Raw genomic sequence first — 141,101 nt, forward strand, 5'->3', positions numbered from 1 at the left:
AAGAGAAGCAGTAGGATTCACAAACGGACAGTCTTCCCTTGGGATGTGAGGATGGGCTCCCTGAAATTGGTCAGAATAGCTTATGTTCTTTTCTGGGAGAATTTTCCATAGATTTTCAAATTTTTAAGACGTTCATGATCTCTCCCCCCTAAAGAAGTTCATAATTCCTATTAACTTACAGGGGTTTTAACTGAGAGGGTGTTTTCAAAAATTTACATCTGTAGTGCCCAGAGCAAAACACATTTGCAGACTTTGGCAGGAGCGTAGGAATACGCTTAGTTTAGTTTAGTTTAGTTTAGTTTGAATAGCTTAGTTTAAAAGGATTGTCCTTTTTTTGGTACCATGTTTATTTGTTGCGTTTATAAAGCAGAACATTTATGTTGATAGCATAGTAAATCCCGTTCTTTTTCTTTGGATCGGTTCTTTACCCCACCCGTGCTCTTTTAAGTGACTCGATTTATAGCTTAGAGTGACTCAAATGCAGGAAACATTGGGAGAAAGTAGAACTATACTTGTTAGAGCTAATTTTCCTAATTCTTAAATTTAGTACACTGGATTGTCTGTGGCCTTTGTTTGCTGACAGTAAAGTGCAATTGTAGGGCACTGTTGAATAACCAGGGCTTAATTCTTTTTCTATAATTGTCTCAGGGATTCTAAGATAACTTTGATTTAGATTTTTGCAGGTGTAGCAATAGGGCAAAAGGCAAAAGGCTGTTAATAAAATATTTAACTTATTAACATTCCATAATAATTTGAGAAGTTATTCATTTTAATGAAGAGTAAAAGTAAGAAACATTGAAGCCATCTTTTCTTTCACAGGAGTAGGATATGTTAATATGGGCTGGGTTAAAATAATGCCTTTGAGTAAAGAGTAACAGGTGTAAGGATATATTTTGTATTCAGGAAAGGAAAAATTATCTGACCTGCCATCGGTAATTTTCACTATCTCCTATTTGGTGGAACAGGTAGAGTTGGGGGAGGTGGCCTTGTGAACATTAGGGACTGTCCTTCTGTGTCTGTCAGCGTAAGTATCACTTGGAATACTTACCAAAGTGCATCTCAGAGATCCTGATTCTACAGGTCTGGGGCAAGGTCCAGAAACGGCTTTTTAAAGAAGCTCCCCAGGGAATTCTAACATGACTTTCAGAATCCCCTCAGCGAGGTCAGGGTCAGAGTAGGAGTGCTGTGATTATAGCCATTCCCCTCTTCTTCCTCTTGGGCGCCAAGACATTGAGGGAGCTTGAGGAGGTGCCTGGGGAACTCAGGAGAGCAGGGTTCTCCCCCAGGGGTCCTCCCAGTCCCGTCAGAGGTCAAGAGTGAGGTGGTGCCAGGGAGTCGTGTCTGCATGGCTTAAGCTGCAGTAGTCAAGGGCAGAGACTGCAGACTTCAGTGAAGATGGACGAAGAGACTGTTCAATGAGCGAATCACTGCTGTGTTGACCCTGAAGTAACTTCGGTGTGTGTTCTGGATTCTGCCTTGCAGGTGGCGCATGAGCACCAGGGGCTGTCCAGACCCGGTTGCCCCCAGCACGAGGCTAGGATGGCAGAGGCGCGAGGGTTGTTTGCTCTTCATATCTGAGCAAAACGCAGCGAGATGCTCTTAGCTAGGAGGCAGATTTTGTGTCAGTGTAAGTTTTTAGGGACTTTTACCAGAACTGTTCTTTTCTAATCCCTATATATCAGTCAGAGACCAAATCGCTGTAGTACTAGCAGACGTGCTCTCTTGGTACAGTTTAACTGGGCTCACTTTGAGTGCTTTTCTTTGGTCTTTTAAGTTCTTCCATTTCTTTTGTCCAAAACTTGGATTTCTATTTTAATAAACTTTCAATACTATATTATAGTATAGTTATTCAGAATGCAAGCTTGAAATGCATTACAAGACTATTAATGTTTTATTTTCTACTTAGTATAAGGGCAGAATATGAGTTTATAATTCTGGAAGCCCTTTTCGGGGAAGCGCAACAGGAAGTTTTGAAATTTAAGGTTTTAGTATAAAGAACAATTTAACTGTCTATCTCCCTCTGCAGAGACGGCAGATAATGGGGGATCTTCCTCGTCTTGTTGCGAGCCCTGTTTGGATACCCCAGCTGTTTTAAAGTGAGTAAGAGTCCCAGTGCTGAGGCTGGCCTTGACCGCACTGTCCCTCCTGGAACGGGGCTCACCGACTCGCTGCTTGGTAGCTCCAGCCCCGCCGCATGCTGCGCTCGTTTTGAGCTGTACGGAAAACATAGACATATGTTTAAAGATTTGACAGATGCCTGGAGTTTGGTAGAGTGATAACCAAAATAAAGGTTCCTGTTTAGTGGGTGATTTACGCACAGCTTCGAAGTGAGACTATTTTGTGTACTTCTGAGCTGTCTTGCCATTTTGTAGGAATGCACTTTGCCGCAGCTCACTGTTTCTAAATCCCATTATATTTAAGAATAAGTGGGATGTTTAATTTTGGTCTGTTTAAAAAGCTCATACAGATAGAGTTTAAAATATGCAAAACCGCAGTGATACTATCTCATAGCCATACATGCTAATTAGATTGTACATAAGGTAAATGTATTCATGGAACTACTTAGGAATGACTGCAGGGGGTCATTCTTAAGCATGAGATAAAGTAGGTTGAATCAGCAGAAATTTATGCTCAAATGAGGAGTCTCATAGGAACCAACAGCCAATCAGGGCAAACAGTAATTTGAGAAAATGAAGTTATCATGCAGTTTTTTGATTGCTTTGAAGTGAACTATCTAAAAATGTAAAAATTGACACTTCAGAAATACATAGTGCCAATTGACAGTCAAGAACATTTTTTCCAGAATTTTAGGTGGGTTCTTAGCTAGTGGAGGAGCTCTATACAGAAGGTGGAAGGGTGGCTGGCAGCACCGACGGCCTTGAGCCTTGGTGATTTGCACGAGTTACATTAACCTGGAGGCACCTGGCGGCATGCAGGACCACTGAACTGCGTAATCACTGACTTGCTGAAGAAGCAGGCTGCTTGTAAAATGTGTGGCAGCAGGGTTGGAAAGGATAGTTACTATTTTAGACAATCAAAAGAACATACACTAGAAAACAACTTGATAATAGAAGGGAAATTTGTACATCTGGTTCTTGATTTTAAAAAAAATACTCTTCAACAGCTGGTTAACATTACTGCAAATATAGTGCGCAAAATATTATTGTAGATACTGTAGACTCCTGCAGGTCAGTTTAAAGTACCATTTAAAAAGGTTAAGACCCCTGTGGATAAATGGGCACAGAACTGGAAAAAACGAGGAAATTCCAACGGTTAAATAAACTTCAAAGAAGCACACGTTAAAATAGTGTACTGTCATTTTTCAGGTGTATCAAAGGTCTAACTCTTAGGGCATATGTTGAAAGCCGATCTAACACTCAGGCAGAAGTGAAGCTGGTACCGCCCCTGGGAAGCAGCTCGGCATTGGGTGAAGAGCCCTAAGGACAGCCATGCCTTAGGCTCCCTGAGACTGTTGCTGCGATTGGTAGCAAAGCTGGAAAGAACCATGATGCCCCGTGAAGGGGGAGCACGCTTATGACCGTAATCTCCAGCGTGTGGCACGTGGGCCAGTCACGGTGATAGGCGGGAAATGGACTCCCTGTGTGGTCCTCACGGCAGCTCCCCAAGGCAGGTGCCACAAAGTAGTTTGTCCGGGCTCAGAAATGGGGCGTTAGGATTTAAAGTGGAGCATCTTCTCCCCTGGATGGGATGTTATTTGACCATTAAAAATGATTTCCTAAGAGCTTTATTTAATAACGTGGGGAAACATTGGTTAATGACATTAGCTGGAGAAAAGCAGAATGTATGCAGTTTTCTCACAAGAGAACATGTGGGTCTGGGGAAAGGGAAACATTTACTTTTCATTTTAAAGCACTTATATACTATTGATTTTATTTGACTGTCATATACGTTTTTTTTTTTTTTTTTTGGGCCGGGCTGCGTGGCTGTGTGATGTTAGTTCCCCAACCAGGGATTGAACTCGGGCCCTGGCAGTGAAAGCACCAAGTCCTAACCACTGGACCGCCAGGGAATTTCCTGATTGTCATGTACGTTTAAATTATATAACTTGTTTTAAAAACACTGGGCTGGAAACAAAGCAATGATGTTTCCATTCCATTTCTATGTTTTCAAAATGGACATGTTTTAAATGGAGAAAAGATCATAGACACCTAGCTTATTTCAGTTTTATATAAAAAATACACAAGGGTTATAGTTAATTGCAGATTCATTAATTGATGTGAAACATTCAGGATAAATAGTTCAGCCCATGTAGAAAGCATCACGATAGAATCCGTGCAACCCCCTTTAGGAGAAGCTCTTCCAGAGGAGGGAAGCTGGGAGGGTCACAGAATGAGAGAAAGGCCAGCTGGTGCTGTGGGCCTTCTCCTCCCAGAGCTGCAGGGGCTGGAGGGCCCGTCAGGGCACCTCCTCTAAGGAAGAAGCGGGACCAGACCATCTCTTAATGCAGGTCTGTTGGAACTCAGGATTAGGTAATTAAGGCCATAGTGACAATAATTTATTTCCTGAATTTTGAAATATAAGTTTATTTCTAAAGTTCATTCTTTCAATAAATATCGCAGGTGTGGTTCCCGACCTTGTGAGGCTTCACGTTGACCATGATGTGATTTATGTGGAGGGGAAAAGAAAATGAAATCCTGTAGTGTCAGTTGTTTTTTGCTTCTGAATGAGCTACGGTTTTCTTACTCATCACTGAAGGCAAAAGAAAATAAGGCCTTTTTAGAAAGTCTCACATAAAAACCAGCGTTTACAGTGTGAAAATTATATGACATTGAGTTGGGATAGTTGAATGTCCTTATACATGAACTAGTTGAGATATATTCTAGTAACTTTTAAGAGAATGTGGTTTCTCCGGTCGATTTCTGCTTTAACTTGGAGATTTGGAGGTTCTAGGAACCAGAACCAATTGGCTTTCGTTGGATTGAAGGGTGTCTGGGACTCTTGTTGGATTGGCATTTTATGCTTTAGGAGGCAGATGTGTGCGTGTGTGTTTGTGTTTGGTTACACTGTGATGTTAGTATCTATCTTTTTAATTATAATATCTGTTTTATTATGTGGGAAGAAATAAAATATGTCTGCTTAGCGAAATTGGATGTGGGCAGAACCTTAAAAACCAGCGGGGCAACTTTTGCCAGAAAGCAGTTCCGCCAGCACGTGGCTGTGCTTGCCCGGCCCTCCGCCTCGGTGGCCCCTGCGGCCCCGTGAACACGTGGTGCTCGGCTCCCTCTCTCCGCCTTCTGCAGGTGTGTTCTCCCCTTTCACCAGGAAAGGGCCAGGTGGGGTGGCTGGGAGAGACACCTGTTCTTCCCCTACCCCAGCACCGAGGTCTGTCCGCAGAAGGAGTGCCCACTAAATGTCAACTTCCTTTCCTCCTTTTTCTGGGTGATGGTGGTTTAAATTTCTGTGTTAAATACTTCTTCACATTCCCAAGTAAAGGGGGGAAGACAGTGAACTCCTCTGTACCTATTGCAATCACCAATATTTTGTCAGTCTTGTACCGTTTAACCCCTCAAACACTTTTCGTGCTGCAGTATTGAAAGCAAATCCCAACTACCATATTATTTCATCTGTAAACTACAGTTAGGTTTTTAGAGTTAGTTTTATATGAAGAAACGTTGTGCATTTTCTATGAATCTCCGGGGGCTGCTGTAACAAAGCACCACAAACCGGGCAGATTAAAACAACAGAAATTTATTATCTCACAGCCTGGAGGTCAGAAGTCCGAAATCAAGGTGTCAGCAGGGCCGTGCTCCCTCTGAGACCCTCAAGGGAGAATCCCCTCTTGTTTCTTCCAGCTCCTGGCGTCTTCCACGATCTGTGGCACTCCTTGGCTTATGGGTGTGCATCACTCCAATCCTTTGTGTTCATGTGGCTTCTCCCTTGGTGTGTTTTCACATGGCCCTTTTCCTATAGGAACACCAGTCAGATTGGATTAGGGGTCAGACTCTAGTAAGACCTCGTTTGCCCTTCACTCATGAGCTCTGCAGGCACCCTTTTTCCAGATCAGGTCACATTCTGAGTACTGGGGGTCAGGACTTCAGTATATCTTCTTGTGGGGTGAAAGGACATAATTCAACCCATGATATAAATTGGTATAAGCTTTCTAAAAGGCATTGAGACAGTATTTATAAGGAGCCTTTAAAATGTCATGTCTTTTGTTCTAAAGATTCTATTTTAGGTGTTTATCCTTAGGAAATAATGAAGTATGTATATGAATTTAAGGGTAATAATGTTCACATGTGAATAATTGATATCAATGAAAATCTGAATTATTTATATTCATGAAAAGTCAAAGAAAATAACAGAAGAATGGTAAAAATAATGGCATAGCCACTTGGTGAACTGTTATATAGCCATAAAATTTTGTTTTTGTTTTTCTCTTATGTAAAGTATGTGATTCATACAAGAGGATGCTCACAGTGAAAGCAGGATGCAAAATCTTGTAGTGTGATCACTCTATGGTCACATTTTGTTAAAAGAGTATAAACATATATACCAGAAAAAATGGGAAAGAATATAGTAAAAGTATATTCTCAGCAGTCAGCTCTGGGTGTTGGGGTTGAAGGTGGTTTCATTTACAGTTTTCTGGGTTTTCCAGATGTTCTCTGATGAGCTTGCAGCTGCAGAAGAGATTAAAGAACCTTAGTTACCTGCAGTGTGATTTGGGGTGTTAGGCCGTTAGTCTGTGCAAGTGTCCAGACCTCAGTAAGAGGGGAGTGTGTGGCTGAGTTCCAAAGGCATGTTTTAAAGCAGTTGTTTAATGCGTGTAATTCAGTATTTGTGAAAGTACGAATTGGAAAAGTTCATATAGATTATTACTAGATCAGCGTCAATAATGTATCTGTGGACATTTTCTGCAGGATTCTCATAACTTGCTGTTCTGAAAAACATTAAATGAGATGTTAATGGACAGTTGCTCAGGACCCTGATCCTCTTGAAGTAATTTCCTACATGGCAGCTCTACTGGGAAAAAATGTTGCAGAGTCAGTTTGAAAATTGTCCTGCTATACACAAATTCTTCTGTTTTTGTTTTTGAATGTGCTTTTACAGAATAAAAAGTTGATTTGTTATTTTAGTTTTTTTCCCCCAATCTCCTTTACTTTTAGGTTAAAAATTTCGCAGTTATTTATCTTGTGGATATTACAGAAGTACCTGACTTCAACAAAATGTATGAATTATACGATCCGTGCACTGTCATGTTTTTCTTCAGGTATGTTCTCTTATCTTAAAGTTGTTGTTTAAATTGAATAGATGGTCTGGAAGTTTAATGCAATCAAGATATCTTTAGATTCTTTTATTTAGGAGGAAGTCGGTTATGTAGTCATATCATAATATAGTTTGTATCACCAGGCAATCAATCTTTTAAATAATTTTCAAAGTGACAATTCCAGTTTTAGCATTTACTCAGTAACAAATTACCCTTTTGAAATAACTGCCCAGGAACCTAGGGGAAGTGTTATTAAATGGAAGATGTTCTTACTGAAATTTAAGATACCTTTAAATTTAATCTGTTGATGAAAAATGTCTTTAAAATAACTCACTTTTTAAATGTATCAATGACTCTATTTAGCATCCTTTTGTGATATCCAAGAGGAAAACCTGTACTTAATTACTTTGCTTATAAATACAAAATCTTGTAAAAAATCTTTTATCAGCTGAAAAATTCTGTTGTGTACCCTAGTCAGTCAGTCATTGGCTCAAGGAATAGACTTTCCCTAATCGCCTTAAATTAATTTGTACCCATGATTGACAGGCTTTGCATGGAAGGGGAACACGGAGTGGCTACTGGTTAGGCACACAAGAGTCTGATGCAGACGCAAATACCTTTGATGGTATTTATATAATACAGTTAAGTAACATCATGAGTGAGAAAAAAATGCCGTTGTGGAACTTTAATTTGGAAAGAAATCACCATTTGATACGGTTTTTACTTGTCAAAATTTCGTACTGTTTATTGTTCCTACAAAAGTTAGTAAGTAGCAATATAAACATTAGGCCATACTGCAGAAGCAGAGCTCCCTAATGGTCGAGGAAGGTCTGGGTGGAGTGTGCAGGGTGTGTATTCGGTTTCTATTTTCTGTAACAAACTTGGTGGCTGAAAACGACACCATTTATGAGCTCAAGGTCTGTAGGGCAGAGTCCAGGCAGGCTCAGTGGGTTCTGCCTCGGGGTCTCACAAGGCCGGAGTCACGGGCTGGGCTGTCATGTAGGCAGTTGGTCAGGGAAGAATCCACTTGGCTCACGGGGGCTGTGGGCTGGATCCATCTCCCGGTGATTGGGGGTCTGAGGTCTGTTTCCGCCAGGGCCCCTCTGTCTTCGAAGCCCTGAGCAGTGAGTTGAGTCCTTTTCGTACAGCTGCTCCAACTCCCTGTTCTGCTTTCAGAGGGCACTTGTGATTGGATTAGACTCACCCAATAATCCAGGAAAGTCTCTTTATTTTAAAATCAACTGATGAGTAACCTTAGGGATATGTGCGGAATTCCCTTTGCAGTGTAGTGTAACTGATCAGAGGCGTGGTGTCTGATCATAGCACAGTCCCAGGGATTAGGGCAGGAAACAGCAGGGGTTCTTTTAGCATTTTGCCTACTGCAGCCTGCCCTCCGGCTCCCAAAGATTCATATCCCTCCCATGTGCCAAATTGGGTGTGGATGAGGCTTCCCAGGCGACCCGTTAAGCACAGCTCCCGGACACAGCTTCTTATCTGCGGCCCCCTCTCCAGGACGCAGTGTGGGACAGGCTTAGGAAACGATTTGGGTTCACCGGGGGGCGTCAGGGTTGGGAAGGGGGCTCTGATGCAGCGCTGGGATCATACTCCTGGCCCAGTGCCTGCCCCTGGGAGGGTTCTACCCAGTTTTTTCTGCCTTGTTTATGAAAGGCATTTGCAGCTGGTTCATTTTTAACCTGCTTGCTGCCGGCGGCATTTTGGGGTTGCATCAACTCCTGTCACTGCGTGCTCTGTCCCTCTCGCCTGAGCAAGTCGGGTGTCTGTCCTGGGCACCGGGGCTGCCCTCTGCCCGATGGCTGCTTCCCGGGGGAAGATCCTGTCCTGTGACTGAACATTCTGACTTTTAGGTCTTTTCTAGGTTTCAGCTGAAGGTGGTGTGGCCTCTGTGTCCACAGTTCAGCAGCCATTTCTGGATTTCAGCATCTTTTGCTATCTGGAGAGGCTGAGAAAACCTTCTGGGTTAACGGATCTTACTCCGGGTTGTCTCCCTCCTTTTACTATAAGCAGCACGAAGCCAGGCGGCGCCTTCAGGACGTTGCTTACGTGTCCTCGGCTGGGGTCCATGCTCATGACTTTGGAGCGGCACAGACACTCCGCCGCTGTGCAGCAAGGATCCCTTTCCTCCACGCCCCGAAACGCATCCCCACCTCCTTCCAAGCCCACGTTTCCACTAACAGGCTGTTTAAGGCAATCCTGGCCTTCTCTGCCGCGCTCCTCACGTTTTCCCAGAGCCCTCCAGGTGGGCCGTGGGCACCGCACTGTGTAGGGCCCATCTGGGCGGCTGCCCTGATGGGGAAGGAGGTTGCAGAAAGGAGTCGAGTGGCGCTGTGGCCATCGTGTGTTTTGATAGTTTAGGACTGATGCTGCACTTGGAAAAGGGGACAAAACCCTCTACTGTTTCTGTGACCCAGGATTCCAGGTTTCTAAGACAAGTAGTAACAGTATTTTAATTAATTTATTCACCAAGGATATATACGTATAGAGTCCTGCTGGCTTTTGTGTCTAGTGCTGGGACATTAAGTCAGATAAGACAGGGTTCCTCCTATCACAGACCGTCATCTGATGGCGACAGCTGAGTAAATTAGCACAGGGAACCAGGGAGATGCAAGGGGACGGGTGATAAAGGGGTTCCCAGGCCCAGTTGCAACGTGTGTGTGTGTGCGCGTGTGTGCAGGCTTCCCTACGCCAACAGGCGATTCTTGGACACCCTGCTGGTGGGATCTAGAAGTCACCTTCATTAACAAACTCACTGTGACAGAAAGGGTGCTTATGCACCTGTTTCACCTTTATGGCCCTAAAGTGTCTTCAGGAACTGAGGACTAGAGTCCAAATATCCCATCACTCTTATTGCAGGAAATTCCGAAGGTTTTGGCAGCTGTGAGCCAGGATCTGTGGGTGAAGACCAAATACATATGAGAAATATGTTCTTCTGAGTGACCAAGTATATATTTTTCCTATAAATCACAGTATTGCAGGTATTTACAGAGGCACAGACACTGAGTGCAGCAGGGTGGTGGGAGTGCTCAAAGGCTGCTGGATAAGGTTGGCATGAGCACGTGCATCCCAGCAGGGGCAAGCGCAGGCAGGGCCACAGGGCAGCGCACGCCACACGTCTGGGGACCTGCAAGGGTGAGGGGGGATGGACAGCTGAGGGCTGGGGAGTGGCGGGTGCTGAGGGGAGAGCGGGGCGGGGCCCAGATGCCCGGTTTCCGGGGCCAGTGTGTGGACTTGGAAGGTTCCTGGAAGTGAGTGTTTGCAGCAAGAGAGAAGCATCAGGTCTGCCTTTTGGAAGCTCGCCCTGGCTGAAAGGAGGCCATGCTGTAACCTCAGGATGGATGGGGCACGCACCACGGAACAGCAGCGGGGGGCCAGACGCACAACCTTCCAGAAGCAGGAAGCTAAATTGATAAAAGTCAGTGCAGCTGGTACAGCACACGTTAATGTCTTTATTTTACACAGTGCACGTATAAATTCATTTCAGAAAGAAGCGTCTTGAGAGGTCAGTCTACGAAGAATTATAGAAATGCAAAACATCATATTTATTTCACAATGAGTATGGCTTTCAGTAAAATTTACACCAAGTGTTCACAAGAACACCATGACAAACGCATACATTGCCTTTTTCAGGTAAATCAGTGCAGCCCTCTGGAAAACAGTGTGTCTTTCCAGGTGACTGAAGCTGTGTCCTTTGGCCTTGATTGCCCTGTGGGTTGTTGGTCCTGGGGAGTGCAGAGCACGTGGAAGGAGCTGTGTGCTTCTTTAAGCCGCATTTACGTGGTTTCCAGCCTGCTGAGCAGTGGTGGACGCTCTTGACTGTGTGTGTCCTTGTTCACGTGGGAGATGCAGGTATGTTTTTCATGGGATTCTGTTTCAGAAGGATTTTCATGAGCATCGACCCCCTTTCCCCAACCTGCAGGAACAAGCACATCATGATCGACCTGGGCACCGGCAACAACAACAAGATCAACTGGGCCATGGAAGACAAGCAGGAGATGATCGACATCATCGAGACGGTGTACCGGGGGGCCCGGAAGGGTCGCGGCCTGGTCGTGTCTCCGAAGGACTACTCCACCAAGTACAGATACTGAGCCCTCGCCCAGTCCTGGTGCATGCGGTGCCGCGGAGTCGTTCTCACGTGGAGATATTTTCAACTATTTAAAGCCTTTGAGAAAGCGTTTGGGGAAGTACACGTAGCTCACGGAGCTGGAGGGTTTTGCAGTGAGGGTGGCATTGCCTCCACTTTCGGTCTGCCTGGTCCTTGTATTTTTGTATCAGCAAATATCTGTAAATATCTAGCTGAAATAAATAAAATACGTGGTGATGGGAACAGTCAAAATCATTTATTTCTTATGAAAATGAGTGTACAGATTAGCGATTTTGGTAGTCAAGAATTAACTCTTCACTGGTGAGTGAGGGTCAGGTGTGGGTCCCATGGGGCTGCTGTGTTTTGCACACTTGTCAGTGAGAGTCTATCTGAGTTTCCTGGGTCTCCTGTAATTAGGGCCCTCAGACTGGTGACTTGACACAGTTCTGGAGGCTGGGGTCAGACCCACGTGTCGGCAGGGCTGGTCCTCCGGGGCCTGACGGGGAGTCTGTGCCTAGCCCCCTGCTGGCCCTGCTGGCTTCTGGCATCTTTGGCGTCCCTTGGCTGGTGATGCTTCGCCCCAGTCCCAGCCTTCGTCTTCACGCGGTGTTCTCCCCGTGTGCGTGTCTGTGTGCAAGCGTCCCCACTGGGTGGGGGCCACCCTGCTCCAGCATGACCTCATCTCGACTAGTTACACCTGCAACAGCCCCGTCTCTAGAAAGGGCACATTCTGAGGTCCTGGCGTGAGGATTCCCAACATGCGAACTTCGAGGGGGCACAATTCGACCCACAGCAGAACCAAAGGCTTGAGTTCAGGAAAAGGGAAAAATCATCTTTTATTCTTCTGGTTATAAAAACAGTGCAATAAATAATGATTTTTGGATTCCCTTTAAATATAAAAAGTAAGAGGTGTTTCTCATTCCTCCTGAGATTGTATCTAACGCACTTAAATGCATCGTATTTTCCATAGCAACCATGACCCTTCAGTCCGTGTAGCTAGTTTCCTTATCACAATCTCAAGTTTCTCTCCTGAGTCTCTTATCCCAGCAGCGTGTTGTTGGTTGGGATCTTCACGGGCACATCTCAGGGCACACAGCCTCTGAGGTGAAAGAGGGGGCATACGGCATGGAGGCAGCCCGGGGCCTGTGGGGGGCACACCCTGGAGCCCCTACCTGGTTTCACAGCCAGGCTCTGTTGTTACTGAGGACCTTGGGCGAGTGGCCCCCAGAGCTCCGTTTCCTCCCGTGTGAAGGGGGTGATGGTGTCTGCTGTCCGACGTGTGCTACACGCAGATCAATTAGAACAGTGCCTGGTGGGCCCTCCGTGGTGTGAAAACACCCACTGCCTCGTCAGATTGACTCACTGTTGAAACATGAGTACATACCAAAGCATGACATCAACAAATACAGAAAAAAGCTACATGCTCACACGAAGGAGTGTACTTTTAAATGGATATAAAATTCAAATGTAAATCTGCAGTTTAATATCTCCAGCTTTAATTTTCCCATTTACAAAATAGTGTAATACCATATCAAATGAGGTGCTAATGAAAAAAGTCAACGTGACCCCAAGTACCTGGCATATAAGAGACATTCAATAGTATACTTCCGGGACTTCCCTGGTGGCGCAGTGCTTAAGAATCCACCTGCCAATGCAGGGGACACGGGTTCGAGCCCTGGTCCGGGAAGATCCCACATGCCGCGGAGCAACTAAGCCCGTGCGCCACAACTACTGAGCCTACGCTCTAGAGCCCACGAGCCACAACTACTGAAGCCCGCGCACCTGGAGCCCGTGCTCTGCAACAAGAGAAGCCACTGCAATGAGAAGCCCGCGCACCACAACAAAGAGTAGCCCCCGCTCACCGCAACTAGAGAAAGCCAGAGCGCAGCAACAAAGACCCAACACAGCCAAAAAATAAATAACTAAATTTATTTTAAAAAATAATAATAATATACTTCCAACACTTACTCAAAACAAATACTGTAGCCAGTAATCACCTGAAAAGATGCTCACCGTCATTAGTCACTGAGGGAATGCAAATCAAAACCGGGAGATGCCACTTCACACCCACTAGAATGGGTGTGGATAGATTCAAAGGTCACTTATTACAAGCGTTGACAAGGATGTGGAGAAATTGGACCCTCATACTCTGCTGGTGGGAAGGTAAAGTAGTGTAGTCACTTTGGAAAACAGTTTGGCAGTTCCTCAAAAATTAAAATGTAGAATTTCCATTTGACCCATCGGTGTCACTCCTAGGTATATATCTCAGAGAATCGAACATGTATGTCCACACAGAAAGTTGGACACGGACATTTATGGCAGCATTATTCATAAGAGCCAAAGAAGGCAGACAACTCAAATGTCCATCAACGGCCGAGTGGATAAAGACAATGTGGTACATCCATGCAATGGAAAATCACTTGGTCATAAGAAGGAATGAAGTACTGACATAGGCTCAAAACTTGAAAACGTTAAGGTAAGTAAAAGAAGCTAGTTACTACATAGTGTAAGATCCCATTTATAGGAAACGTCCAGAATAGGTAAATCCAAAGAGACAGAAAGTAGATTAGTGGTTGCTTAAGACTGGGGTGAATGGGGAAATTGGGCAGTGATAGCTGACGGGTACAGAGTTTCTTCTTGAGATGATGAAAATGTTCCAAAATTGATTGTGGTGATGGTTGTACATTTCTGTGAATATACCAAAAATCATTGAATTGGATGCTTTAGTTGGATGAATTGTATGGCATGTGAATTATATCTCTCATTGATAAAGCTTTATTAACTGTTAACAAAAAATAAGCAAGCAAAAAGGTTGCACTTCACATTTGTAAACTTACTGTATATTTATTGTAAATTTGTTTTATTTATAAGTTGTAATAAGTTCATTCACATTTGACTTTAATAACTATCTTTTTCACTGGTGCTTTGTAACTGCAATATTGCTGAAATTATAATGATTTGGCCTCTTCATTCCAAGTTTATATCTTATTGTAATAAGCTTATCATTGTAATAATAAGCTTATATCTTATTACTATCTACCTCACCCTGAACCAAGTAACTTATAAGCCATTTTCTCAAATCCTTCCAAGCACCTGCCAGGTAGATAGTTTGCAGAGAAGGAAACTAAAGCATAAATTGCCCAAAGTTACAACTAGTTGCAGAGGACATGAATTCAAAACCTAGATCTGCAGGGCTACCAAACCTTACCTCACTGCTGTGCATATTGCTTTAATCAAGTTGAACTTAACTAGTAGAGAAAGTATGCTGACACCCCTGGTTCTCTGGGCATCGAGTGACTTCTGTTTCCCAACCTTCCCAGGATGGCTTTTATGCAAAGTCCAGGAATTAGACATGGCAGCTGACACAGAGGCAACCAGCCTAGGAGGTACAGAATATATTCAGGAATATAGTAAGTTATCAGGTACACTAGAGAGACTGACATACACACAGCAGACATGCAAGAGTATTCATTGCAGCATCATTTGGAAACAAATGGCAAATAGTCAAAGGGCTATTACACTGAAGTTAGTTACATTGATCTAGACCTATACATATCAACACAGGCGAATCTCAAACTACTGAATGGAAAAGCCAGGTCCAGAAGGATACTATGGCATGATGCCATTCATATAGTTTTAAGACATTCAAAACAAGATCTGAAACAGTAAAGCAATCAGCAGCCTCCTGTGTTTGTACTAGGCTGTTATGTAGGCGTCCAAGGGTCTGTAGGCTAGACTGCCCTATTCTGCCTGCGCTGAGCCCGGACGAGATGAGGAGCTTGGGGCACCAACAGAATCAAAGCATCTACCGTGTAAAACTACCCTAGAAAACCGCATCACTGATGATTCCAAAAACCACACTGAAAGTTTGGTTTCTTGGGTTGCTCAGTTAAAATGCAGGGTGTTCTTGTGACCTCCCCAGATTGCCTGGGAAAGTCTGAGGTCTTGAAAATCAGACCAGGACATTTTGGAAGACTTGCTTTAAGTGGGTATCATTTTGAATTGTTTTTCCTACATTGTTTTTATTAATGGCTTTTAAAATACATCTGATCGTAGCATTCTCCTGTGGCAGTTTTACATTTATCATCAAAGGTTCTGTAAGAACACCGCAGCTCCCCCAGGAGCTCAGCATCACCTCCCCTACTCTCTGGGGGCCACGTCACGCTAGTCTTCTCCAGTCACTGCTGTTGTCCCCAGCCCTCCCTCTGGCCTCTGGTTTTCTTGTTCAAAAAGTGGTCAAGTTCTCACACATCTCCATGGACAAAAAGCATCATATAAAAGATTGCAAAGTATTCTGAAACCCTCAAAATTCATTCATTCATTCAAAGAAAATGTTTGAGTAGCATCTGGGCACCTGGGGTGAACAAAATCAATCCAGTTGCTGCCTTGTGGAGAAGACAATCAAATGATCACATAAAAGTAAGATTACAACTGTGATAGTCAGCAAGAGATCCCATAAAATTACTTCAGACCCAGACAGACGCTCAAGGAAAGAATCTCTGAGGAAATTATTTTCAAGCTGAGATCAGATATAAAAAGTGCTAACTAGGCGTGTGTGTGTGTGTGTGTGTGTGTGTGTATGTGTGCAAGTGCATAACTCCATTCCAGAGGGGACCTCAGGAGCCAGGCCCCATGGTGGGAGGGAGCGGGGCTTGTCTTGCGGGGAGAGTGTAGTGGGATGCTGGGGGTGGGGGAACGGGGGTGCTGGCAGCTGCGGAGGCTTTGCTTGGGGAAGGAGGTGTGAGGTGATGGAATTTCAGTTCTGAAAAGATCTTTCTTGCCCAAGCTTGGAGCAGCTGAAGGGAGATTTGGGGGGAGTTAAAAATCGATGGTAATAGATTGGGCAATTGTAAAAAAGGAAGTGAAATGTGAGAATTTAAAACTTCAGACAACTGCACCCAGAACTTCTGCCTTATAGATTCAACCCTTTATTATTAAGCTTTATGTTTTCATAAGTTTCATAACAGATACATGAATGCAGGATTTGATATTGAAGTAACTCCATTTTACTTAAGTATTCAGTGAATACACTGCTTTCTACTAAAATTTTGTGTTAGTCCAGTTTAGATTAGAATAAGAGTATTTAAGTACATGTAAATCCATCTGTAACTTTCCCTCTTTTCCTTATGAAAACATTCTCACTTCTTTTAAATATATGTTAACAGGGTGCTGGAAAATAGCAACTTTTAATAAAAACAGTAGGAAGATATTGAAACAGGTATGATATTATAAAATGCCAAATAATCTCTTTAAAGCTAGATGTCTGTGGTTTGAGTGAATAACTGAGATGTCAGTCAAATGAGCCAATAAAAGGGGATCAGCTTGGGACTTTCTTTAGAAAGAAGTAGTATATTTTTGACAATATCAATGTTTTTATTTTAGTTAATAACTAATAGAAGCTTTCTTTTCTACTTATTTAATTTCTTAAAAATCCTGGACTTTAAATTGTGTTCTGTATTATTGATGAAGACTCAAATCTGTTTAGTTTACTTTAATTCAAGTATCTGCTCCAGTTTCTGCTAAAATTATAATTATGGCTAAGATGCTTTGAGATTTTTCACATAATCGAATGGAAATATCGTGATTTTAAACCACCAAGAATATTGCATTTAAATGATGCTATTTTAAAACTTCGGGTTTGCATCACTGTGGGCTGTGAAAGGGCCCTTCCTTTCTTTCCTTACGTGCGTTCTGCTCAGTGTGCTTGGCCTCTGGTCATACTTCTGGCCCTGGTGAAATGTGCAGAGAATTCGTGGAGAACAATGCTCATTAAAGCATTATTTATAGTAGCAAGGAAGTGAGAAATAACCTCAAAGTCCAAGGAATAGTTAAGGGGATGGTTAAATTATTTCAACCACATAATAGAATATTAGTAACCATAAAAAGTGTGGGGGCTTCCCTGGTGGCGCAGTGGTTGAGAATCTGCCTGCCAATGCAGGGGACGCGGGTTCGAGCCCTGGTCTGGGAAGATCCCACATGCCGCGGAGCAACTAGGCCCGTGAGCCACAACTACTGAGCCTGCGCGTCTGGAGCCTGTGCTCCGCAACAAGAGAGGCCGCGATAGTGAGAGGCTCGCGCACCGCGATGAAGAGTGGCCCCCGCTCGCCGCGGCTAGAGAAAGCCCTCGCACAGAAACGAAGACCCAACACAGCCATAAATAAATAAATAAATAAATAAATAAAATTAAAAAAAAAAAAGTGTGTATGAAACTTTCACCTGGGGAAAAGTGTTTATGATATGAGAACAGGATATTAGATTATAAACAATATGATCAGCTATATAAAAGTGCCTGCATAGAAAAAAGTATTGACAGTGGTTAATTCTAAATTGTAGAATTATGAGTGATTTTGACTTTTGTATAAAGAGTATGATTTATTTTATATGCAGGAATAATGTTATTTTTTACAATGAGAGCCTTTTTAGGTGATCATAGCTCTATTTGTACTTTGGCTCAGAGACAGGTGAATTGAACAATTGTTTGAAAGCATCTCTAACTGACAAAGTAAACTTAGGTGCAATCTTTGTGCATCTCCTTGGTAACTACCTCTATGGGGGCTGGAGTGGGTGAGGGTGTCCCAGGAAGCAATCATGGAGCTCCTGCATCACCTGTTTCTTTGGTTGTCCTTTGATTTGGTTTCCTTTGGTTTGGAGAACATACTGTTAGGATCTGCTTGGACTGGGCAGAGTAAACCGAGTCTTCCCCAAAACTGTGTGACTGGAATTATTGAATTGGAATGCAGTCATTAAAAAAGCAACTTCTGGGTTTCCCTGGTGGCACGGGGGTTGAGAATCTGCCTGCTAATACAGGGGACACGGGTTCGAGCCCTGGTCTGGGAAGATCCCACATGCTGCGGAGCAACTAGGCCCGTGAGCCACAACTACTGAGCCTGCGCGTCTGGAGCCTGTGCTCCGTAACAAGAGAGGCCGCGATGGTGAGAGGCCTGCGCACCGTGATGAAGAGTGGCCCCTGCTCGCCACAACTAGAGAAAACCCTCCCACAGAAACGAAGACCCAACACAGCTAAAAATCAACTTCTGGGATTTCCCTGGCAGTCCAGTGGTTAAGACTCTATGCTTCCAATACAGGGGGTGTGGGTTCGATCCCTGGTTGGGAAACTTAGATCCCAAGTGCTGCAGCGGCCAAAATAAATAAATAAATAAAAGGCAACTTCTATCAGAAAACTGCTTGTGGTATTTTAAAGAAGGATCTATATAGAACTTAATTCTGGAAAAAAAAATTGACCTAATATAACTCATGCTTTTCCTCCATGATTTACAAATATTAGGTATGCATTGAAAAGAGTTCTGCCATTTTACAACCATCTTTGTTAAGTGGTTAATCACCGTCTTAATTACATTCTTATTGCATTGCCTTTGTTCTTTCAATCTTTTATTTTACTAAAATGAATTCTTAAATTAAATACTAAAAATAAGAACTCGTGTTATGCAGATTATTACTCAAAAAGTACAGTTTTCACTTTTTCATTTTCAAATGACTGGTCTACTGTCTTCAAGTCTGTAAGAAAAAAATTGAAGGAAGTAACGATTGATTTATATATCAATTAATGTACAGTTAAGTAAACTGGTATCCAAAACTATCAATAAAATTAGCTGACTTTCCCGTAATTACTAGAACAGTTTTGCATAGGAAAAATTTGGAATATAGAAAAACCTAAATGTTAAATGATTTTCATTTTAGTCAGATGGAGTCTGTGGATTCACAACTTAAGGGGCGCGTTCTTCAAGTGACAAAACGTTACTTTGCATCAACAGTGTGGAGAGGTTCTCCTCAGACAACAGCCTGCCTGCTTCCTCACAGCAGGAAAGGTGTTCAGATGTCCTACCGAGTCAGGGCAGCAGGCCAAATCCGCTGGAATACGGAACAGTAGCTCCTACCATCTGGGGGTCATGGACTCCCCTCCCCACAGGAGGAACACAGCAAGTTTAGGGGGTTTGCCGAATCCCCTGAAATCCGCGGCACGAGCCCTGTGTTAGGAACCCTTGACCCAGCAAAACCAACAAGCACAGATTTAGCCAACCAGATTTAGACTCACTCAGGTCCTTCTTTTAATTTAAAAGGCATTATCAGCTTTTAAACACACTTTTAGATATCTGACCTTCTCTCATGCTGCTTTAAATAATGGCTGTACGTGCATCAAAAAAGTGAAGTTTTGATACCTACTCATCCATTTAATTTGATGCCTCATATATGGTGGGTTTTGACCAAATTGAAAACAGCCAGCTGGAGTCTGGGTGATGACAGGAAGGAACTGAGTTACTGGCCGCCATCCCCTTCCTGGCAGCGTGCCCAGAGCTGGGCTTGGGGCCCTGCGGAACGTGGTCCTCAGCGCCCGGAGGGTGGAGGGAGGACAGGCTCCAGGGCAGGTGGACCCATCTGACCCAACCTCCCTGGGTGGAGCTAAGTATTCATCCTGCAGACAGAACTGGAGCGCCCTCCCCGAGATCTGCAGCTCGTGTGTGCAGGACACAGATTCCAATGACCTTTTCTACCAGAACAGCAGATGTAGAAATTTATAAATAAGTCCCTGACAGGTGAACTCACTCTGATTCAGCAGGATAAGCACGGATGATCTGCCAGCTGACTTGGGATAACAATTGACAGAGAAATGGGAAAGCAAGGAAAACACGGCATCTAATTGTTCAACTAAAATTAGAACGTGCTCATAGAATCAGAATATTATGTCAGTGAAACATGCTTGAGTATCTTCATAAAAGACAAAAGGTTTGTGTCTTCAGGTATGTCACACAGATACATATTCAGTCCAAGACCTGAAGCCAAGCATTTATCTGCATCTTCAAGATGAAGTGCAGAAAAAAAACAAAAACACTAATTCGAAAAGATACATGTACTCCAATGTTCATTGCAGCATTATTTACAATTGCCAAGATATGGAAGCAACCTAAGTGTCCATCAGCAGATGACGGATAAAGAAGATGTGATGTGTATATACAATGGAATACTTCTCAGCCATTAAAAAAGAATGAAATTTGCCATTTGCAGCAACATGGATGGACTTGGAGGGCATCATGCTAAGTGAAATAAGTCAGACAGAGAAAGACAAATACTGTATGATATCACTTATATGTGGGCACTCTAAAAAATATAACAAACTAGGAAATATAACAAAAAAGAAGCAGACTCACAGATATAGAGAACAAATTAGTGGTTACCAGTGGGGAGAGGGAAGGGGGAGAGGCAACTAGGGGTAGGGGATTAAGAGGTACAAACTATTATGTATAAAATAAGTTACAAGGATACATTGTACAACATGGGGAATACAGCCAATATTTTCTAATAACTATAAATGGAGTATAACATTTAAAAATTGTGAATCACTACATTGTACACCTGTAACTTATATAATATTGTACGTCAACTACAATAAAAACTTCAATTAAAAAATAAAACTAAGACTAAAAATTAAAAATAAAATAGTAAAAAAAAAAGATGAAATGCAAAATTCCACTGGAAAATAAATATTTGCATTCTGGGGGGGGGATCCGCAGGAACCACTCATGAGATGGGGTGAGAACCTAATGCACATGTGTCTTCTTTAAATCTTTCCATGAACGTCTCAAACAGAAGCCACTAGTTGTCATCCCCAAGCACTCATTCATCGTGACTTGTGTTTTGATTGAAAACTAATTTGAGGGATGGGGGTGAAAAGTACTTTAACAAAACCAGTTTTTAAATAATAGTTTTTCCTTTAAAATGTGCACTTTTTAAGGAACAATGACAAAGAGTGTTTCTGTTCTATTTAGAAAAGAGCATTTGTGAATTTTTAAAAATTATTCCTGAAGGTTTTTCATGTAGTGCAGAAGCAGTAGCTCCCTTAGTGAACAAATATGGGATTAAATGTTTCAAGATGAAAGCAGAAGATATGTAAACGGTGAACATCTTAGTGCCTTAATAAGGCCTCGCCATTTGCTCTTGAGCAGAACCTTCAATCCCAGCTTGCACCATCAAGCCGTTCACATTCTTCTGCAAGTCTTCAATGCGACCTCCCATTTCTTCCAGTACAAGGTTAAGGAGAACAGCACATGGAATACGGGCACCTACCAGGTCCCTCAAAGCCTCCACGTAAACAGCATCACCAGGGCTGATAAAAATGCCCTGTGGTGCATCTAAAATGAGGGAATCAAAGGCAGTGGACGTGTACTAACACCTTAAGTCAGTGCACATTAATCACATCCCTGAGGGTTTGTACGTGCCTTTAATCTTTGCACTGTGAGCCCAGTTCTGAAACCTTGGCTCCCTTTCCGTGGACATGGATTCGGGGATATGAGGTTGCCTGGTATGTTTAACTATGTTTTAACCAAACTCTAATCAGTATGTAAATACAATGAAAATTAACTGTGTTTAAAACAAACTTACCTACTGTTTAATTTTATCCTGTTTCAGAATCTCCTTTTCCCTGTGGGAACCATCTACAGGATCTCTCTGCAAACAATTTGCACACATTTTAAGGCAGGAGTTTAATTGTGTGAAGTGAGTTCACTTGGGCAAGTCTTAGGGCAAGTGTCCCCTTTTCTGGATTTTCTTAAACCGGAAACAAACATTCCACCTAACTCTGTTTGAATCCATGGCTTACCAAACGCTGAGCTGCTGAAGTTGCAAAACAAAACAAGGTAAGGAGAGCCAGATAGCGTACCCTGCGTGGGAGACCTAAGCAGTACATGTGCAGGGTTCTGACTGTTTGGGGGAGTATAAATGCTGAGCAGACTAACCAGATTTACTGAGAGCTTGCTGGAAAGCCCCGTTGGGCAGTATGTATTGTACGTGTGTCCTTGTGTTTTATCCTTGCCTCACGAAATGCCCCGTGTTGCTGGTCAAGCAGGAAGTAATTACCTGTGAGCGGTAATTAATACATCAGGATGCCATGTAAAGGCACAGACGTAAACACCAGGAAGTCTTAGGTCAACAATTATCCACTAATAGCAGAAAACAACAAGATAGTCCATGACAGTTCAATAGTCCAAAAGCATTGCAGTATTTGTTATGAGATAGAAAAGGATATTTCTGAGGTTTAATGCTGCAGTCAGAGCTTGAAAATGTTCTTGAAGTTCCTGAAATAGATTTTCTGCCTGAAAAATGAACCACAAGTGAATATATATTTACTTGTGATGCAGAGCATTCTAAGCACCATGGAAGAGAACCACCTATATATACAGTTAGTTGATTCCTGACAAGGTGTTAAGGCCTTCCCACTCAAAGGGTAAGGACGATCTATTCAACCAACAGCACTGGAACAGTCCTGGCCAAATGCATAACTCACTAAATAAGCAGGCCCGACCTTTACCTCACACCATTCACAAAAATTAACTCAAAATGATCATACACTTAAATATACGCAATAAACTATCAGACGTCTAGGAGATAACGTAGGAGAAAATCTTATTACCCTTGGGCTCCTCAAAGACTTCTTAAGAAGGCCTGAGACAATCACCAGACACACCCACCGTGGGCCTCTTGCCTCGCCTACACTTGTGGGTATTTATTAGCTGAGATTGGGGCTGCAGAAATTGTTTACCAGGCCGTACGGATATATCATCTATGGTGACTGACAGCAGGCGGTATTGTACGTCGCCTTACAGTTTACAGATTTAAATCTCATACCATTTACGACACAGTTCACTCCTGGCACCCGTGTATTATCTCCATTTTAGAGCCCAGGATATGGAGGCGGATCTCCACCTGGAGCCTGCTTTTACGTAGGAAGAAGGCCCTCTGTCAGGAGCTCTTCCCTTCAATCAGGTCAGGAGAACGTGGATTCGAGTGTGCACAGCTAACCAATTCTTTCTAGCGAGGCAAACTGATCAGTCCTGATCGCTGGTTGTCTCCGCTCCGGCGCTGCGGCTCCTTTGGCAAACGGGAAGCAGGACCGCGGGCCTCGCGGCGCTGGGCGGGGTGGGAGGGGGGAGGGGGGAGGGGAGGGGGGAGGGGAGGGGAGGGGGGAGGGGAGGGGGGAGGGGGGAGGGGAGGGGGGAGGGGAGGGGGGAGGGGGAGGGGAGGGGGAGGGGAGGGGGAGGGGGAGGGGAGGGGGAGGGGAGGGGGAGGGGAGGGGGAGGGGAGGGGAGGGGGAGGGGAGGGGGAGGGGGAGGGGGAGGGGGAGGGGGAGGGGGAGGGGGAGGGGAGGGGGAGGGGGTCCAGCCCGGGAGCGAAGCTCGGCGCGCGCGGGGTCCGACTCACCGCGTCCCGCAGCGCGCGCCCGCTGGGGGCTTCGGGGCCCCGCGCGGCCATGGGGGTGTCCCCGCGGGTCCGGGGTGCGGGGTGTCCAGGTGGGTCGGCTGGTCCCGGGGACGGTGGCTCTGTCGGCTCCACTCCGCCGCCCGCGGCTCCCGCGGCGATGGCCGTGGATCCACCCGCGCGGCCCGTGCGCCCGAACCGGGCCAAGCAGCTGGGCGCGGAGGTGAGGCCGGAGCGGGGCGCAGGTGGCCGTCGCCGGCGGGGCGGGACCTCGCCGGACCAGCCGATCCCAGCTATACTGTTGGCTTCGTTTTCACTGCGTCAGAGCCCAGAGTGAGCACGACCTTTTCATTATCATTGTGGCAAAGAACACACAACCTACAAGTTGCCATTCTCACCGTTTTTCAGGGCGCAGTGCGGTGGCGTTAGGTACGTTCACACTGTTGTGCAAACCACCCCCCCCCCAACTTCCTAACCTTCCCAGACCCAAGCTCTGCACCCAGGAGACACCGGCTCCCCAGCCTCGCCAGCCCCGGGCACTCGCCCTTCCCCTGTGTCCCGGCGTGTTTTTGCAAGGTTGTCGCCTGTCTAATGGGGGATCCTGGAGGCAGGGGTGGGGGTGGAATCTGGCTGCAGTCACCACACGGCCCACGTTCGCACCGTGGTCCTGGCACCTGTGATCATCCATCCAGGAGGCTCGGCCATCTCTCTGGATCCCTGCCATGTCTGCCGTCAACTTTAAGTTAAGAATATTTATGCTCTGGGACTCCCCTGACGGTCCAGTGGTTAGGACTCCAAGCTCTCACTGCCAAAGGCCCAGGTTCAGTCCCCAGCTGGGAGAATTCAGATCCCACAAGCAGCACGCTGCATGGTTAAAAGAAAAAAAGAATAGTTATGTTCTGTGACCAACTCCAACAGGCTGCCAACACTCGTATCTCTGCTCTGATTTTATCGAAGATCTGGAAGGAAGACCTCACTGCGACTTTCCCTCCCTCTGGTGCCCTTTAGGCCTGTCTGGATTGTGGCTCATGGGGCACTTTATGGGTGATGTCCCAGGACCCTGTTCTTAGCAAGTACCTGCTTTGTTTACATGTCTGTACCCCTCTGTGGGGCAGGGCTGTGTCTGTCTGGGTCCTGCCAACATCCCGGGAGCCCAGCCAAGTGACTACGTGGGGACACCTGGCTGCTGAATGTGTGTGAAACACAGCCTTGCATGCAGAGAAACCCAACATCCTTAGTCATCAGGAGAATGCAAATCAAAACCACCACAAGATCCACTTCACACGCACTGTGATGGCTAAAATCAAAAGAGACAATAACAAGTGTGGACGAGGGTGTGGCAAAGTTGGAACGTCACACGCTGGTGGGAATGTAAAGTCGTGCAGCCAGTCTGGCAGGTCCATAAAAAGTTAAACATAAAGTTACCATAGAATCTCAGTTCTACCTCTAGGTATGTACCCAAGGGAAATGACAGCATATGTCCACACAAAAACGTGTACACAACTGTCTATAGCAGCATTATTAACAATAGTCAAAAGGTAGAAACAACCCAAATGTCCATCAACAGATGAATGGATAAACAAAATGTGGTCCCTCCTCTCGATGGATTATAATTCAGGCATAAGAAGAAATGAAGCCCTGACACATGACACAACATGGATGAACCTTGGGAACATGATGCTCAGTGAGAGACGCCAATCACAAGAGGACACGTGGTTGGATTCCACTCACGTGACGTGTCCAGATTGGCAAATCCATGGAGATAGGAAGTTGAGGGGGAAGGGGAGAGACTGTGCCATAGTTAAGGGGTTTCTTCTTGGGGGGCAAAAATATTCTAAGATCAAATTGTGGGGGGACTTCCTTGGTGGTCCAGTGGGTAAGACTCTGCACTTCCACTGCAGGAGGCCCAGGTTTGATCCCTGGTTGGGGAACTAGATCCCACATGCTGCAACTAAGAAGTCCGCATGCCGCAACTAAAGATCCCACGTGCCACAACTAAGACCTGGCTCAGCCAAAATAAATAAATAAATAAACAAATAAATAAATATTTAAGGTCAAATCGTGGCGACGGTTGCACAACCCTGTGAATATATTAAAAATCATTGAATTGTACACTTTAAATGGGTGGATTGTATCTCATATATATGTGAATTACATCTCAATAGAGTTGTTAAAATTATAACTTTTTTATTGTAGTTGAAGTATACAATATTGTGTTAGTTTTCAGGTGTACAGCAAAAGGCTTCAGATATCTATCTCTATCTCTATCCTAGATCTAGATCTATATTCAGATTCTTTTCCATTATAGGTTATTCAAGATACTGAATATAGTTCCCTGTGTTATACAGTGAATCCTTGTTGCTTATCTATTTTATATATTGTGGTGTGTATCTGTTAATCTCATACTCCTAATTTATCCCTCCTTCCCTTTCCCCTTTGGTAACCATAAGTTTGTATTATATGTCTGTGAGTCTGTTTCTGTTTTGTATGTACATTCATTTGTATTATTTTTTAGATTCCACATATAAGTGATGGCATATAATATTTGTCTTTCTCTGACTTACTTCACTTAGTATAATAATCTCTAGTTCCATCCATTTTGCTGGCAAATGGCAATATTTCATTCTTTTTATGGCTGAGTATCTATATCTCTGTATATCTATATCTCTCTATATAGATCTCACATTTTCTTAAACCAGTCATCTGTTGATGGACACTTAGGTTGTTTCCATGTCTTGGCTATTGTAAATAGTGCTGTTATGAACATGGGTGTGCCTGTATCTTTTCAAATTAGAGTTTTCATCTTTTCTGGATATATGCCCAGGAGTGGGATTGCTGGATCTATTTTCAGTTTTTTTTTTTTTTAAGGAACCTCCATACTGTTTATCATAGTGGCTGCACTCATTTACATTCCCGCCAACAGTGTAGGAGGGTTCCCTTTTCTCCACACCTTCTCCAGCATTTATTATTTGTAGACAGTGTGAGGTGATAACTCATTGTGGTTTTGATTTGCATTTCTCTAATAATTAACGATGTTGAGCATCTTTTCATGTGTCTGTTGGCCATCTGCATGTCTTCTTTGGAGAAATACAATAACTTTTTAAAAGCATGGCCATCTTGCCACTTTTTTGTGTGGCAAGATGCTAAAAAGAGCCGCGAGTGCTGCCGCTTCCCTGGGGGGGCCTCTCTGTGTGGCCGCCACCTGGCCTGAGGTTCTTTCAGTTCAAGCTTCCAGAACAGCCTGACCAGGGCGACTAGCGTCAGGTGTGCACAGCGGGCCACTGGGGAGGTGGATTCACCCGTGGAAACAAAGCCCCAGGCCCCTGCCCAGAGTGGGTGGAGGTCGGGGTGGATGACAGGGGTCTCCCCAGGTGGATCTGGTGGAGATGGCCCAGGTCCACCCTTGGGGAGGCACAGCCTCGGGAACGCCTGAGGCTGAAGCCTGGAGGGCTCCCTAAGAGCGGGAATCAGGATGCTACAGCAATTCCTCAAGAAATCAAACATACAGTTACCATATGAATCAATTCCACTTCTGGGTATAAACCCCAAAGAAGTGAAAACAGGGACTTGAACAAATATTTGTACACCATGTTTATAGCAGCATCATTCACAATAGCCAAAAGGAGGAAGCAACCCGTGTCTATCGATGGATGAGTGAATGGATAAATAAAATAATATATATATAATTTATTTTTAAAAAGGAAGGAAATTCTGACACATGCTACAGAATGGATGCACCTTGAGGACATTATGCTAAGTGAAATAAGCTAATCATAAAAGGGATCAATATTGTATGATTCCACTTATATGAGGTCCCCAGAGCAGTCAAATCCATAGAGACAGAAAGTAGATGGTGGGTGCCAGGGGCTGGGGAGAGGGAGATAATGCATTAGTGTTTAGTGAGTGCAGAGTTTCAGTTTGGAAAGATGAAAAATTCTGAAGATGGATGGTGGTGATGGTTGCACAACAGTATGAATGTCCTTAATGCTAGTGAACTGTACACTTAAAAATGGTTAAAATTACACCTGAAACTAACACAATGTTGTAAATCAACTGTACTTCAATAAAAAACAATTAAGATGATAAATTTGATGTTATGTATATTCTACCACAATATACATATATTTTAAGTACATCATCCCAGCTTCAAACCCTAGGCTAAGAATTCCAGGACCTAGGAAACCTGTGACTCTCTTTCCCTACCCCTTTGTGTTTTTTAGTATGTGTCTATCTTTCTCAACTGTAATCTCTGTGGTCCAGTGGAAACCTACTCAGACATTCTCTGATAACCCTGAGAACCCAATCTCTAATGGAGAAATAGAATCTGTCATTCTACATCTAGCACCTGAATGGTTTTTCACCTATGCTGCCTAATTAGGGATCAAATTCTTAGTTCTGCATCCGTGGGGGACAAAATCATTAATATGGAAGCGAGAATCACTCAACAAAGATTCATTTTGTTAAGGATATTAAATTTCAGGAACTAGGTTCAGGGGAAAAATTCTCGAATGCAATTCATCTTGCAAATCTACAATAGGAGAATATTCAAGTGCGCTGTGAAGCTGCAGAAATTAGATGATGTTTTCAATGGTGCAAAGAGAGTTTGGGGAAGAAAATAGAGTCTGGGTAAGAAGTACATAATGGAATCAAAGACACAGACCACAAGAGCAGCAGCAAATATGAAACAAAACTTTAAATTAGAAAAGTAAAATTTTAACTTTGATAGATGAGAGGATTATAGGGTGACCAAATGTAAGAGGAAGTTCTATCCCGTGAAGCGTGAATGCCAGTGGAAGTGCCCAGATGCCCCTTTGATTCCATGTGAATGGCTTCATTTCTAAGGCCTTAAATCTAAGATGCTGCTGATTTTAAGATGCACCATTATTGCCAAGAAAGGGAGGAATGCTGCTGATTAGACTATGCTGTTTTTTATTTTATATTAATTAAAAGAGCTTTTTTATAGTTATTGGTGCTGGGTGATGGATACATGGAATTCACTGTGCTACAATCTCTACTTTTGTGTATGTTTGAAATTCTCACTTAAAAATTCTGTAAGAAAAGAAGGGTTCTTTCAGGGTACTGATCTGTATATACAGATTTGAGCACAGAATTTTTTGCTTCCTTTTATTGATTCTAAAATTGTTGCAATGTTTTCATAATTTTAACTTTTATTTTTAATGCAACATAATTATTTTTTTAACGCACTAAGTATTTATTATGCAATTCTGGCCCCACTTACAGTGAGTGGCCTTTCCCAGAAGCAATTATCCTGAGTCATGAGGACTTCCTGTATTAGTTGTGAATTTTAAAACAGTGGCTCTCAGACCTGGCTGCACAATAGAGCCACGTAACATTTGTCAGCACTCTGGACGCCTTGGCATTTGTGGTTTTAAAGCCCTCCAGGGGTTTTGGTGTGTGAACAAGTGGTCAAAACTGCAGAATGAACAGATTTAGGAAAACAGAAAAGGAGGAACTGGCTTAAACCTCCCAAAAGGCAGAAAGGGTCTTCATTTTCTCAAATTTGGACATAGACCAATGTCCTACTGCCAGTTGTTTAGAACTTGAAATGAGATAGATTTTCGAAAGATTCTTTCTTCTGCCTGCTCAAATCTGCCTTTGATTTCTCTAGTGAATTTTTCATTGCAGCTCTTGTACTTTTCAGCTCCAGAATTTCTTTTTGGTTTCTTTTAGGTTTTCTCCCTCGTTACTGATAGCTCCACATTGTTCACACATTGCTTTCTCAACGTTCTATCTTCCTTTAGTTCTTTGAGCATCTTTAAGGCAGTTGTTTTAAAGTCTTCATCTAGTAGGTCTGTCATCAGGTCTTCTTTAGGGCCAGTTTCTATTAATTGTTCCCTTTGAACAGGTCATACTCTCCTGTTTCTTTGTATGCCTTGTGATTTTTATTTTGTTGTTGCTGAAAATTGGACATTTGAATCCAATAATGTGGTAACTCTGGAAATCAGATTCTCCCCTTTCCTCAAGGTCTGATGCTTTTTGTTATTGTTTTTGTTCTTTGCTTGTTGTAGGTTGTCTGAGCTGAGGATCAGCCTGAGGTGGAAACTTAATGTCTGCTCAGGTCTTTCCTGAGACTTTCCTCGGGCATGTGCAGTCACTTTCTAATTTTCTCCTATATGCAATTGTTTTTCAATGCCCTAGTCTTTAATGTCTGGCTTGAAAAGGGGGAAAAGAGAAAAACAAAGGGGGATAAACGGGGCACTCGCCCTTGAAATCCACTTGGTCGGGGAGGGGTTTGCAACAAGTGGGGAGGTGTGACAACAATGGCCACCTGCCTCTTTGGCTGCATCTCTGCCATGAGAAGCAGCATCAGAGCACAGATTCCTGATATTGGAGGACAAGGTCCTTTTGGTCCACCCTGGCTTCTGCAAGCTGCTCCAGAAACACGTGTATGGCCTCCTGCCATGTGGCTGCGGGTGGGACGGGTAGGTGCTACGTGCTAGGACCTGAAAGTCACCACAATTGACTGCAGTAACCATCCAGCGCTTCCCCTGGAACTTGCAAGCCTTCACCAGCTCTGCATTCCAAGTTAGTTACATCAGACGGCTTCTGTCCCTGCAGTTGTGGTCCAGGTGGGGGGGCCATTCCTGGTGCTTCTTGCTCCGCCATCATCCCAGAATCCTCTCCAAGCTATAAACTTCTTTAAAAGCTTTTTAATACTTACTTCCAAGGTTGCCCCAACTCTTGCTCTGACCAGCCCAGCATCTGGTTTTTATTCTGCGTTGGTCAGTGCCAGTGCTGGTATCCCCACCACTCCGGCAACTCCTCTCAAAAGCCACCCCAAGGAAAATACACAATGAAGAAGTAGGTTTCTTTGCCGAGTAAAAATAAAATCAGCTCTGCCTTTTACACTTAAGAAAAATCAGTGTCTTGCTGTCAGCCCCTCAGAGGTAGAAACTCGGGGGCTGAGGGCTGGCTCTTGGCCACCCCCCGCCCCATGTTAGCATTCACAGGTACTTCTGAGCCTCTCAGTGGGCACCTGTCCGTGGCCCACAGTTGCCTTGGGAAGAAAAGAAAACCCAAAGTCTGAGTTAAAAATGAAGTTGCTTCTTTTCCAGGTAAACAATTTTATCACGTCACAATCTTCTGTTTTTTTCTGCCACACAACGTGGCTTGTGGGATCTTGTTCCCCAACCAGGGATCAAACCCAGGCGCTCCCCCCCTCCCCGCCCCCCGTAGTGAAAGCGCTGAGTCCTGACCACTGGACTGCCAGGGAATTCCCCATCACATCACAATCTCAATGAGGGACCTCAAGGAAACACTTGCATGAGCTTTAGAGAAAGTGTCCAGCTGGACGAAAGTGTCCAGCTCTCTGGGGAGCCTGGGGTGCTTGTTCAGCCACAGCGAGGGGTGAGGGCCCAGGAAACTCTCAGGCAAGGTGGGGGGAGGGAGGGAGGGAGGGAGGGAGGAAACATTCAAGAACAAGAAGCCTCTGGGTGATTGGTAGCAAGTTAATGCACACTTTGTATTTAAAAATTCTGTTCAGTACAGTCTGTTTTCCCTTTACTGTATGACTTTTCAAATAAAAAATTGTGCTTTTTGCTACTGGTCAGGTCACAGTCTTAAGAGGTAAGATACTTAAGGAAATGTGAATGACAGAAAACTTAAGTCGCCTGAAACGTTTCTGGAGCTCGAGCATGTTAATTACCATTTAAAAAGCAGGCCACCAGGCAGGTGAGCAGGAAGGAGGGTCAGGGGGCCCCTGGAGGGAATGAGCATCCTGCACCCCTGCTTCCTTGGTGTAAACATGATGCTGGTAGAAGCAGCAGACACTAGGCCGGCACCGTGTGACTCCATTTTCTGAAATGTCCAGAACAGGCAAAGGCATAAAGACAGAGAGCAGACTGCTGGTTTCCAGGGCTGGAGGGGGCAGGGGCTGGGGAGAAACTGCCTAAGGGGCGTGAGGTTTTATTGGGGGATGAAAATGTCCCAGAACCAGATGGAAATGGTGCTCCCACACATTGTGAATGTACTATATGCCACTGAGTTGTTCACTTAACAGAGCTAATTTTCTGTTACGTGAATTTTGCCTCAATCAAAAACAAAGATGAGGAAGGTTCACAGGCAAAAGCGAGCGCTTCTGGAGACGGGGACCGTGCGAGTGTGCTGTGTGCTCCTGAGGGTACCACTCCGCGTAAGCACTGCTGTTCTCGGCTGACTGGTAGTCATCTGCACCTCGAGCCTGCATTCTGCATCTGCTTTCCAGCAAGAGTTCCTTTGCTGAATGAGCGAGTGGTGAACCCCGACGTCGCGGCCTTTCTCTCCGCGAAGCCACCTCGAATCCACAGGCGATGCTGCCTCTGGACTCCTCCTCCGTCTCTGCTGTCAGCCCTCACGCCCTCTGCTGCCGCCTCCAGCTCTGTCCTCTGTTTCCCTTCCTGAGTCAGTCCCCTTTGCAGAGTCATGAACTTCTGCTATTAGAGCTTGTTGCCCACCACTGCTTTTTTTGTGTCTGTTTTTGTGCTACAAGATCTTGCATTCGTTTTCAGTGGGTTTTTAGCCAAACACAGTGAACAAAGGTCACGTTCCAACTTCTTTGTTTTTATTTTTCATCTCACAGGTAGCTGGGATCTAATTACCTGGTTTGAATTTGAAATGGTTTCTATTCCAACTATTAACAAAGAATTTTGAGCACGAGACGCCTTCATATGCCTTCGCTTACTTTCCCTGTGCTCACTTGCCACCTAGTCTGCTGGATAAACCAACTGCATGGAACTTCCATATCACTTTTTGAAATAAGCGAAACCTTTTCTGGGTCTTTTGAGGCTTCTGATGTGACCCCATCAGTCCTTTGAGCTCTGCACGTTGTTCACATCTGGACTGTTCTTTGTCTAGTAACTGCACACGCTTATCCTGGTCTTTTCTTTTTTAGATGTGATCAAACTCAGACTTCATCTTTACTCAGTTTAATTTCACTATGGGCTATTTTTTTCTCTGGATGTTTTACAAACTAATTCCTTGATAAAACTTGTAATAGTTCCATAGCCTTCTAGCTTTCCTCTAGTCTTCAACTATGAGCAGACTTCCCACTAGCATTTGTTTAGTTTCTTCAAACTGCAGTTTTACCCCCCAGCTCAGCCTCTTTTTCAGAGAGCATCTTGTTCTGTACACACTTCCGGCCTCCCGCAAGGACGGCTCACTTAACCAGGGGAAATGACATCGTTGCCACAATGCTACTGGCTAAACTGCAGACGTTAGATCTGTCCAGTTTCACAGGCACGTTTGCTTATTCACTTACTTTTGGTGCATAATGCTACCATCGCCTGACAAATTTTAAGAATTGCATCTATTTCTCTGAAGATATTTAAAAACTTTCGCACACTCTGCTGTTCGGTCGCTGGCGTCTTTTACACTTTCTGGAAAGTGAAGTTCCCAGAAGAAAAGTGGCAAAGCAATCGATCCCCGACAAAGCAGTGAGGGTGCCGGGCGCCCAGGCACTTCATGAAAACCAGGCTCAGACCCGCGTAGGCAGCACTTGTTATCTCAAAGGTCTCCGACACCAGCCTCTGCGCCCTTGCTTCCTATTCTTCTCTTGGGGGCCGATGGGGTTCTAACTAGTTCCGAACCTTCCTACCACCCGCCTCTCAAGCCGGGGGCTTGCTCTGTAATTCGGGGCCCAGCTGGTGGTCTCCCGGCTGCAGGACACCCCCGCCCCGTTCACTTTGCTCGGGTGGTGTCCCACCTCTGGGCTCGGGCAGCCGCCCCACGTGCTGTGTGGTCTTTGGTGTTTCTGCCGCCCTCCTGATTTCATGGCGGGTGGAGTCTGCGTTTCCGGGTAGGGGTTCCTCACTGCTCTTGGGGGAGGGGACACGTGCATCTTGGCTGGTGCTCCGTCTGGACTGGCCTGCAGCCCAGGAGCTCTGTCTCCATGTCACCAGGGAAACCTCGGGGCTTCACAACCAGGCGCCGGACAGGACACCTCTCCGGATGCACATCCATCTTTCCTTTCCTGCTTTTAAAAGAATATTTTCTCCCCTTTGTTGTCCTTTTATCTTACTTTTGTGAGTTTGTCATTTCAAATCTATAGAGGTGACAGTGTTCTCGTGTAAGGTCCTAGCGATCCATCGGCTACATGACACTCCTGCACAAAGGCTGAGGTGGGGGGCCCGCCAGCATGGGGCTCTGGAAGGCAGAGGCAAGGCTGAGAAGGGTGGTCATATCCTTGACCTTCGAAGATGTCCAGGGCCTGAGCTGAGTCCAGTAGAGGCCAGAGGAGACCTGGAAGGGCGATGGCCCGTCCCACGGCCTGCGGAGACGGGACGTGCGGCGGGTGCAGGGGCTGCAGCACAGTTCTGTGCTCTCTGCAGGTGTTCTTCGCCTGCAGAGCCACTGTTTATGGAGCAATTGCAGAGCTGCTGTGCTTTCAATGAATATTGATCCTTAACGAGAGGTGCCATTTATGTCTACCGCCTGCTCTGTGTTGGGCCGAGTGGCAACTCGGGTGGGCTTGCAGTGGCTCCACTACTTGGGAACAACACAGGTGTCAGTCTGGAAAGTTAGAAGCGGGCTGATGTGGGTTGTTAGGGGTCATTGGTCTGGGGATTTGTGTAGTATGGTTGACTGTTGTTAGATGCCATTTGGGAAGTGCTAAAGTTGTGGACACTTCAAAATTTGTGTGCGTGTTAGGGGAAGTGATGCTCCTTTGTAATGAACGATCCCTGTTCCAGTGGTTGAGCCCAGTGACATTCTCATTGGTGTCACAGTCCGAGGCTGGCAGGCAGGAACTGGGCCACGTCCTAGTGGAGCTCCCTACTACCTTGTTTGCACCTGGCCAGCAGGAGAGGGCGAGCAAGGAGGGTGGGGTGGAGACCGGGGGGGCCGGGCACTTCCACCCATGTCACTGGCCAGAGGTCAGCCACATGGCCGCACCGAGGCAAGGGGTGGGACTGGGGGCCAGCAGTGAGCCCAGCCTCACATGGTAAAGGTACGAGCTCAGGATACATGAAAATAGACATTCGCCAGGCAGAAGCCAAGGCCGGGTCCAGGATGCCCAGGAGCTGCCCTTCCCAACTGTCCAGCTCTGCAGCCTTCTAACACACCTCAGCTGGGTGCTTTGTCCACAGCCCCTGGATTCTATTTTGTCTACATTCAGAGGCAGAATGAAGTTCTCAGAAACAACCGGTAAGCACATCCTCCGACGATGGGAGGCATGGGCTCTCGGGTGGCTCTCAGCCCGAGTGTCCTCATCGTGCCAGCTCAGCACAAGCCCTCAGCTTGGTGGGCCCAGTGACTTCGGTGAGAGCTTACCTTTCTTGGTGCCGTTTCCATATTCTCGACTAGTTCCAAAAATAGCACCTGTGAGCTGAGGAGAAAGTAAGAGTTCACACCTGGAGCCCATCTGTCCCAGCTAGAGTCTTGCAGTGGAGCCCACAGGTATCCAAGAAGAGGCATGTGCTTGGCTCAAGGACAAACGGGGGACACGTTTGGATGCCACATGACCCAAGTATGGGACGTGGCCTTTCACTTCTGGGGAGAGGTAGCAATGCAGAAACTCGCCTTTTCTTCTGGTAAAGTGGAGTCATGTATTTTTTTCAATTAGAAAAGTCATATAGGGAATTCCCTGCTGGTCCAGTGGTTAGGACTCCGAGCTTCCACTGAAGGGGGCACGGGTTCGATCCCTGGTTGGGGAACTAAGATCCCGCATGCTGTGTTGCAGCCAAAAAATAAATATTCCAAAAAAAAATCATATATACTCACTGTAAAAAATTTAAACCAGGGATTTCCCTGGGGGCTCAGTGGTTAAGAATCCCCCTGCCAATGCAGGGGACATGGGTTGGAGCCCTGGTCCGGGAAGATCCCACGTGCTGTGGAGCAGCTAAGCCTGTGCGCCACAACTACTGAGCCTGTGCTCTAGAGCCCGTGAGCCACAACTACGGAGCCCATGAGCCACAACTACTGAGCCTGTGAGCCACAACTACTGAGCCCGCGTGCCACAACTACTGAAGCCCACGCGCCTAGAGCCCGTGCTCCACAACAAGAGGAGCCACCACAATGAGAAGCCCGCGCACCGCAACGAAGAGTAGCCCCTGCTCGCTGCAACTAGAGAAAGCCCGCACAGCAAAGCAACAAAGACCCAATGCAGCCAAAAATAAAATAAATAAATTAATCAGTTAAAAAAATTTAAACCACACAGAAAGGTATAAAATAGTCATATCAGAGACAAGTATTAAGAATTGAGGCTTTATCTGTTCAGACTTGTTTCCCATGTACTTACTCATATACATGAATAAATTACTATATGGTCTTGCTGATGCTCCATCGTTTTTGCAGCATAGAAGCAATTCCCTTGGGAGGGTGAAGGGCCAGCATCATTACCTGAGACAGCCGTCCCTGTCACCCATCTGCTCACAGACCTTCGTGGTCCTCTTCCCTGTAATTCTGCTGCACAGGACACCACATACCCCAGTGACAGTGTCACTTGCAGAGGCTTATTTCTGAACCTCATCCGGCCTGACAATCTCTGTCTTTTAATTGGTGTGTTTAGACCACGCACATTTAAAGTTATTATTGATATAGCTGGATTAAAAATTAGCACTTTATAATTGTTTTCTATTCATTGCATTTATTCTTTGTTTCCTTTTCCTCATTTTCTGCCTTCTCTGGTTTTAACTGTGCATTTTATACGATTCCATTTTTATCTCATCTCTTGGTGTATTATTTATGGTTTAAAAAAACTTTTTTAGGGGTTCCCTGGTGGTGCAGTGGTTGAGAATCTGCCTGCCAATGCAGGAGACACGGGTTCGAGCCCTGGTCTGGGAAGATCCCACATGCCGCGGAGCAACTAGGCCCGTGAGCCACAACTACTGAGCCTGCGCGTCTGGAGCCTGTGCTCCGCAACAGGAGAGGCCGCGATAGTGAGAGGCCCGCGCACTGCGATGAAGAGTGGCCCCCGCTCGCCGCAACTGGAGAAAGCCCTCGCACAGAAACGAAGACCCAACACAGCCAAAAATAAATAAATAAATTTAAAAAATTAAAAAAAAAAACAAACTTTTTTAGTGATTGCCCTAGGGTTTACAATATATATTTTAAAATTATCTAAGTTCATCTTCAAAAAACATATACTGCTTTATGTGTAGTGCTGGTACCTTATATGAGAATATTCCCCAATTCCTCCCTTACATCCCTTGTCATTCATTTCATTTATCCATGTGCTATAATCACCCAATACACTGTTCCTTGATTGCTTTAAATAAACAATAATCTTTTAGATTAAGAATAAGAAAAAAAAAGATTTACCTTCATTTATTCCTTCTCTGAGGCTCGTTTCTTTATGGAGATTCAATTTTCCTTCTGACTAAATAACTTATTTTAACATTTCCTACAGGGTTGGGGATTTCCCTGGTGGCACAGCGGTTAAGAATCCGCTTGCCAATGCAGAGGACACGGGTTCGAGCCCTGGTCCAGGAAGATCCCACATGCCGCGGAGCAACGAAGCCCGTGCGCCACAACCACTGAGCCTGCACTCTAGAGCCCGTGAGCCACAACTACTGAGCCCACGTGCCACAACTACTGAAGCCCACGCGCCTAGAGCCCATGCTTTGCAACAAGAGAAGCCACCGCAATGAGAAGCCCGCGCACCACAAGGAAGAGTAGCCCCGCTCGCTGCAACTAGAGAAAGCCCGCACGCAGCAACAAAGACCCAACACAGCCAAAAACAAAGTAAATTAAGAAAACAGAACATTTCTTACAGGGTTGGTCTGCTGGCAATAAATTCCTTGGTGTCGTTTTTTTCTGAGAAAGTGTTTCTCCTTCACTTTACGGATTCTATATTAGTTTCCAGTGGTTTGCTGTGACAAATTGCCACAAGCTGGGTGGCATAAAACTGCAGAAATTTATTCTCTCACAGTTCTGGAAGCCAGAAGTCTGAAATCAGTTTAACTGGGCCAACATCTAGGTGTTGGCAGGGCTCTGCTCCTTCCAGAGGCTCCTGGGAGGATTCGCTCCCTGCCTCTTCCAGCTGCTCGTGGCTGCCAGCATTCCTTGGCTGCATTACTCCAACCTTCAAGGCCACATCTTCAAATCTCTCTCTGCTCCATCATCACATGGCCTCTGTGTGTCTCAAGTCTCCTTCTGCCTCTCTCTTATAAAGATACATGTGATGGCATTTAGGGCCCACCTGGATAATGCAGGATAATCTCTGCATCGCAAGATCCTTAACTTAATCACATCTGCAATTTTTTTTCTTTTCACATCAGGTAACACTCACAGGTTCCGGGAACTAGGATGTGATAGTTCCGGGTATCATTTTTCAGACTGCACAGTTTGGTCGGCTTCTTTTGTTTGGGAACACAGGGAGCCAGGTAATGTGCAGCAGCCGAGATGAGCTCTCTCCTGCTTGACTGATGGTTCTGGACCAGTGGGTGCCCCTCTATTCCAGACAGGTGGTGTTCAAAAGGATTACAGGCCCCTTCTGTGGGGCAAAATCTTGGATCAAGAATGCAGGATTGTGTCCACTTAGCAGGACTCTGGCGGCGCTTGCTGTTGTCTATGCTCCGCCTGGCACAGCTGGTGAATCCAGAGCAGTAGCCGGCTATGGGCTGGCAGCAATTTGCCCATGTACTCCAGGACAAACAGGGCCAGATGCAGTGGCCTCAGATGCTCCAGTGAGTGGGGAGGGAAGACTATATCCCTACTCCAACCTCCACCATAAAGAGGACAGAACATTCTGGAGGCTCCAGAGCTCGGGGGAGGATCTGGCTAAGGAGGAGCACCCACTTTTCTTCTCCCAGCCCCTCCAGGACTTCCTTCTCCGCCTGTGTTTTATTTCTTTGTACATTTCTGGTGCTGTGTTCTCGGCCTTCTCTGGTGGATACTCAGAGGCTGGAGAGGACGAGAGCAACCTGTGTTTCACGGAGAGCTCTCCTTATCGCCAATCTCGTTTGGGAGTTGCTCTAAGTGAGGTTGTACCTGTTCTTAGGATTTCCCACGAAGCGTACCAGGTAGGAAGCTGGCTGGCCGGTTGTGTGCCCCTGGGGACGCCCCTCTCTCACCCACCAGGCCTTCCCTTTTGGGGTGATTTGGGCTTGCTGTGGTGGAGGTGGGAGCCCTGGGGGAGCTCCTCTGTAGACAGAATCCTGGGGGCCTGCAGGTGGTCTTCTCTGCTCTGAGCCCACCTGCACAGGGTCCTGGGCGGGCTGGCTGGCTTCTCACAGGGCCCTCCCTGACCCCCACCCCTCCCTCGCCCACCAGCATCTGGGTTCTGAGCACCTACCTCCCTCGCGCTCCCGAGGGCTCACCTTGGTCAGGTGACACACTCAGGAATTCCTATTTTCTCTATCTGTAAGTGCTAGAATTGTGCGGTTGAGATGAAGCACGAAACCCTTAGCAGATCCGAGCTCCACCGGCCAGCACTGTCTTCAGTGACAAGGTACCTAACGCACTTGTGGACGGCAGTCCTGGCTGCTGCCGCCCTGGGCCCGGAAGAGCCAGAGTGGACCTTCAGAGGCTTCAGGCTGCGGGGTGGGCTTTTGCTTCCACGGAGGAGTCGCGCCCCCGGCCCCCCAGCCTGGCCGAAACTGCCCTGGCCCTCTGCAAACTTCCGAACGCCGCTCTTCAGGGACCCGCCCCGGCTCAGGATGGGGAGCCCCACAGACCCGGGCAGACCATGAACGGTAGAAGGACCCCTGGAATGACGGGGCGCTCGGACCCTGCCCGAGTCCCCACGAGGGGGGCGTCCCCAGGCCTCGCGCTGACCCTCGGGGCGGCGACAGGACCCGGTCCTCTGCTCCCGTTTGCGGCGCGCCGCGTCTACAAGGCCACTCGCCGCGGGACAGATGGCGCCGGGTCCACGTGGGCCGCTGGCCCAGAAGGAGCGGCCCCGCCAGGCAGCGATTTCCTAACCCGGGCCAGGTGGGCCCACGGAGAGCCGTGGCCACTACCCGCGAGCCGCGGCTTCGCCCCGGGTCCCGCCCCCACCTCCCCGCCCCCACCTCCCCGCCCACCGGCGCGCTCTAGGACCCCGCGGCGCCCGCCCCTCCGCCCGGCGTGGGCGGGGCCACGCATTGTGACGTCACGCCGAGGCGGGGCCCGGCGCTTGGACAGACAGAAGGACGGTGGACTGACCGCTGGGAGCCGGCAGCGCGGGTGAGCCCGGCGGGGTCAGCAGCGCGCGTGGACGCGAGCACCGCGCTGGGCTGAGCGTCCACCCCGGGCCGGGGCCCCTGGGCAGTGTGTTCCCTCTTCCCCCCTCCTCCCATCCCTCCGACCCCCAGGCTGTGCGACCCCCTCCCCCGGAACCGAGCCCCCACCCCGGACTGAAAGTCCACCCCGGGCCGGCGCCCCGGAGGAGGGGGTCGTGCCCCGGCCGCGAGCCCGGCGGTGCGCCCTCCATTGGGCGTGGAGGCCCGGCCCGAGTGCTTTACCGCTTTCCCTCTCTCGCCAGGCCCCGCGACGGAGGACGGCCCAGGGCAGCGGCGGCATGTGAGGGTGACAGCGCGCGCGCCAGGAGCCCGAGAGCGCGGAGCGCGCGTGGGCCAGGTGGACGTCAGCCTGCCGGCGGGGCCGCCGGGCGCTCGGGATGGACGCAGAAGGCCTGGGTTGGCTTTTGGTCCCGCTGCACCAACTGGTTTCCTGGGGGGCAGCTGGGGCCATGGTCTTCGGAGGGGTGGTGCCGTACATCCCGCAGTACAGGGACATCCGGAGGACTCAGAACGCCGAGGGCTTCTCGACCTACGTGTGTCTGGTGCTCCTGGTGGCCAATATCTTACGAATCCTCTTCTGGTAGGTTGAGGGCTTTCTTACTGTGGGATGCTGCCAGGGAGATGGCTTTCTCCTTTTCTGGGTGAGGCCGGGGGGCGGAAGTGTCTGCACTTCCTGGGAAGGAGCTGGTGAAATGGATGAGACTTTTTCCCAGGGAAAATGGTGGGATTGAAGTGGAGAATCTCACATAATCTCGGATCTGCGTCTTCATTTTCGGTGGCTCGTACATGTACTGGATTCTTGCCCAGGGCCTTTTCTGTGGGGCTGCGTCCTAGGACTGGGTCCATGCCCTTAGGAATTTGGGTGAGGTTTGGGGGTAGTGGAGAGAAAACGAAGGGAATTAATGAATACCAGTAACAGAAGGTGGTCAGCATAGGAAGGACAAACCACTGGCCAGTAAAAGCTCTCAGGAGGGAACCAGACAGGAAGGCGTGCCTGGGGGGTGGTCTGCCTTGAAGGGTGGTCCCTTCCTGCCTTCCACGATGTGTGTGTGTGGGTTTTTTGTTTGTTTGTTTGTTTTACCAGTGAGTCAACTTTCTGGCTAATACTTAAGAGACTATTTTTTCTTGCTCCTCCCAGCCCAACTTCCTCTTATTATCATTTGCATTCTGGTCAGGAACTTGAAGTTAATTTTAACAGTTGTTAAAGCCAGACATAATTGGGAGGGTACATTTTCAGAGGAAGTGAAAAGAGGTCTCTCAGCCTCACTGTAAGGCCAAAAAACCTGGAACTTTCCTTCCTTCTAGACGGTCCCAGGCCCCTCTGTGAGCACAGACAGGACAGCCTGGGACCGGGCAGCTGGCTCCTTCTTTTGACTTTTTGGAGTAATCGTGCTTTCTTGCTAGTTGAGTTTAAGTCAGCCTTACTGAGGCATGATTTACAGGGAAGAAAATCGCCCGTTGCACGTGTGCAGTTTGATGAGTTTTGGCAGATGTCCCCTCTGCGGTCATCAAGGTGTGAGTCCCCTGCGTCCAGAAGTTCTCTGCTCCTTCACCTTCTGTCCACCTGGCCTGAGGCAGCCCTTGGTCACTCTCACCGTGTTTTTGCTCAGTCTGTGGTTTTAAAAGGTGAGCTGGTGAGCCGACCCCTTCTCCTGGAAGAATTTGTCACACCATGAGCCCTGTCTCTGGGCCAGTCCGCTTCTGAAGGAGGGGTCAGAGGGCGCTTATCTTTTAACTTGTTTAGCCCAAGTTGAAAAACTGCATTTGAAGACTCCTCCTTTCCCTGTGGCTGAGGATGGCACTCGCGGGCTGCAGCAAGACTCTCCCCTTCCCTCTCTCAGCTGCCCCTCACTAGGTCTAAGGTTGTACAGAAGCAGGTCCCAAACTGTAAACGTGTGTGACACTGCTGTCAACCCTGAGCACCCTGGGTGTGGCCCCTGGAGCTTCCAGCCCAGGCCCGGGCGTTAGGTCGGGAAGCAGCATTTCCTTTAGGCAGTGGCAAGTTTTCTCGAAGGAGTGGAGGAGGATTGGCTGAGGTTGCATTTCTTACGGGAAATAGTTCGTTTGAGAGGTCTTCCCCCCAGGCATGCTTATCATTCAGAATTGCAAAAAGAAAATAGGATATCTAATCTACCTCTAACTATCTGTTTTGGAGAAATCAGAAATTAAACCAGTTTCTTGAATGCCGTCTCGTCAGTGTTTCTGGGTTTAACAAGCAAGCATTTGATGCGTTGGGACTGGGAGTTCTCTCTCCATTGTAGGGCCTGAGCCTTTGAGAAAGAAAGAGTCTTTGGTGGAATTCTGAACTTTGTCCACTGGCACGTCTATTTCTGCACATCTGATTGCCCCTTTCCCACAGCGTCAGCTGCCTGAGCTGTCCTGGGTCCCTCTGTGGGTTCAGTGGCTGCCGTGTGAACACACAGGGCTGCCTTCAGCCAGGATTCCTGAAGACTGTGGGACCCTATGGGAAGAAGGGAGGGCTGGCAGAGGTCTCTCCTCCAGGATCCCTCTGACCTGGGGTTGTGCTTTCCCTGTATTTCACACCTGGCAGTACTTTGTAGTTCATGTGGTGAAGCCCAGCAGACAGGCCGGGCTCCGTCTACGACTTGTAACAAATACACGCGTCTCTGCCCACGTGGTCCCAAGGCCCCACTGCTCTGAGGGTGATGCCCGTGCTCCCTTTCCTTCCTTTCTCTGGAGCCTCCAAAGCCCCTACTCCTGCGTCCCCTAGCAGCCCGTTTGATTTAATAGGTTTTTGAGGGTTTCCCAGGAGCCAGACACTGGGCAGATGCTGCAGGGTTAACGCTTCAGCAGAAGTGCTGTATGGAACGTGCCAGACACGTGTGTATGGGTGATGGGTGGTGGGGAGGGAGAGAGCACGGGCTGGGAGCTGTGGTAGGCACCGGGTGGGACGAGAGCAGTGATGGACTAGAGAAAGTGAAGAGTACGTTTCCCAAGGCTGGCTGGGAATGCAGTCTTCGGAAGGACTCCAGTCTGCCTGGGAAGCCGCCGCCCGGGGGAATGTATGGTGTGAGGCATGTGAGCAGCTCTGCAGTCCTGGGGGTCGGGGGCGGGGTGGGGGAAGGCTGACCACGCTAGAGAAACCCGGCGTTTCTGTAACTCATGGAACTCTAACGCCTTTATTTCTCGCGATTCTTCCCATCCTTTTGCAGAACCAGCATTGAGCAGATCATACAAAATGCTGACATGCAGGATTTGGCCTTTGTGGTGTCGGAAGCCAGAGGGCGGAGTGATTCTGTAAATGAGAAGGGGAGGGAGGGGGCCAGGGTGCAAGGACGGTGCTGCAGGGCCTTCTGACCCAGGGCCTGAGGCATTCACAGAGCTAGTTCTCCAGCCCCATCCCTATCTGATCAGAGATATGGTGACACTGTACCGGAGACGTGGTGACATTGTATTGCAGATGCAGTAAAATTGTATCGGAGACGTGGTGACACTGCACCAGAGGGCTAGTGACAATCTGCTACTGGCGAAGCCAGTCAGGGAAGTAGCTACACAGCTTCTCTTCCAATCGGGCTTTTCTCTGCTACTTGGAAGACGCGTAGAAGGTGTTCCTCGTGGGAGCTTCTGCTCAAGCTCGGTGAGGCAGTGGCGTTCTCTGCCGCGTGCGTCTCCCTGGGAGCGAGATGTGTGCCTGCACCGGGGGACCGCGCTTCCACTGGCTGCTCCGAGCTGCAGGCCACACGCTCGTCTGCTGGGCTGTCCTATCCTCTGCAGCAGACCAGGCTTTGCCAACCGCATTCTCAGGCAGGGGAGGAAGAGGTGCCCCGTGACACCTCTGCCAGCACAGACTATTAGCATTAAAGGCAGAAGTTTAACTAACTTGATAAGTAAAAAATAGTGTCTTTCTATTTCAATTGGCTTTTAAAAATTACTAATGATGTTGAACTTTGTTTCATATTTGTTTTGTCCCTTGTATATCTTCTGTGGAAAGTTGTGCTTTTTGAAATTTTGTGTCTTGTTTAGCCTGTCTTCACCCTAAAAGCAGTTTAATGTTCACTCTGCCCCCCTTACTTCACTGTAAATGTCTCATTCTTTACTGTAAATACTGAATTTACCTAGATTTGATTTTTGGTGTGTGGTATAAGGGGAAGCACAAACCTTCATTCACCCCCTCCCCTCAGTTTTCTAGTCACTCATTGTTTCTGTTGAACGGTTAAAAAAATGGAAGTGGCGTTTATTACATACAGGCTCAAATCCACGTCTTCAGCCTTATATCTAACTGGAAATGAACTTGGTCCCTAGACTGACCGACTTTTTGTGATGCCCACCTGCTCCAGTCTCCCCATCCTGACGCAGAGCCTTCTCTGTCTTCTCCTCTGGATTATCTGTTGATTAGTCAGCCCCCCGGGGTCAGTCAGGTAACCAGTGGGGACTAGTTCCTAGAACTGCTAGAAACGTCCTCAAGCAGCTGTAGGGTTGTGTCCGCACTTTACAGAAGAGATGAAGCCCGGAGGTGGTGGGGCACAGCGAGAAGGCCGGGGGGCAGCGTGGTCCCCAGAGCCAGCCTGTGGCGGAGCGCGTGTGTGGCCCCATCAGCCCGCTGTCAGTGGCCCTCTCCTTGTAGGGACGGGTGTGAGAGCGAGGCCAGGGGAGGTGGGCCGGGCCGTGTCTCCGTGTCTCCTGGTTTCCAGGAGAAGCTGGAGGTCAGACTGCCATCCAGGACCTCCCGACTGTGACCTGTCGGCCACTAACTCAGGTTTGGGAGGCCCCGTCAGGCCGCGCCGCAGCTGGTGCCAGCGGGATCTCTGCTCCAGAGCAGCCAGGCTAGAATGGGGGCCTGGGCTTTGAAGGGTGCTGTGCCCAGGCCTCGCCTTAGCGGTGACAGTTCTGCAGGCTAGTCCTGTGATGCTGGTGGCCACGTTTGAGGCCCCAGCTGGTGTGTGGAGGGCAATGCTGTGGTCAGCCCCTGGGGTCTGGGGTCTTCTGATGGGCCCAGCGGGTGCCAGTCGCTGGATTGTGGCTCTGGCCTCCAGGAAATTTTGGCCGAGTTGCTAAAATGCTCAACACACTGGAAAAAAGGCAGCAGGAAGGCCTTGGGGCCTGTGGCTGGGAGGGCTGGGCGGGCTGGGGCTCGGAGAAGAGAGTGGACATGGAGGCCTCCGTGCGGGTCAGCCAGGCCTGGGTCGGGCATCAGGGCCTGAGGTTGGCAGCGGGGACCGTGCCCCGCCTGCTTCTCCTCTTCTTGGTGAGGGCTGGGTGGCCCGGCCCCCCACTGCTCTGCTCACACTGGGGGCCGTGCTGGCCTGGAGACCCCACTCCCCACGGCCAGGGGCCAGGGATGCTGTCGGTCTCCAGACTCTGGAACGAGCCCTGGGGAGGCAGGTGTTCCAGAACCTGGGCTTCTCACCTGGCGGCGGCTGGGCCTCTGCAGGAGGGCGACGGTCACCTGGCCGGACTGGGGTGGGGGGCGGGTGCAGGAGACCCACTCCCACCGGCCCTCGGCCCTGGGAGGGTCGCAGCGGTTCCCGGGGAGGGGTGCAGCCTGCCCGTGACTCGGCTCTGGGGGGCGGTGGAGGCCCGGGCTGGCCGTCCAGGGGGGCGGCGGCACCCGGGGCCGCTCGGGCTGTGGCCGTGGGCGCCCGGCCGGCACCCCCCTGATGCCACGGCGTCTCCCCTCGCAGGTTCGGGAGGCGCTTCGAGGCGCCGCTGCTCTGGCAGAGCGTCGTCATGATCCTGGCCATGCTGCTGATGCTGAAGCTCTGCACCGAGGTCCGCGTGGCCAGCGAGCTGAATGTGCAGCGCCGGGTCTTTGCAGGTTGGTGACCCGCAGCTTTGGGGATGGAGCCCAGTAACTCGGCGAGCAAGACTCGGCTGGAGCTCTCGGGGCGGGGGGGGGGGGGGGCCTCCACCCAGTGCTGTCCCAGCAGCGCTGGCTTCGCCAGGTGGCACGGGTGTCTGTCACGGCACCAGTGTTCACAGTCAGGTAAGTGACTGCGTCGACACTGTATCATGTGAAACGGGAACTCGGGCGAGTTACGACCTGTTCTCACCGTGTCCCTCGCCGTGGCCGTCGTCACGCGGGCCCCTCAGCTGGGGCAGGAGGGCGGCACTGCTGGTCTGTTTCTGGCTTGATCAGGCCGGGGACAGATGTTTCCTGCAGAGGCGGTTTTATCTCTGACCTTGTCTGTGGCTTGTGCACCAAACGCAGCCTCTCTGTTTTTCCCATTCCCTGCGGCTGAGTCAACCGGGATCTTTCTCACATACCTTGTTAAACATTCCCCCGACGTCATGCTCTGTGGGCCGCGGGTGGGCACGCGGGGTCCACAAGCTCGGGCAGGCGAATCCCATGCTCAGCCCCTACAGCTTTTTGGTGGCTCAGAAGATAGAAGATGCTGCTCCTGGTTTTGCCTTCTCCTTTGAAAATGTTTCTTTCGAGCTGATGTTCTGTGTTTGACCGCGCGGGCTGGTGGGCTTCTCTGTGCAGGAGGGTTGATGCCGTACTTCTGGTTTTTCTAATGACTAAGTCTAAGACCACTCTCCCCTTCGATTTTGTCTGAGAATGTGGGTGTGTTCAATCTCAGCTATTGCTTAGAGAAGCGTTTTCTCTGGAGTTTGTTTAGTTCTGGGACTCCTGCAGACTTGAGGTCTTGCCCCGCTATTTTTTTCTTGATGGCTATTTTCTCTCCCTTTGAGTGACCCCTCTCCTCTTGTGTAGCTTCTGTTTTTAGAGTGAGAGTGAGTGTGTGCTAACTTCAGTCTTTGTAGAAATGGGTCAGCCTCAGCTCCGATGAGTAGCCTGGATCAGTTAGGGTCACGGAGACGATAAAGAGGGCCACCCGCCGCTGTCTGTTTCCGGTGTGCTTTTGCTTTTGCTCTCCCAGGAACGCCGTCCTCCCAGCTGTGATTCAGGAAGTCACGCCAGAGGTGGAGACAGCTGTGCTGCTGCGCTCGCCTAGAACGCAGGGCTTCTGTGTCCTGGACCCCCTGTGAGTGGAGGAGCTGGCTCTGAATTTCCTCTGAGTCGAGGGCTTTCCTGCCCTCAAGAGGCTTCTGCCACTGCCCTCTGTGGTCTGTGCCCTTTCGAGCCTCCCCTTCAATGGGTGCAGGATCTCACAGCCGACTGCGGAGTGGGCCGTGTGGGGTGGTCAGTGGTGTGCGTCGTCACCCAGGGCGGGGGGAAGGCCTGCAGAGGACACCCGGTGCCCTGGTGGCTTAGTGGTCCTGCGCCTCGGGCTCTGCAGCGGGAGACCAGGCTTGTGACCTTGTTTGAAACTGTGTGTGGGTCGTGAAGGCGGAGGGTGCCCGATACGGTAGGTGTTGGGGCCTCTGGGTCACGCAGCAAACTTACAGCTTAATGTTGAGCATTTGATGGCAGCTCACGGCGATGGGTGGTCTGCTGGTGCATGCCATCGGCTCTGGTGGAGGGAGGGCCTCTGGGCCCCCTCCTGACCCCGGCCCTCCCCTGCTGGGCCCCCCTGCGGCCTCAGGGAGAGTCGTCTCCTAACCTCCACCCACATGGCCGAGAGTCTGAGCATTCAACACTTGAATCCAGATCGGATTTACATGTTTCCGTGTCTACTGTTTATGAGACACACAGGTCTCAGCACCCCGCTATGGGAAGCTTTTAATGAATGTGTGGGTTTATTTCCTCTCATTTGCCAGAAGTAGGCGGGTGGGCTGTGAAAAAGCCAAGCGGTTCAGGCCTGGAAGCTCTGGGAGCCCGTGGGCCGCTGTGCCGCGGCCCCCGTCTCTCCCCCCACCCTGCGTGGCAGGTGGCCAGCCTCTGCTTCCCGACGCGTCAGCCGAGGCCTGGGGACACAGACTTCTTGGGGAACTGACCATGCACATTACAGTAACTCTCCAGGAGAGTCTGGGGAGCTTTGTTTCAGGGTTCTCATAGGATGGCCAGGCAGCCTAAAAAATACCTTACATGTTTTCCAGCTATCTTTTATAGAGGTTTGCAGTTTTGAAGGTCACTAATTCACCTTGAAAGTTAAGGTTAAAGAAACATAGATGGTGGTGAGGAGAAAAAGCAGGTTACTTAGAAAATTAAGTATCTGATTTGTTATCTGAAGGGCAGCATGTGCGAAGTGTAGACACTTCAGGGAAGACAGGATATACAGTAAGAGTAAAAAGCCTTCCGTCCCACCACCCAGAGGTGACTGCTTTGAACATTTTGGTATATTTTTCCAGTTTTTTCTTTTTTCTTTGTTAGTCAGTCTCCTATCACAAAATTGGGATCATTTTCAAAATTAGGATCAAACGTTTTAAAACCTCTCATTCCACTGGCAGCTTTTCCATGCCCTTGTGTGTAATGGGGGCAGGGCCAGGGGTGCGGGTCCCTCTCCTCGGGTTGTCCCAGGTGAAATGGCGTCCACCGAGACCACGTGTTTCAGGGAGAAATTGGCTGGAGACGCTAATACACGCCTGCTGTTTAACTGTGAACTAGGAGTGAGGTGTGGTGTCCGTCTCGAAGGTGCTGTGTTTTTCGTTTTTTGCTTTTTATTGTAGAGAATTTCAATAGAAGTATTGAAATTTATTACGTAGAAGTCGGGAGAGTAGCATAACGGAGCTCCGTGTGGGGCCATGACCACCTCCAGACCCCATTCACATCTTTTCCTGCCGTTTCTGAAGCAAATCCCAGATGTAGCCTCTTTATAGATAGTCTGTAATGTATCTCTAAAGAAATCGTCACCCATAAGAAATCAATGGTTCCTTATCATAAAACCACCATCTGTGTGTGAGTTTCCAGCTGTCTTGTCCATTTCCTGACTTTTTGGCCAGTTTGTTTCCCTAAATCAGGATCCAGCACACACTGTGATTGGCTGGTGTCTTTTCGCTGTTGGTTTGTCTTTTTAATCTGTAGGTTCTCCCTAACTCCCCTTTCTCCTTGGAACTTATCCGTTGTTGAAACGGGTCGTTTGCTGTGAGCTGAGCGCCGCACACCCGGCACAGGGTCAGCGGGCCAGCAGCAGTGTGGAGCGAGTCAGGCCCACGGGATCTGGACGGAATCAGGCTGCTGGACCAGGTCTGTCTGGGACGCCCTGTAGAGAACATTTTAAAAGATAATTGGACCCAGGTCTGGCCCTCTGTCTTTGCAGGACTGTTGCGTCCTTCCTCTAGGAGGTGTGGCTGTCAGCTGGCCCCTCTGGGTGGTGGCAGCCGTGGGGGCCCAGGGCCCAGTTTGACAGTCAGTCCCGGGCCGCCAGCCCCGAGGCTCTGCCGTCTCACCTTCTCTAGAGAAACTTCCCCACAAACGCTACTTGGTCTTCCGACAGTTTGATTTGTAAAGGAAGGCAGGTGAGGGCTTGCTTATTCCTCTGTATTTGCCACTTTTCAAAATTGGTTCCCAGCATCTTGCAGCAGTGAGCACGTTTGTTTGTACGTGACCCTGTGTTCCGTGCGGTGGAAGCCCCTTTACCACCTCTGGCCAGGGGGAGCCTCTGCCGTCGGCTCTTGATCTTTGACCTCTGGTCCTGCGGGCCCCGGACGTCGGTGCGACAGGATGCTCTGAGCTCGCTGTCCGGTTTCCTGCCCCAGCCCCGCAGTCGGCCAGGTGTCCGAGGAGCCCGGTCTGGAGGTCTCCCGGGAGACAGAGCGCCCCCCTCCCAGGCCGGCCCTTCACGGGGCCCCGGTCGGCTCCGATCTTCCCGCTGCAGCTCAGGGACCCAAGAATAACAGAGCGTTGCGTCTCCACCAGGTGCCTCCCTCACGGCTCCCGGCCAGGTTCCGTCATGAGGCCGGCCGACAGCGAGGCTGCTGAGAAGTCGTTTCCTCGGGGGTCCTCCGGGCCACACGTCCCTCCCGCCAGATTCCCGTGTTGTACTGTCACTAAGAATAGTGCCTCCCCATGGGTGTGTCACCAACCGGCTGCAGGCGTGAATTCACCTGAGGCTTGCCCCACATCTCAGCACTGGGGTGGCATTGGCTGGGGCGGTGGATGGGGAGGGGGTGACTGCTGAAGGGGACAGGTCTCCTCGTGAGGGGTGCAAGTTCTAAAATGCCATAGCGGTGGTGGCTGCACCACACGCCTGCGCGCACCCCGCACAGCACTGGCAGAGTGACCTTTCTGTGGTGTGCAGTTATAGCTCAGGAAAGCTGTAAAAACACGTTGGGTGGGGAGGGTCACATGCCATCCTGAGAATGAAAGCTGAGGACACCCCCTTCCCCAGGAAGATGTTTATCCACAGACCATCCTGCATTTTCAAGGGCTCCGTGGTGTCCTGGGACATCAGGTTACAATCCTGCTTCAGTTCAGCCCGCTGCCCCGGAGCTGACACAGGGTCTCGTGTTCCCGTGTTGCCTGGACCACCATGGTAATACTCCTCCCGGTCCCCGGTCCCCCTGCGTCCCCCTGTAGCCGCCGTCCCCTCCACCACACGCAGGCACCGTTGCCCCCGCGTGGTCTCTCCAAGGTGCCCCCAGCAGTGAGTCTCAAAGTGTGACAGGACTAAAGCCCCTGGGGCAGTTGACGGCCTGCCTCTTGTCCCCCCCCCAGCCTCCTGCTGGCCACCAGAGGCTGACTCTCCTGTCTCAGCTCTGCTGGAACTTCTGCCTTGTCATCTCTGGTCCCTGTCTCTGGGGCTGCTCGACGAGTGACCCCAAAACTTGATGACGTGAAAGGACATTTTTGCTTTGGACTCCACAGTTGGGCTGTTTGCTTGAGCTCCTTTCTCACTGTCTCATTCACTCTCTCCCATTCCCCCTTTCTCTCTCTCTCTCTCTCTCTCTCTCTCTCTCTCTCTCTCTGTGTCTCTCCCTCTCACTGTCTCTCCCCCTTACCCCCTCTTTCTCTGTCTAGCTCTGTCTCTCGCTCTGTCTCTCCCTCTGTCTCTGTCTCTCTCTGTGTCTCTCCCTCTCACTGTCTCTCCTCCTTACCCCCTCTTTCTCTGTCTAGCTCTGTCTCTCGCTCTGTCTCTCCCTCTGTCTCTGTCTCTGTCTCTCTCTGTGCCTCTCTCTCTTTCACTCCTCTCTCATGTGTCTGGGTTGGTGCTGGCCGTTGGCTGGACCTCAGCCGGGCTCTGCTGGAACATCCCTGCGTGCCCTCCTCATGTGGCCTGGGCTTCCTCACAAAGTGGCACTGGGTTTCAAGGGGAGAGCCGGGTGGACGCCGTATCTTTTTAAAGATCTAGTCTTGGAACTCACACAGCATCACTTCTGAAGACCTGCAGTCTCAGGCCCACCCATAGTCAAGGGGGCAAAGACCCGCCTCCTGGTGGGGGAGGGGGGGTTCTGAGGACAGTGTGGTTGTGTGTGTGTGTTTTTTTAAAGATTCAGTTATTATTTATTTATTTTTGGCTGCGTCGGGTCTTAGTTGCGGCACGCAGGATCTTCGTTGAGGCAGGCGGGATCTTTCGTTGCCGTGTGCGGACCTCTCTCTAGTTGTGGCGTGCGGGTTTTCTCTTCTCTAGTTGTGATGCGCAGGCTCCAGGGCGTATGTGCTCTGTAGTTTGCGGCACGCAGGCTCTCCAGTTGTGGCACGTGGGCTTAGTTGCCCTGTGGCACGTGGGATCTTAGTTCCCTGACCAGGGATTGAACCCGTGTCCCCTGCACTTTAAGGCGGATTCTTTACCACTGGACCACCAGGGACGTCCCAGTGCGGTTGTTTTGGAACCTTCGTGCCTGGCCTGGAGTGTGTCCTCAGTACAGCTCTGTGGAAGCACATGATTGTTGAAAACACTTGTAGCGTCTCTCAGCTTCAGAGCCCACTTTCCTCCATCTGTCCTATGCAAAGGTGTCTTTTCTAAAACGTAGATCTGATCATGTTGCTTTCCAGCCGAGGAACCTTAGGTAGCTTGGTGCAGTGCACAGGGACGTGACCTTCCCACCCTGAGCCAACTTACCCAGCCCTCTGCTTGCCGACCCCCAGCTCTGCACCCGCGCAGTCCTGTGCGTCTCCCAGCCGTGCCCGGCGGCTCTGCATGTGCGAAGCTCTGCTTGTCAGCTCAGTGTGATCAAGCCTGGAGAAGAGAAGGGAAACCGTGTCTGAAACGCACAAGTAACTGAGTTGAGCGCTCTCTCCTGCAGCCTCCCTCCCCTCCCCTCCCCTCCTTCCCTCTTTTGGGATTTTGATCTATAGAGGAGGTGAATGGTGAAATTGGTCTCAATCAAAGAAATAGAAGCCAAAAGCTGAGAGGATCTGACCAACTCTGGGGAGTCAGAACCCAGAAGGTCCAGGAGGGGGTGTTGGGGAGAGAGGTGGGGTGAGGAGAGGAGACTGCAGTTTGTGTTGGTTTATAAACCGCTGCCCCTGCCCCGACCCCCCAGCTCCTCCCGGGTCTAGGCAGCAAGTCTGGTGTTTGCTTTTAGCTGATTACTTGCACAATTTCCATTTGGGGGTAGAGCGTACATGGCCTGGGGCAGGTGACCCACGACCTTTGATCCTGCCTCTGCTTTCTGACCTCGGTGACTCTTCTCTTTAACCACCGTCCATCCCAGACCCCACCTGCAGGTGGAACCCAGCTGGAGGTGCTGTGTCTTCAGGGCCTCTGGTCGGTAGGTCAGTCGGTCATTGTCCTGGGGTGGCCCAGACTAGGGAGGTCTCAGGTGGGGTGGCGTGCTCGGGGGGGCAAGGTACCTGGCAATCGAATTGTCGCACACTGGGTCAGATACTCCTTCCTGGGCCACAGCGGAGACAGCTGCCAGACCTGCTCCCTGACTGGGTGTGATGTCCGAGGGCGGTCAAGTTCACGTGCTGAGCTAGCTCTCCGTTTACGGCGGGTGTTCTGTTGAGTGTCCTCTGAAAACAGCTCTATCGAGCAACCTTCCGGAGAGTTTGCACCCTGAGACGACTATCTTGCAACCAGGGCTTGCGTACAGATGAGTTCCCAGGGGAAAGTAGAAGTAGGGTCTGCTGTATCTCTGTCAGCACCTCTGACCTTAGAAATTAAGTGAAAATGAGGTGACTTTTCATTTTTTTCCCTCTGTCCCAAGCACTTATTTGGAGGAGGGTAGGTTTGGAGAAAAATGGCTCAGAAAGTGGATTTCCTAATGCACAGAAACCAAAAGCTTTCTGTCTTCCTGTTCCATTGCTTTGTTTTGTTTTTAAAAGAAATACAACAAGGACTTACCAGTGTTAAAACCAGTCTGTTTTGTCTCTTCTTCCTTCCTGTTTTCTCTCTCTCTGTCTTTAAATGTAGCTGCAGATAATAAAGATGAAGCCAGAGCCCCCCCCAGGCGGTCATATCTGGGTAGGTACCACGCTGCATGAGTCCCCCCAGGTGGTCACATCTGGGTAGGTACCACGCTGCATGAGCCCCCCCCAGGCGGTCACATCTGGGTAGGTACCACACTGCATGAGCTTCCTTCTCTGCATCTCCGTCCCTCTCTGTCTCTGCTCCCATCTGTGCCACATCCTCACCTTGCATGCACATCACCCACCCAGTGTGGCCAAGCCTCCAGCCAGCTAACCAACCACACCTGCTGTTTTCGAGCATGAAGTAGCTCCTAGAAACCTGCCCATTTTCTGTGTGGGGGGCGGGGAGGGGGAGAGGGAGGGAGGGGCACGGAGAGGTGGAAAGAAAGAGAAATGATCAGGACACAGGTTTTGGAATTCTTTTGTTAAATTTATTCCAAAGTATTTTATTCTTTTTGATTCTATGGTAAATGGAATTGTTTTCTTGATTTCACTTTGGTTTGCTCATTGTTACTTTGTAGAAATAAAATTGATTTTCACATATTGATCTTGTGTCCTGCAACTTTGCAGAACTCATTTATTCTAATAGCTTTTTAGTGGATTTTGGAGGATTTTCTACATGCAAGATTACGTCATCCGCAGATAGAGACAGTCTTACTCCTTCTCCTCCAATCTGGATGCTTTTCATTTCTCTTTCTTGCCTCATTACCCTGGCCAGAAGTGGGAGAGCAGATGTGCTTGTCTTGTTCCTGATCGTAATGAGAGGGCATTTAGTCCTTGACCATTAAGTATGATGTTAGCTATGGATTTTACAGAGATGCCCTTTATTAGGTTAAGCAAGTGCCCTTCTATTCTGAGTTTGTTGAGTTTTTTCATCATGAAAGGATATTTAAGTTTGTCAAATGCTTTTTGTGTCTGTTGAGATGATCATGTGGTTTTGTTCTTTATTCTACTATTACAGTGTATTACATTGATGGATATTTGTATGCTGAACCAACCTTGCATTCTCGGGATAAATCTCATCTGATCATGATGTATAATCCTTTTTATAAGTTGCTAGATTCTGTTTGCTAGTATTAGGTTGAGGATTTTTGTGTCCATATTCATAAGAAATATTGGTCTTTTTTTTTTTTTCTTCTTCTTGTGATGACTGGTTTTAGTATCAGGATAGAACTGGCCTTATAAAGTAAGTTGGGAATGGGAAGTGTTCCTTCCTCTTCTATTTTTTTTTTTTTAAGACTTTGTGAAGGATTGCTATCAATTCTTTATTAATTAAAATGTTTTAATTGAAATATATTTGACATATAACATTATGTAAGTTAAATGTGTACATGTTAATTTGATACATTTATATACTGTGATATGATAGCCATGTAGTGAAAATGAGCACCTCTATCATGTTACATAATTATCTTTTTTTTTTTAGTAGTTGGAATAATTACTTTTAGTCTCTTAGCAAGTTTGCTGATTATAATACAACGTTATCTATATTCACTGTACTGTGCATTAGATCTATGGGGCTTATTTACTGCTTGTTGCAAGTTCATCAATTCTTTTAAATGTTTGGTACGATTATCCAGTGAAACTCTCTGGGCCTGGGCGTTTTGTGGGAAGTTTTAAAAGTACTAATTCAGTCTTTTACTTGTTATAGATCTATTCTGATTTTCTATTTCTTCTTGAGTTAGTTTCAATAGAAATTCTTTCTTGGAATTTGTCCGTTTAATCTGTTATTTAATTTGTTGGCATATAATTGTTCTTGGTATTCCCTTATAATCTTTTTGATTTCTGTAAAGTTGGTGGTAATGATCTTTCTTTAATTCTTGACTTTAGTAATTTGACTCTCCTCCCTTTCCCTCTCCTTCTTGTTTTGGTCCTTCCAGCTCAAGGTTTGTCCATTTAATTGGGTTTTTTTTTCAAAGAGCCAACTTTTGGTTTTGTTGATTTTTCTCTATTGTTTTTCTAGTCCCTATTTATTTCCACTTTAGTATTTATTATTTCTTTCCTTCTGCTTATTTTGGGTTTCATTTGCTTTTTTTTTTTTTTTTTTAGTTTAAGATAGAATTAATTTATTGATTTGAGATACTTCTTCTTTTTTTAAATTGACATATAGTTGATCTTCTTTTTAAATGTAGCATTTACAGCCATAATTTCCTTGTAAGGAATGCATTAGCTGCATCCTATAAGTTTTGGTATGTTGTGTTTTTGTTTGCATTGGTCTTAAAATATTTTAAAATTTCCTTCAGGATTTCTTCTTTGACTCATTTGTTATTTTTGAGTTTGTTGTTTAATTTCCACATATTCGTGAATCCCCCAAATTTCCTTCTGTTATTGATTTTTAATTTAATTCCATTGTAGTTGGAGAACATATTTTGTATAATTCCAGTCATTTTATTTTATTTTATATTTTTAAAAAATAAATGTATTTATTTATTTATTTTTGGCTGCATTGGGTCTTTGTTGCTGCTTGCAGGCTTCCTCTAGTTGCGGCGAGCGGGGGCTACTCTTTGTTGTGGCACGCGGGCTCAGTAGTTGTGGCTCGCGGGCTCTAGAGCATGGGCTCAGTAGTTGTGGCGCACAGGCTTAGTTGCTCTGCAGCATGTGGGATCTTCCTGGACTGGGGATCAAACCCATGTCCCCTGCATTGGCAGGCAGATTCTTAACCACTGCGCCACCAGGGAAGTCCCTATTCCAGTCATTTTAAATTGAGGCTTGTTTGATGGCCTGGCCGATGGTCTCTCCTAGAGAACGTTCCACGTGCACTTCAGGACGATGTATGTTTTGCTGTTGTCAGGTGGAGGTGGAGGGGTGTCTGTTAGGTTTGTAGTGTGGTCAGGTCTCCTCTTCCCTTTTTCCTCTGTCTAGTTGTTATGTCCATTACTAAAAGTGTGTATTGAAATCTCCACCTACCTTTAGATTATTTGTTTCTCTTTTCACTTCTGTCAGTTTTTGCTTTTTATATTTTGGGGCACTGTTGTTAGGTGCATATGTTTATAGTTTTATCATACTGATAGATTGGCCCTTTTATCATTATAAAATTTTCCTTTATTTCTAGTAATTTTTTTGTTTTAAAGTCAATTTTTTTCTGATAGTAGTGTAGCTACTGAAGATCTCCTATGATTGCTGTTTGTATGGTATATCTTTTTCCACTTTACTTTTGACTTCTTTGTATCTTTGAATCTAAAGTAAGTCTCCTGTAGACAGCATATAGTGGATTGTTTAAAAAACCTCATTCTGGCAATTCTGCCCTTTGATTGGATTGTTTAATTCATTCACATTTAATGTTTCTGCTTCTGTTTTCTATCCTCATGTCTATTTCAGTTTCTGTCCATTTCAGTTTCTGTTTTCTATCCTCATGTCTACCCTAACCCCCAACTGTTCCTTTTTTACTGCTTTCTTTTGTATTAAGTGAACATTTTCTAGTGTAATATTTTAATTCCTTTTTTTTTTTTTAATAAACTTTTTTTTTTAACTTTGGGTTTATTTATTTTTTAATTTATGGCTGTGTTGGGTCTTCGTTTCTGCGTGAGGGCTTTCTCTAGTTGCGGCAAGTGGGGGCCACTCTTCATCGCGGTGCGCGGGCCTCTCCTTATCGCAGCCTCTCGTTGCGGAGCATAGGCTCCAGACGCGCAGGCTCAGTAATTGTGGCTTATGGGCCTAGTTGCTCCACGGCATGTGGGATCTTCCCAGACCAGGGCTCGAACCCGTGTCCCCTGCATTGGCAGGCAGATTCTCAACCACTGCGCCACCAGGGAAGCCCCTTTAATTCCTTTAATGAGCCTTAAATATATATATAGACACACATACATATGTATGTGTGTGTGTGTGTGTGTATACTACATTATATCACATTATATTATATTATGTTATTTTCTTGGTGGTTGCTCTAAGGCTTATGATATGCATCTTACCAGAATCTACTTCAGACTTATACTAACTTAATTATTTAATCAGTTAAGAGAGGAAAGGAGAAGAACTACGCACGTATACTGTCTTTTATAATTACCTACATAATTACCTTTACCTATACTTCTTGTTTTTCTCAAGTGGATTATAATTATTGCCTGATGTCTCTTTCTTTCATCATGAAGAACTTATTTTTTGTATTTCCTGTAAGATGGTCTGCTAACAAGAAATTCTCCCAGTTCTTTTTTATCTGGAAATGTCTCTATTTTGCCCTTGTTTTAAAAAAAAATTTTGCAGGAATTCCCTGGTGGTCCAGTGGTTAGGACTCCACGATCTCATTGTTGAGGGCCCAGGGCCCGGGTTCAGTCCCTGGTTGGGGAACTAAGATCCCACAGGCTGTGCAGCCAGGATAAAAAAATAAAGTTTTGCTGGATGTAAGAATCTTGGTTGACAGTTTCTTTGCTGCATTTCGAATATGTTACTCATTATCTCTTGCTGATTTCTTTCTTTTTTTTTTTTTAAGTTAATTTATTTTTTAAATTTTTGGCTGCGTTGGGTCTTTGTTGGTGCACACGGGCTTTCTCTAGTTGCGGTGAGCAGGGGCTACTCTTAGTTGCGGTACGCGGGCTTCTCATTGTGGTGTCTTCTCTTGATGCAGAGCATGGGCCCTAGGCACGTGGGCTTCAGTAGTTGTGGCACACGGGCTCAGTAGTTGTGGCTTGAGGGTTCTAGAGCGCGGGCTCAGTAGTTGTGGTGCACAGGCTTAGTTGCTCTGCGGCATGCGGGACCTTCCCAGACCAGGGATCGAACCCTTGTCCCCTGCATTGGCAGGCGATGCTTAACCACTGCACCACCAAGGAAGTCCCTGATTTCTTTCTTCTTTTTTTATATTTTGGCTGTGCCACTCGGCTTGCGGGATCTTAGTTCCCTGGCCAGGGATTGAACCCAGGCCCTTGGCAGTGAAAGCATGGAGTCCTACCCACTGGACCGCCAGGGAATTCCCTCTCTTACTGATTTCAAGAGTCTGTCTTTTTCTTTGGCATTCAACATTTAGACTGTGGTATTCAGTGAGGGTGTAGTTCTCTTTGTACTTATCCTTTTGGGAACTTGTTAAGCTTCTTGGGTGTGTAGACATCATGATATTTTCATCAAATCTGGGAAGTTTTCGGTCATTATTTCTTAGGCTGTTTTCCTCTCCTTTCTCCTCTCTTCAGTGCACCCGTCACATACATGCTGGTGCAATGACTATTGTTCCATGTGTCTCTGAGGCTCTGTTCAATTTTCTGAATTCTGTTTTCTCATCGTTCTTCAGATGCATAATCTTTATTGATCTGTCTTCAAGTTTGCTGAATCTTCTGCCAGCTCAGCTCTATTGTTGAGCCCCTATTGTGCTTCTTTTTTTTTACCTCAGTTACTGGACTTTGCAACTCCAGAATTTTCATTTGGCTCTTTTTAATAATTTCTACCTCTTTATTGATATTCTCTATTTGATGAGACATTGTCAGTATACTTCCTTTAATTCTTTATGTATGGTTTCCTTTAGTTCTTTGGACATATTTGTAATGGCTGCTTTGAAGTCTTTTCTGCTAAGTCCAATGGTTCTGTCCCTTCAAAAGCAATGCTTCCTTCTTTTTCTTTTCTTTCTTCTTCTGTGTATGGGCCACTTTCCATACATATTTTGTTGAAAACTGGCTATTTTAGGTAAAATATTGTAGCAACTGGATACTGACCCCACCCTAGTTGGGGGGCTTGTTTGCGTGTCTGTGTGTTTAGTGACTTGGCTTGATGGGTGCCCTCTTAGAATCTCTCTCCCCCCTCCCCCGCCAGGCTGGCTGTGGACCAGCTGTCTTTGACTCTCCTTGGCCCCCCTGTTAAGCTTCTCTAGGGTCTGCCACCACTGATTAACAGCTGATTGCTCTGTTGGTTTTGATAACGGCCTAGGCCATGCAGCGCTCTAAGGTCTGATCCAGTTAAAGTCAGGCAGAGGTGGCCTGAGGCCAGCCTTTGACAGTTGCTGTGTCCAGGAGGGCTGCTCTGGCTGTCTCTCTCTGATAAACCGCCAGCTTCCCCTCAGTTGCCCCTCCAGCAGGTTACCTATTGTTTTTGTCTGTGCCCTTAGGCTTGAACCTGACCAAGCTCTGTTCCAAGCAAGGTACCCCTCTGGGGAGAGCTGTGGAGCTCTCTGTTCTCACCCCCCCACTTCCAGGGCAGACCCTCTGAACCCTTGCTCTGGAGCTGGAGGCCGGGCAGCGGTGGCCCTTGTTGGGGTGACAGCACTGCTCTAAGTGTGGGCACTGGGGGTTGTAGCCCCTGGTATTCCCGGCTTCCCCTCCAGTCGTGGGACCTCCACCCCATGAGCGCACTGAGGCAGGAGGGGTATTCTGTGCCCGCTGCTCCTGGGGGCTGCGGGGAGGGGCCCATCTGGGCTGCCCCTGCCTGGGGTGATGCTGTCATCACACTCGGGGTCGGGGCAGGAAGCAGGCCATGTCCAGGCTCTTTTCCCAAATAGATGCCTCTCCGTTCCAGAGACTTTAAATGCTCGTTTCTTATAATGCACAACAGTGAGGGTTGCTTTGCTGGGGAAAGGGTCTGCAGAGAACCTCACACCCCTGTCCTGGACGTGCCCATCCCCTCGGCTGCTTTTCACCCGACTGAAGCCCTGCTGGCCGAATTACAGAGGATGTTTCGGGCCAGGAGGGCACTAGCTTTTCTGTTTTTGTTTACTTATGGGTGAACTCAGGGAACTTGAGCATTCTCTGTGGGTTTACTGTCAAGTGGGCGCTCTGGAAGTTTCACCTTACCGGAAGGCCATGTCCTCCCTTAAGTTTTGAGAAGTAGCCTTAAAACTTCACTTTTAAAGTGAAGCTGCTATTTTGATTTGGGGAAAACTACTTATCCCAGTCTGCCTGGGTCAGGGCCTTTCTGGTGCTTGTTCAGCTGGGTACAGCCATGTGGGTGCCATGGTTCAGCACAGAGCTGGTTCCGTCAACCAGTGACCAGCTCGCTGGGCAGAATGGCAGAGCAGGGAACACAGGCCGTCAGCTTCTGGCCTCTCTCATTGTCTGGGCAGAAGCTAGCAGTGGGGCCTGGAGGTGTGACGGGACACGACGAAAAGCCTCCTGCAGCCAGGAGCCAGGAAGGCCAACCAACCAGCACCCAGGGTGAGGCTCAACTGCCCGGGGCCGCCTTGGGACGTGATGAGCTCACCTCCCAGGTAGCACTTTTGAATGAGGGGTGTGTCCCCTCTCAGTGGTCAGTCCTGCCCAGCTAGGGGGTCGGTGGGGCTTCCGGCTGGGTCTCTGAGTCTCTGGGCCGTGGCCTGCCTGCCTTGGGCGAGGGTGGTGTTGGGGGCATACGGGATTAAAGGTGGATTCGAAATGTGAACCAGGCTCTGTAGGCTGAGAGGGCATTTATACTCGTGCACCAGATCGCTGGCTACCCTCGCTGAGTCCTGTGTCGTCCCTGGTCATTTGGATAAAGTGAAGCTGGGGGCTGGGAAGGGTCTGCACCTGGGTGGGCTTCCCTCCAGGTCAGCCCCTACCTGGAGCCCAGCCGGGCCATGCCCTGGGCTTTCTCAGATGGCCCTGTGCTCGCATGGGGGCTGGCACACCCTCTTTCTTTGCTGGAGGGTGAGCCCTGGACGTGGGCTTGGAGGTCAGGGCTGTGTCCCAGGACCCAGCGGGCACTTCAGAGTCATATAAACAGGTGAATGAGACAGCAGTGGGGTTAAGAGCCGGGTTTCAGTTTGAACCAGGGCTTTGAAGGGATGGAAGGTTGGCACGTGAGGGTCTCCTGAGAACGGGTGGTCTTGTCCCCGAGAGTGGGGCGCGTGGGGAGCCCCCTTGGTGTTGGTGTGTCCGCCCCAGGGCTCGCGCGCTGTCCCCACGGGGCCGAAGCGCACGGGCCCCTCCGGCCGGTCACTCGCGTGTTCCCGGGAGCGGGTCGCACGGGGGCGCGCGCGGGCCGCCAGGCCAGGATTGAGCGTCAGTTGCTGCGGAGCCGTAACTGCCGGTGGTTAATAGGGTCTCGGCTTTAAGGGGAGGGGCGGGCCGTGGGCTGTGGGCGGGACGGGTCAGGGCAGTGGTGCAGGGAGGCGGTGGTGCCGGCTGTGCCGGTTCTCCATGGCGTTGGACGGCGACGCGAGGAGCGGACCTGACAGCCGAGTCCGGTGGCAGCAAACCGGCTTCGGCATCGGCCCTGCTGCCGGCCAGGCCCAGGCGTCCGGGGTCAGAGGGCAGTGCCCACAGCGTCCCCAGAAGCCTCCTTCCTCTTTGAAATGTGACCTCACGATTTGAGAGGACCAAGTTGTTGCATTGCGATAGGTGAGGGGTTTGTGTATTTTTAAAAATCAACTCCGTGGAGGCGCAGTTTACACACAGCGGAGCCCCACTTGGAGGGAGTGCGCTCTAGACAGGCGCTGGGGGCGCAGGGGGGCTCCTGGGCCGGCCGGCTGGTGCGTGTCCCCCGCAGGTACCCGGTGAGGACCCGCGCTCCTGCCCGGGGAGGGGCCCGCGTGCCGGCCGGAGCGGAGGCCCAGGAGGGGCTGCCCGGGCACGGCTGCAGGTTGCGTGCAGCGGTGCCTGGGGCGTCTGCGCGCTGTAAGCCCCGGGCTGAGTGCGGCGACCCAGTCGGCTCCGCGGCGCAGCGGCTTCTGTGGCTGGAGCCGCATGCGGAAGCCTCCCCGGGGTCTCTGCTCTTCTCACCGGTGGCCGGTCTGCACCCTCTTAGGCCAGATGTCTTCCATATTCGTTTGGAGCATAAAAATACAATCCGATAAGAAACCGAGTCTTTCTTGCCACTAGGACACAGTCTCCTGGTGCAGATTCTCCAAATGGTAAATCACGTCTTAACCCAGAAGTGATCGGACTGAACAAGGAAGGGATGGATTTGTGGATCCAGGGGAGCCTCAGACCTTCCGAGTAACATTTCAATAATTGGGAAGCTTCAGGGGTGTGCTCGTCACCATCAGGTGTCTCTAGAGGCAGTTAGGGAGCAGGTGAGCTTGATGTATCCGCGGCGACACGCGGCTCGGCCCCCAGTCCGGGGCACCTCCCTTCAGCTCTACATGCCTTGCTTTCAAGTCTTGCCGTTTTGGGGCCACTGTCTGGAAACCACATCCCGGGAGAAAGCATATCCTGCCTGAGTTTGGGGCTCGCTGCGGAAATGGTGATGGGGTGCAATTTATGTTAACACCTCCAGCTCCTCGGGCATCCTCCTGGCGGTGTTCCGCCCGTGTTCCTGTTCTCTGAGCACTGTCTGCTCGTGCCTGCACCTGCACCTGACAGGCCCGGGGGCCCCAGGGGAGGAAGGTGTGGCTCCCTTTGAGGAGTCGGGGTGCCCGCCCTCCCCTGCGCCTGGGCTAGCACCAGTTTTTCTGAAAGGGAATCCAGACCTCTCTTCTTTCTTAGCTTATTTTTTAAATTATTAATGAGAAAATCTTCTGACATAGGAATCCCTAAAGAAGTAGAAAAGATGTTTGGTCACATCTGATTACAGATCAGGAATCTACTTTTTATTAAGCAGCTTCTGTGTTCCTCTAATTTTTTCTGGCTAAACTCTGGAAATTTCATTTCATGCTTTCTATATCTACCCAGTGGTATTTTCAGCTGACATTTTTCCTTATATAATTCCTACTTTTTTCTCCCTACTGCTTGATTTAATTCACCGCAACACGTCAGTTACAGTTGATGGGTAGATGGGTCGCTAAATGTATTTTAAGTTGTCCAGGATTCAAATGACAGCACCTAAAACTTGAAGTTTAAAAGAACTATTTTTAATTTCAGCATTAGAAAATATATTTACTAAAGTGGGTATTTACGTCTGTATCTCTCTATGAAAAGGAAATCATATATATGAAAAACCTTATTATACATTAAAATTTATTTTTAAGATATAATTTACATACCATAAAACTTACCCTGAAAATTTTTAAAGTTGAGATGAAAGTCACACAAAGTAATCCATTTTAATCATTTGAAAGTATACAATTCAGTGGTTTTTAGTACATTCACAGTGTTGTGCAACCATCACCACTGTCTAATTACAGAACATTTCTGTCACCCCAGGAAGAGACCCCACACCTCCCAATTTCCTTACGCCAAGCCCTGCCCACCACTAACCTGCTTTGCCTGTTTTGGACACGTCACATCAGGGAATAATACAATATGTGCCTTTGTGTCTGGATTCTTTCACTGAGCATAATATTTTCAAGATTCATCCAGTTTGTAGCATGTGTCAGTACTTCATTCCCTTTTAAGGCTGAGTAATATTCCATTGTATGGCTGGACCACATTTTGTTCATCCGTTCGTCCATCGATGGACATTTGGGTTGTTTCTACCTTTTGGCTGTTGTAAATAGCCCTGCTGTGAATATTCATAGGAAGTCTTCATGTAGACATATGTTTTCAGTTCTTTTGGGCATTTACGTAGGAGTAGAGTTGCTGGGTATGTGGTAACTCCATGTGGAATCATTTGAGGAACTGCCAGACTGCTTCTCAAAGTGGCTGCACCATTTTACATCCCCACCAGCTCTGTATGAAGTTTCCAATTTCTCCACATTCTCACCAAAACTTTTTATTGTCTTGTTTATTTTTGCCACCATAGTAACTGTGACCTGATATCTCATTGTGGTTTTGACTTGCGTTCCCCTTACGATTAGTGACGTTGAGCATCTTTTCGTGTGCTTGTTGGCCTCTCCTGGGAGTTGTAAGTGATGCTTGTTTTGTAGATTTCTCTGATTTAGCGTCTCTCAGAGCTTTTCTTGGCCCTGCCGTCTCGGGAGGTGACCCAGGACGCGTGTGTCTTCCCCACAGCAGCCCCCATGCTTCCTCTCCTGGCCCCTGCGTCACGGCCAGTGGTTGGAGGAGTTAGGTCCTCAGGAGCCTTCTGGGCGCTGCCCTCCAGGGTTGCCTGGTTCTCGACCATCGCCCTGAGGATGTGCTGAGAGCACATCCCCTGAGGGTTTCCTTAACTTCTGGCGAGTCCAGAAGGCAGAGGAGTGGACGGGCTCCAGCTCTGTTCTCTCGTGGCTGCGTGACCTGGACGAAGCCTGTGTGGGAGGTGGCCGAGGGCTGGGTCGTGGTGGGAGGAGCCCCTCAGAGGGTCGGTGAGGCCCTCTGCGCCGGGGCTGCAGCCTGGGTGGGGTCCGGACACTGGCGGTTCCCTCGTGTGAGGATGCGCGGACCCCTCCTCGCATCCGAGGGAGCACGAGTGACAGTGACGGTCGGTCTGGGACCTGGGAGGGGCCTCGGTCTGAACCTCTGAATTGGGAAGCAGACCCCCTCCCTCGTGCAAGCAGAACGGCAGGTGAAACTGTGCCAGTTCTCATCGACCCCACGTGCAGCTCCGGACACTAAGCCGTGGGGGTGGGCTTCCTGGGACGGAGGGCCTGTCCCCCTGCCGCGTGGCTCGCCCCTTGGGCCCCTCTGAACTCCCGCCCCGCTTTCTTTTCGCAGCTTTACTGAGGTCGGATCAGCACATGATGAGTGCACGTGGTGTGCAGCTTTGGTCAGGCTGGGCATCATACAGCCTTCACCCAAGTTAGCACAGTGAACATGACCGTCACCCCCAAATTTTCCTCTTTGTGACCCCTCCTCCACCCCCAGGCCCTAGTCTGCTTTCTCTCACTAGACATTCGTTTGCGTTTACTAGAATTTGACAGAACTGGAGCTATACAGTATGTACTATTTTGTCTGGTTTCTTTCACTCAGCATAATTGTTTTAAAATTTGTCCAGGTTGTAGAGTAGATCAATAGTTCATTCCTTTTTATTGTTGAGTTATATGGCTGCACTACAATTTGTGTGTTTACTAACTGGTTGATGGACATTTGGGTCATTTCCAGTTTTTGACTGTTACAAATAAAACTGCTGTGAGTGAACCCTTGCATACAGGTCTCTATATGAACATATGCTTTCTTTTCTCTTGGGTGTATACCTAGGAGTGGACGGGCTGGATCCTATGGTAAGTGTATGTTTAATTTTTTAAGAAACTGTTGCACTGTCTTCCAAAGTTCTGTACCATTTTGCATTCCCACCAGCAGTGTGTGAATTCCAGTTGCTTTGCATCCTCATCAATACTTTGTATGGACCTTTTTTTTTTTTAATTTTTAGCCATTCAGATAGGTATGTGGTGGCATTTCATTGTTGTCTTAATTTGCATTTCACTAATGATGTTGAGCATCTTTTCATGTGCTTGTTTGTCATCCTTAAATCTTCATTGGTGAAGTATCCAAATCTTCTGTCAATTTAAAAATTGTTCTTATTGAATTTTGAGTTTTTAATGTTTTGGATACAGGTCCTTTTATCAGATACATGGTTTGCAGTATTTTCTCCCAGTCTGTGGTTTGTCTTTTCATTCTTTTAGTGGTTTCTTTTGACAAGCAGAAGTTTTAAATTTTTATGAAGCCCAGTTTATCAGTTTGTTCTTTTATCGGTTGTGCTTTTAGTGTCAGGTTTAAGGCATCTTTGTCAAACTCAAGGGCACAAAGGTTTTCTCCCTATTTTTTTTTCCTGGTGGTTTTGCAGTTTTAGGTTTTACATTTAGATCTGTGATCTAATTATCTGTCAGTTAATTTTTGTTCACGGTGTGAGGTATGGCTCCAACTTCATTGTTTTTGCATATGGATGTCCAAAGACCGTCTTTTTTTCCCACTAAATCACCTCTGCATCTTTGTCAGAAATCAGCTGTCTGTGTGTGGGGGGTCCATTTCTGGACTCTGCTCTGTCGCACTGATGTATTTCTCGATTCCTGGGCCAGCACCACACTGTCCTAATCGCTGTAGCTTTTTGGTACTAAGTCTCGGAATCAGGCAGTGTTAGTCCTCCAACTTTGTTCTCTGTTCTACGTGCTTTGTATTTCTATATGAATTTTACAATCAATTTGTCATTTTTTACAAAAAGCATGGTAGGATTTTGATTGGGATTATCTTGAATCTATAGATTAATTTGGGGAGAATTGACGTCTTTATGATTGTGCAGAAAGTGTTAACACAGCAGGCCTGGGACTGCTGTCCTTAGAAAAGCCCGCTCGCCAAGTTGGCCCCTGGCTGATGTCTGGGAACTTGGAGTTTGGCATACTTCCCATCATTCTCAGAACTGATGAGAGGAGCTTTCTATGCTTCAACTGTCTGGACACCTGCTTTCCTTCTGGAAGTCTGGGATTTTGGTGTGTGCTAGGCAGAGGGTGTCTACATGACCAGCCCCCAGTAAAAACTCTGGGCACCGAGTCCTTAATGAGCTTCCCTGGTCATCGTCCGTTGCTGGAGGCATCAAGCTCATCCGAGGGAGGGTCCTGGGAGAGGCTCCTGGGAGCTCACACCTGGAGTCCTCCAGACTCCACCCCATCTGCCCTTCCCTTTGTGGATTTTGCTTTATATCCTGTGGTATAATAATCACGGCTGTGGCTCTGGAGACATGCTGGGTGAGTCCTCCTGATAGATCATCGGACCTGGGGGTGGTCTTGGAGACTCCCGGCACAGCAGTGTTGAGACCGCCAGCGCAGAAACACTGTGTAGCTCTCCACTTATGTCTGCTTTCATTTCCCTCGGCAATGTTTTGTAGTTTTCAGTGTGCCCATGTTGCACATTGTCAGATTTATCCCTAAGTATTTCATATTTTTTATGGTATCATGTATGGTATTGTTTATTAAATCTCAGTTTCTGATTGTTCATTGCTAGTATGTAGAAATGCAATTTACTTTTGTATATTGATCTGATAGCCTGCAACCTTGCTGAACTCATTTATTCATTCTAATGGATTTTAGTGGGTTCCTTAGATACTTAATAAATAAGATTATGTCATCTGCAAATAGAGATAGTTTTACTTCTTCCTTTCCCACCTGGATGCCTTTTATTTCTTTCTTTTTTTTTTTTTTTTTTTTGCCTGGTTGCTCTGGATAGAAACTCCAGCACAGCGTTGATTAGAAGTGGTAAGAATGAGCATACTTGCTTTGTTCTTGATCTTAGGGAAAAGCATACTTTTGTTTATCCCCTGCCTACCTTAGTGTAATTGTCATACGGTTGACTTTACCTGTGCTAAAGCCCCATGCTACATTGTTCTTATTTTGTTTAAATAGTCACTTATCTATTAATAAGATTTAAATGATAAGAAAAAAATCATATATGTTCACCCACTTATTTACCGTGTCCAGTGGTCTTTTTTTTTAATTGATTTATTTAATTTATTTTATTTTTGGCTGCATTGGATCTTCATTGCTGCACACGGGCTTTCTCTAGTTGCAGCGAGCGGGGGCTACTCTTCGTTGTGATGCGCGGGCTTCTCATTGCGGTGGCTTCTCTTGTAGCAGAGCACGGGCTCTAGGCGTGTGGGCTTCAGTAGTTGTGGCTCGCGGTCTCATAGAGCACAGGCTCAGTAGTTGTGGTGCACGGGCTTAGTTGCTCCGTGGCATGTGGGATCTTCCTGGACCAGGGCTCGAACCCGTGTCCCCTGCATTGGCAGGTGGATTCTTAACCACTGCGCCACCAGGGAAGCCCCCAATGGTCATTTTTGATTGGATGTCAGACATTGTGAATTTTACTTTGCTGAGTGATGGATATTTTTGTGGGCCTATAAATTTTCTTGAGCTTTGTTCTAGGGTGCAGTCAAGTAACTTGGAAACAGTTTGATCTTTTTATTTTTTTTTAAGATTTATTTATTTATTTATCTTGTTTATTTTTGGCTGCGTCGGGTCTTAGTTGCAGCACTCAGGATCTTTGTTGAGGCAGGCGGGATCTTTCGTTGTGGTGCACGGGCTTCTCTCTAGTTGTGGCGTGTGGGTTTTCTCTTCTCTAGTTGTGGCACGCAGGCTCCAGGGCCTGTGGGCTCTGTAGTTGTGGTGCACGGGTTCCAGAGCACGTGGGCTCTGTAGTTTGCGGCTCATGGGCTCTAGTTGAGGCGGGTGAGCTCAGTAGTTGTGGCGCACGGGCTTAGTTGCCCCTCGGCGTGTGAGATCTTAGTTCCCTGACCAGGGATCGAACGTGCGTCCCCTGCGCTGTTAAGGCAGATTCTTTACCTCTGGACCACCAGGGACGTCCCAGTTTGATCTTCTTAGATCCTGCTTTTAAGATTAGTTCAGTGGAACCAAAGCAGTGCCCAGTCTGGGCTAACTGTTCCCTACTGCTGGGGCAAGTTGCCCCTGTGCTCTGCCTAACGCCCGTGCGTTTTGAGGTTTCCCAGGCTGGCTGGGGTGAGGGCTGCTAATGTGAACCCTCTTGGTTCCCTCGCTGGTGGGGCCTCGCCGAGTCCTTGAGGGCCATTCTGCAGGCCTCGGCCCCCATGCGGCCTTCCCTCCAGCCCCAAGGCCTGCACACCCCACCTGCTCGTCCCCAGACCAGCGCCTTCACTCAGGGTGTCTGCCGGCTTGGCTGTGAGGGTCCCACTTCCTGTCCCGTGTCCTGGGAACTCTCAGGGTACAACTGGGACAGTTTGGGGCTTACTGCACCTGTTTCCCATCTCAGAGATCGCTGTCCTTCACTGCCCAGTGTCCAGGGTCTTACAAGGATATATTTTGCCCATTTTTGGTCCAAAACTCCACATATTTTGACCGTGTTTTGGTTGTTGGGGAGAGTAAATGTGGCCCCTTTGCCCCGTCTTGGCTGGAAAGAGAAGTGGCAGCTCAGTTTTCATTTTTCCGGCCTTTGTATTCTTCTAAGCACCCCTAGCCGCTTCGGTGTAAATGCCCAACTAGTATGGGTTTTTGTTCCTGTCCTGCAGCCTGGAATTTGCCAGAGTGGAAGGATGATTAATCTTTCTTCTCAGGGCGGTGGGGACTGTGGCGGGCTGTTCCCTCCGCTCCTTTGCTCTGGTGCGAGCGGCCACTGTGGGTGTCCCAGGGAATCCCCGTGCCCTCCCCGCTGGGGGCACCAGCTGTCCCCCTGCTGCTCTGGGGGGCCCTCCTTAGATGGCTCCGTTTGTGGTAAGTGCATGAATTGAGGTGGCTTAGGGTGTGCTCAGCTTAGCGGTGCCTATTTTTTAGGAAGGCCCTGGGCCCTGATTTTCAGTGAACATTGTAGGCTGAGTGAGTTGACAGGCTTGGATGGGGCTGGACGTTCCAGTTCAGTTGCTGGGCCACAGAGAGGAACAGTGACTGCATCTGAAGCCCACGGGCATCAAGTCATGCTCTTGCCGTGGAAACACAGCTGGTCATCTGTGGGGCTCTTGTCGTCGTCTTTTTTTTTTTTTAATTAATTAATTAATTTTATTTATTTTTGGCTGCATTGGGTCTTCGTTGCTGCACGCGGGCTTTCTCTAGTTGAGGCAACCGGGGGGCTACTCTTCGTTGCGGTGCACAGGCTTCTCACTGTGGTGGCTTCTCTTGCTGCAGAGCATGGGCTCTAGGCGCGCGGGCTTCAGTAGTTGTGGCACGTGGGCCCAGTAGTTGTGGCTCGCGGGCTCTAGAGCGCAGACTCAGTAGCTGTGGCGGACGGGCTTAGTTGCTCCGTGGCATGTGGGATCTTCCCGGACCAGGGCTCGAACCCATGTCCCCTGCATTGGCAGGCGGATTCTTTTTTTTTTTTTTAATAAATTTATTTATTTATTTTTGGCTGTGTTGGGTCTTCGTTTCTGTGCGAGGGCTTTCTCTAGTTGCGGCAAGCGGGGGCCACTCTTCATCGCGGTGCACGGGCCTTTCACTGTTGCGGCCTCTCTTGTTGCGGGGCACAGGCTCCAGACGCGCGGGCTCAGTAGTTGTGGCTCATGGGCCTAGTAGCTCCGCGGCATGTGGGATCTTCCCAGACCGGGGCTTGAACCCGTGTTCCCTGCATTGGCAGGCAGATTCTCAACCACTGCACCACCAGGGAAGCCCAGCTCTCGTCTTCTTGATCTCGTCACACTTTGCCTTCCTCTTTCGTCTCAGATATGTGATAAGTATTGTGAAAATGCACGTGAGGGTTCTTTTTCTTCCTCTGGCAATTCACTGCTGTATCATCTTGTAAAGGGCCAGGTGCTCCCAGGTGCTGGCATGTTTTCCTGGAACTTCAGAAACAGTGGTCAACCCAGCTCCTGGAAGAGACGATTCCCCTGCCTGTGACACAGGCAGAGACAGCCTTCTGGGAAGTGGGCATCGGTCATGACAGGTCCTCTCTCCCCCGATGACCAGCTCCTATCCCACCTCCTCCGAGTCACACTTCCTCCTGCCCTTTCCCGGTCTCAGGGAGCTTTGTCCTCACCCCCCGGAGGGCGTGCAGCGGTCACTGTGCGGCGGTCACTGTGCAGCAGTGGCCTTGGAGGCACCGACCTCTTGGATCTTGTTCTCCGAGGCGGCAAAGTGCTGTTTGCCAAATGAGCGTTGAATTGGGCAGCTTTACGCCTCGTTCGGAATTCATGCTTATTGTTGATGATGCCTGTTACGGTTATTCGGGCCTTTTGCGGAGACACCTTGAGTTTCTCATGCAGAACGTGCTTATTTGGTCCCACCTCTTCCCGAGCATAGAACTGTGAGCAAGCGGCACGACTTTTTGTTTCGAAGCCCCCCGCACTCGGACGCGGGGCCTGGTGGCGCTGCTGGGCCGCCCTCACGTCCCCCCCCCCCCCCCCCCGCCCCGGCACGCCTCTGCACCCGCCCGCCCGCTTCACTCGCCCACTCGCCCCGGCTGCCGGCTGGTTCCGAGTGTGGTCCTCGCGCAGGGACAGCACTCCGGCTGCAGAAGGCGGATGCTGGTCTCAGGTCAGGTTTGCTGAAGGGACACGTCCCAGCGACTGCAGTGGTTGTGGTGGGCAGCCCAGACCCTCGTCGCCACCACAGCAGCGGATGCTCGGGTGAGGGGCTGTCGGATGAGAATTTGACAGCTGTGATGCCTGAGCGCTGCTGTTGGACTCTGACCCACGTGGTTGAAGTTTTATAAACCTGAACGGCAGGAATTACGCTCATTTCCACAGGTCATCACAGGGAGTCACGGTGAAAAGGGCCGTGTCTCCTGGGTTCTCGAAGTGAATTGTTGGCACCTAATCCTCCGGAGGGGCCTGTTTCCTGAGCGTCGAGTCCCGGGAGCTGGCGCGCGCTGTGCGTCCTGCCGGCCCGCGTTGCCTCCCAGCCCGGCCTGGCTCGCCCGCCCAGGGCCCCCTGGCTGGTGCCAGGCTGATGGGAGGAGGCCGATCCGTCCGTCGTGCTGGGGGCGGAAAGCGGGCGAGCCTCATGTGCCTGTACGTAGTCCTTGCTTTCAAAAGGAATTCTTTAAAAATGTATCCAGGAGGCTGTGTTTTCTGTCACAGATGAGTTTAATTACATAAAATGCAACTTTGTGTGTAAACGCAGATCGCTCGGCAGACTTAATACAGTCACGTGCTTTGGCAAATGGCAGCCATGTAACCGAGCTCTCTGGAGGTGGCAGCTGGGCTCCGGCCCCTCCGCGCTCCCACGGACGCCGTCCGCCCTCGTCTTGACCCCGCTTTTGGTCCTCATGTCCCTCCTGTGAGTCCGTCGTGGTGAACGCAGGGAGGGGTCCTGTCCTCAGCGTCAGCTGAGCGGGGGGCTTGACAGGATGCTGACTCCACCGAGCGCCCGTGGGGTGACCTCGACCTGCTCTGTGCCCTGTTTCTGGCATTTGTGTGGATGATTTTTTGGCTACAACGGCTTTGCAAACCTGCCTGTGACGCGGCGGGATGTGGACCAGCAGCCCAGGGGCCCGGGATGGCCTGAAGAGAACTAGTGAGAAGTCGGAGGTGGCCATGCGGGCCCCCTGCGGCCTCCCTGGAGCCAAGGTGAAGCCCCAGGCCTGACCCTCCCTGGGGGTGGGGGGCGGGCAGAGATGCCGTGACTCTGGCGCGGCTCCTCTCTGGGCACCATTCTTCTGTCCAAGCTCGCGCTGACGTCCTGTAGCCTCAGGACTGGGTGTACAAATACCTGTTCGAGTAGCTGTTTTCAGTTCTTTTGGGTGCATGCCCAGAAGTGGAATTGCTGGATCATACAGTAATTCTGTGCTTACTTTGTTGAGACACTGCCGTCCTGTTTTCCTCAGCGGCTGCACCAATTTACATCCCCACCAGCAGCGCACGGGCTCCCTCTTCCCACCTCCTCGCCAACACTTGTTATTTCTTGTCTTTTTGATGATGACCATTCTGACAGGTGTGAGGTGACATCTCATTATGGTTTTGATTTGCATTTCCCTGATGATTAGTGATGTTGGGCATCTTTTCATGTACCTGTCGGCCACTTGTATGTCTTCTTTGGAAAAACGTTTATTCAACTCCTCTGCCCACTTTCATTTTTTAATAAATTTATTCATTCATTTATTTATTTTTGGCTGCGTTGGGTCTCCGTTGCTGCGCGGGCTTTCTCTAGTTGCGGCGAGCGGGGGCTACTCTTCGTTGCGGTGCGCAGTCTTCTCACTGCGGTGGCTTCTCTTGTTGCCGAGCATGGGCTCTAGGCGCGCGGGCTCAGTAGTTGTGGCTCTCGGGCTCAGTAGTTGTGGCTCGCGGGCTCTAGAGCGCAGGCTCAGTAGTTGTGGTGCACGGGCTTCGTTGCTCCGTGGCATGTGGATCTTCCTGGACCAGGGCTCGAACCCGTGTCCCCTGCACTGGCAGGTGGATTCCCAACGACTGCGCCACCAGGGAAGTCCCATTCTGTCCATTTTTAATTGGGTTGTTTGTTTTCTGATGTTGAGTGGTCTGGTTCTGTATATATTTTGGATGTTAACCCCTTAGAAGATAGTAGATATCTCCTCCCATTCCCTAGGTTGCCTTTTCATGTTGCCAACTGTTTCTTCTGCCCTGCAGAGGCTTTTTCTTTGTTTCTTTTTTCATTCAATTTTTAAAGGTTGCACTCCATTTACAAATTAGTGGCTATATTCCCTGTGTTGTACAGTACATCCTTGTAGCTGATCTTACACCCGGTAGTTTGTACCTCGCACCCTCCCACCCCTGTATTGGACCCCCCCGCCCCCCATAGCTACTAGTTTGTTCTTTATATCTCTGAGTTGCGGAAGCTTGTTAGTTTGATGTAATTCCACTTGTTTATTTTTGCTTTTGTTGCTTGTGCTTTTGGAATCATATCCAAAAAAATCGTTGCCAAGACCCATATCAAGGAGCTTTTTCCCTAGAAGCACAGAAGTTTAAAATTTTGATGTAGTCCAATTCATCTATTTTTTCATTTGTTGCCTGTGCTTTTGGTATATCTAAGAAATCACTAACAAATTCAGTGTCATGACGCTTTCTCCCTGTATTTTCTTCCAAGAGTTTTCTAGTTTTATCTAGTATGTTTAGGCTTTGGTCCATTTTGAGTTAATTTTTGCACATGAAGGTAGGGGCCCAATCTCAGTCTCTTCTCAGAAACTTTTTGACAAGGGTTTTCTGGTAGCCATTTGCCAACTGACTTGCTCCCTGAGAACCTAAAATAGAAAGGCTTCCGATCGATTGACCACAGATCCAGCTTTCTGAAGTCCCCACACACTCACCTGGTGTCCTCAGCCGTCCCTGTCCTGCCCGAGCTCTCAGCCCTGACCGTGTTCTCCCCGCTCCTTGGGCACAAAGACAGGACCTAACTTGGCAGGCCTGCAAGTCCTCCCCTGCCACACCCTCTCGGGCCCTCTGTCTGCGATGCCTGTGCGTGGGCCCCCTGCTCCGTGTCCTGCCCACCACACACTCAGGCCCACACACTGCAGCTGGGGCTTCTCAGGGAGCAGCCAGGCTCAGGACCCTGAGGTCCTCGGGGAGGGGACCTCAGAGCCGCAGGCCGTGTCCATTCCGCCTCTGGCACCCCTGCCGGCCCTCCCCCTTCCCAGCTCCAATGCCCACAGTGTCCTCACATGGGGTGAGGTAGCGGGGGACCTGGATGTGGGGGACAGGGCGTGTGGTACAGCCTGGACCCTGCCCCATGGCACCTCCCGGCCCCCTGGACGGCCGACTCCTGGTGGCCTCGCCCATGCCGGCAGCCCTTGCTGGGCCTTTCCCCGAAGGGGTGCCGGGCTCTGGACCCGACCAGTCTAAGGACCGGGTCAGGCTCGGCACATGGCGCCCTCCCCGACTCCCTCCGTGTTTATCCCCATTCCCTGACCTTCCCGGCCACCACCTCTGTGCCCAGGACCCCCGCGTGTCTCTGCCAGTGCCCAGGAACCTCATGTGAACTGCTCATTTGTGTGAGTGCTTGTGAATTTGGTTTCGGTAGGACACGTCTAGGCAGCAAACAATAACATCGTATCAGCTAAGTGTGGTGATATCGTATACTTTCACTGGGCCTTTATTATGGGCTGGGTACTTTTGAGATTCATAAGATTAACTCATTTAACCAATGAAACAACCCTAGGAGGTAGGGACTATTGTTCCTCTATTACATCTGAGGAAATGGAGAAACAAAATTAATCCAAAGTTGTAGAGGGAAGGAATGGGGATTCTAACCAGGAGAGAGGTTCCAGAGGCTCTGGTACCAGCCCGCAGTACACTAACTATCAGACTATTTTAGGAAGAATTTAAGGATTTTAGTGTCTTTTATGTGGAGCTAATATCTGTATCAAGGCTCCTTCAGAAATGCCGTAATGGAGGCAGATGGAGCCCACAGTTTACGTCCTCCTCTCACTGACCTTGACCTCCTCACTCAGTCCCGTCCTCCCCACACTGACCTTGGCCTCCCCACTCGGTCCCGTCCTCCCCACACTGACCTTGGCCTCCCCACTCGGTCCCGTCCTCCCCACACTGACCTTGACCTCCCCACTCGGTCCCGTCCTCCTCTCACTGACCTTGGCCTCCCCACTCGGTCCCGTCCTCCTCTCACTGACCTTGACCTCCCCACTCGGTCCCGTCCTCCTCTCACTGACCTTGGCCTCCCCACTGGGTCCCGTCCTCCTCTCACTGACCTTGGCCTCCCCACTCGGTCCCGTCCTCCCCACACTGACCTTGGCCTCCCCACTCGGTCCCGTCCTCCTCTCACTGGCCTTGACCTCCCCACTCGGTCCCGTCCTCCTCTCACTGACCTTGACCTCCCCACTCGGTCCCGTCCTCCTCTCACTGACCTTGGCCTCCCCACTCGGTCCCGTCCTCCTCTCACTGACCTTGACCTCCCCACTCGGTCCCGTCCTCCTCTCACTGACCTTGGCCTCCCCACTCGGTCCCGTCCTCCTCTCACTGACCTTGACCTCCCCACTCGGTCCCGTCCTCCTCTCACTGACCTTGACCTCCCCACTCGGTCCCGTCCTCCTCTCAGTGACCTTGGCCTCCCCACTCGGTCCCGTCCTCCTCTCACTGACCTTGGCCTCCCCACTGGGTCCCGTCCTCCTCTCACTGACCTTGGCCTCCCCACTCGGTCCCGTCCTCCTCTCACTGACCTTGACCTCCCCACTCGGTCCCGTCCTCCTCTCACTGACCTTGGCCTCCCCACTCGGTCCCGTCCTCCTCTCACTGACCTTGGCCTCCCCACTCGGTCCCGTCCTCCCCACACTGACCTTGGCCTCCCCACTCGGTCCCGTCCTCCTCTCACTGGCCTTGACCTCCCCACTCGGTCCCGTCCTCCTCTCACTGACCTTGACCTCCCCACTCGGTCCCGTCCTCCTCTCACTGACCTTGGCCTCCCCACTCGGTCCCGTCCTCCTCTCACTGACCTTGACCTCCCCACTCGGTCCCGTCCTCCTCTCACTGACCTTGGCCTCCCCACTCGGTCCCGTCCTCCTCTCACTGACCTTGACCTCCCCACTCGGTCCCGTCCTCCTCTCACTGACCTTGACCTCCCCACTCGGTCCCGTCCTCCTCTCAGTGACCTTGGCCTCCCCACTCGGTCCCGTCCTCCTCTCACTGACCTTGGCCTCCCCACTGGGTCCCGTCCTCCTCTCACTGACCTTGACCTCCCCACTCGGTCCCGTCCTCCTCTCACTGACCTTGACCTCCCCACTCGGTCCCGTCCTCCTCTCACTGACCTTGGCCTCCCCACCTAGTTCACGTCTCTCTCCCTTTTGTCCTAGACCTCGAGCCCCGGCACTTCTGGCGCTGGAGCCGCTTCGGGGACTACGTGCAGTGTGTCCTGGCCTTCAGCGGCGTGGCGGGCTGCGTCACCTACCTGTCCCTCGACTCGGCCCTCTTCGTGGAGAGCCTGGGCTTCCTGGCCGTGCTGACCGAGGCCATGCTGGGCGTGCCGCAGCTCTGCCGCAACCACCGCCACCGGTCCACGGAGGGCATGAGGTAGGGACGCGGTGGGGACCCGGGCGCAAATCTGCTGCTTCACTTTCAGTTCTGCTGGGAAGCTGCCAGCTCAAGAGCAGTTCCGGGTTAGGACGCTGGTCTTCTGACCTCTTGAGGTGCAAGCAGGTGTGTTCCTGTGCAACAGGTGAGGGGAAGCCGAGACCCTCCCGTGAAGCAGCTCACTGCGGGCCACGGATGGGAGGCGGGGTCCACAGATGTCTCCAGAAGGCAGAAGCTTCAAGCCCTTTAATGTAGGAAACGACGCGGCAGCTTCCTCCCCCTTAGCACCACCAAGAGCAGGTCTCAGGCACTCCCTGCCTCCCTCAGGCATAGTTCCATTTATGAGAACATCAAAAAGCATAAAATGCTTAGGAATTAACTTAACCAAGGGGGTGGAAGACCTGTACAATGAAAACTACGGTGAGGTGGCCACCTCTCACCCGTTTGGATGGTGACTGTCAGAAAAACAGAGAATAGCAAGTGTTGGTAAGGATGTGCAAAAATTGGAATTCTTGTGTTCTGTTGGTGGGAATGCAAAATGGTACAGCTGTTGTGGAAAGCAGTATGGCATTTCCTCAAAATATTAAAAATAGAATTACAGTGTGACCCAGCAATTCTACTTCTGGGCATATAACCAAGAGAATTGAAAGCAGGGTCTTGAAGAGAGATTGTACACCCGTGTTCATAACATAACAGCATTATTCATAACAGATAAAACATGGAAACAACCCAAGTGTCCATCAGTGGATGAATAAACAAAATGTGGTCTGTCCATAAAATGGAATATTATTCGGTCTTAACAGGAAGGAAATTCTGACACAGGCTACTTCATGGAATCTTGAGGACATGATGCTCAGTGAAATAAGCCAGTCACAAAAGGACAAATACTGTATGGTTCCACTTATATGAGGGACTTAGGGTCATCAAATTCATAGACCGAAAGTAGAATGGTGGTTGCCAGGGGCTAGGAAGAGGGGAGAATGGGGAGTTATTGTTTAATGAGTATTTATCTATAGTGTTTTTGAGTGGGTATCTCTTTGTATAGATTTTTTTAGTGAAGTGTAGAAACTTTACCTCCCTTTATGATATTTTTAATGTAGTATATTTTATATACATAATGTTTCCCTCCACTTACAATTTTCTTAAATATTTCCTCTATTCATATTTAGAACCACATCAGATAATATTATAATTTTTGCTTCAATCAACATAATGCACAAAACTGAAGAGGAATAGGAAAGTCTATTGTGTTTACCCTTATTTTTGCTTATGATATTCTTTCTTCCTTCCTGCTATTCCAAGATTCCTTCTTTTCTTGTTTTCGTTGTTGTTGTTTTTTTTCTTCCTGTTTTGAGAAACTCCTGTAACTAGCCTTTAAGGGTATTTCAGGTGGTGGCAGATTTTTTTACTTTTCCTTCACCTGAGAATGCCTTGATATCCCTTTCATCTCTGAAGGATATTTTTGCTGGTATAGAATTCTAGGTTGATAGTTCATTTCTTTTAGCCCTTGAAAAATGTGCCACTTCCTTCTGGCCTCTGTGGCTTCTGATGAGAAACCCACTGTGATTTTTGTTTTCCCCTGTAAGTAAGGTGTTATTTTGCTCTAGCTGCTTTTGAGATTTTTTTTTTTGTCTTTAGTTTTCAGAAGTGTGACTGTGACGTGTGTCTTGGTGTGGATCTGTCCTGTTTGGGATTCACTCAGCTTCTTGAATCCCTAGGGTTGTATTTCCTGCTAATTTGGGGAAGTTTTCAGCTGTTATGTCTCTGAGTACTTTTTCAGTCCTGCCCTTTACCCCTGTTCTCTAGGACTCTGATGATGTGGAATGTTAGGTCATTTGCTATGATTCTTTTGTTAAGATCATTTCTTTTTTTGTTATGATTCACTGGTTCTTTCCAGTGTTCCAGCCACTGTGCTCTGAGAGCCCATTCACTTTGGTTATTCCTTTTGGTTATTGTATTTTTCAATACAGTAAAACTTACATTTGGTTCTTCTTTACATATGTTTCTTTTGTGAAGCTTTTTGTTTCTTTGCTGAGACTCTCTTTTTTCATTTGTTTCAAGCATATTCATAATTGCTCATTGAAGCAGTTTTAAAGTGGCTGTTTGAAAATCTTTGCTTTTTCTCACAGTTTTGGCATCTAAACACTGTCTTTTTTTAATTCTGTTTGAGATCTTCCTGGTTCTTGATATGACAGATGATTTCCAGTTTAAACCTGGACATTTCCATTTTATTTATAAGACTCTGGGTCTTACTTAGACCTTCGGTTTTAGCTGGCTTTCTTGACACTACCCTGGCGGTGGGATTGGGACGCCTGGCAGGAGTAAAAGTCTAGGATTTCCACCCTCCTCTGCTATGACGGGTGGTGGTGGGGCTGCCTTTTTTTCTGTTCTGTTTGTCTGGAGTAGAGCAGTTATTGGCTAAAAGTTGCCTATTTTGCCAGGCTGCGCCCTTCCTGGTCTTTTGCACAGAGAGCAGCCTCTTCTTGGGGCCTTTTGGCATTTTCTGCTTCTCCAGCTCCAAGTCTGGGGTTCCTGTGGTCTTCTCCCCACCTTTGAGAGTCTGGTGTTTCTGTGTAATGTCCAGGGTGTATAGGGGAGGAACAGGGAGACGATTCTGTCTTCCAAGAAGCTGAAGTTTGTGTCACACCTGATTTTAACTAACCCTTTGTTTTTGTGTGCGACACTCTTATCTTGGGTACGGGACACATGACTGCAGCTGTCTTTTAGGCTGACCTTCTAGTTAAATCCTTTATTTTTGAAGGGGGATCTGGGCAGCACATTATGGCATCTACACACCACTCGACAGGATGAAATCATAACAATATAGCTCACAGTCCAAAGCCAGATCCAACATACTTTTCCCAATTTTATTTTTATTTATTTATTTATTTATGGCTGTGTTGGGTCTTCGTTTCTGTGCGAGGGCTTTCTCTAGTTGTGGCAAGCGGGGGCCACTCTTCGCGGTGCGCGGGCCTCTATCGCGGCCTCTCTTGTTGCGGAGCACAGGCTCCAGACACGCAGGCTCAGTAATTGTGGCTCACAGGCCCAGCCGCTCTGCGGCATGTGGGATCTTCCCAGACCAGGGCTCGAACCCGCGTCCCCTGCATTGGCAGGCAGATTCTCAACCACTGCGCCACCAGGGAAGCCCTAGGCTGACCTTCTAAACCTCCTTTTATTTGACCACTGTCTCCATGTTTCTCTGGAAACATCCTTGCCATCTGACAGTGATGCGCTGTTTTAATTTGCCCAGCTCATCTACTTGACTGACGGCCTTGAAGGCAAGGACTGTTTCCCGTTTCTTTCTTTCCCCAGCATCTGACAACGTGCTTGGAAAATTACAGCAGTTCAGTTCAGTAAATATTTATTGAATGAACTCATGAAGGACTAAAATAGTCAATTCTCTAAATCACTTTTGGGAAATAGGAGAACACTTGGGGAAGCAGGTATGAATGTGGAAGATTTACCAGTGTGGGTACCGAGCTGATCGGGCTAATTCTTGGAGAATTTGTGCACAACAGCAAAAGGTGCAGAAGGCCCCAGTGGGAATTGTGTCCCTGGTGGGGCTGCAGTGGCTCATCCAGCAAAGGCGGTGTTGGAAAGACGCCAGGCCGGACCATGGAGGTCTGTGCTGCTCTGCAGAAGCGCAGCCGTGGGCGTGGCCGTCCCACTTCGGGTCTCGGGGTGACCTCGGGAGTGACAGGATGTGCAGAAGGCCCTGGCACCTGGGGCGTTTTACCTGAAAAGAGGAAGCCCGGGGAACTGTGTGAGGGCCGGGTGGAGCACATGCTCCTGAGATTCTGACTTTAGGGCGTAAAGGATGCATGTGGTCGTCAGCCTTTGGTGACCGCAGCCCCTCTCCCCCAGGGCCCCTACCACCCCCCCCCCAAAGACCACCCGCCTGCCCAGCAGCACTGGGTAAAGGAGACAGAAGGCAAAGGCGGAAGGGAAGGGAAGGAGACTGCGGTCAGTGCCGCGAGCAGGTCTGGCGAGAAGGCCCGGCCGCGCGGGGACGAAGACCCGCTCCATGCCAACCGGCAGGGCCCGAGCAGGGCCCGGAGCCAGCGGAGGGGGGCCAGTCTGTGTCACGGACACGGGCCACTAATTCAATCAGCTTGGAGCGCGGGGTCCTCTCAAGAGCCCACTTATCCTCGTTAAGAAGACTAACCTAATCGTGGCCCCTGCCGGCTCGGAGACGGGCTCTGGGTGGAGGTGTAATTAGGTTAGGGGCCTGTTCAGTGTTGCTGTCGTGTCCCCTGAGCCGCAGGATACCCAGGCAGGGCTCCATGGGTGGGTCTGCAGGGCCGGGCCGCTGGGGGCCAGCTGGGCCGTGAGCCGAGGTCCCGCCCTCTGCACCTGGTGTGGGGGGGCGGGCCCTGCAGGTGACCGGAGGGGATGGGAGGGTCACAGGTTCTCTGCTCAGCTGGAGTTAACAAAGAGGTGACCTTGCTCTGTGTGTATTTAAAGGGCCAACACCCTTTTTCTTAGCGGTGAGCACAGACCGAGTGCTGGGAGAGAGAGTGAGTGCAGGGCTGGAGCCTGGTTACAGTTTTGTTTCCTGTAAAATCTGTGCTTCTTCGAAGAAGTCTGTGTAAGCGAAACTCTAAGGTAAAGGAATTTTCACGCAGTGATGGATTAAACCTGAAGCAGGTGCGTAAACAGTGCAACGCCGGCGTCGGCTTCTCCCAGCCCAGCTCACGGGCACCCGGGCCTCCGCGTGTCCCTCTGCTGGGTCTTCCCTCAACCCCACCCCCGTCTCTGCTCCATCCCTGCCAAGGTCCGTCTGTCTCGGTTGTCACTTTGGCCCCAGGGCGGGGGCCTTCTTTCCTTGCTCAGTGAAGTGTCCCCAGCACCCAGAACAGCTTGGCTGTCAAAGGTCAATAAATCCGACTCCACGATCCTGAAAATGAGACTCCTAGGTGTCCCTGTGCAGGCCGGGCTGGTCTGACCTGCGCCTGACCCTTCCCTCGTCCCCAGGGCCAGCACGATGCCACCCGTGTGTTCAGGGAGTCTGGATGCCTGCTGGAGCCTGAGCCATGGCGAGCATGGTACCCCCGCCCCGAGCGTCCAGCCCATCACGTTGTAGCCTGATTCCTACGGGGCGGGTCTCGGGCTCCTGGGCGGAGCGAGGAGGGTGGGGCCGTGAGGGAAGCGCCCCTCGCGCCTTCCACATCCCAGCCTGGAAGAGAGAGGCTGGGGCTCCCTGTGTGCACTTAGCGGGGTCGGTTCAGCCTGGGTTCAGCCCAGAACTTGCCCTGACACGGGACCCCCCCGGCCGGCTGCGTGGTCAGCCCCCCTCGGCATGGACACAGGAGCCTCCTGAGGTTGGCTCCTCCCGTCCCAAGCAGAGGACCAGAGGCCTCCCTCCCTCTCCTGCACCCAGGCCTGGACTCAGGACTTGGTGTCAGGGCTGCCTCTGCCCCTCGTCCCCACTTCCCAGCAGCCGCTCTACGTGGCCTGACCCAGCATCCTCAGGCATCCATCCAGGGAGCCCGCCGGGAGGGCTGCTTCATCCCCCGACCTTCTCTATGATGGAGAAGCCCTGGACCCACTGGGATTTGGGATTCTCAAAGCCCTGTGGTCAAGGCCACCACAGATCTGCTGCGGGACACTCAGCCTCAACTTGCTTCAGACAGAAGACCGTCAGGAGGTGTAAGAAGGGAAGGGGCTGTGAGGTCCTATTCGAGGACCAACTTCATCTCCTGCGGACCTGCTTGGAAGGGCCTACCCATGGACGCGTTCAGAGGGTGTGAGCCCACGCACACAGGTGTGTGCACACTCACACACACAACTCACACACGTGTGCACACGCTCACATGCACACACTCGCACACACTCACAAACGCAGATTCTCAAACATGCACACACAGACATGCACATATGCTCACGCACACACATGCATACATTTTCACACACGTACATTTCTTGGAGGAAATGCAAGAGATACTTGATGATTTCCCTTTACAAAATGTTAAGTGACTGTTGCTTCTGAACCAGTAATAGAAAGTGCTGCAGCTTTTGAATCATGTTACTAATTAGTGCAGCGACCCTAAGAGGCCGACTGTGAGTGAAGTTCCTCCTCCTTCCTCCGCGTTTTGCTGGATCGGAAGATGTTCCCCAACAAGTAATTACTGGAGAGCCTGGGGGCGGGTGGGACGGGAAGAGGAGGCCAGCGTGGGGAAAACCAGCCGTGGAACCGGTTATGATCGAGGAGGGGGAGGGGCAGGTGGGAAGCCCGGGGACGAGCAGGGGCCGCAAGAGGAGGTCGTGTGTGCGCACGTGCGTGTGTGTGTGTGCATGTGCGTGTGTGTGTGTGGCCGCCGTGGTGTGGTGGGGATGCTGAGGCGCAGCAGCAGCTGGGGCCGCCCCAGCCCGCTGCCTTGTCCAAGCGGGGACACTTCCTGCCTTGACAGGCAGTGTCCGGGAAGTGTCCACCTGGTCCGGCTCTGGCGTTGCCCTTGAACCTGGAGCGGGGCGCCTGGAGCCTTGGCTGCTCGGGAATCAGGGCAGCGTCTGCCCCGGGGGCCGCACGTATGTCACTTCTCAGCCCCCTACTCATCTTTCTCTGTCGTCCTTGACACGTAATAAGCCCACAATGGTGTGAATGGAGAATGCCATGCATGATGCATGTGGTAACAGCACACGTGTGGGCTCCCACACATGCTTCTCCGCCACAGTACACACACGCACACGCCACACACCCCTGCACATGTGCGCACACGCCACACCCAGGGTCCAGTCGATGGACGAGGGCTGGAATTAGAATTCAGCAAAAGCCCTGGAACTTTAAAAAAAAAATAACTTCATTGAGATGTAACCTATCACACCATCGCCATTTAAAGTACGCAATTCAGTGGATTTTAGGACTTTCACAGAGTTGTGCAGCCATCACCACAATCTAATTTTAGGACATTTTCGTCACCCAGAAGGCAGTCTCATACCCATTAGTACTCCCCATTTCCCCCACCCTCGCTGCCAGGCCTGGGCAACCACTGGTCTGCTTTCTGTCTCTGCAGCTCTGTCTGCTCTGGGCACGTCATGTAAATGGAATCAGACGATACGAGGTCCTTTGCTGCTTTCACTCTGCATAAGGTTCCCAAGGTCCGTCCACGTACGATCTGTCAGTGTCCATCTTTTCTAAGGTTGAATAGTATTTCAGTGTACGGACAGATCGAGTTTTGTTTATTTCTTCTTCAGCTGGTAGACATTTGGGTTCGCCGTCTTTCTGGCTGTTGTGAACAGCGTTTCTGTGAACATTTGTCTACCAGTTTCTGTGTGGACATATGTTTTCCTTTGTCTTGGAATACACCTAGCAGTGGAATTGCTGAGTTGGTGGCTGCACCATTTTCCGTTCCCACCAGGGGTGTTCGGGGGTTCTGGCTTTTCCACACCCTCACCAACGCTTGTTACCATCTGACCTCTTGATTGTAGCCATCCTCGTGGGTGTGAAGTGGGATCTCCTGTGGCTTTGATTTGCGTTTCTCTGGTGACTAATGACATCAAACACCTTTTCCTGTGATTATTGGACATTTGTGCGTCTTCTTTAGAGAAAGGTCTATCCAGATTCTTTGCCCATTTAAAAATTTGGTTATTTGTCTTTTATTATTGAGTTGTAGAGATCTTTAACTGTTCTTACCAGATATATGATTTGCAAATATCTTCTCCCATTGTATGCTGTCTTTTCACACTGCAGCACAAAAGATTTGACTTTGATGAAGTCCAATGTATCTTTTAAAAAAATTGCTATGCTTTGGATGTCACACCCAAGAAACCATTGTTTCTTGTGACCCACGGTCACAAAGACCTACTCCTGTGGGATGTGTTCTGGGTAGGGTTTGAATTTCGGGGAGCTCTGGATAGGCGGACAGGAGGGTAGGTGTGGCCCGGGCCGGGAGGTGGGAATGAGGCGCGGCCGGGGAGGTGTGTGGGCTGCTGGCGGGCCGGGGTAGGCGCAGGGGTGAGGCTCTCACCTCGTGGCCACTGGCTGGGCGGAGGCTTTCTGGACGGCCGGATGGGGCGAGGATGAGGTGAGAGGTATTTTAGGAATAGTCATCTGCCTCACTTTGGGAGGAAAAATGCTGGAGCCAAGAATGAGGTAACGGGAGCCCGGATTAAAATAGCAGGAGGGCGGGGAGGGCCAGGCACTTGAGGCAGCAGCTGGGGTGGGGACCAGTGTGAGGGGGGACCTAGAAAAAGGAATCCAGCTTCCAGGCGCCCCCTGAGCTGGAGGAATGCAGCCTGGGGACAGTCTCCCCTCCCACCCAGACCGGCTTCTGCAAGGTTCTCTGAGCCCTGCGCCCCCGGCATCATCGGAGCCCTGGGCCGGCTGAGCCCTCGGTCGAGGAGGGGTCTTCCTGGAGACCCAGCCGTGTGCAGCAGGTGAGTTCCGGATGTGGTGTCCACGAGGACGTCCCTGGCCTGCTGGCCGGTGGTAGCCAAGCCTTGGGGCTCGCCCCGCCCGATAGCTGTTGAGGGTAAAAGATGACCTAACACCCGTGTGGGGAGAATGGGCCTGGGCTCGGCACACGTCCACAGGGCACCGCAGGGTCTGGGGTGACCAGAGGGTGCGAGGCACGAGCTTGTATGTCCAGAGTGCCCTGCACGAGGGCTCACATCGCTCAGGCTGGCACTGGTCTTCTGCTCAGACGGGCCGGGAGCAGCTTGATTAATATTTGCCCCGAGCCCTCGACACGTGGGGCTGGTGGTGGGGCCTGTCGGATTCCTGCCCCCGGGGCAAGAGCCGACTGCAGGCCGGGGCTGGGGAGGCGCCTGGGCAGCTAAAAATGTTCGTGTGCGTCAGGCAGGGCCCAGCTCTCTGCGATGACCTCACGTCTCCACTTGCCGGGGTGAAGGTGCACCTGTGCTTCAGGGCCCAGAGGGACACCAGCCCGGGACAGCCTCCAGCTGTGCCTTCTGCCGCCCCCTCCCCAGCCTCCCACAGTGCGAGGCGCTCGCTGTGTGCCCTTGGGCGAGCCACCCGACTTCTCTGTGTCTCAGCCTCTCCTCCGTAACAGGGGCCGCACAGGCCACCCCGTGTTGTTTGTTTTTGGAGGGAGGGTCTTTGGGTCTCCTGTTAAGTTCGGGTATCTCTGGGGGAGACTGTGCCTCAGCTCCCAATTCTGTAAAATGGAACTAGACTCATTTATGACTCGTTGGTTCTCTTCCTGTCTTCACGGCCTTTTGCAGAAATAGCGGTTGCTTGTTGGAGCTTCTCCTTGAAATGCTTGCTCTGTGGGTGTGGGTTTTCCTTTGAAATGGAAGTGCTCCGAGCTGTGGAAAGCTGTGAGCAGCCTCGCTGGCAGGCCGGGCATCTCCGTAGCTCAGATGGGTGGATCTTGGCTCCGGTCTGCCCAGGTGCCCGCAGCCTCCTGGTGCCACCCGGCCACACTGGTGCCCAGTCCCCCGGCGCACACCGCTCCCGCCACAGCTGTCGCTCTGGTGCGTTTCTCCACCGTGTCACGTGCATCTCCCTCCCTCTCAGCCTCTGCAATCCCCCCGGGGTTCTACGTGTGCAGGTTGACCCGAGCCGCTGCTGGGCGGCCCCCGTCCAGTCCCCTGTGTCCCTGGGCCGTGATGCAGAGTCACCTACAGGCCATTTGTCACACCACTACTTCACTCTAAAATTCCGAGTTGGTGCACCAGAGCAGGACAGAATTCAGACGGAGAGAGAGGCACAACTTTGCGGCGACAGATGCCACGTAGAGGAGATGACAGCAACGAGGCCTTCTCCCTGCTGCTCCTCAGCCACTGTCCAGGGTCTCCTAGGTCAGGTGTCCACAGGGACCAGTCAGCGAAGGCCAGCAAAACTCGAGACGGGGCACAGGGTGGCCAGTGATGGAATGCTACTAATCTCAGATCTTTTCCGTGAAGGGCCCATCTTTCCCCTTGGGTGCAGCTACAAATCTGGACAGGACGGACGGAGCAGCCTGGTGCTGGAGCAGACAGATTGCGGGGAGGAAGTATGAATGACATGAGGTGTTTTGTGTTTTCACATCTGCCAGCCTGGACTCCAGCACAGCCCCAAGTCCAGAACGGTGTGCTGGGTAGAACGCTCCGAGAGAAGCCGCTCTGCCTGGTCTGAGGAGCAGGAAGGGCTCTCCTCCAAGACCTGTGGGGCAGACCACCACCCAAGTCCCAGCCTGGCCACCGAGGGCTGCCCACACAGTGCAGATACGAATAGCGCCGCAGTGGTTTTGAAAACTGAACTGAAATTGAGCCGTAGCCCCTGAAAACCAGCCAGAACTTGCAGCTTGAACTTAACCGTGTCAGTTCCCTGGTAGAACATAAAAAACGACATTCTCCACAGGATTGAAGCAAGACAGAGTCTCCTTACGTAATGTTAAAAACGTCTAGGATATAAACCAAAATTACCATGAAGAGTAGGAAAATGTCAACAACTCTCAAAAGAAAAGACAATCAACAGACAACAAAGAATCGAAAGACAGTCAACTAAGGTGACACAGATACTGGAATTATCCGATTTTAAAGGCACTAGTGTAACTGTGCTCTAAGGAGCAACAGCAGACACTCTTGAAATCAACGCAAAGATAGACCGTCTCAGGAGAGAAATAAAAGCTCTAAGAAAAGCCAACTAGAAAATTCTAAATTGAAAAATACAGTAGCTAAATAAAAACTATACTTCAGTAGTTCAGTAGTAGAATGGTGATGACAGAGGACGAATTAATGAACTTGAAGATCAATAAAAGTCATCCATTCTGAACAACAGAAAAAAAATCGGGGGAAAAAAAGAGAATAGACTCAGGGACAGCACCATGAAATCTAACGTTTGTGTCACCTGAGACCACAGGAGAGGGGAAGGAGTGGTGCAGAAAAGAATGTTGAAGAAATAATGGCTGAAAACTTCCCAAATTTGATGCAAGATCAACGTACAGATTTAAGATATTCAGCAAGTCCCAAACATGCATTACATCACAAACTGCTAAAAACCAAAGAAGTCAAATAAATGTTGAAAGCCAGAGAAAAAGGACTGATGATATATAATAACCTGGATTTTTAAATGCATAGTTAGTTATCAGCTAATTAAAAACAAAAGTCTTTAAACGCCATGTGAGTCAACACGACAAGCCAAGTGAGATGCACTGGGCTGTTCAGACGGGTGGGCCGGCTGCAGGGTCGATGGGAACCAGCCTTCTGGGCCTCCCCGAGCCCTGAGTCATTCTCCTGATTAAGGATCATGGAAGCCTCCAGCCGCTGTGGGTGCAGGTCAGGGGAGCTGTCCCCTTCCTGTCCCGGTTCTGCACGGTCGGGCTGACACTCCGGTGGGCAGAGCAGGGGACATGGACATCCCTGCCCTGGGCCGTGGGCTCCTCACCTGGTTTTACTGATAAGAGCTGACCTGGGGTCGGAGGCCTCCCACCTCTGGGGTGAACCGGGGCCACCTCAGGGGCGCAAAGTGCCCGCCCTGCCTGTGGCACAGACGGCTCCCAGCCTGGTGTCATCCTGTCCCTGAGGGTCCTCACCTCCTCCCTGTGACAGGCAGCCCCCCATCAAACCGTGGTCTGGTTCAGTGAGCCACGTAGTGTGCGCCTGCTGTGGAAGTGGGTCTGATTTGAACACTTTATGCAGGAAAACACGATGGTGCTGATGCTCGTTACCGGGCAAGCCAGGCATTAGATGCTGTGTGTGGAGAGGTGTGTGCAGCCGTGAGCGATAGATGACACGGGGCCGCTCTGTGCCCCACGGACCGATCTGAGACTTTGGGAGAGGCACCAATGACCAGGAATGGAATCGCCCTCAGGCTGTCTTTTGAGTGAGGGGCCTGGCCGGGAGGGGATTCCCGGGAGAAGCCCGCATCACCCTGCTTTGCCCGGCAGCCTCTGGTTTCCTTCTCAGCACCCCCGGGTGCAGGTGTGTGGGGCAGAGGGCCGCCCCTCCCAGGCCAGTTCTCATGCTGCAGGGTCAGCCTGTGGGACGCGGCGTGAGGAGGTGGCGGTCTTCCCTCTCCCGTCTGAGGCCACAGCATGTCTCCCGAGGGACACACACCTGATGTGCCTGCAGCCAGGAAGGATGGGACATTTGTGAGGCCGTGTGGGCTTGGCCCCTGTGCCGGCCCCTCCCCTGCTCTGGAGAGCTGAGGCTGCTCCTGCCGAAGGGCCTTCCTCTCTCCGCAGCCATGCACGCGGTGGCTTCATGGCCAGGACAGGAGGGATGGGAGGGTGGGCCGAGGCCTGGCATGTCCCCTGACCCCTGGGCTATGTCCCCTGGCCCCTGGATTATGACCCTTGACCACTGGGTTATGTCCCCTGACCCCTAGATTTTGGCCCCTGACCCCTGGATTATGTCCCCCAAACCCAGGGTTGTGACCCCTGAACCATGGTCTGTGAGCCCTGACCACCGTTTATCTCTCCACAGCATCAAGATGGTCCTCATGTGGACGAGTGGCGACACCTTCAAGACGGCCTACTTCCTGCTGAACGGCGCGCCCCTGCAGTTCTCAGTGTGCGGGCTGCTGCAGGTGCTGGTGGACCTGGCCATCCTGGGGCAGGCCTACGTGTTCACCCGCCACCCCCTAAAGCCGGCCCCCCACGCGGCGCATCCCACCAGTGCCAAGGCCCTCTGAGGCAGCCGGGAGGATGAGGATGCGGGACCACGGGCCGTGGGCTCCGGCCTGGCCACCTGTCCTCCCCGAGTGGGGCAGGTGGGTGCTGCGGCCCCGAGACAGGGTCCCAGCCATTGGGGTCTTGCTCAGCTTCTGTGGCTCTCGGGGGGTGATGGGGGCCTGGGTGCCGACGTTGTGCTCTGTTACCCAGGACTCGTGTGAGCAGGTTTTCCCCCCAGGCTGGGCGCCTGCTGTTCTCAAGGTGACGGAAAAGCAGGTCTCCTCTCCCACTTTGGCTCAAAATACTGCTGGCTGGAGCCTGGGTCACGTTCACATACCAGGATGAGGCCACCCTGGGCCCTGCAGGACCGAGGACCTCAGGAAACCTCCACATCTCAGCCCCCGTGGCCTCGACGTGGCTGATGGGGCCGAGGGGGCCTGCAGCTGGGCTGCGGAGCCCCAAGATGGGTGAGACGGGGGGCAGGAGTGAGAAACGGCACCAGGAGAGCCCGGGTCCCAGCCCACGGAGCCCGCAGCCTCTGACTGGCTGTGGGTGACTCACGGCAGGGTCAGGCCCGGGACACGTGGGGATGAGGTACCGAAGCATCACAGGGCTCTGGTTGCAAAACCCTAGGTAGGTACCTTTCCAGGGCCCCCAGTGGCCTTGCTGCTCTGCTGGCCCCTCCTGGGCAGGCTGCTGCGGACCCACCGTCTCCAGCCGGGCTCCAGCCAGTGTGATCCCCGGGGTGTTGGGAGCGGGGCCTGGGTTCTCTGTGGGTGCTGGGGCATGGCAGGTGCAGCAGCCCCCAGGGCCGCCTGGGAAGGCCGAGGGCCCGGGTCTGGGGCCGGGCAGACCCACTGGCCATCCCCACAGAGGGCTACCGCACAGGCATCCCTTTCCTCTGGGAATCGTGTGCTTGCAGATACGGCCTTAGGTGTCTGTCTGCCAGGCTTGGAGATGCCTGCGGGTCAGGGCAGGGGACAGCAAGGCAGGTGTCCCCATGCTGTGCAGGGCATCCCTGCCGCCCCCCTCCTCCTGTGCAGCCCTCCGCATCCGCTGTGCCTGGTGGTGGTGGGGCTGCTGGTCTGACATTGGTCCCCCTTCGGTTTACACAGCATCTGAGCCGTGCCCAGCGGCCCTGCTCCAACTCCGGGCCCCGCAGGGCAAGTGTTTAGATGCTTCCACACGGCTCCCGCAGGCGCTTTCCCTTCCCCCAGGCAGAGGGGTGGCTCTGTAGTGTCCACGGTCCTGGGGCTGGTGCCAAAGCTGCAGCATCTGCCGTGGCCAGTGGAAGGCGTGCGGAGCCGTTTCCTCCTCCTGAGTTTTCCTCAAAAACTCCTGAATGTTTGAGGATCCTGCTTAGTTCTCTGGCCTGCAAGATGCTTTGAAAACGTTTATTTTTAAAAAATGAAAGGAGATGTCTGTAGCAGTCATTGCCTCCAAATTAAAACATTACCAGTTGCAGGGGTGACTTACATGCCATGTGTGGGAGCACTGGTGATTCTGTCAGGGTGGCTTTAATTCAATAAACTGCTCGCGGATCCAGCGTGGCCTTGTGAGTGGAGTCGGAGTGGGGGGTCCAGGGCAGAGTAAAGGACCGGTCTCGTCCTCATTCACCTCAGGGGACCCCAGGGAAGGGCTGGGCCAGCGTCTCCTCATCGGGGGACAGTTCCGGCCCCTGTGAGACCGGGGCTGCTCCCTCAGGCCCCCGGGGACAGTCACCGCCCTGCGCCAGCAGGGCCAGGCGGGGGGAGGTGGTGGCGCCCGGGTCTCCGCCAGTCGCACAGTCCCCCTAACGACGGGATGTCTCAGAAGGTTGGGGAGTGTCTCCTTTAAAGGCCAAAAGAAGTGTTTCAAGGAAAACCGGTAATTCTGTATAGCAAGCAGGGTTGGATCCGTTTGTGCCGAGCAGTTTTTTTTTTTCACGGAGAGTATTTATGCTGAGGGCAAGACCAAAAAAATCAACAAAGTCAAAATACATGGAAGCGATATATTTTAAGTTTTTTCAATGAGTCAGTCACGCCAGCCTGTAGCGCTGGCCTCGGAGAGTCTGAGTGAGCTGATCAAAGGTGGTGACATCCGACGTGGCCGCCCCCGGCACCAGGGAGCCTCGGTGTGGACCCTGGAGCCCGTGTACTGAATCACGCAGGACAGGGGTCCTGCTCTGGGGGTGGATTTTTGTTTTCCTTCTGATAATGTGTTAATTGAAAATAACTATTTTAATTAAAAAATTAAGGCCGTAAGTTCAAATAGTAAAAAAACAAAAAAATATATGAAGGTGCCTTTTGGGGACTTCACTAATGAGCCAAGAACGGCACTGAAAAGGCTCCTGTGTTCCCCTGAGGAGCGAGCCCTAGAGCTGCCCTTCAGAGACAGAGCAGAGTCACAGGCCCAGCTGCTGCCCCGGCCAAGAGAGCGCTGAACCCCGAGCTCTGGGCACAGCCATCCACCGGGGAAAGGGCAGACGTTTTTAATAGCCCCACGAGACGTGGGGCTTCTAGTGGAAACAATACATGAAGCTCACTTTTTCCCCAAAACCCTAAATGGCCTATTTTTTATAGCTCTTCCTCTTGACAAGGATAGCATTTTGGAAATGGGAACAAAATGGTGCTGCTGCCCCAGCTCCTGGGGCGCGTGAGAAAGTTCATCTCACTCAGTTGAGCTTCTGAAAGCGTCGAGCAGACGAAGGGCTGCAAACGCTGCCGGCACCCTGCCCACAGCTCCCGAGCTGCCCTCGCCACCCCAGCCCTGGCACCCGGCTGGCCAAGAAGAAACTGCGTGTGTGCGTGTGTGCGCGCGCGGGGCGGGCGGGGGATGCATTTTCCCCGAAGATAACGGGTACAGGAATTGGGGCTATTTTGGAAGCAAATATGGGGGTTTCCGACCCTCAACATTGACAGTGGAGCACGTTCAGCCCCGGAGCTGCCCTGTTCAGTCTGAGTGGCACATGCGGGTCAGCTGGGGGGGGGGAGGGCCCGTCGGGCCCAAGGGAGGACGCACGGCATGTGCAGAAAGCAGCCCTGAGGGGAAGGGGAGTGTTGGCTGATTCCTGGAATGTCACAGACACAAGTCACCCCCTTAAACGCTTTACAGACGTTTTGGGGTCAACCAGAGAGCTCTGGCGGGGACCAGGGTTCTGCATCTTGGGGCTGTGGAGCCAGAGGGTTCTTCGGGATCACTCTGGTTTTACCGGTGGGGAAACTGAGGTGCAGAGGCGTGTGCCTGGCCCACTCAGCCTGCCCACTGGCTTGGTGGCCAGAGCAATCCAAACCCAGTGCCCCCGCGTCAGCGAGTCGTGAGTCGGCGGGAACTGACCATCGCTCTCTGCACAGCACTTGGGGGGGTTGGGACAGCTGCACTTGCAAACTCAGTCTCCTGCCCTCCCTCCTGCAGTGCTTTCGAGCGTTTTCAGCAGGTGGCCAGGAAGCAGCGACGGCAACATCACGTCTTGCAGGAGACGCACAGAGCTGTCCCACAGGGGTGTCTCCAGTCCGGGTTTCCCTGGCGTGTATGAGGGAGCAGGCCGGCGGGGACCTGGCCAGTTCCCGGCCCCCAACCCAGATGCGCAACCGAGGCCACAGCCAGCGGAGCCTGCCAGAGCGCAGCCGGCGGGACCGTGTCGGGGGGGTGGGGGGGTCGGGGTGGCGGTGGGAAGACGGCACGGCCAAGCCAGCGGCGGGCGCTCCGCCCCTCCCCACACACCCGCGGTTCCCAGCAGGACGGCCGACGGGCACCCCATCCCGTGACCCGAGGTGGCCTCTGGTCTTGCAGGGCGCCTGGGTGCCCTCAGAGCCACTGCAGCGGGCGGGGGGGAGGACAGGGGACAGTTGCCTTGGGTCACTCCACCGCTGACCGAACCCTTGGAGGGAAAATCGGCGAGGTTCCCCGCCCCGCAGGAAGAAGCGGTTTCTTCCCGGACGACCAGCCGTGCTGGGTGAGGAGCGACGCGTCAGCGGAGAGTCCTTTCGCCTCCAGAGAAGCAGCGCAGTCACCCCGGGCGGGGGCGGGGTCCGGCTGACGTGCAGGCCTTCAGCTTTGCCGGGCGTTTTCAGGGGCGAACAGGTGAGGAGGGATCCTGGAAGATCCCCACGGAGCTCGTGCCAGGGAAGGGAGGTCAGAGGTCAGGGCTGGGACCCGCCCCCGAAGGAACTGGGGTGCTGTGCGCATCAGTGTCACACCTCTGTCCCTGTCGCTTGGCAGGGACGTGGGCTTCTGCAGATGTGATGGGGAGACCCCTCTGATGGGGCACGGCCCACTCTGGGTGACACGGCAGGAGCAGGAAGGGGCTGTGCCCTCTCCAGCCCTACTGCGCCCCACCAGGGACGAGCAGGGGAAGGTCAAGGTGAGGCCTGGGGACGAGTGTGGCCTTCTGGCATCTGCTACAGGCTTGGAGCTTCCGGGATTGTTGCATTTATTTTTAGCTGGCCATCATGGACTCAAAACTCCAGAGACACAAGGAAAGCGGAGAACAGCCTGGTGATGCTCCTCGGAGGTCAACTCTTTACTCAAAGCACAGGATGGCTTTGACCCCCGATTCAGGCCGGGGTCAGCCCCGGGCCAAGTTCTGGGCTGTGCGGGTCGAGCAACATGCACGGCAAAGGGAGTCGGGCCCCCAAAGTCGTCCCTGTCCCTCCGTGCGCGGCGGGAGGCGAGAACGCGGTTCTGGTCCTGGAGCTCCGGGGGAGCAGCCTCTTCGCCGGTGCCGCGGCCCCGCCGGGTCAGGGCGGCCCCGCGGATGCCCACGGCCCGGCCACGGAGTCCCCGGCCGGGCCGGCGCCGTCGGGGCCCTGTGAGCCGTCGTCCTCCGTGGCGGAGGCGGAGCGTGTGCTGTCCTCGCGCAGGGCGGGCTCGGGGCTGGCGGCGCGCTGCTGCTGTTCCTTGAGCTCTGAGTAGGAGCGCGAGAAGGTGTGGAAGATGGAGGTGACCGGGAAGGCCATGAGCAGGATGCCGCTGAGGATGCTGCTCAGCGCCACCACCTGCCCGGGGAGGCTGCGCGGCACCATGTCGCCGTAGCCCACGGTGGTCATGGAGATGACGGCCCACCAGTAGCTGGCCGGCACGCTGGAGAAGTCGCGGCGCGCGCCCAGCTCGCGCTCGGCCAGGTGCACGAGTGGCGCGAAGAGGGCCATGGCCACGCAGAGGAAGAGCAGAAGCAGCCCGAACTCGCGCGCGCAGCGGCGCACGGTCAGGCCGAGCGAGCGCAGCCCCAGCGAGTGGCGCGCCAGGCGCATCCAGTACAGCACGCGCAGCGCGCGCAGCAGCCGCAGCACCAGCCCCGCGCGCTCCAGCAGCTTGCTGCCGCCCGCGCCCGGCCGCGCCGCCAGGCCCACGAGCAGCGACACGTAGAAGGGCAGGATGGCCAGGATGTCGATGATGTTGAGCGGTGTCCGCAGGAAGGCACACTTGCTCTCAGCCTGCAGCGAGCGCAGCAGGAACTCGAAGGAGAACCAGGCCACGCACACCGTCTCCAGCACGAAGAGGCTGCGGCACCTGGGGGAGCACTCGCCCTGGGGGGAGAAGGGGACACGTGCTGGGGGCAGGGAGGCCTGTCCCTCCCGGGCTGCCCTTCCTCCTGACGCCCACCCGCGCACATGTGCCACTGCAAGGGCAAGGGCTGTAAACCACAAAAGCCCAATTCCTGTAAAAATAAAAACCACAAAAATTTACTAGGAGGTTGGCTTCCCACAGGAGAGCAAGCAGAGCTCAGCTGGCCAGCTCCCCAGCAAAACCAGAGAAAATCGTTAAAAAACAACCATTTAAAGCCTCTGGAAACACTCCTAAGGACAACAGAAAATGAAAAACGTATTCAAGAAAATCTGTGGAAATTGGTTTAAAAAGGAGAGTCTTTGGTATTTGAACCAAGACTCCCGCAGCGTCCCAGCTCAGCGAGGAGGGGGCTGCACTCCCGAGGCTGCAGCCACCAACGCGGGGCTCCCTGTGCCCCGTGGGCTGATTCCCCGGGGAGTGCGGCTGGGAAGAGGGGCACCTGCTCCCACGCAGCCCCCACTCCTGCAGTGGAATGGAGGCTGTACCCTGAGAACGCCGGGACCCTCAGAGCCCTCGCCCCAGCTTGTGAGGGTGGTTCCATGCCAGGAGAGACGACAGAGAGGACCTCAGCCCGCTGGCTCCCCGTCTCTCTGCAGGGCACTCAGCTCAGAGAATGGGGGTCACCAAGGAAGGAGCCTGCCACTGCCCCACCCCCAGGCCCAGAGCCCTGGCACAGAGGTGCTGTGTAGGGGAGACGCAGACTGTAAGAGAGATGCCCCTGATCACTTCCCAGAGGAACTGACTTCATTTGCAACAGAAAATGGTGACGTTCAAACCCAAGGGTGCTCTCAAGAGTGGTAGAGGTTGCAGTGAAGGAAAACAAGAGGACATTTGTGGATCTAATGAAGACACAGCCTAGGCTGTGGGGTGGCCAGTTTGCAGGAGAGAACTGGGGTACAGAACTGGAGGAGCCCTCCTGGGGTCAGAACAAATATCAGCACCGACCTCAGAAACTGTTCCATCCTAAGAGCCACAATGTGGCTGGATTGGTTTCTAGAGGAATTTATGCCCAAGGGCAGTTGAAAACAATAGAGCAATCAGCCAGCAATTAGAGGAGTTTCAAAGTTCGGTCAGGGAAAGAGACCCAAGTGCTACCAAAACCAGTGTCCTCCCACGGTGACTGGGCCTCTTAGAGGAGCAGCGGCAAGGGCTGAACACGTGTGCGTGTGTGTGTGTGTGTGTGTGTGCGTGTGCGTGTGTGTGTGTGTGTGTGTGTGTGGCAGGGGGCAGGGCAGGAATAGACTTCACTAAAATAATCTAACCAATCACTAAACAAGCAAATAACAGTAACGTGCCCTGAACTGGGGGGCAGGGGAAGGCAATATCCAGTGTTCCTAAATTGTATTATCTAAAATGTCTAGGTTTCAATAAAAAATCATAGGGCAGGCAAAGAAACAGTGAAGTATGACCCATACATCAGAAAAGAAATCAGGCAACAAAAACTGCCTATGAGAGTGACCAAACATCAAATTTAACAAAAAGTTTCAAAATTGCCATTATAAGTACATTCACAGAACTAAGGAGAACTTGATTAAAGAAGTAGGGGAAGGTATGATGACAATCTATTGCATCAGATGGAGAATATCAATAAAGAAAAATTTAAAAAGAACCAAGTGGAAATTCTGAAGTTGAAAAGTACAATAACAAAAAATTCACTATAGGAGCTCAGCAGTGGATTTGAACTGTCAGAGGAAAGGTTTGGTGAACTTGAAGATCGATTGGTGACGATTACGCAGGCTGAGAACAGAGGGACACAAGGATCGTACTGGCACCAAGGAATCCAGGTACCAGCAGGAAGGGGAGAGGAGAGGAGAAGAAGAGTGTTTGAGAAACCGTGGCTGAAAACTTCCAAATCTATTGAAAAACAAGGACCTACACAACCAGGAAGCTCACTGAGCTCCAGCAAGGAAAAGACATCACAGGAAAAATGCTGACCACCAAAGACAAGGAGGAAACCTTGGAAGCAGCAGAGACAGCGATAGGTCACCTGAGAGCTCACTCTGGTGAGATTACGCCTACATCTCAGCAGAAAGCAGTGGGCAACGTGTTCAAACTGCTCAGAGAACACCCGCCTGCCCGAGAATCCTACATCCAGCAACGCTGTCATTAAAAAATGAGGGTGACAGAAAGACTTGCCCAGATAAACAAAAACTGAGAGCTGCCTTACAAAAACTCTAAAGGAAGGTCTTCAGGCTGAAAACCAGTGATCCCAGAGTCTTCTTAGATGTGATACCAAAAGCAGGAGCAAACAAGATAAAATAGATGAATTAAACTTAATCAAATTTAAAACGTAATCGCTTCAAAGGACACTGTTATGGCCTGAACTGCTCCTCTTCAAAATCCTTCTGTTCAAGCCCTGTTAGTACCTCAGAAGGTGACTTTTTGGAGATGAGGTCTTTAAAGACAATCCGCAGAATGGGAGAATATATTTACAAATCATATACGATAGGGACTTGTATCTAGAATATAGAAAGAATTCCTACAACTCAACCATAAAAAAAGACAAACAACCCAATTAAAAAAATGGGCAAAGGATCTGAATAGACCTTTCTCTACAGAAGATACACAAGTGGCCAAGAAGCACATGAAACGGGTCTCAACACCGTTAATCATCAGGGAAGTGCAGATCAAACCCACTCGAAGGTCCCACTTCACACCCACCAGCACGGCCAGAATGAAAGAGCAGACAACAAGTGCTGGAGAAATCAGGGCATCGTGCACTGCTGATGGGAACATGCAACCGTCCAGTCACTTTGGAAAAGAGCCTGGCTGTTCCTCATACAGTTCCTCACGTGACCCTGCAATTCCACTCCTCGGCGTGAGCCCAGAGAAGTCAACATGCATGTGCACACAGAAACTGTACACGGATGTTCGTGGCCGCATGACTCACAGAAAGTGGAAACAACCCAAGTGTCCATCCGATGATTAATGGATCAACAAAACTTGGTAGCTCCATACAATGGGACATTATCAGGCCATGGAAAGGAATGAAGCGCTCATTCCTGTTACGGCATAGACGAACCCTGAAGATAGTTCAGAGTGAAAGGATCCAGTTACACAAGACATGTGCTGGATGGTTCTGTTCTCACGGATCCAGAACAAGGAAATCTATAAAGACAAAGTCGATCCGTGGGGCTGGTGGGGGGAGAGATAGGGCCGGGCAGTGAGTGCTGAAGGCACTGGGTCTCTTTTGAGAGACGGAAATGCTCTAAAATCAGACGGTGGTGATGGCGGCACAAGCTGCAAACATGAAAACCCGCTGAACTGTACACTCAAACTGGGCAAATTGCATAGTGTGTGGATTATATATCAGCAAAGCTATTTTTTAAAAAAGACTTATTAATTAATCCCAGAGTGTGTGGCTGTCTGGGTGGGGACAGTGAGTGGGGACCCCGGTGTCGGGGCTCCGTGTGCAGGGGCGTCCAGAGCAGAAGCCAGAGAGCGTGCAGACCTCCCCAGCTGCCCCCGTCTGGCCACGTCGCACCTCTGCCCCCGAGCCCCCAGCCAGCCCAAACCCCCTCCCCAGGTTACCTCTATCACTGCTGAGGAACAGGAGGAAAGGGCAGGAGAACACACCAGACTCAGCGGACGCCCCTCACGCTCTCTGCTCTCAGTCTCGGTCCGGCTCACACCGGGCGTGAGGGGACCCGGGGCCTTGCACCGTCCCCACCTGGCTCACGTCCCTCTGAGTCCCCGCCCAGCAAGAAGTGGTGACCTTCCATCGCCACGTGGACCGGAGGTGAGGACCCGCCTGGTGCTCCCAACAGGGAGCAGGTCGTGGTTCAGAAGACATTTGCAGCACTGGCCTCGGTGCCCTGAGGGCGCAGAGGTGAGCAGGACCCCGCAGGGCTGCTCCGCAAGCCAGACACCAATGTGTCAACGGTCTGCAGGGAACCTGGGGCACCCCGACTCCCGCAAACCTCTCCGATTTGCACTTTCTGAGCCAGCCTCCCAGTGCCCAGGGCGATTTACGTGTATCGAGCGGAGCCTGGCGTTCTCATTAATGAGCTGTCTGAGCCCAGCGCCTTGGCCTCTACATCAGTCACCCTCCTGGTCGTGCACCTGGAAAAACCGGCCATGTGCTTACTTCCCCACGTGGCCCCGGACACAAGGGTGGGCCCCAGGGAAGGTCACAGCTTTAGGATAAACCCCTGAATGTCACTGGGCAGGTCCATCCTCAAACAGAGGTGATGGCGGCTCCAGCTGGACGAAGGGCTCCCACCCCATCTCGGTCTCGGACCCGCTCGTGGGGCGCACAGGTGGAAAAGCGGAGTCCACTCCCGAGCAGCGGGGGGTGGGCACTCCAAGCCCCGAGGGTGAGCCTGGGGCACACCCTTGTCAGGCTCTGAGAGGTTACAGCACCCCCCAGGCGGCACTGATGCCCCGGGCCTCTGACCACCTGGCATGGGCCTCCCGCTGGGCCTGGGGACTTAGGACACAGCAGCTCCAGGAAAACTGGATTTAGGCAGGAAGACGCAGCTGGGGCCGCGGGGACTGACAGGGTTGGAAACCCTGGGCGGGGGAAGGGGACCCGCTGGCCGGTGAGTGGGAGGGTCGTACCTGCCTCACCTGCTCAGGACTCTGATGACCTCAGCCCAAGGGGTGCTTGGGGGTCCCATGACCCACCGCCCCAGGAGCACCCCCGACGACGCCCCCTCGTCCGGGCCGACCTTGGGCTCTGGGTCCCCCATCATCCCTGGGCCAAGTGCAGCCGCTGGCTCCCCTTCAGGTGGGCTGCGGCCACGTGTGCTGGTGGGGGGAGGGACAAAGGCCCCGGCCGCCCCGGCCCGTGCTGGAGGAGCGACCCCAGCGCACCGGCCTGGAGCCAGGTCCATCCGGTGGGTCCGGGAAGAGGCGTACTGTGAGCGCCTCCCCTCACCCCCTGAAGGACCAGCCAGGAGGTTCATTGGAGGGAGCTATTTCTGGAACTTTTAGTCCAGAAAATGACGCTGATTTATCATCATTTGACACATCTGGCCTATTTGGCCAAAACTGGGTCAGCGCTAAATCTACGTTCCGCTGGTTCACCCACTTCTGAAGGGCCCACTGCCTGCACTTTCACTGACGCCAGTAATTAGGCCACAGCTGTCCCGCACGGGATGCTGTGCGCCGGCCTCGGGGCGATGCCGCCCCTGCCCGAGCCGAGGGGACCTTTCACACCCTGCCTGCCCGGCTCGAGGCTGGGGCCCCGGTCGTCTGCTCCTCGTGCCCTCTGCTCCCCCGGGGGCTGACCGTCGGGGCCGGACGGGGCGTCTGCTAACGGCTGCCACCCCCGCCGCTGTCGGGGCAGGAGGGGAGGGCTCGGGTCTCGGGGGCTTGGGGAGGACACGGAGACTCCGGAGTGGTCGTTTCCGGAGGGAGAGAAGGCGGACCCTACACCCTGGGACGGTCGCGGGCAGTGGGGACCTCCGTGTCTGGTCTCAGTGGGTGGGACCGTCTCACCGCCACACCACCCTTCACGTCCCGCGGGGGTGTTCCTGTGAGAACTGCAGGGCCACCTCTGACCCCAGGAAGACGGCCTGGAATGTGCCAGAGCCACTCAAATGGACCAACGACCCCCAGAGCCCAGGGAAAGGGCTCCCCCTTCAGAATCACAAGCACCTTTCAGCTCCATAGAGGAAACACAGGAGCAGCAAAGGGAATCCCAGGACCCAGAGCCCCTTTCTTTGGCTGGGTCCCTACCACACTGGAGCCCTGACCCCCTCTCGGCCCCTCCACCTCCGGCCATCCGTGGGTGCGGGGAGCTGAGGGCGCATCTGCCATAAGGAACCCCTGGGCTCCGCAGGCTGGACCACGCGCGACCATCACAGGCCCGCCACTCACCGGGACCAGGTGCAGTGGGTTCTCACTGGGGGTGCAAGAGCCGGGCTGGGGGTGGGAGGGAGGGTCCCCCACAGACAAGGGGGTTCCTGAGGAGGGGGGAGAAGGAACAGGGAGGTGCGGGTGGCCTGGTCGTCCTCTAGGGCAGGAGGCCAGAAGCACAGCGGCGGGGCTGAGGTGGCAGCTGGATGGGGGTGGGCAGGGCCCCCAGCACTGGAGGCAGGGCCTTCTCCCCAGGCTGCAGCTCCCCCCGCACAGCCTGCACTGGCGCCCCTCATGGGCTCCGCCAGGGCTCCTGTGAGGCACCGCCACCTCCCCCAGGGCCCTGGGTCCTGCCTGGTCCCACGGGAGACTTCCCTTCCCGGGGAAAGGCCGCAGGCCGCCGCGCCCCCTCCCCCGGGACGGGATCTCGGCACCAGCCTGAGAGTCTGTGCGTGATGCTCCGGCAGGCGTTGCCCTGGGCACTGGGTCCCTCCCCTCTCCTTCAGTTTATTGTCCTTCTGGAATAGTCACTGGGCATCCTTCAATTCCTTGTGCCTCGAGAACCGAAGGCCAGCTGCCCCCAAGGCAGCAGCTCTGTCACCGCGGCGGCAAGTCTGAGCTGACCGCAGACGTGGACGCAGGGCGTGTGGCCACGCTGTCCATGTCCCCGCACATCCAGAAATCTCGAAGCCGCACATCAGATTCCGTGCCGGACGCAAACCTTACGTGGACACTATCACCCACCGTCACCGAAAAACCAACCAAACGAAACTGCTCGCGTTCCTCCAGGGCTGCGGCAGCCTCTGGCTGATAGACAAGGACATTTTCACGTGCATCAGAAACTGCTGAGCTGTCCCCCTCAGGAGCCCGCAATTCACCCGCTTCCCCACCAGGACAGGGTCACGGGGCCACTGCCCCAGGCCAAGGATCGAGAGGGGCCCAGACACTGGGCAGAGTATAAATCGGTACGAACGTCTCACAGATACATCTGCAAAGCCTTCACAGGGTGCGTACCCTGGAAAGCCTGTCTGGGGAGTGGGTTCTCAGGGACCATCAGACACGTGCCCACAGGCTTACGTGGAAGGATACGCGCTCCGGTGAGGCCGGGGGTGGAGCCGTGGAGCCACCGCTACCATCCCCGAGGCCCCCGCGCCGCCTCCTTACAGCCAGGCTGTCCCCACCGCAACCTGGCAACCACGGATCCCTCTGCCTTTTCCAGAACGCCTCATAAACGGACTCACACCGCGTGCAGACTTCCAAGTCTGCTTTTCCCACGTCGTATCCTGAGACTCGTGCTGCTTTGCTCTCTATTGCTGATGGCTTGTTGCATGGATGTGCCAGTTACCCCTTCATCCATGGGTGTGCATGGCGGTGCCTTCCAGTCTGGGGCTGATGCAAGCAGCTGGGGGCTTGCATGGAGACACGCTTTCACTTCTCTTGGATAAATACCTAGGGGGGTGCTGACCCCGTGTAACTGCACCCACTCATTCATTCTACAAGCTTTTTTGTGGATTTCTTGGGATTTTTTTTGTGTTCATAGTTTTATTGCTTCCTTTCCCATCATATACTTGTCTTTCTTTTTCTTGCTTCATTGCACAGGGTAGGACTTCTAGAACAATGCTGAATAAATAGGCTTTATTCCCAATGGCAGGGAGAAAGCATTGTCATTTATCTTTCATCATTACGTATGTCATCAGCTGTAGGTTTTTTTAAATAGGTGTTCTCCACCAGGTTAAAGAAATTCCCTCTATTTCTAGAATTGAATGTTTTTGTTTTAATCGTGAATGGATATTGAATTTTGTCAAACGCTTTCTTGACATCTATTGAGACGACCAGATGGCTCTTCTTCTTTGCTGTGTTAATATTATGAATTACATTGATTGATTTTCAAAAGTTGAACCAGGCTTGCTTTCCTGAAAAATTTCACTTAGTCATGATGTGTTACCCTTTTTACACATTGCCATACTTGATTTATTAACATTTTGTTGGAGTTTTGCATCTATGTTCATGTGAGATACTGGTCTGTGTTTTTTTTCTTTCCTGTAGTGTCTTTGTCTGGTTTGGTGCCAGGATAATACTGGAAGTGTTCTCTTCTATTTTCTGGAAGAGATTGTGCAGAACTGGTATCATTTCTTCCTTAAACTTTTGGTAGAATTCACCAGTGAAACCATCTGGGACTGGAGTTTCGTTTTTGGAAAGTTTTAAACTATGAATTAAATTTCTGTAATCAGCAGAGGTTATCTACTCCTTCTTGAATGAGTTTTGGTGACTGAACGTTTTTAATTTAATTTTTGTTTTACGAAACAAAAAAGATAGACTTATAAAGGAAAAAACAGTATTCCTACCACGACTCATCTCCCAGGGGCAACAGTTTTCAATTCTTCCTTCTAACAGTTACTTCCATACTTTTAAATAATGGGCTTACCTAGCTATTTGCTGATGTATTAACTGTATACATTTCTATGACTTTGTGTAGCTGAGGATTCGGTTCTCTTACACCATCCCCACCACATCCATGATCCCTTTCCTCTAGAAATAGTAGTGTCACGCTTTGAGGTAAAATCTGTAGCTACTAAGATAAGGTGGAGACGCTTCACTGCCGAGCCAGGTTGTGGGCTACGCTGCATTACATTTTTTTCCCTCATAAAATGTTTTGGTTTTTTCCTCAAGTTTTATGGCCCTGTTCTAAAGTTGCTTAGCTTGCTATAAATCATGGTGTATTTTCTCCAAATTGAAAACACGTCAGAGGGTTCTGTTTCCTTTCCAAGACCCGCCTCCCCTTCCCGGGGCCTCTGCCCTCTTGCTGCAAACTGTGGTCCAGAGCGGCTCTCGGTTCCTCTCTGTTTGGAGCTCCTCGTACACCTTGATATGCGGTGTCTCCTCTTCAGTTTACTCCATCTTTCTGCCGAAGCGCATCCTCTGGTACCCCCCTGAGAGGAGGTACGCGGCGGGTACATCTTTGAGCCTTTGCGTGTCTGGAGAGTCCTTATTCTACCTCCATGCTTGACTGCTCTGGCCTGATGCAGGCGATGGGCAGAAAGTCCATTTCCACTCGGAAGTTTGAAGGGGCTGCCCCATCACGTCCAAGCTTTCAGCGTTGCTGGTGAAGCTTAACACCGACAGGGAGAAGTGCTTAAATCTCAGTCAATGCATTTCCAACCGAAGGGACCGTGTAGCTGGCAGAAGTCGGAACCCGAACATGGCCAGCTGGGCCTCCCAAGCCTGCCACCCTGAGGCCACCCAGAGCTCCTCCTCGAGGTCCATCTGAGGGCCACCCCCAGGCCCACTCCACCCCGAGGTCTGCCCCAAGGTCTCTCCCCTGAGGTCCAGCGCCATGGGGACTGTTCACCCATCACGATTCCCTCTCTCGTGGAAGTTCTTGGGTATTTTCTCGGGGCTGGTCGACCCAGGAGCCGGGCCCTCGCGTCTCAGAGCCTGAGGGTCCCCGCGTCCTCCTCGCTGTCTGCTCATCCTGACCTCCTCCCAGTGACGGCTGCCCTCCTGGCTCGACCCCCCGACTCCTTCCTTCCCCCCACCTCTCCACGTCGTCTCTAAGAGCCCCCTAGACGAGCGCCAACCCTTCCAACCAGGCACTGTGATTACACCTCAGGGCCGCTCTCACCCCCGTTGGCTCTGTGGACGCGGCCCTTCCCCTCGGGCCTCCACAGGTACCAGTGAGGCTCCTTGGGGTCTCCTGTTTCCTTCAAGCTCCACCTTCGCCCGTCTTCGCCGTGGGCTTCCTTTCCCAACAGGCCTCTCCTCCTCCGAAGGCCGAGGCACCATGTGGAAGCTGCCCGCACCAAGGGCCCGTCAGCCGCGTCGGGGTCCCGATGCCGGCAGGTGGGACTCTCCCCCGTCGGGAGAAAGCGCCTCCAGAGGAGGGTCGCCCAGGTGCCCGCGGGGGGGTGCAGGGTGGCTGAGGTCGGTCCTGGCAGGCTCTCCCACCCCCTACGCGGCTGCACCCCAAACCCGCTCCCAGGCTCAGGGCTCCTGGGGGGGCACCGTCGGGACAGTGGGAGCACAGGGGACAGGTCAGGCTGGCTCCACACCAGGGGCTTCTGGAAACCAAGTGGTTTTGGAACTGTTCTCGGAAGGTGCGGCCGCCACAGCCCGGCCCTCACTCGACACCGACCCTGCTTTGATTTCCTAGTGAAAATAAACAGCCGGCCGTGTTTCTTCAGTAGCAGAGGCTGAGGGGTGGCCAGCGGCTCGGTGGGCCGGCGGTGGGGGCGGCCAGCAGAGGCCTGGCCTGGCTGCACCTCCAGCCCCTGCTTCGTTCTCATTTCAGAGCATCAAAGATTCAATGGCATTCGTCCTGCTAAGGAGCCTGATGACCCTATTAGACTGTGTGCCATCACTCTTCGTAGATAAACCCAGGTGTGAGGACGAGGAGAGGAACAGGAGCCGGGCCGGAGGGCGGGAGGGTGGGACTCGTAACTGCGAGGGCAGCGCTGAGCTCAGCCTGAACGCCTGTCGCCCCGGCCTGAGGGATCCGACCCCAGGGAGCGTTCCACCAAAGACCCCGAGGCTTGCAGGCTCTCCCTGTGTTTATCTAGGGTGTAATTAGACTCTTAAAATGCTCACATCACTTTGCTGCCTGTGTGTGCTCTGGACAGATTCTTATCCCTCCATCCATCCATCGCGGACCTTGTGTCTGGCAAAACAGCCAAGCCAAGCTGTCGTCTGCAGCTGGGGCATCAGCAGGGTCACGAAGCCACCCTGTCACAGACTGGACACTTCGAAGAGTAAAGGGTTTGTCCTTACTAATTTAGCTAGTCCCTCATTAACAGCTTTGTGTGCGGATCTCCTTTTTGCCGCCCATAAGTACCTTAAGGAAAATACTTATGAACTCATTTCACCAACTACAAATTTATGATAGTTTGACTTTAAGCTGAACTGAGGTTTATTTTTTCTGGTTATCTATGGTAACAGGCTCTTGTAGTACAAATAGATAATTAGGGGAAGGAATATTAAATCCACTTAAGAGAACAAATGGTTAAAAAGATCAAACAGTCATCTACGTAGAAATAATGAATGTACTCATTTCAAGTTGTCTGCACTGAAGCAGAGCTGTCAATTCACTTTCCTGGCAACAGCCCATGAACCAGTTTTGTGGTCACACGGAAAGGAACGAAGACACCTTGGTTACGAAGTACTCCACCCTCTGCCTGGCTGCAATGAGCCTGTCTTCCCGTTGGACCCACCGGCATCTGCTGGTCCCTCCTGGGAACGATGTGCCGGCCCAGATGCTGGAGGGGTTCAAGAAGCAGACGGAACCGCAGCCACCAGCATCTTCACACCCGGTACCGAGGAGTGAAACCGCTCGGTGCTCACAGCTGCGAGCACGTCTGAGCTACAGGATTTTCACTCACCCTCTCAAGCAGCTGGCAGAGTGTGAGCACCGGCCATCCTGCCCCCAGGGCCCCGCCACCCTCGCGGGAGCGACCCACGTGAGCCGCAGACAGACACAGATGAACAAGGTGATCACAGACAGCGACACCGCCCATGCATTAGTGAAGAGGGCGTCCATCTCAGGGGAGAACAGTTCCCAGCCACGAACCTGAATTCCATCTGAGTCACAGGCAACGGCGCGAAGTGGGCAGGCTCTGCTCTTCGTCTGTTCACCAATCTCAGTCCTTGTTCCTAGGGAAGCCCTCCCGCAGTGGTGGGCGGGCTCTTTCCAGGGAGATAGGCGTGCTTCCGCTTCTCTGTCCTGTGCCGGGATTGGTCCCACCCGTCCGGGCGGCGCCCCTGACGCACAGTTGTGCGAATCCCCCTTAGAGCCCTTGGCGGCAGCGACTTGATGGCACCCTCCTGGCTGCTGGGTTCAGTCGCGGTCCCTCCGAGAGGAGCAGAGATGCTACGCACAGGGCGCTGGCCCTGCGACGCTTGCCGGCTCCTGTGACCTGGGCAGGAGGTGGCTCCTGGGGCCGACCAGAAGGGCCCTCATGCCCTGGCTTCCGTGCGCTTTCTGACTGGGTTCAGCAGGTTATTTTTTCCGGGAAAGCAGCCCCTCCCTGCCGACCTCAGCACATCCATCCGGCAGCCAAAGGCACAGATGCACGGGGCCAGGGGCAGGGGCCCTGCCCATCACGGCCACCTCAGCAGCGGCAGCGCTGTGGACCCGCAGGACCAGCCAAGGTTTTCTGTAGGACCCAGGGCCGTGCCAACACTGCACGGACATCCCTGGGGCAGGGGACGGAGGGGGAGGCGGGCAGGGAAGGCTGAGCAGGGGAGCGCGCGGCGGGGGACCCCGGCCGGAGGCTGGCAGCTCGTCTTGCGCAGGAGGGGAGCAGTAGACGTGCGTCATCACGCTGGGGGAGCGTCCGCAACGCACACACAGAATCAAGAACAAACAACCCAAGGCAGGTGATGAAGAAGGAAATCGTCGGAAGTACAAATGGAGGCGGAGATGCGAAAAGACGTTAGCCTGCTAGTGAGCGAATGAAAATTTAAAAAGCCAGGAAATGGCTTTTTGTTTTAGAGCCAGGCAAATTGTTATCAGGTCGCCCAGCACTGGCCAGGCCCAGCGTCCAGGGACTGGAGCCCACGAAGGCATCGCAAGGCCCCCGTGGGGCAGCATTTGGGGCCTGGGCTCACAGCCCCGCCCCCCGACGGGTACAGCTGGGGACCTAATGAGCAGAGTGGTCGAGTGGTGGAAGATCCGTTAGCAAATGTGACAGGAAGGGCTGGAAACAAGAGCTGCAGGGAGGGAACGCTTAAAATTACCAAATAACAGGACTGCTTCGACGTTCCTGTTACGGGAACCAAGTGCCTACAAGACTGCCTACGCACTACTGCACCACTTTTACAATTTCATGAAGAGGCTTCGGGAGCAGAGACAGTGAAATGCATTCAGGCTTCAGCAATTACCTCTCATCTTATTTTCACTTTGTTCTGGACACGGCTCTGTACCTGCCAAGCTTCCGTAAAGGAGCATCACGGAAAACTCTCTGAAGAGTGGGCACGCTTCAGGCTGGTGGGGAGCAGGGGTACAGGCCGTCTGGGCAGGCGCGCTGGGCGGGCGAGGGGCCTGGCTGGCCGCGTCCAGGGCAGGATCTGCGGTTTGGTGGCTGTTTTCTCCCAGCTCTGCATCCCACTGAGCCCACATGACCGTTCTCACCGGAGCGCAGGGTTTATTTCTCAAGATGCTCATTGCCAGGTCACATCAGAAAACAGGAGCTCTCCCAATCCCCCCAGTCTTCGCTGAGACCCTACTCCTCGGGGTGCAGCCTGCTTCCCTGGGAGCTGCCAACGCGGGGATCCCACAAAGAAAGCCGACCCACTGGAGTAACCCCGACCCTCACCAAAGATCTCACGGGCGTTGATAAATTAGAATTTGGGGTAAAATCAACAGCACAAGCCCCTCATCTGGGAATAGCCAGTTTGCTGAATTACAATAGTTGACGTCTTCTCATTAAAAACATTCCTTCATGTTACACTTAATATTCCAGGCTTCAGTGAGCCTAAAATCACCTGAATGCTCAGGTCTGTTCCCGCAGACTGGCTGGTGCTGGATGAATTTTGCTGTCTTAAACGTGCAGCTTATAAAGCAAAATACCTCAACCCCGTGAGGGGAGTGCTGAGGCCATGGCCTCGCCTACACGGGGAGAGACCCTTGATGCCCACTCATTTCCAGGCACGTTCGATGTTCTCACAGCTGCCCCGACACTGGCTGCTGTGGAGGAGCGGGGCACGGGGTCCTCTGGCACTGACTGCAACACAAGGGGACGCCCGTCCTCCCCGCTTGGGCCCAGGGAGGGGCCTCAGTGGGGACGGGCTGGGAGGGGACGGGCGCAGGCAGGCCCGCTGGGCTCCACCGCTTTCTTCTCTGTCCGCTTCTCTCCCCGCTGCGTCCTGGAGCGAGGGACTGTCTGAGGGCCCGATCGAGGTGGCTGTGTCGGGAGACCAGGACTCAGGCCTCCTCACTTGAAGCCGAGGGCAGTGGCCAGTCTCTCCCCTGGAGGCCGGAGGGGGTCCGTGCGGACTTGGGGTGCGGGGATGGCATGGGGACCCCCGGTGGCACCAGGAGGGAGGGAGGGGAAGCGACCAGAGGGCTGTTTCCTGGCACAGCGGCTTCCCGGTCGCCCTGCCCTGCGGTCTCCACACCGGCTGGGGAGACGGAGGCCCCCGCCACGGGCCCGGGTCACATCCCGAGTGCGATGAGGCGCCTGCTGACAGCCAGGCACGGGCCGGTCGTCTGATTCCCCAGCTGCCCCTTAGGACTGGCTTCCCCTCTGCGCCCACTGTGGACCAACAACTCCCGCTGTGTCGTTTACACAAACCAGTGTCTGGAGAAGGAGAGTCAGTGCCTGGACGCGGCCTCCTCGCCACCGCCCACCCCGCATCCCGCACGTGCTTCAGCATCTTGTTTGCAAAAGGATAAAAAGCTGTCACTTATTTCTGTGTGCAAAGCACCGTCCACAGCAATTTCCAAGCATTATTCAATTTAACCTCAGCAGCTCTGAAGTATCTGCATTTCACAGACGAGGAAACTTTGGCTCTGAAAGGAGATGGAAGTGTTGTCAGGTCTTCAGCAGTGGGCTACAAGAGCTGGGGTGGGAGCCCTGGTCTGCGTTTAAGTCTGAGAACTTAACCAACACCCAGTTTTGCCTCTTCTGGTGACAGAGAAGGTGAACCAAAGGCCTTGGCTAGATTATGACAAAGAGAATCTTGGGACCGGCTTCCAGTTCTGCACGTCAAGAGCTTGGGAGTCTCCGCTCCCTCCAAACAACAACTAAAAAGCTGAACAGACTGAAAAGTCAACAACTCTTCTTGGGTCCGTAAGAGAGGTGAGGTCACAGGGCAAATCACTGCCCCCAAGATTGGAGAGACAGACGGGTAAATGCAGGGAGTCCAGCTTCCTGGGGCAGAGACTTGAAGCTGCCATGGGAACGAGTGCCAGGTAGGAAAACCTGAATTGTGATTTTTCAGTTGCTGGAGGCTCAGTGTGAACAAGTCTGAGAGTTATAAGCTCCAGGGGACCCTGTCAGGGGAGGCCCTCAATATTGTGAGATCTACCACCAGGAGCTTGATGAGGTTCTCACAGTAAATATGGGAGAAAAGAAAACATACAGGGCATTGGTTCAAGATGGCGGAGTAGAAAGACGTGCTCTCACTCCCTCTTGCGAGAGCACTGTCATCACAACTAACTGCTGAACAGTCACCGACAGGAAGACACTGGAACTCACCAAAAAAGATCCCCACATCCAAAGACAAAGGAGAAGCCACAATGAGACGGTAGGAGGGGCGCAATCACAATAAAATCAAATCCCGTAACCACTGGGTGGGTGACTCAAAGACTGGTGAACACTTATACCACAGAAGCCCACCCACTGGAGTGAAGGTTCTGAGCCCCGCGTCAGGCTTCCCAACCTGGGGGTCTGGCAACGGGAGGAGGAATTCCCAGAGAATCAGACTTTGAAGGCTAGCGGGATTTGATTGCAGGACTTCGACAGGACTGGGGGAAACAGAGACTCCACTCTTGGAGGGCACACACAAAGCAGTATGCACATCAGGACCCAGAGGGAAGGAGCAGTGATCCCACAGCAGACTGAACCAGACCTACCTGCTGGTGTTGGAGGGTCTCCTGCAGAGGCGGGGGGTGGCTGTGGCTCACCGTGGAGACAAGGACACTGGCAGCAGAAGTTCTGGGAAGTACTCCTTGGCATGAGCCCTCCCGGACTCCGCCATTAGCCCCACCAAAGAGCTGGGAAGGCTCCAGTGCTGGGTTGCCTCAGGCCAAACAACCAACAGGGAGGGAATCCAGCCTTACCCATCAGCAGACAAACGGATTAAAGTTTTACTGAGCTCTGCCCACCAGAGCAACACCCAGCTCTACCCACCACCAGTCCCTCCCATCAGGAAGTTTGCACAAGCCTCTTAGATAGCCTCATCCACCAGAGGGCAGACAGCAAAAGCAAGAACCACAATCCTGCAGCCTGTGGAACAAAAACCACATTCACAGAAAGACAGACAAAATGAAAAGGCAGAAGACTTTGTACCAGATGAAGGAACAAGATAAAACCCCAGAAAAACAACTAAATGAAGTGGAGATAGGCAACCTTCCAGAAAAAGAATTCAGAACAGTGATAGTGAAGATGATCCAGGACGTCGGAAAAAGAATGGAGGCAAAGATCAAGAAGATACAAAAAATGTTTAACAGAGACCTAGAAGAATTAAAGAACAAAGACCTAGAAGAATTAAAGAACAAACAAACAAAGATGAACAATACAATAACTGAAATGAAAAATACACTAGAAGGAATCAATAGCAAAATAACTGAGGCAGAAGAACGGATAAGTGACCTGGAAGACAGAATGGTGGAATTCACTGTAACGGAACAGAATAAAGAAAAAAGAATGAAAAGAAATGAAGACCGCTTAGCAGACCTCTGGGACAACATTAAACGCAACAACATTCGCATTACAGGGGTCTCAGAAGAAGAGAGAGAGAAAGGACCAGAGAAAATATTTGAAGAGATTATAGTCGAAAACTTCCCTAACATGGGAAAGGAAATAGCCACCCAAGTCCAGGAAGCACAGAGAGTCCCATACAGGATAAACCCAATGAGAAACACGCCAAGACACATAGTAGTCAAATTGGCAAAAATTGAAGGAAAAGAAAAATTATTGAAAGCAGCAAGGGAAGAATGACAAATAACATACAAGGGAACTCCCATAAGGTTAACAGCTGATTTCTCAGCAGAAACTACAAGCCAGAAGGGAGTGGCATGATATACTTAAAGTGATGAAAGGGAAGAGCCTACAACCAAGATTACTCTACCTGGCAAGGATCTCATTCAGATTCGATAGAGAAAACAAAAGCTTTACAGACAAGCAAAAGCTAAGAGAATTCAGCACCACCAAACCAGCTCTACAGCAAATGCTAAAGGAACTTCTCTAAGTGGGAAACACAAGAGAAGAAAAGGACCACAAAAACAAACCTGTAACAATTAAGAAAATGGTAATAGGAACATACATATCAATAATTACCTTAAATGTGAATGGATTAAATGCTCCAACCAAAAGACACAGGCTTGCTGAATGGATACAAAAACAAGACCCATCTATATGCTGTCTGCAAGAGACCCACTTCAGACCTAGGGACACATACAGACTGAAAGTGAGGGGATGGAAAAAGATATTCCATGCAAATGGAAATCAAAAGAAAGCTGGAGTAGCAATACTCATATCTGATAAAATAGACTTTAAAATAAAGACTGTTACAAGAGACAAGGAAGGACACTACATAATGATCAAGGGATCAATCCAAGAAGAAGATATAACAATTATAAATATATATGCACCCAACACAGGAGCACCTCAATACATAAGGCAACTGCTAACAGCTATAAAAGAGGAAATCGACAATAACACAATAATAGTGGGGGACTTTAACACCTCACTTACACCAATGGACAGATCATCCAGACAAAATTAATAAAGAAACACAAGCTTTAAGTCACACAATAGACCAGATAGATTTAATTGATATTTATAGGACGTTCCATCCAAAAACAGCAGATTACACTTTCTTCTCAAGTGCACACGGAACATTCTTCAGGATAGATCACATCTTGGGTCACAAATCAAGCCTCAGTAAATTTAAGAAAACTGAAATCATATCAAGCATCTTTTCCAACCACAACGCTATGAGATTAGAAATCAATTACAAGGGAAAAAATGTAAAAAACACAAACACATGGAGGCTAAACAATACGTTACTAAATAACCAAGAGATCACTGAAGATCAAAGAGGAAATCAAAAAATATCTAGAGACAAATGACAACGAAAACACGACAATCCGAAACCTATGGGATGCAGCAAAAGCAGTTCTAAGAGGGAAGTTTATAGCAATCCAATCCTACCTCAGGAAACAAGAAAAATCTCAAATAAACAATCTAACCTTACACCTAAAGGAACTAGAGAAAGTAGAACAAACAAAACCCAAAATTAGTAGAGGGAAAGGAATCACAAAGATCAGGGCAGAAATAAGTGAAATAGAAACAAAGAAAACAATAGCAAAGACAAATAAAACTAAAAGCTGGTTCTTTGAGAAGATAAACAAAATTGATAAACCTTTAGCCAGACTCATCAAGAAAAAGAGGGAGAGGACTCAAATCAAGAAAATTAGAAATGAAAAAGGAGAAGTTACAACAGACACCGCAGAAATACAAAGCATCCTAAGAGACTACTACAAGCAACTCTGTGCCAATAAAATGGACAACCTGGAAGAAATGGACAAATTCTTAGAAAGGTATAACCTTCCAAGACTGAACCAGGAAGAAATAGAAAATATGAACTGAGCAATCACAAGTAATGAAATTGAAACTGTGATTAAAAATCTTCCAACAAACAAAAGTCCAGGACCAGATGGCTTCACAGGTGAATTCTATCAAACATTTAGAGAACAGCTAACACCCATCCTTCTCAAACTCTTCCAAAAAACTGCAGAGGAAGGAACACTTCCAAACTCATTCTATGAGGCCACCATCACCCTGATACCAAAACCAGACAAAGATACTACAAAAAAAGAAAGTTACAGACCAACATCACTGATGAATATAGATGCAAAAATCCTCAACAAAATACTAGCAAACAGAATCCAACAACACATTAAAAGGATCATACACCATGATCAAGTGGGATTTATCCCAGGGATGCAAGGATTCTTCAATATATGCAAATCAATCAATGTGATACACCATATTAACAAACTGAAGAAGAAAAACCATATGATCATCTCAATAGATGCAGAAAAAGCTTTTGACAAAATTCAACGCCCATTTATGATAAAAACTCTCCAGAAAGTGGGCAGAGAGGGAACCTACCTCAACATAATAAAGGCCATATATGACAAACCCACAGCAAACATCATTCTCAATGGTGAAAAACTGAAAGCATTTCCTCTAAGATCAGGAACGAGACAAGGATGTCCACTCTCACCACTATTATTCAACATAGTTTTGGAAATCCTAGCCACGGCAATCAGAGAACAAAAAGAAATAAAAGGAATACAAATTGGAAAAGAAGAAGTAAAACTGTCACTGTTTGCAGATGAAATGATACTATACAGAGAACCCTAAAGATGCCACCAGAAAACTACTAGAGCTAATCAACGAATTTGGTAAAGTTGCAGGATACAAAATTAATGCACAGAAATCTCTTGCATTCCTATATACTAACAACGAAAGATCAGAAAAAGAATTAAGGAAACAACCCCAATTCACCATTGCAACAAAAAGAATAAAATACCTAGGAATAAACCTACCTAAGAAGGTAAAAGACCTGTATGCAGAAAACTATAAGACACTGATGACAGAAATCAAAGATGACACAAACAGATGGAGAGATATACCATGTTCTTGGATTGGAAGAATCAATATTGTGAAAATGACTATACTACCCAAAGCAATCTACAGATTCAATGTAATCCCTATCAAATTACCAGTGGCATTTTTTACAGAACTAGAACAAAAAATCTTAAAGTTTGTATGGAGACACAGAAGACCCCAAATAGCCAAAGCAATTTTGAGGGAAAAAAACAGAGCTGGAGGAATCAGACTCCCTGACTTCAGACTATACTACAAAGCTACAGTAATCCAGACAATATGGTACTGGCACAAAAACAGAAATATAGATCAATGGAACAGGATAGAAAGCCCAGAGATAAACCCACGCACCTATGGTCAACTAATCTATGACAAAGGAGGCAAGGATATACAATGGAGAAAAGACAGTCTCTTCAATAAGTGGTGCTGGGAAAACTGGACAGCTACATGGAAAAGAATGAAACTAGAACACTCCCTAACACCATACACAAAAATAAACTCAAAATGGATTAGAGACCTAAATGTAAGACTGGACAATATAAAACATAGGAACATAGGAAGAACACTCTTGGACATAAATCACAGCAAGATCTTTTTTGATCCACCTCCTAGAGTCATGGAAATAAAAATAAAAATAAACAAATGGGACCTAATGAAACTTAAAAGCTTTTGCAAAGGAAAGGAAACTACAAACAAGACGAAAAGACCACTCTCAGAATGGCAGAAAATATTTGCAAACGAATCAACAGACAAAGGATTAACCTCCAAAATATATAAACAGCTCATGCAGCTCAATCTTCAAAAAACAAACAACCCAATCAGAAAATGGGCAGAAGACCTAAATAGACATTTCTCCAGAGAAGACATACAGATGGCCAAGAAGCACATGAAAAGCTGCTCAACATCACTAATTATTAGAGAAATGCAAATCAAAACTACAATGAGGTATCGCCTCACACCAGTTAGAATGGGCATCATCAGAAAATCTACAAACAACAAATGCTGGAGAGGCTGTGGAGAAAAGGGAACCCTCTTGCACTGTTGGTGGGAATGTAAATTGATACAGCCACTATGGAGAACAGTATGGAGGTTCCTTAAAAAACTAAAAATAGAATTACCATAGGACCCAGCAATCCCACTACTGGGCATATACCCAGAGAAAACCATAATTCAAAAAGACACATGCACCCCAATGTTCATTGCAGCACTATTTACAATAGCCAGGACATGGAAGCAACCTAAATGCCCATCGACAGATGAATGGATAAAGAAGATGTGGTACATATATATAATGGAATATTACTCAGCCAAAAAAGGAGCGAAATTGTGTCATTTGTAGAGACATGGATGGATCTAGAGACTGTCATACAGAGTGAAGTAGGTCAGAAAAACAAATATCGTATATTAACGCATATATGTGGAACTTAGAAAAATGGTACAGATGAACCAGGTTGCAGGGCAGAAATAGAGACACAGATGTAGAGAACAAACGTATGGACACCAAGGGGGGAAAGTGACGGGGGCAGGGGGTGGTGGTGGGATGAACTGGGAGATTGGGATTGACATGTATACACTAATATGTATAAAATAGATAACTAATAAGAACCTGCTGTATAAAAAATAAATAAAATAAAATTCAAAAAAAAAGAAAACATACAGATGGCAAATAAGCACGTGAAAAGATGCTCCACATCATATGTCATCAGGGAGATGCAAGGTAAAACAACAACGAGACACCACTCCACACCTATTAGCATGGCCAAAACCCAGAGCACTGACAACACGAAAGGCTGGTGAGGATGTGGAGCAACAGGAACTCTCCTCATTTCTGGCAGGAACGCAAAAATGGTGCAGCCACTTTGGAAGACATTTTGGTGCTTTCTTAAAAAACTAAACATAGTTTTACCAGACAATCCAGCAATCACACTCCTTGGTATTTATCCAAAGGAAAACTTATGTTCACACAAAAACCTGCACAGAGATGCGTATAGCAGCTTTCTTCATAATTGCCAAATGGAAGCAACCAAAAGATGTCCTTCAGTCCTTCAGTGATGAATAAATAAACTATGGTGCATTCAGACAATGGAATATTATTCAAGGCCCAAAAGAAATGAGCTATCAAGCCATGAAAAAAATATGGAGAAACCTTAAATGCATATTACTAAGTCAAAGAGGCCAACCTGAAGAGGATTTCAACTATAGGACATTCTGGAAAAGGCAAAACTATGGAGAAAGTAAAAAGATCAGTGGTGCCAGGGCCTGGGGAAGGGGAGGGAGGGATAAATACGGGGGTGGGGGTGCACAGAGGATTTTTAGGGCAGTGGAACGATTCTGTGTGTTGCTATTATGGTGGATTCATGTCATTTTACATTTGTCCAAACCCACAGAACGTACACTACCCAGAATGACGCTGATGTAAACTGTGGGCTTTAAGTGATTATGACATGTCGGCGTAGGTTCATCATTTGTAACAAACGTCCACACTCTGGGGATGTTGATGCTGGGAGAGGCTGTGCATCTGGGGGGGTGCAGGGGGCATATGGGAAATCTCTGTACCTTCCTATCAATGTTGCTGTGAACTTTAAACTGCTCTAAAAAATTGTCTTAAAAAAAAAAAAGAATCTTGTAGCTTCTATTCTAGGCATTTGAGCACAAGTCTTTTTTTCCCCTCAGACTAAAGCACAAATCCAAAACAAAAATCCCCTATTTTTCCTGCCAAATTTACACGGAAAGTAGAGGAAAGTGCCCTGAGCTCCATGTTTATCCCTTGGCACATCTGGCTCGGTTTCCAGCGCCTCTAAGAGCCTCGTAAGAGGGTCTCCCATGAAAACAGGCAGTGGTCCCTCCAACGTAGCGGCCAGTGACTGCTAGAGGCCTTGGACTACAATTCTGGGTGGCGTGGTGGGGGCATGGGGGGGGCGGAGAAGGGACGCGTCAGCAGGAGGGGCTGAAGCCCGCCTTTCTCAGCAGCCCTGGAGCCATCGTCCTCATTTTACAGAAGAGAACGATGGTCAGGGTTAGGACCTGAGCCAGGAACGTCTGGCTCTCAGATGAGGTTTCGCCCACAGCAGAATATCTGCCACCAGATTTTGGTGGTTCCTGGATCAGATCTTTGCAAACAAGAAAATAAACCAGCCAAACCTATTATCCGTTTTCAGGGGTCCTGGGAGCCTCTGTTCCCAGCTCAGTCCCTGGGGGCCCTGGGGTCACAGGGGCCCTCCCTGCAGCCCCGGGGCGGCTGTGTCGGCAGAGGCTGCTGGCCAGTTTCCATCCTTCCTTTTTCCTTTCAGCTTCACTGGGCCCTGTGGCCACCAGGTCAGGACAGCACCACCAGCCCGTTCGCATGCGTGTGACGATGGGACAGAGGGCCACGGGCCGCGTTTCCACAGGGAAGCCACCTTCCCCTGCTGGGTGGGGACCGGAGCCTCCTGGGATGAGGTGGAGGTCACGTGCAGCTCCAGTGCCCAGCAGATGCTGGTGGGAGAGCCCCATGGTCCAGCCCTGTGGCAGCGGCCCAAATGCAGCATTCTTACGCCATCGTGGACAGGAGACGCTCTGCCAGAAGCTGGACAGCAGCCCAGGTCCCCATGCTCAGGGGCTCCTTTGCCACCGGCGCAGTCTGTCTGTGCTGCTGCTGGGGCTGAAACAACAGATGTTCATCCTTGGCAGCTCTGGAGCCAGACGCGTGGGGTCCAGGCAGAATCGGTGTCTGCTGAGGACCTGCTCCTGGTTCATGGACACACCTTCTCACTGTGTCCTCACATGGCGAAGGGGCGGGGGAGCTCTGCGGTCCGCTGTTACAGGGACACTAATCCCATCACGAGGGCTCCATCCTCATGACCTCGTTGCCCCCAGAGGCCTCCCGGCCCCGACACACTGGGCGTTAGGATTCAGCATGTGAATTTGGGGGACATGACATTCAGCCGGTAGCATTCTGCACCCTGCCGCCACCAGTTCATGTCCTTCTCCCTGCATTCCATCCAACAGCCCCCAAAGTCTAAATCACTTCAGCATCACCTCCAGAGTCTAAGGCCTGACATCATCCGAGGCAGGCCGGGGGCGGGTGGTGGGGGACTCCAGGCCGAGTCATCGGAGGCAAAGTCCCTCCAGCTGTGAGCCTGTGACCAGACGGTGCCACGCTTCCACACACCACGGTGGGCCAGGGGTCCCACAGAGGAGAACCAAGGAGAGACAGCCCACTGCACTGGTTCCGTTTGTTTCTCCCGGGAACCTTAACTGACAGAGCTCGGAAGCAGCAAAGCTCTCACCCCAGCTCCAGGCTGGCAAACTCGACGTGTGTGTCTGTGCCCACACGCAGCAGAAGCTCTGTAACCAGCTTCCGATGCTGTTGCCAAATGTCTTAGTGAATTCAATACTTGAAGTCCCAATCATGAAATCCATAACTAATTATGTGGGTCTTGATTTAATCATATGAGCTTAAAGGAAAAAATCGACTCGCAAGCCAAACACCAGCCTCCGTGGAAAGGAAGTGCTGGCTCTGAGCGCAGCCTGCGTGAGGACGTGCTGTTCCCCCCAGGCCGGTTCGCAGCCCGTCCCGACGCCGCCAGGCTCAGCACTGTCTCCAGGCAACGACGGCCACCACCGCATGAAGGAATCTGCAAGCTGTTTGCTGAAACAAAGGCTTCTGTCCCATCCTCCCAGCGGTTCCGAAGGCCTGTCCTCAGCATCTGATCGCTGGGCAGGCGCCATGGGGTGACGTCAAGCACGGGGAGGGCCCCGATGGCACAACCTGTCCCCGTGGTCACCTAACCACGTCCGACACAGCCTCAGGAGGATGGATCATCCTGCAGCAATCGTGGGCTCTGGGTTGGCCTGGTGCCCAGGCCCTGGGCCTGCGTGTTGCTTAACAGGGGGTGGGGTGGGGAGGGGAGGGCTGGAGAAACGCTCTGTCTCCTTCACAGAGCCCCCAGCACCCTAGGAGTGAGGCCCGAGGCCCACTGGAGACCCCTGAGGCAGCGGGTCGGGGAGCTCGCCTCCCCTCTGGCTTGGGGCTCCCACAGCGACTTGCAGGTAGGGCCGGGTCAGCCCTGGAGCTGGAGCCGCCTTGCCGTCCACAGGAGCTAGGGGGCATCCCTTTAGCACTGGCCCCCTGCCTCACCTCACTGGGTCGGGGGGCACAGACCCCTCCTGCTCCCTCCAAGCGCCTGGCATTAATACTTCTGCTCGCGTGCCAAGGGGAGACGGTCCAGCCCGGTAATGAGACGAGGGACATCTCGGGGTGGTGACCGCTGTGATCGTTTCTCCCAGGAACCAGGCAGTGCGTTGGCTCAGAATGTACTCTTGGGGTCAGAGAATTCAGGGTAACTTTCTGTGGCCACGGTGTTCAGGGGTTTGGTATTACTAATCTTCATCTCTGCAGACAAGGATGGACTGTTGAGCAGACAGCCCTGAGGCCTGGTCATGAGACCCGCTGGATGCCAGGGAGGCTTTCCTTCCTGCATGGATGGTCCCGCCATGGACCAGACACTGGGGACTGAGCCCACTCCAGCGGGGACCTCCCGGGACAGGACGGAGCGGGTCCCGTGTGCACGCCCCCAATCCCTGCCCCTGGGTCCTGCAGGCGGAGGCAAGAGCAGCCATAGCCCCAGAAGTCTCACTCAGCTGGGGGGACGCCGGTGCAGCAGTGGGGGGGGGCACGTGGCCCCTGGTCCTGCTTTGTGCTCCTGACCCAGTAAACACCCGAGACGCCACAGCAATGCTCCTAAGAGCTGCTGCCGACACACAGCGAACGCTGTGCTAAGATAACTCAGGGTTGGCGTGCGTTCCACGGGGCTTCCGGGTGGCGGTCTCCTTCCCTCCCGCTGGCCAGCTCCTCGCCCTGCAAACACCTGTCTTCATCTCCAAAGCAAAACCACCGTCCGGGCCTGGAGATTCTGCATGGACAAGTCTGATGTCACCTGGGGTTTCGAACCCTCGGAAGCCCTCAGACAGGGGTGGGATCCTTATGTCTGCTGGGTCTGAGATTATGAACACGACACGGGAGGTTGAGGACAGCCGTCCACGAGGGCAGAGCTGAGCGCTGGAGGGGCTCCTGGCTGAGACCTCAGAGCAGGAGGGAGACAGCTCCTTGGGCAGCGCCGGCCTGGCCCCGACCGGGGCGGGGACCGGGGGACATGCAGCAGGAGTCTCGCCCTCGAGTGTTTTCATGACGGTGGTCGGCCACGTAATGCCTGGAAGACGCCCACTTCCTGGTCCTCGGGCCCACGGCTGCGTCGCCTCCGATGGCATAAGGGGCTGTGGAGGGCGGGATGACAGCGAGGCCGGAGCCGGGAGCGTCCTGGTTACGGGGCCAGTGTCAGCACAGGGTCCTTACAGCCCATCACGAGGAGGGGACGGTGGTGGGAGAGGAGAACCAGGTGACGTGCTGGGAGGATAGAGGAGGGGCCGAGGGCCGAGGGAAGGGGACGGGTCCCCCAGAGCCTCCGTAGGAACCAGCCCTGGACGTGAGGCCCGGGTCCCACCAGGACCTCGAGGGCGAGTCGTGCCGTTTCATGAGGCAGTTTGTGGGGGTTTATTTCACGGCAGCAGGGGACACACGCGGTCCACGTCGGAGCCGGGGCCATCAAGGCCCCACCGTGAACAAGGAGCAGGCCTAACTGCTCACCGTGTCGCCTTCAGAACGGCAGGAGCCAGAGGAGGGGCCGTGAGGGTCCCGCGGGTCCCACCCCAAGGCCGAGCCCAGCCCTGGGCTGCCCCGCAGACGCTCCTGGGGACCCGGCCCCACCCGTGCGCCGACCTGGACACTGAGTGGCCATGGAGTCGGGGAGGTGGCTCGCCCGGCCCCCCCCCCCCCCCCCGCACCCTGACGGGGACGCAGGAGGCAGCAAGGAGTCCCAGTGTGGCTGTGGGCCCTGCGGCCTTTCCTGCAGCAGCCATGCCGGGGCTGCTCGGCCCGGGGCTGCCCTGCTCTCGCTAAGCGTGGGGGGGAGCGTCCTGGGCCCCCCCTGGCCGAGGGTCCTCGGGGCCTCCTGAGTCGGTCGGACGCACCGGAGCCCCAGCTGCTTTGACTTGGGACAGCCTGCGCCCTGCGGATCACTGCGCCCGCCCGGCCCGCCCACACTCCGACTCCACGGATCTGGTGGCTCTAAGTGCCTCATATGAGTGGAATCAGACAGGATTTGTCCTACTGAACTGTCAGTTGGCTTGTTTCATTTGGCAAAACGTCCTCAAGATTCGTCCCGCGGGTGTTCTTTTACCATCCTTCTTCCTATAAGCCGTGGAAAGCGGAGACCTAGCTCTCACTCAGTTACAATGCGTGAGAGCAAATTCTGGACAGAGCCACCACCGGGCACAGGGGCTTCCAGGGCACCGAGGAGACACAGGGGCAGCGCGGGACAGCGAGAGCCTGGATTCTAGGGGAGGGCGGACCGCAAGGATGCCCACCCACAAGCACAGGGCGCCTGCGCGGCCTCGGGAGCACGGGGGCTTTGCCCAGCTCTGCCAGCCACCCTGGGGCTCAGGCCACGGCGCCGGCCAGGGGGACCTGGGCGTCTGGCTGCAGAGTCTGTCCTGGGGCCAAGACAGAAGGCGAAGGGAGCTGGGCCCTGTGCCCAAAGGCCGCGCCCCGGCCACCCTGGAGCCGGCGGCTGGGATTTCTGCGCAGTGGGGGCCTCCTTCCAGCCCGGGGTGGGCCCGGCCACTCAAGGGGCATTTCATGGATCGGCAGCACGAATCAACTTTCCTCTGAGTCCCTGAATAATGGAGGATAATAATCTTTTTTCTCCCTCGATGCTTTTCTGCACCAACACACAAAAATAACCACCAATGCCAATGCTGCCAGAGATGACAAGAGATGTCACCAGACAGACTGATGAAAAGGGAGCCGCACCAGCTCGCCCCTGCTTCTTCACGACACTCCCTGCTCCCCCAAGATCGTTTTCCAGGAGGGAATTGGGTGCGTTTAACTGGAGTGCCAACTAGAATGTGGGTGCGTTGGGGAAGCGTCCCTGCCTGTCACTGGTGGAGGATGAGGACCTCAGGCCCACGGAGCTGTCGGTGCTGTGCCTCTCAGAGGATGCTTTCTGGAGCCTTCAAGAGAAGACCTGAAATCTCACAAAGAAATTATGTAGCCACTTAATTAAAATCAGAGATCACATAGAGATAATACTTCAGCCTTGTGACTTTCAAGCTAAATTCTACTGGAGGGCTTCCCTGGTGGCACACTGGTTAAGAATCCGCCTGCCAGTGCAGGGGACACGGGTTCAATCCCTGGTCCGGGAAGAAACCACATGCCGCGGAGCAACTAAGCCTGTGCGCCACAACTACTGAGCCTGCGCTCTAGAGCCCGTGCTCCGCTACAAGAGAAGCCACCGCAATGAGAAGCCCGCGCACCAAAACAAAGAGTAGCCCCTGCTCGCGGCAACTACAGAAAGCCCGTGTGCAGCAACAAAGACCCAATACAGCCAAGAAATAAGTAAATAAAATAAAATAAAAATTTCTACTGGAAAAACCCCAACAAACAAGAAAATAATGAAGGATTCCAAGTTATTCCCTTCTCTGCCCTCCATCCCTGATGCCTCGTGCCTGGAAACTTCTGTGGTCAGGGCGTCAAGGGTGCAGCTGCAGGGGACAGCAGGGAGGCTCCCTGCAAAAGTAAACACAGAATCACCACAGAAGCCAGCTAGTGCACCCCCGGGATAAACCCCAAAGAACCGAGGGCAGGGACTCGCCAGATGTTTGTGCTATGTCCACAGCAGCGTTATTCCCAACAGCAGAAGGAGGGAGCAACCCAAGTGTCCACAGACGGATGATGGATGAACAAAGTGAGGCGACACATACAAGGGAGTGTTACTCAGCCCCCGAACAGGAAGGGGTCTGACACCTGCTGCATCACGGATGAACCCGGAGGATACTGTGCTCAGTGAAACAGACAGTCACAGAAAGATGCTGCCTGTGTGATTCCACTTAAATGAGTCCCTGAAGCAGCTGAATTCACAGAGGCAGAAGGTACAGGCTGGGTCCCAGGGGCTGGGGAGTTAGTGTTTAATGGGGACAAAGTTTCAGTTTGGGAAGATGAAAGATTTCTAGGGACGGAGGGGTGGTGATGGTCGCACACCATTGTGAACGTACTTAACGCCACTGAACTGCACATAAAAACGGCTAAGACGGTGAATTTTATGGGTTTTTTTTACCACACACACAGCTGATGACACATAAAACTTTTTCCTTCCTGTGGCAGTGACAACACCTACTATTATTTGGCACCTACTGTGTGCACCGGGCCGGGGCTTCGTAAACGCCCCTCACAAGCACATGGACACACCCACCACGTGCTCACCAACACTGGGATCCTTACTTCCTAATTTGATGACTGATGTGGTGAGACAGCATCTGGGTGGTGTGAGGCAGTGTTTCTGGAAATGGGGAAGAGGTGGGTGACGGATGTGAATGGTGGGTGACGTGGGGACCAGATGACGCCTAGAGGATTCTCAGCTCGACCTCCGGTGATGCTGTCATTAGTTGACACAGCCCTAACTTCTGTTCCCTGACTCCTGTGTAAATGATTTCCTTCCTCGGATTGTATGGAGTTACTGCTACTAAGAAAGTCCAGACATGTCGAGTGTCTTTACAAGCAGAATCCCCGACTGGAGCCTGGTTAAGACAACTGGAAACGACAGCTCAGGAATCAGACACCCGAACAATGAAGGAAGCCAAACCAATTTCCTAAAATTTACTTTTAAATGTAATCTGCAGTCAGGATCACCAGGCTCTTGGTCAAGACCGCTCACAGCTGATGTTCCAGGAGAACCGAGCTCTGCGTCTCTGAATAACGAGCTGACGGCAGCGGGCGAGCTCAGGCACTACCCCAGACTGCGGAGGGGCTCTCTCTGAGAGGCTGACATGAGCTCTGCCCTGCTCTGCCTGGGGCCGGGGGTTCAAGTCCGAGCCTCTGCCACCCCTGGAAGCTGGAGCTGGGGAGGTTAAGGCAGGACGCCCCTGCCACCCCGTGAGAAGACACAGGCAGCGCTTTGAGGGCAACACGCAGCCACACCCTTCAAATACTGCAGCACCTCCTCTCGCCTAAGCCCGATCCGGACGACACCCACTCGGGCCTTCCCCGAGTGTTTCCGAGACACTCCGTAGTGTGCGCATCGGGGGACATCCTGACCCCAGGATGACACTTCTGCCCGCAGCCTCACGGGACAACAGAGGGGGCAGGAAGTCTACCGTCTGCTCAGAAACGAGCCCCAGCACCTCCACAAAGCCGGCCCTGGGTGTGCCAGGGCTGGGCGCCTGGAAGAACTCAGAGGTCCTGCCCCTGTGGTCCAGGGGACTTGGGTTTAGAGCACAGCACTCTCTAGACTGGGCGTTTTAACTCCAAGTTGCCCAAGCCTCAAGGCCTGGCCGTCAGAGAGGTTCAGTGAGAAGGCCCGCTGGCCCGGCAGCCTTGCCGAGTTCTTGAAATTGGCTGGAATTTGGAGCCTCTGCTGGCAGCGCAGTGGGCGGCCTGACGGGGCAGCCGCGCCAGGGGCTCACTCCCGGCGAACCTGCCCAGGGCGGGTGCAGGGGGCGTCCAGGGCCTGCAGTTTCAGCGACCAATGGGGTCGCGGTGCCTAAGACCACCACCCAGCGGGCGCCCCACGGCCCAGCTGCCGCCGCCCCTCCCCCCCTCGCCCCCACCCCGGTTCCGTCCCAGCCGCCCCCAGCCCTGCCCGGCCCAGGCGCCCCGGCCCCGCGCTCACCCTCTCCTCCTCGGCGCGGATGTCGGGCATGGTGCTGAGGCAGAGGCCGACCGCCGTGACGGCCACGAAGGCCACGGACACGCAGGCGAAGAGCTTGCCGGCCGGGCCCGAGCGCGGGTCGTCCAGCACGTCGCGCAGGCGCCGCCGGCCGCGCGCCAGCCGCCCGCCGCCGGGCCCAGGGCCGCAGGCCGGGCTGCCGGGGCCCCCGCGCTCCGCCGGGCCCGCGCGCGCCTCGGCGGCCTCCTCCTCGCGGCGGCGCAGGCGGCGCAGGCAGCAGCGCTCCAGGCGCGCCTCGTCGATGCCCCAGTAGGCCAGCTCGTCGCGGAAGGCCAGGGCGCACGCGCCGCGCAGCAGCCGCAGCTTCCCGGCGCGCAGCAGCGCCACGATGGCGCGGAAGGCGCACGGGCTGCGGTCGAAGAAGAACTCGTCGCGGCTCACGTCGTAGTCGTCGCACACGCGCAGCAGCTCGTCGTGGCCGCGGCAGGCGCGGAGGCGCTCGAGGCGCGCCAGGGGACAGCGGGCCAGCGCGGCCCAGGCCAGGCGCACCCTGCAGCCGCCCACGTTGATGATGACGTGCCGGGCTCGGGCCCCGCCACCGCCATCGCCGCCGCCGCCGCCAACCGGGGGCTCGGGGCCCGTGGGCTCCGCGGGCCCGGGGAGCAGGGCCATGGCCCCGTGCGCCGCTCCAGGGTCCGGAGGCTGGGCCTGCGAAGGAAGGGAGCGCGCGTTAGGCCGCAGACCGACCGGCAGCTCGGGGACACCCCCGCCCACGCACGACCTTGGGGCTTGGGGAGCGAACCAAACTAAGGGCTCCGTCGGCCCGGCCGCTCGGTTCTTCTCTCCTGCATCCCTGACGCCTGCAGGTGGTCCCAGGAGCCCGCCCCTCAGCTTTCCAGCAGGCCCCGCTTACGAGGGACCCGCCTTAATTTCTTGCCTGGAGACTGGGGACGCGGCCAACGCGGGGCAGCACGAGGGAGGAGGGCGGGCCGCCCTGGAGATGCTGCCTCAGGAGATGATGGCAAGGCCAGACCTGGGGGGTTTCCGGCTGGTTAACAAGTGGGGGCCAGGGGAGGGGGCTGCTACGGATGTATTGATCCTTAAGAAGCGTCAGCCAAACTGCCAGAACAGCCTGTGGACGCTGTTTGGATTCGGATTAGAGGGAACCAACTATAAAAAGACATCTAAGAGTAAATAACAAAATCCCAGCACTATCTATGATTTTAAAGCCTTTTTAAAGGCATGAGACTAGTACTGCACTCGTGAAAAACAGGGGGTTTCGGCCCCTTAGAGGTCCGCAGTGAGGTATTCACGTGAAATGAGGTCTGGATCTTCATTAAGCAAATGTTTCTCAAGTGGTGTGCAGACAAAACACTTCACCTGCTGCTGGAGCCCGGTGATGAGAACACTGGGGCCATTATATTTTCTTTCTGCTTTTACGTACATTTACAAGTGTCCCTAATAAAAACGGGTTTGGTTTGCTTTTTAAAAGCTTCCAGATAATTCTGCTGCACAGCTGGGTTTGGGAGGCACTGATATAGAGAAACTCACGATGCTTCGGTTGCCTTGATTCTCTAAACCAGAGGTTCTTTATTTGTTGTCCATGGGAATTCTTCAGGGATCTATGAGCCTTCTAGAATTAGATGCAAACTTGTGTGTGTACACATTTTTCTAATAGAGGATCCTCAGATTCTCAAAGGGATCTGTGGCCCCAAAGCTTAATGAAGCTCACAGCTCCAAACATATAAGGGAGGGAAATATCTTTGTAGTGTGGGAATTGCTAGCCCGGATCCCCTTTAAAATATTTTGAACATGGGTCACCCACACTAGCTGGTGGGCATGTGCACTTTGGCATTCGTTGTCGGATGCCTTCTTAAGAATGCTTGGGCAAAGGTAAGATTCCAGGTGAGTTTCTTATATGAATGATTACTTGTTCTATTCTTTGACCAGGGTTCAAGAAACTCACAAAAGAAATCATTTTCTTCTTCTTAATGAGTATCTCATCATAGCTTGTGCATAGACCAGCAACCAAAATTCCTAAATGTGTTGGTTTACTCAGCACTTGTTAAAAGGACGTGTCACAAAATATGTTACTGAGACAAAATCATTTTTGTCCTGAATGTGGACGTTTAAAGTTTTGTGGCGTGTTTACCCACAATTGCATCTGACATTCCTTCCTCTGCCCAGTGCTGGGTCACCCCTTAATGTCTATGTATCTGTTTTGGAAACAGGGTCCCCGACTCAGGAACCACATCAAAAAGGGTCCATAAGTAACACTGACGACTCTGTCCTTTGCAGAGGCTCCTGTGGGTTCTTTTCCACACCGCTGGAGGGCGGTTCTGTTCCTCCTCCAAATCCCGCTCAGGCTGGCCCCCCTTGACTTGTTAACACAGTGGGGTCAGCGCTTTGGCACCAGGCACTTCTCTGCACTGTGGCAACAGTGACAGAGCAGAGAAAACAGGCAAATACCAATCCGGGGACATAAACTCCAAAGGTCCCATTTACCAGGGAGTATATCTTAGACATCGGCTAGGCAGTAATCTGGAGGGGAGGGGCACGGTTCCAGTTTTGTTCTCAAGGTGTAGGCTGAGGGCCAACAGCACCAAAATTATCAAGGGAACCTGCAAAAAAAAAAGTATATTCCTGGCTCTACACTTAAAATTCTGAGTGATTGGATAACTGCATAGTAAGGACCCCCAAATATCCCCCCATTAAAGCAATGAGAAAACCGGTAAAAACCATCAGAATCAACTTTTTTTTGGAACTCTGGACGCTAACCAAAGGGTAGCAGCAGCCAGGGGGACACTTGAGTAAAAACAGCTGAATCTTGGTAACTACAGTGAGCTCTTAGCATTTTAACCTGCTTCCCAGCTCAGCGTTCGCCTTGAAGATGACAGCCTGCGTTCCTGGTACCACGACTGCTACTGGAAGAGGAGTGGACCCGACTCAGGAGGAACCATAACTATTTGGACCCTTCTGGTGGCTCCCCCGAAAGACCCGTCAGAAGGCTTGCCTGTACCTCCCCGAACTCGGGACTCTCCCAGGGCTAAAGTGGCCACCCGGGCAGTTTGTGGAAATCACTTACACGAAAATGTTTGCCGAGGCAATGGATGAACATTATTGTTGGGGCAAAAAATAGACTAAGCAGAAAGCTTGGGAGAAGAGGCTGGGGAATGAGATGCTTTGGAAATGCTCCAACAAACTGCTCGAAATCTAGAATGCTGCTCACGTGCCTGGGGCCATGTGCATGCTCAGGAAAGACCTGAGAAGGCCCTACACTCTCCCCCTGCCCCGACCCCAGCTGACCTGCAGCTCTGCACAAGCAGGAGGTGAAGGGGGAGGCAAGGGACAGGCCTGCTGGGTGTTGAGGGTGCCCTGACACACAGAGCCCATCTGCAAAGACTGGTTTGTTTTTGTCTTTGTTCCAGGCATTTGAGAATCTCTGTCCAGTCACTTGCTGACCATTAAGCTAATGGGACCGAGATATCAGTGGCCACACAAGACAAAAACATACAGACTTTGCCTAATTTGTCCAGAAAAGTCACTCAAACAAACAACAGCAATTACAACAAACCCTGCGGAGGGGAAGAATCTGATTAGAAGAACACAGGAGTAAATCTTCTTTACCTTGGAGTAGGCAATGGTTTCTGAAATACAACAGAAGCATAAACAACGAAAGAAAAATAAATAAACTGGACTTTGTCATACTTAAACTCTTTTGTGCATTAAAGGACATTATCAAGAGAATGAAATGATAGCTCATGGGATGAGAAAAAATTTACAAATCATATATCTGATAAGGGTCTAGTGTCCAGAATATATAAAGAGCTCCTACAACTCAAAAACAAAAAGACAAACAACCCAATTAAAACATGGGCAAAGGATTTGAAGGACTTCTCCAAAAAAGATACAAAAATGGCTAATAGACACTTGAAAAGATGCTCAGTGTGATTGGTCATCAGGAAAACGCTAATCAAAACGACTTGGTACCACTTTACGTCCGTTAGCTTGGTTGCGACCAAACAAATGGAAAAAGGAGGGTCAGCGAGGGTGTGGAGAAGTCAGGACCCCCGTACGCTGCTGGTGGGAATGTGAAATAGTGCAGCTGCTGTGGAGAACAGTTGGGCAATTCCTCAAAAAGTTAAACATAGACTTAGCATGGGATCCAGCAATGTTACTCCAAGAGAAATGAAAGCCTAGGTTCACGCAAAAACGTGTACGTGAATATTCACAGCAGCATTATTTACAATAGCCAACATGTGGGAACAACCCAACTGCCCATCAGCTGACCAATGGATAAGCAAATGTGCTCCATCTACATACTGGGACACAATCAACCACAAAAAGGAATGAAGTGCTGACACAGGACACAGCACGGATGGACGTTGAAAACATGGTGTAAGTGGAAGAGGCCGGACAGAAAGGAAATGTCCAGAGCAGGCAAATCTGCAGAGACAGAAGGTAGGTTAGTGGTTGCCAGGGGCTGGGGGCTGCGGGGTGGGGGAGTGTCCGATTAATGGTTACAGGGTTTCTTTTTGTGGTCATGAGGATGCTCTGGCATTAGGTAGTGGCGAGAGTTAAAATACTAAAAACACTGAATTGTACACATTAAAATGGACATTATCATTTCAATTAAAAAAAATGGACATCCGGTTCTGTGCATGTCAATGAGCAGGTGTAGTGCACTAAAGCCCGAGAACCACTGCTTCAACTGCCAAAATCAAGACCTTTCATTGTTGTTAAGGATTTGATGCTCTAACCACTGCCAGGCAAACCTACCACCAGGGCGACTCACGAAGCGTAAAGCGGGGGGCACCCAAGGAGTGTTCAGCATGCAGCCCGGATGCCCACTGACCCTGAGATTTGGGAGGGGGAGAAAACCAAATAGAAGGGGTCGTGGGGAGAGAGCCAGCGTGCCTGCCCAGTCACTGCAGGATTCGAAGGCGAAGGCGCTCAGGGCTCAGCTGTGTTGCTGATGCCTCGGGGTCGGCGTTTCATGCAGCAAATGTCAGTAACATCTGCTGGTGCTGGACACGCGATGCTGGAGCTCACGGCGGGGGGAGCCGGGGGGAGTCAGGGGCGCGAGGACGACCGGCGCTTCCAACACCGCGAGGCTGGCTCTGCGCACAGGAGAGGCTGCCCCGAGGGTTTTGCAGGCTCGCTGGCCGGGCAGGAGGTTGGGGAAATCTGAGGAGGTCATGCTGAGGAGGAAGATCCTACTTTCCTCAAACGCAGTCAGTTGTTTAGGTCGTGGAAACTTGTTGCAGAGATCACCCAAGCTGCTGCTTCTCACGGAGGACCCAGGGACAGCGGCTCGGAGTTCCACATCAAGGATGCGAGCGGCTCACAGCCGACCTTCTTCCCAGGCAGCTCGGAGGGGGGCTCAGCATCTGCCCTGGAGGCAGGCGGGGTCCTCACGGGAGGCGCTCCACTCTCTGAAGCCACGCGAGGCCACCGGGAAGGATGGAGCCTCCAGGTCAGGCTCACAAGTTTCTGGGCTGAGGCCGAGGTGTGCCCGAGGGAAAGTGCCACGTGACCTCACGTCCTTTTCCCGTAACTGTCAGAACCAGAGCTGACGGCAGCTTCCGCCTGGAATACCGTGAGGGGCAGAGACAAGTGTGGAGCGGGAAAGCCCACCTTGCCTGCGCTAGGCTGGGGCCCTCCACGTCTTCCTGTCCCCGTGGAGCCACGTGACGAATCTGTAGCACAGGTTAATCAACTCCTTTTGTAGCCACATCAAATGTGTGCTCCGAATTCTTTGTAGGTAGGGATGACTGATCATTAAAATAACTGGGTAATCAGCCAGATCCTACAACTTTCCTGTAAAGGGTTTTCTTCCCCGGAATATACATTTACAAATATAAACATAACTTATATGTTACTAAGTGTTTTTAAGTCAGGTTCTCTCTTAAGAGACTGACAGTCACTGCTGAGAGCCCTGAAGTGCGTCCCTATCTGCTGTGTGGGGTATAAGAGGCATTCAAGTGCCGTGGATTTGATGAAAAAGACCGACAGCTCGATAGAAAAAATGGGCAAATTGTCACAGAGTTTACAGTAAAGGGAAAACACAGACTTTAAATATATGAAAAGATGCTCCAGTTCATTTCTTTTTTTTTTTTAATTTATTAATTTATTTGGCTGCCTTGGGTGTTAGTTGCGGCACGCAGGATCTTTCGTTTTGGAAGAGGGCTTTGTTGTGGCGCATGGGCTCTCTAGTTGTGGCACGCGGGTTTTCTCTCTCTCTAGTTGTGGCGCACGGGTTTTCTCTCTCTCTAGTTGAGGAGCGCAGGCTCAGTAGTTGCGGTGCGTGGGCGTAGTTGCTCCACGGCATGTGGGATCTTAGTTCCCCGACCAGGGATCGAACCCGCGTCCCCTGCATTGGAAGACGGATTCTTAACCCCTGGACCACCAGGGAAGTCCCTCCAGTTCATTTCTAATAGCAAAAATAAACATCTCAAATTACCACGTTGTGAGGTGGGAAGGTTTGATGACACACTTTATTGCCAAGGATGTGGGGTCTCTCGGACGTGTTCATTTCTGATAGATAGTAAACTGGTAAACCATCATGACAGGAGGTGGAGGGTTTGAACTAATCCTACAGGAAGCACTGATGTTTGTCCCTACACCCTAGTGAAAGGGTAAACTAGAAAAAAATCTGCCTATGGGATAGGAGGATTACAAGATTTCTCTGCCTGGCTCTACAAGAATATGTGTCAAAAAGCCTACCTGCACAATGGATTTGAGGTTGAAACTTTTTGTCTCTGAAACTCAAAGCTAAGAAATTATCTCCCGTGAAAGGTGGTCCCAGGTTGGCAATATCCTGGAGACACACATAATCAACTGGGGTGACTCTGCCCCCGGGACACCTGGCAAGGCCCGGGACATTTTTGGTTGTCGTGACTGGGTGTGACTGGCATTGGTGGGAAGGAGCCAGGGGTGCCATGAAACCCTACAGCACATGTGCAGGACACCCCAGAACAAGGGCAGACCCAGCCCAATGCCATCAGCACCCCTGGTCTAGAGGGACCACTCGCCACTCAAGCCTCATAGCTTCCCGCTGATGAAGCCTCAACTGAGATGAATTTACAAACCGAAATTATAAAATACGCAGGGCAAAATCCCACCCGAGCAAACACCAGCAGACACAGGAATAACAGGATCAGGCTCCTGGGAACTTGAGATGATAGGATTATCAAAAATCTTTACAGACATCAAAGAAGGAATTAAAACCCCAGAGGAAGAAAGACATTATCACAAAGTCCAGGAGGATCTGAATAAGAAAGACAGTTTTCAGAGGTGAACAGATGAGACTGAAAGTAGAGTCTGTCAGGTTAGGGTCAGGGTGAGGTCAGGTTGGGGTTAGGGTGAGGTCAGGCTGAGGTCAAGTTGGGTCAGGCTGAGGTCAGGTTGGGTCAGGCTGGGTCAGGTTGAGATCAGGTTGGGTCAGGTTAAGGTCAGGTTCAGTCAGGTTGAGGTCAGGTTGGGTCAGGTCGGGTCAGGTTAGGTCAGGTTGAGGTCAGGTTGAGGTCAGGTTGGGTCAGGTTGAGGTCAGGTTGGGTCAGCTTGAGGTCAGGTTGGGTCAGGTGGAGGCATTCTCTCCCAGGAACCCTCCAAAAGGGGTCAATGGAAGACAGACATCACAGAGAAGGACACATAAAGCAAGCAAAGGAGAAAGGAAAATGATCAATTCTGTTTACTAGGAATCCCAGAAGAAGAGGTGAAAATAAACCAAGTCACGAAAATGTGGTGAAGATGGAAGACATCCAGCTGCAAAGGCTCAGTGACCAACAGGATGAGGAGATTCCATGCCTGGCGCTTTACAGGGAGACCTGGGGGCTTTAGTCCTCAAAAGGAATGTGTGCTGTGGGACTTGGCTTCGTAGCTACTCTGGGGAAAGACGCCACCGTGTCCGGCACAGCCTCCCTCCCGCTCCCTCAGCTCAAAGCCCCGTGACACTGTAACAGGGGCTGGACACACTCAGCCGTCACCGCAGAAAGGGCCAGGGGTCTGGTCCACTGCCTCCAAGGCAGCCGTGGCCAGAGGAGAGGGAGGCGTCTGCCCATCACGCTGTGCGCCCATCGGGTCCTGCCCCGGCTGGCACCCCCGTATTCCGTCCCTGGGTCCCTGGAGCTGCGGGCAGGAAGGGGGCCGGTTAGGGATGCGTCTCCTGGGGGGCCTACAAGGGAGCGCGGCAGAGGGGCGTGTGTGAATGAAAATGAAAAGGGGGAAAACCACACATGATTAGGAAGGGGTTCTCAAATACCAGAAGGTCAACCCACAGCGGAGGAAATATTTATTCTGTAGCTGAATTTACCAATTTAGGCTTAAAAACATGAACTGGAACAGACTAAAACCTCTTTAGCAGAGATAAAGTTTTGGGTGTCACCAAGCGAGGTATTCTCCAGGAGAGATTTCTTTCCTTGTACAAAACAAACAGCTTCTTACTTGGAGAAGGTGACCTTTACAATGAGACCCCTGGCTGTACCTGGGACGAGGGATCCATGCTGTTGGGCACCCTGCACCCCCCTGTGGCCCCCACGTCCCCAGCCTGTGCACACGCTGGTGGACTCCCAGCTGTCAGCACCTGTCTCTTTGCTGGACTCCCTCTGCCTGCCTGCCCAGCACAGGCCACAGATGCTTGAGCCTTCGTGCTCCCCGGTGGGGTAGGGGGTGGGGCGTGGGGGTGGGGGTGGGGCGTGGGGGTGGGGTAGGGAGGGTGGGGCGTGGGGGTGGGGCGTGGAGGTGGTGGGTGGGACGTGGGGGTGGGGCATGGGGGGTGGGGTGGGGGTGGGGAGGGGGTGGGGTAGGGAGTGGGGCGTGGGGTTGGGGAGGGGGGACCAGGCACCCCGAGGGCACAGGAGGCCTCAGATGCATCCAAAAGGTGGGCGTTTCATCTCAGCTTAAAAGCCAGTGGCTTTAGGATCTAAAACATTATTTCACACTGTAAATGTTGCCAGATAGTTAATCCAGTGATTAAAGGCTTTGATAAACTGTTCCCTGCCTCAGTTCTGGTTCGGAATCTTCACAAGTTCAGTTCACATGCCACCTCCTCCCTCACCTCTTCTCACCGTCAGCCGCCCGGTGGTTTGTGGGAAAAGGGGGCTGTGACCCGGTCCTTCCATAAAGACCATTCCAGCCTCTCGGCTGGTCTCTGCTTCCAGGTACCTGCTTTGCTTTACAGCTGAAACGCTTAACCTCTGAGCTGACACAGGTTCACGAGAACGAACACATAAAACAGGCCATGTGACAGTATGGAAAAAGGGATCTAAATAAGAAACGCTTTTCTCCAACCAACCAACTAGCAGATGACTGCGGCTGGGCTAGTTTAAAATAAAAATGCATCTAGGGGCTTCCATGGTGGCGCAGTGGTTGAGAATCTGCCTGCCGATGCGGGGGACACGGGTTCGAGCCCTGGGCCAGGAAGATCCCACATGCCACGGAGCAACTCGGCCCGTGAGCCACAACTACTGAGCCTGCGCGTCTGGAGCCTGTGCTCCGCAACAAGAGAGGCCGCGATGGTGGGAGGCCCGCGCACCGCGATGAGGAGTGGCCCCCCGCTTGCCGCAGCTGGAGAAAGCCCTCGCACAGAAACGAAGACCCAACACAGCCAAAAATAAATAAATAAATTAATTAATTAAAAAAAAAATGCATCTAACCTCCTGACGATAAAGAGAGCACAGGTTAATATTTGGCGAGCCACTGCATTTTTTGTTTTTCAATTCTTATTGTCCTACCAAGGCAACCATCAGATGAATTAAGATAAAAATCATCTATGGGTTAAAAACAAAGATCCAAAGGCAAAGAACTAATTTTAAATAAAACATGATTCTTAGGAAATTTCAGCCTTAAAGATAAGTACTATTAGGATCATTCCTATAATTTCTTTCCAATTGTTAAACTCCAGTGTGTTCAACTATTTTGTTTTGAAATGCATTTATTTTCTATATGTCAAAGTTACACACATTACAAAAGGCTTCTAAAGTGTGTATATGAACAGAACTCAAAACTTGCTGATTAGATTGATCTAATTTTTAGCCATGTTGTTCACAGAAAGATGGATGATTATTTTTCAGTTATGATTTATGAGAACCACATATAATCTCCAAATCTGTAAGACACATAGACATTTGGTAACTAATAACTCTTATTCACAAAGCATGATGTATATATACAGCAGAGCTACATATAATGGCCCCGAAGATTTTTTTTAAATTAAACTTTCAATTTTGAGCTTGTAGAGATCCTTTTACCCAATTTGTCCAGTGGTAGCATCTCGCAAAACCGCAGGGTGCAGACACTGACACAGTCCAGACACAGAGCATCCATCAACACCAGGGCCACCCCAACCCACCTCCAGCCCTCCCAGCCCCACCCCCAAACCTAACCCGGCCACCACTGGTCTGTTCTCTGTCCCTGTACTCCTGTCATCCTGAGAATGGTGTATAAAAGGACCCACACTGTTATGTAACGTTTGAGGACTGTCTCGTTTCACTCAGCATAATTCTCTGAAGATTCACCGGGTTGTTGCTGTATCAACAGTTCACTCCACGAGCTCTCCTGGTGTAGATGCTCACAGCTCTTTAACCGCCCACGAGGTGAAGGACAGCTGGGTTACTTCTAGGATTTGGCTGTTATGAGCAAAGCTGCTATAAACATTTCCATAAGGGTTTTTTCCCCTCTCTGGGTTAAATAGCCAGTGGAGCAAAAGTTTTTACTTTTGATAAAGTCTAATTTACATTTCTTTTTTTCCTCACTGTGCTTTTGGTATCAAGAATGATGTGCATGATCCAACATCCCGAAGATTTTCTACTGTTATTTTTCTAAAGTTAATAGTTTTACATTTTACGTTTAAGTCGGACTTAATTTGACTTACGTCTAAGTCTGACTTAATTTGACTTAATTTTTGTATAAGGTGTGGGACTTAGGTGCTCAGCAGGAAAATACGTCTACACCATCTTCCCAGAAGTGGAAGTCCCCAAAGATTTTGAAAGCAAGCTATAAAATGTTCGCTAATCTTGTGACTTATAATGAGTCATTTTAAAGAAATTCTGCTGGCTCTGGAAACAAGTTACAATAAAATAAAACCAATGTAATTTTTCCTCTAAAAATTTTACCAAATTTACTTAAATGATATGTATCGAGCATCTAGTGTGTCTTCATGTTCTAGCTGCTCAGTATCTTACAAATTTTTTGGAAGCTGTGTCTAAATATAAATATGTAAACAGATGTTTTAGGTGTCCATTGACTTTGATTTCTAAACAAATATTTTTTCTAAAATTATTCTTAGAATAGCAGTCACTGAAAGTGGCTCTGGTCTCCCCAGGATGACTCAGAATTTGAAGAGCAATCTTCACCTACATTCCACCCAGTTCTGAGGGAACATCCGGCCTTGGTTCCAGCAGCCCGTGACACCCGCCGCCCACCTTGTACCGGTACCCGGTGGCAGTAATGTGCCAGTTCTCAGTCAAACCCCTCTGTTCAACCTCTGCCTTTTGGGGATTTGAAATCAATAAGCCTAGACTGGGTTAATTTACCTCTAAGTGTTTATTAAGCTCAGATAGTTCTACTGAATAAATAGGAAAGAAATATCTGATCTGCTCAGAGTGTGGACGTGAACACGCCCAGCATAGCTTGTAGGTTCGTACAGCTAAACGCTTTCTCTTTCTACTGCAATCGCACTTCACCACCTGGGACCACTTCTTCCCACTGAAGAACCGTTTCTCACCAGAAGCGGCTCATTTCTGATGGGAGCAGGCCAGGTCCAACGTGAGATCAGACACCGTGTTCCAGAAAGCAAAGCAGAGCTCCAGTGTGAAAGGGCATGTGTCAAAGGTCGAGGGTGGCACAGAAGGGCTCCGTCAGGCAGACTTTGAAAGTCTAAATACATAGTGACTGGACTTAAAACACGAGTGAGTAAAGCCCTTGAGTCTATGGTACATACAGTCTACACAGTGACAAAGAGAGGAAGAAAGAGAAAAAACACTCACCGTCGGAAAACAAGACATCCGCACGGTGCTGGCTACCAGGTCATCGAGAGGGGGGCGGGCTTCACGACAGGTGCGAACCATGTTCACCCCTAATCCCGTAGCCGAACTTGGCGCCAAGGGTCTGGGCTGTGGTGAAGGTGCAGCGGTCAGAGTCTCCAGCAGCCGTCCGGCTCTGCCCTGGGCAAGGACGAGCTCCAACAGGTGTCCAGACCCAAGTCCCTGCGTCCGGAGGATACGGGAAGAGGGAGAGACAACTGGCCTGGGGTCTTCAGAGTCAATGACCAGGGAAAATAAAAGGTGGGAGGGATGTTCTAGAATGTGGGGTAAAAGAGATCAAGAGACATAACCAAATGAAGTGCATAAACCTTGATTAGATTTTACCCAAAAAACCTACAAAACACAGTTTTGGGACAACTGGGAAAATCTGAATTTGGACCTGATATATTCATTATTGTTAACTTTCTTAGGTGTTACAGTGGAATTTGGTTACAGAAGAGAATGACCTTATTTTTAGTAGATGCATGCTTAACTATTCAGGGATAATTGTCTTGGTTTCTGTAAACTACTTCCAAATGGTTCCTACATTTCATATATATATGGACACACACACATATATATACACACATTTCATATATATATATATACTTCCACACAGATGGCTAGGTTTTCACTGTGCTACTCTTTCAACTTCTTTGTATGTTTGAAATTTTTCACTTAAAAAGAGCTAGGAAAGGGGCTTCCCTGGTGGCGCAGTGGTTGAGAATCCACCTGCCAATGCAGGGGACATGGGTTCGAGCCCTGGTCCGGGAAGATCCCACATGCCGCAGAGCAACTAAGCCCGTGCGCCACAACTACTGAGCCCACGAGCCACAACTACTGAAGCCCGCGCGCCTAGAGCCTGTGCTCTGCAACAAGAGAAGCCACCGCAATGAGAAGCCCGCGCACCGCAACGAAGAGTAGCCCCCGCTCGCCGTAACCAGAGAAAGCCCGCGCGCAGCAACGAAGACCCAACGCAGCCCAAAATAAAATAAAATAAATAAATTTAAAAAAAGAGCTAGGAAAAAGCAGCCCCCTGCCAAAACCAACAAAACGTAATTCTAATGACATTACTTTTCTCCTCACAAAGCAGGATGCAGAACAACATACGCCTCCATTTTTATTTATGGAAACATTAATAACGATTATGCTGTGTCAGCTAGGCTGGGCCACGGGGTGCCCAGATATTTGGTCAAACACTTTTCTGGGTGTTTCCGCCGAGGCGTTTTTGAATGAGATTAACATCTAATCTGTAGAGTAAAGCAGACTGCCCTCCCTGACGTGGGTGTCTTACATCTTATGTCTTAGCATGAAGGTTTTTAAAGATAAAAACCCTGCTATGTAGCCAAGCCCGCTGCCTCGCGGCCCTGCGAGGTCCCCACTCCCCACCTCCACCGATGCCCGACGCCGGGTCCCTGCCTCTGCTGCTCGAGGCGTTTCTGGGCTGGCAGCTTACGTCGGCTGTGGGTCACCCCACCTTCCTTTCCCTTCCTGGCGTCTGCCAAAAACTGCGCTAGGACAGAGCCCGCACACCCTCTGACACAGAGGCCCCGGTCAAGGACTCAGCTTTGCTTGTGTGGATCTGCCTTTGTGCTATTTCAGTCAGAACCATCACTCAGAACCGACCACACTGGTCTTGGCCACATGGGCCAAATGACTCTTTCACACATATTGACTTGTCCATTATTCATTCACTTTTACAGCACACTTTGACCTACTGCCAATGGCTCCTGCCCTTCCGTGGGGAGCTCTGCGAAAGTCTGTTTCTTTTAAAATACTGTGGCCACAGATTTGGGTTTTGTTCTATAAACTCGTCGTTACTAATTTCTCACTTTGCAAACATCACTCACACCGTGGGTGTCGAAAGAAAAACAATTAGAATCACAAGGGAAATTCCCAAGGACCGTCACAGTCACATCCAACTGCAGCAGGAGAGATTTAGGTTACGTGGTGAGAGAGCCTCAATTCATTCTAAGCTTGAGAAACACTGAGAAAAGTTATACAACATCCTTCCCGGCCAGTTTTTAAGGGAAATCGGGCCTCTGCCTGTCCCACCGACGGGGAGGTGCCAGCTGGCAGGAGAGCAGGTGAGGTGGAACCGTCCCAGCTCTCGCAGGGCCGGCACGTGCTGCGATGAGGGGACAAGCCAAGACCGTATTTCTTTGAAAACAACACATGTAAATGTGTGAATGCCTGGTAAGCCTGCCAGGTGCTGCACACAGCGAGATTCCCGCATGTAGGCAGGAAAACCCGGGACGGAGCCAGAAGCCAGGTGCCCAGGTCAGTTACTTAAAAGTTACTTAAAATCTCTCAGGGTCTCAGGGTCCGGTCGGTGAATCAAGGGATTGGATGAGATGATCCCTAGGCCTCTTCCAGACTCAAGGTCCATAAATACCAGAAAAGAGTGGAAAAGATGGAAAGCCTGGCCTCTTGGAAAAAAGCAAAAGAGAGCGGGAAGATGGAGGAGGAGAGTAGCAGCAAAGCCTGAAGAAGAGAGAGACCTGGGCAGGTGGGGGACACCTGGGGGCAGGTAGACACAGTTCCACCGGGGGGTTAGCACCCTCGACCACCAGCTCAACTTTCAGTCTGGGTCCTGGGATGAAATGATGTTTCCTCTGTGACCTCTGTGTCCTGGGGTGAGGCAGCCCCGAGGAGAATGAGGTCGGCTGGAGCCTGGGGCACCCAGGGGACAAGGATGGGTGGGGACAGTGGACACAGGCTCTCTGGGGGCCCCGAGTTCTTCATTTTGCCACCACCCCGCTCTTCTCTACTCAGAGCTCCTCATGGCCATCTCTCTTTGTCTTTGTCTCTGTCTTTCTCTCTTTTTCTCTGTCTCTGTCTTTCTCTCTTCGTCTCTGTCTCTGTCTTTCTCTCTTTGTCTTTCTCACTTTGTCTCTGTCTTTCTCTCTTTGTCTCTGACTCTCTCTCTTTGTCTCTGTCTTTCTCTCTCTGTCTCTGTCTTTCTCTCTCTGTCTCTGTCTCTCTCCTTCCTCCCCAGCACAGCCTCAGGCTCTGGGGAGCTGTCCGGTGGGGACAGGCGTCCGAGTGGCCAGTCCATCCCGCTGGTTTTTTCCACAAAGCTCTATTCTCCTCCCTCTTGTGCATTAACCTCTGAGGAAATCGCTGTTTTCAGGTGTCCACATGTTGAGACTCTTTAGGCGATGGTTTTAATTCAATGAGCCCATTCTCCCCGGGGGCGTCTGGGCCACACGCAGGACCCTCTTACCATTGGCTGGTTTCCCCGCGTCAGGGCTCATCCCAGGGAGCCCTCTTCCAGGGCTGCTGTCTCCCAGGCCATCTGCCGGTGCTTCTCCAACCCCTGAAACGACAGGTCGGCCCTCCTTTAGGGTGGCGTGTCTGGACCTTGGTTGGTCATGGACTTCTTACAGAATCCAGGAAACACGGTTCACTGCCTCATAAAGTACACGGTCGGTCTGGGTTTCTGAGGACCCTCTGAAATCTGCCGTGGTCACAGGGCCCCACGGTACCAGGGGAATGTTTATGTTTATTCCAATTACCCACTTAATGACATCGTGATGGTTATTGTACTTTTCCCCAATCAACGTTCTCACTCGTGTCTCCAAGGTGTGCAGATGGTCTGAGTGCAGGACTCTGACAAGACAAATGGAAACATAATAGCTTCTCAGAACTTGTTCCGTTCTTATCTCCTCTCGGTCTCCCATCAGCGACCTAGACAGACACTCGGCTATCGCTCTATAAATGTAAGAACTGTCACCTCCAGGCTCAAACGCAAGGCCCCTGACCACGTCTTCCCTGTTTCAGGGAGAGGATTCTTTCTGGAGGCCAGTGTGTGTCCTGCGTCCTCATCCCGCCTCGCCTCCCCAATTACTCCCTCTTCCAAGCCCCCCGTGGGCTCTTTCTAATCAGCAGAAGAACAGTTCACAGAGGGACACCGCTGCCCCCAGCGCTAGCACGGCCCCCCCAGCACAGCCGCCTCTGGCCCTCCCTGCCGGGCCAGAGTCCCCACCGCGCGCACCTGCCCCCCCACAGAGCACTCAGGGGGTGAGCAGCGTGTCCCTCCGGAACCCTCCCCTCTCTGGGCCCATCCGGGGCTCCCCTGCTCGCCCCGCTGCCCCTACGGGCCCGACGTCCTCCTGGACGACTGTGAGCTGCGCCCTTGCACGTTGTAAGTGACTGTCCCCGAGTCGAGGAGCCGCTGGGGCAGAAGCCCAGGTGTCACCAGGGCTCAGGCCACCTCTCTTGGCCGCACGGAGCCCAGCTGACCCGTGTGTGCACTGCGGCACCTGCCCGTGACCCAGGCCTCTGGGCTCGCTCAGGCCCTGGGCTTTGTTGCACGCTTCACAGGACGATCGACCATTTCAGAGGCGGCCTGGGCCTCACCTTCAGCAGGGTCAGGGTCTCTGGGTCCTCAGCATGGCCCTCCTCATGGATTTCAGTGCGTCTCCTTGTGCCCGTGAGCCTACGGGCTGGAGGAAGCATCTTGTGTGCCAGTACAATCGTAACTGCTAAGTCCGCTTCAGTGCATAGGTAAGAGGATTATAATTAGTACATCTGTATGCAGATGTCTGTTACATCCATTTTTTCTCTGAAATAGCTATTTGCATAGGTGCTTTTGCTTCTGGAGCCCAGAGGAGAGGGGCTTCCACCCAGCCTCGGAGCTGCGGCACCAGCCAGGGGAAGGGAGTCGCCCCATCCCTTACGCGTGGTTTCCTGGTTTCCAGCCTGTGATTTGGAGGAAACATCGCCCTGAGGGAGGGGTTCACACTGGCATTCTGTCTCTCTGCAGCGTTTCCCAAATCCATCCTGAGCATCTCTCGGGGACGGGGGATGCACCCTCAGTGTGTCAAGGGCCCCCAGGGCTGGGGCCCCCAGTGGATTTGTCCCCACTCTTATCAATTTCTAAACCCACATAATAAAAGCTCTTGAATGGTCTAAAATATACCGCGAAGTTTGAGAGCCGCTGTCCTGAGCTAGCGAGCCCCCGGCCCTGCCCCGCTGGTGGGGGCCTGAGCTCTCGCTGGGCCCCGGGGGGCTTCCTGAGCTAAGAGGCTGAGCCTGCGGTCCAGCCTGGCTCTGGACACCGACCCCAGAGCAGATGTTTGTACAGGACGGAGCTACTGAAACTGCAGTGAACGGAAAGATGATGGTTTGAAATTCGCGTGGGTCACGGCCGCTACCCGCTACCACCCTCTGCCCATCACACAGGGGGTCAGGGGGGGCGTCCCTGTGTGGACCAGTATAGCCAGCACCTGAGAGGAGGGGCTGCAGCCTGAGGGCACAGGGCTGGCCCAGACCAGCCCCCAGACCCTCCAACTCCAGCTCCGGGGCCCCTGGACTCTCTGGGGCCTTAAGTGAGGGTCCCCAGGCTGGT

The 141,101-nt window shown here is 51.1% G+C and overlaps 4 protein-coding genes across 7 annotated transcripts in view; 2 read left to right on the top strand and 2 right to left on the bottom strand.

The window, feature by feature from the left end:
* Positions 1 to 11,566, top strand: part of TXNL4A (thioredoxin like 4A) — a 12,198-nt gene extending 632 nt beyond the window's left edge. For 2 of the 3 annotated variants that reach the window (XM_061169814.1, XM_061169813.1), the window contains exons 3-4: positions 7,125 to 7,228; positions 11,160 to 11,566. In XM_061169814.1, coding sequence (XP_061025797.1) covers positions 7,125 to 7,228; positions 11,160 to 11,331 — 276 coding nt within the window. In that variant the 3' untranslated portion in view covers positions 11,332 to 11,566. Of the gene's footprint in view, positions 1 to 1,482; positions 1,628 to 2,026; positions 2,097 to 7,124; positions 7,229 to 11,159 lie in introns of all 3 variants that reach the window. The other variant, XM_061169815.1, reaches the window with a different exon arrangement.
* A 9,268-nt stretch (positions 11,567 to 20,834) lies between these two features.
* Positions 20,835 to 23,957, bottom strand: HSBP1L1 (heat shock factor binding protein 1 like 1). Its single transcript, XM_061169816.1, has 3 exons — positions 23,538 to 23,957; positions 22,366 to 22,432; positions 20,835 to 21,364 (listed from the first exon to the last, which is right to left on the bottom strand). The coding sequence occupies exons 1-3, from the start codon at positions 23,586 to 23,588 to the stop codon at positions 21,255 to 21,257; spliced, it is 228 nt and encodes a 75-aa protein (XP_061025799.1). The 5' UTR covers positions 23,589 to 23,957; the 3' UTR covers positions 20,835 to 21,254.
* A 16,023-nt stretch (positions 23,958 to 39,980) lies between these two features.
* Positions 39,981 to 89,888, top strand: SLC66A2 (solute carrier family 66 member 2). Of its 2 annotated transcripts, XM_061169402.1 has the most exons (5): positions 39,981 to 40,271; positions 45,334 to 45,467; positions 52,792 to 52,842; positions 75,569 to 75,785; positions 88,155 to 89,888. In XM_061169402.1, exons 1-5 carry the CDS (start codon positions 40,069 to 40,071, stop codon positions 88,360 to 88,362), a joined length of 813 nt encoding a protein of 270 aa, XP_061025385.1. In that variant the 5' UTR covers positions 39,981 to 40,068; the 3' UTR covers positions 88,363 to 89,888. The 2 variants fall into 2 exon arrangements, with proteins under 2 accessions (XP_061025385.1, XP_061025386.1); XM_061169403.1 differs by lacking the exon at positions 52,792 to 52,842.
* A 3,172-nt stretch (positions 89,889 to 93,060) lies between these two features.
* On the bottom strand, positions 93,061 to 140,155 carry KCNG2 (potassium voltage-gated channel modifier subfamily G member 2). Its single transcript, XM_061170019.1, has 5 exons — positions 140,111 to 140,155; positions 138,975 to 139,067; positions 135,713 to 135,931; positions 123,729 to 124,433; positions 93,061 to 93,849 (listed from the first exon to the last, which is right to left on the bottom strand). The coding sequence occupies exons 2-5, from the start codon at positions 138,975 to 138,977 to the stop codon at positions 93,061 to 93,063; spliced, it is 1,716 nt and encodes a 571-aa protein (XP_061026002.1). The 5' UTR covers positions 138,978 to 139,067; positions 140,111 to 140,155.
* Positions 140,156 to 141,101: the final 946 nt, after the last annotated feature.

Source organism: Eubalaena glacialis, chromosome 15, assembly GCF_028564815.1.
Source record: "Eubalaena glacialis isolate mEubGla1 chromosome 15, mEubGla1.1.hap2.+ XY, whole genome shotgun sequence".
Taxonomy (NCBI): domain Eukaryota; kingdom Metazoa; phylum Chordata; class Mammalia; order Artiodactyla; family Balaenidae; genus Eubalaena; species Eubalaena glacialis.

Excerpts from the sequence above, each read along its gene's own strand:
- HSBP1L1 (XM_061169816.1), bottom strand. The coding sequence starts at position 23,588 with ATGGCCGCGCGGGGCCCCGAAGCCCCCAGCGGGCGCGCGCTGCGGGAC. Across the intron at positions 22,433-23,537 it reads GGCGCGCGCTGCGGGACGCG|GCAGAAAATCTATTTCAGGA; the intron begins GTGAGTCGGACC and ends TTCATTTTTCAG. Across the intron at positions 21,365-22,365 it reads TGCAGCATTAAACCTCAGAA|TGGAAGAAATGGGAGGTCGC; the intron begins ATATCCTTTTCT and ends TTAACCTTGTAC.
- SLC66A2 (XM_061169402.1), top strand. The coding sequence starts at position 40,069 with ATGGACGCAGAAGGCCTGGGTTGGCTTTTGGTCCCGCTGCACCAACTG. Across the intron at positions 40,272-45,333 it reads ATCTTACGAATCCTCTTCTG|GTTCGGGAGGCGCTTCGAGG; the intron begins GTAGGTTGAGGG and ends CTCCCCTCGCAG. Across the intron at positions 52,843-75,568 it reads CCCCAGGCGGTCATATCTGG|ACCTCGAGCCCCGGCACTTC; the intron begins GTAGGTACCACG and ends CTTTTGTCCTAG.
- KCNG2 (XM_061170019.1), bottom strand. Across the intron at positions 124,434-135,712 it reads GGATGTCTTGTTTTCCGACG|GCCCAGCCTCCGGACCCTGG; the intron begins GTGAGTGTTTTT and ends CTTCCTTCGCAG. Across the intron at positions 93,850-123,728 it reads TCCGCGCCGAGGAGGAGAGG|GGCGAGTGCTCCCCCAGGTG; the intron begins GTGAGCGCGGGG and ends TTCTCCCCCCAG.